This window comes from Saccopteryx bilineata, chromosome 3, assembly GCF_036850765.1.
Source record: "Saccopteryx bilineata isolate mSacBil1 chromosome 3, mSacBil1_pri_phased_curated, whole genome shotgun sequence".
In the NCBI taxonomy this organism is placed as follows: Eukaryota; Metazoa; Chordata; class Mammalia; order Chiroptera; family Emballonuridae; genus Saccopteryx; species Saccopteryx bilineata.
This window is the reverse complement of record NC_089492.1, coordinates 168713066-168857244: the sequence shown is the minus strand read 5'-3', so window position 1 is coordinate 168857244 and position 144179 is coordinate 168713066. Positions and strand designations below refer to the sequence as shown.

Sequence of the window (144179 nt, the reverse complement as noted above, 5' to 3'; positions counted from 1 at the left end):
GAATAGAAAGCCCAGAAATAAAACCACATATATATGGTCAAATAATCTTTGATAAAGGGGCCAACAACACACAATGGAGAAAAGAAAGCCTCTTCAACAAATGGTGTTGGGAAAACTGGAAAGCCACATGCAAAAGAATGAAACTCGACTACAGCCTGTCCCCGTGTACTAAAATTAATTCAAAATGGATCAAAGACCTAAATATAAGACCTGAAACAATAAAGTACATAGAAGAAGACATAGGTACTAAAATCATGGACCTGGGTTTTAAAGAACATTTTATGAACTTGACTCCAATGGCAAGAGAAGTGAAGGCAAAGATAAATGAATGGGACTACATCAGAATAAAAAGTTTTTGCTCAGCAAGAGAAACTGATATAAAAATAAACAGACAGCCAACTAAATGGGAAATGATATTTTCAAACGACAGCTCAGATAAGGGCCTAATATCCAAAATTTACAAAGAACTCATAAAACTCAACAACAAACAAACAATCCAATTAAATAATGGGAAGAGGACATGAACAGACACTTCTCCCAGGAAGAGATACAAATGGCCAACAGATATATGAAAAGATGCTCAGCTTCATTAGTTATTAGAGAAATGCAAATCAAAACTACAATGAGATACCACCTCACTCCTGTTAGATTAGCTATTATCAACAAGACAGGTAATAGCAAATGTTGGAGAGGCTGTGGAGAAAAAGGAACCCTCATTCACTGTTAGTGGGACTGTAAAGTACTACAACCATTATGGAGGAAAGTATGGTGGTTCCTCAAAAAACTGCAAATAGAACTACCTTATGACCCAGCAATCCCTCTACTGGGTATATACTCCAAAACCTCAGAAACATTGATACGTGAAGACACATGCAGCCCCATTTTCATTGCAGCACTGTTCACAGTGGCCAAGACATGGAAACAACCAAAAAGCCCTTCAATAGAAGACTGGATAAAGAAGATGTGGCACATATACACTATGGAATACTACTCAGCCATAAGAAATGATGACATCAGATCATTTACAGCAAAATAGTGGGATCTTGATAACATTATAAGGAGTGAAATAAGTAAATCAGAAAAAAACAAGAACTACATGATTCCATACATTGGTGGGACATAAAAATGAGACTAAGAGACATGGACAAGAGTGTGGTGGTTACCAAGGGTGGGGGGAGGAAGGTCATGGGAGGGAGGGAGGGAGAGAGTTAGGGGGAGGGGGAGGGGCACAGAGAACTAGATAGAGGGTGGCGGAGGACAATCTGACTTTGGGCGAGGGGTTTGCAACATAATTTAATGACAAAATAACCTAGACATGTTTTCTTTGAATATATGTACCCTAATTTATTAATGTCATCCCATTACCATTAATAAAAATTTATTATAAAAAAAAAAAGATAATGTTCCTGTGCTAAGTTTGCTTTTATAATCAGGTTTTACTTAGCTCATTAAAAGTCTGCCACTTCAAAAAGGCTTTGCAGTGTGGGTGCCATTTATAACTACTGAGGAATGTTCACAGTTATTTTTCCAATTAACAAGAAATTAAATCTAAACAGGTTGGATAATTAAGAATAGTGCTGAAAATGCTTCTGTTTGGGGCTGATGGGTCCCATTTATGGCTGTAAGTTTCAGCAAATCTGTAGAAATATACATTGATGAAAATTGTAAAAGCTATACTAGAAGTTCTAGACATAGCAATAAGGTAAGAAAAATAAATAAAATGCATATGATTGGAAAGAAAGAAATAAAAGTACCCTTATTAAGATAACACAATTGTTCATAGAGAATTTTAAAGGTTCTATTTTTTAAAAAAACAAACAAACTACTAGAACTAGTTAAGTCAGTTCAGTGGAACAGAATAAGGATAGACCCATACAAATATGTTCAATTTTTTTTTAAGTTACAAAAGTAATTCAGTGGAGGGAAGATAGTTTTTCAATAAATGTGCTGAAGCAATTGGATATCCATAGGCAAATGAAAAGAACCTAAACTTCATATCTTATTCAAAATTTAACTCCAAATAGATGAAAATCTTAAACATATAATGTAAAATTATAAAGCTTTTTTAAAATATAGAAAATTTGCAGTACCTAAGGATAAGAAAAAAGCTATTAGAGTTGACACCAAAAGCACAATACATAAAAGTTTGATAAATTAGACTCAATCAAAATTTTAAACTTTTGTTCTTCCAAAAAATAATAACAAATTTAAAAACCATGGTAAGGGAGTGAAAAGATAAACTACAGGCTGAGATAAAATATTTGCAAATCATATATTCAACAAAGGAGTAGTATTTAGAATATATGGAGAACTATTAAATTTTAAGTTTTTTTAATCCAATTAGGAAATAGAGAACATGGACAAAATTGTCACTGAAGAGAATATATAAATAGTAAGTAGCCTGACCTGTGGTGGCGCAGTGGATAAAGCATCAACCTGGAAATGCTTAGGTCGCCGGTTCAAAACCCTGGGCTTGCCTGGTCAAGGCACATATGGGAGTTGATGCTTCCAGCTCCTCCCCCCTTCTCTCTCTCTGTTTCTCTCTCTCCCTCTCTCTCTCCTCTCCAAAAATGAATAAATAAAATTTAAATAAATAAATAAATAAATAAATAGTAAGTAAGTACAAGAAAAGATTCGCAACATCATTAGTCTTTATGGAACTGAGAATTAAACCACAATGAGATACCACTATGGACCTACCAAAATTGCTAAAATATAGTAACAACACCCCGTGCTGGCAAGGATGTGGAGCAACTGGATCAGTCATACATAGCTGGCAGAGATGTAAAATGGGAACAGCACTCTGGAAAACCTGCGCATTTATCCTAAAGAAATAAAAACTTATGTTCACATAAAAACTTGTACAAAAGTGTCCATAGAAGCTTTATTCATACTATTCAAAGATTAAACACTAAATGTCCTTTAATGGGTGGCTGGTGAGACAAACTGTGATATCCCCATGCCATAGACTTCTACTCAATAAACATAATTTCTGATACAAGCAAAACATAGCTGAATCTCCAGAGAATTCTGCTGAGTGAAAACGTCAATCTCAAAAAGTTACATAATGTGTAATTCCATTTACTTAACACTTTGAAATACAAAATTCTAGAAATGGAGAACAGATTAAGGGCTGCCAAGGAGGAAGATGGAGAAGGAAAGAGGGTGATGTGACTATACAAGATAACACAAGGCTTGACCAGGAGATTTGTGCAGTGATTAGAGTGTCAAACTGGGACGCAGAGGACCCAGGTTCGAAACCCTGAGGTTGCCGGCTTGAGTGCAGAGTTATCCAGCTTGAGCACAGGCTCACCAGCTTGACACGGGTTTGCTGGCTTGAGCATGGGATCAAAGACATGACTCTGTGTTCACTGGATTGAGCCCAAGGTTGCTGGCTTGAGCAAGGGGTCAGTTGCTCTGCTGGAGCCCCTCCACCCCTGTCAAGGCACATATGAGAAAGCAATCAATGAACAACTAAGGTGCTGCAATGAAAAATTGATGCATCTCATCTTTCCCTTCCTGTCTGTCCCTATCTCTGACTCTCTCTTTCTCTTTCTCTCTCTCTCTCTTTCTCTCTCTCTGTTAAAACAAACAAACAAACAAAAGGTGACACAAGAATCCTTGTAGGTAATGGAAACATTCTGTATCTTGACTGTATCAATGTCAAAATCCTGGTTCTGGTACTGTTCCATAGTTTTCCAAGATGTTTCCATTGGGGAAAACTGGGTAAATGTCACACAGGATCTAATTGTATTATTTCTTACAACTGCATGTGAATTCACAATTGTCTGCAATTATTTCAGAATCTATAATTATCTCAAAGTAAAAAGTTTAGTATAAACAAAACTTTTTTTAAGGCATTCACACAATCTCTCTTCTTGGTTCCTAATGAAATAAAAGAACTGATATGTGCCAAAATTTAACAGGACAGAAAACACTAGTTTTCTTTTGTTAACCATTAACATATACATTTGTGGAAGAGATAGAAGACATTTTTTGAAAGTATTTTTAAATGTGTTTATTTTAATATCGAATACAAATTAATAAAAATTCAACAAATTTGCTGTATAGATTTTATGTAGGACACTTAAAAGAGGAAGATATCATCACATTTCTGACACAAACATATTGACTAAGCCATTGGTGTATTTATAAGTATCCAAATCTGTACTAAGTTATCCATGGATGTTTATAGAAAAGAACTATACCATATTTCCGCATGTATAAGATGCACCTTAATTTGGGGGCCCGGAATTTGGAAAAAAAATGTATTACATAAAGTTATTGAACTCGTTTTATTCATCAAATTCTTACTATTCCTCATCACTGTCAAAACTCCCATCCATTAGCTTATTCTCATCTGTGTTTGATGACGAATCACTGTCTCCATATATTGCCTCGTCCTCAGTTCCATCTATGGCATTTGAAATGCCACACTTCTTAAATGACTTGACAGTGATCTCAATCTTGATATTATCCCAGAATCTTCCCACCCAGGTACAAACTTCTCCTATAGTTGGTTTCTTCATTCTTCCTGCTGGTGTCAAATTGTCTATAACAATGAATGCAAAAACAAGTGCAAAAAAGTGAGAAATGCAAGTAAAAAAAACTACAACCATGTATAAGACACACCCAGTGCTTAGACCCCAAATTTTTTGTAAAGGGTGTGTCTTATACGTGGGAAAATACAGTATTTCTAGTGTATTTTCTTACTCTAAATATTCTGAGAGAAATTCTTCTTTTGTTTCTGTGAAAAAGCTCTATACTGATCCTCATGTTTTTATTGACTGTGATTGAACATATCCATAAGGTTGACATTGAAAGTATAATTCTGATATTTGTTTCAATATGCCTTATATACACTGACTTGTTCTAAAAGAGTTGGGGTTTTTGTTGCAATATTATTTCTTCAATATTTCCAGAGAATCTGTATTTCATTTTAAGTGCTTTAACCATCAAATACTATTCAGAAAATTAAATTTTTCTAAAATAAATTATAGATGCTTATTTGATTGCTATAATAGCAAGCCAATTACTATAAAATTTGAAATGTAATGAGGCTGTCATTTGTGCTATGTCTGCATATGTAGTGTAAAAATGTATTTTCAAAATCAGATATGTTTATTTAACCAGACTATTTCATTCCTGATAGGATTTCCATGCTCAATTAAATAAAATTGATATATATATATATATATATATATATATATATATATATATAGTCCTTTCACATAATATTAAAATTGACATTATTAGATTTCTAAGAAAATCCAGACTACTATACTGAATCTGCAGTTAAATTACCTTCTGAAAGAAAGAATTAGCCAGGAAACTTTTGCTGATAGGATTTTTAAGGCTCTTAGTACAATACACCTAATCCAAAGACTTCAAAATGTTAATGTAGCCACACTATGGTGTTCCCACTCTTGGAAAGTATTTGCCATTTTTAGCATAGTTGTTACTCCTAGAGTTGAGGACTATGAAAAAGTTCCATTTCACTAATGAGAAAACATTTCAAGGGGGTCACAAAAATGGCAAAAAGAAAATGATACATACCCACAAGAGTGATCATTCCTGCAGCTTCCACGGACCACCCATCAACACAGGCTTCATAGAGATGTTCTTGTTCTCCATTTAGAGTGACCAATCAGTCTCATTTACCAAGGACTGAAGGTTCCCTGGGACATTATACTTTCAGTGGGAAAGTCAGAAACATCCTGGGAAAACCAAGGTGGAATGGTCACCCTACCTCCACTCCACCTCAGGACCCCATGTCCTAGGCAGGTCATCTCCAGAAAAGACCACATGAAACCTGTGCATTCAGACATCTCTTCAACCCATCTTCTCTCCACCCAGAGGCCTAAGCTTCCTTATCTCATCATCTAACTCACTTGCTCAAAAAGACATTAATGGTTAAAGAAAACAATTTAGGTTACACAAGTAAACCTTATTTAATACCTACTTGGAATTTTGAAACCAAAGCCTGTATAATTTTGAGCATCACCTCAATAAATTTAATTAAAAAAACACTTTATGAAGTGAATCTCTGTTACCAAAAGCCCATAAATGACATGGCAACATGGGGCAGAAGTCAGGAAGCTTTCGGAGAATAAAGAATAATAAAGCCTGACCAGGCAGTGGTACAATGGATAGAGCCTTGTACTGGGACACAGAAGACCCAAGTTTAAAACCCTGAGGCCACCAGCTTAAGAACAGGCTCATCTGGCTTGAGCGAGGGCTCACCATCTTGAGCGGGGGTTCACTGGCTTGAGCATGGGATCATAGATGTGACCCCATGATCACTGGCTTAAGCCCAGAGGTCACTGGCTTAAAGTCCAAGGTCACTGGCTTGAGCCTAAGGTTGCTGGCTTGAGCAAGGGGTCACTTGGTCTGCTGTAAATCCCTGGTCAAAGCACATACGAGAAAGCAATCAATGAACAACTAAGGTGCCACAACGAAGAATTGATGCTTCTCAACTCTCTCCCTTCCTGTCTGTCTGTTCTTATCTGTCCCCCTCTGACTCTCTCTCTGTCTTTGTCACAAAAAATAAAATAAGAAGAAGAAGAAAAAGAAGGAGGAGGAGGAGGAGGAGGAGGAGGAAGAAGAAGAAGGAGGAGGAGGAGGAGGAGGAGGAGAAGAAGGAGAAGAAGGAGAAGAAGAAAAGAAAGTGAGCATCGAGCCTAGAGTTGACATGGCATTTGGGTACTGGCTGGCTGGATATCCTGCATTTGTGGTCAAACGGAGTATGTACAGAGAAAATATATGTAAGTTTCAGCTTACTGTTGGGCAGCCTGGGCAGGAGTGGCTCCATCCTGGGCCTAGGAATTTATTTCAATGAACAACGACAACATGGTGGAATTACAGTGAAGAATAAGGTCCTCCCTCAGGGAGTTTATGTTTTGTAAACAATAAGTAAACAAACAGGTTTTGAACCAGATTATCTGGTAATGTCTGTAGGTTTTATTCCACCATTCAGCCATATCCTCAACACTCTCAGTTTTCATATTAGAATCACAATGCAAACCCCCCCAGCTCTGGACAAGTTCATTGTTCATCTCTACATATCAACAAAGAAAAGCTACAACCACAAGGATTGGTCCCACTTTAACCTGGGGTCCACATCATTAACTGGGACCTCTACACTTCCCAGGGACCCTAGCACAACTCTCCCTCCATTCTCTTAAGCAGCTGTTTTGAGTTTTCTCTACCGCCTTCCAGCCAGTGGTGGGATTCAAATAATTTAACAACTAGTTCTCTGTCCTAATGACGATTTTAAGTATAAAAAACAATATACTGAGAGGTAGTATATTTCATGCATTTAATACTTAAATAAGAACAATAAGCCTAACCAGGCAGTGGTGCAGTGAATAGAGCATCGGATTGAGATGCAGAAGGACCCAGGTTTGAGACCCCGAGGTTGCCAGCTTGAGCATGGGCTCATCTTGCTTCAGCAAAAAAATAGTTCACCATCTTCGACCCAAGGTCGCTGGCTCAAGCAAGGGGTTACTCAGTCTGCTGAAGGCCCGCGGTCAAGGCACATATGAGAAAGCAATCAATAAACAACTAAGGTGTCTCAAAGAAAAACTGAATATTGATGCTTCTCATCTCTCCCCATTCCTGTCTGTCTTTCCCTATCTATCCCTCTCTCTGACTCTCTCATTGTCCCTGTAAAAAAAAAAAAAAAAAAAAGAACAAAGAGGTACACAAAACTAGAGATTATTAATGAAAAAATATTAAATAATACCTGACCAAAATAAAACTGTTAAGATATTTTCATATTGCTTCCTTTTTTTTTATGTTTTTTTTTTTTTTTTCTTTTCATTTTTCTGAAGCTGGAAATAGGGAGAGACAGTCAGACAGACTCCCGCATGCGCCCGACCGGGATCCACCCAGCACGCCCACCAGGGGCGAAGCTCTGCCCACCAGGGGGCGATGCTCTGCCCATCCTGGGCGTCGCCATGTTGCGACCAGAGCCACTCTAGCGCCTGGGGCAGAGGCCACAGAGCCATCCCCAGCGCCCGGGCCATCTTTGCTCCTATGGAGCCTTGGCTGCGGGAGGGGACGAGAGAGACAGAGAGGAAAGCGCAGCGGAGGGGTGGAGAAGCAAATGGGCGCTTCTCCTGTGTGCCCTGGCCGGGAATCGAACCCGGGTCCTCTGCACGCTAGGCCGACGCTCTACCGCTGAGCCAACCGGCCAGGGCCTTTTTTTTATGTTTTAAAAATATATGCATGTTTTATTTTGCCAAGTTTAAAACTTCTCTCTCTCCAGAATATTCAATGTTTAAAAAAAGTTCCTCTTTTTTTTTAAATTTGTTGTGATTACAAAGATTCTAGTGTTGCCCCGATTGCATCCACCCTCCCCCCATACCCCTCAATATATCCCTTTTCCCCTTCCCAATAGCATCCTCCCCCTTCCCTTAGGTTTAATTCTGTTCCTTAGTTCACATTGTTCCTTGGATTTCTCAAATGAGTGAGGTCATATGATATTTTTCTTTCTCTGCCTGGCTTATTTCACTTAACATAACAGTTTCAAGGTCCATCCATGTTGTTGCAAAAGACTTCCTTCTTTTTCATGGCCCCATAGTATTCCATTGTGTACATATACCACTACTTTTTAATCCACTCGTTCACAAATGGACAACTGGGCTGTTCCCAGATCTTTGCTATTGTGAACAATGCTGCCATAAACATGGGGCTGCATTTCTTTTTTTGAATCAGTGATACGGTGTTCTTGGAATATATTCCTAGAAGTGGGATGGCTGGGTCAAAAGGCAGTTCGATTTTTTATTTTTTGAGGAATCTCCATACTGTTTTCCACAGTGGCTAACCAGTTTGCATTCCCACCAGCAGTGCAGGAGGGTTCCCTTTTCTCCACATCCTCGCCAGGACTTACTCTGTGTTGTTTTGTTAATGAGTGCCATTCTGACTGGTGTGAGGTGGTATCTCATTGTGGTTTTAATTTGCATTTCTCTAATGATTAGTAATGTTGAACATTTTTTCATCTGTCTATTGGCCATCTGTATGTGCTCTTTGGAGAAGTTTCTATTCATTCCTTTTGCCCATTTTATGATTGGTTTGTTTGTCTTCCTGGTGTTGAGGTTTACAAGTTCTTTATAAATTTTGGTTATTAACCCTGTATCAGATGTATTGCTGAATATGTTCTCCCATTGTGTGGTTTGACTTTTTATTCTATTCATATTATCTTTAGCTGTACAAAAGCTTTTTAGTTTGATATAGTCTCATTTATTTATCTTGTCTTTTATTTCACTTGCCCATGGAGATAAATCAGCAAATATATTGCTGCGAGAGATGTCGGAGAGCTTGCTGCCTATGTTTTCTTCTAAGATGCTTATAGTTTCACGTCTTGGATTTAAGTCTTTTATACATTTTGAGTTTATTTCTGTGACTGGTATAAGTTGGTCTAGTTTCATCTTTTGCAGGTAACTGTCATATTTTCCCAACACTATTTGTTAAAGAAACTGTCTTTACTCCATTGTATGCTCTTACCTCCTTTGTCAAATATCAGTTGTCCATAGAGGTTTGGGTTTATTTCTGGGTTATCTGTTCTGTTCCATTGATCTATATGCCTGTTCTTAAGCCAGTACCAAGCTGTTTTGAGTGCAATAGCCTTGTAGTATAACTTGATATCAGAAAGTGTGATACTTCCCACTTTATTCTTCTTTTTCAAGATTGCTGAGGCCATTCGTGTTCTTTTTGGTTCCATATAAATTTTTGGAATATGTGTTCTATATCTTTGAAGTATGTCATTGCTATTTTAATTGGTATTGCATTGAATTTATAAATTGCTTAGGGTCGTATAGACATTTTGATGATGTTTATTTTTCCTAAACATGAGCACAGTATATGCTTCCACTTGTTTGTATCTTCCTTGATTTCTTTTGTCAATGTTTTGTAATTTTCAAGTACAAGTTCTTAACCTCCTTGGTTAAATTTACTCCTAGGTACTTTTTTTTTTTTTGATGCAATAGTGAAAGGAACTGTTTCCTTAATTTTTCTTTCTGACAGTTCATTGTTGGTGTATGAAAGTGCCTTTGATTACTGTGTATTAATTTTATACCTGCCACCTTGCTGAATTTGTTTATCAGGTCCAATGGATTTTTGACTGAGACTTTAGGGTTTTCTATATACAGTATCATATCATCTTCAAATAATGATAGTTTTACATTTTCTTTTCCAATGTGTATGCATTTTATTTCTATTCTTGTCTGATTACTATAGCTAGGATTTCCAGTACTATGTTGAATAAGAGTGGTGAAAGGGGGCATCTCTGTTTTGTTCCTGATCTTAAGGGGGATTGCTTTTAATTTTTGCCCATTGAGTGTGGGTTTTTCATAGATGGCCTTTTTCATGTTGAGGTATATTCCCTGTACTCCCACATTGCTAAGAGTTTTGATCATAAATGGGTATTAAATTTTATCAAATACTTTTTCTGTTTCTATTGAAATTATCATGTGGGGTTTTTGGGGGGGGATTTTTTTATTTTTTTAAATTTATTTATTAAATTTAATGCAGTGACATTGATAAATCAGGGTACATATGTTGAGAGAAAACATCTCCAGATTATTTTGACATTTGATTGTGCTGTATACCCCTCCCCCAAAGTCAAATTGTCTTCTGTCACCTTCTATCTGGTTTTCTTTGTGACCCTCCCCTCCCCGACTCCCTCTCTCCTTCCTCGCCCCCTCACCGCTCACCCCCCCATTGCCATCACATCCTTGTTCATGTCTCTGAGTCTCATTTTTATGTCCCATCTATGTATGGATTTATATAGTTCTTAGTTTTTTTCTGATTTACTTATTTCACTCCGTATAATGTTATCAAGGTCCATCCATGTTATTGTATATGATCCGATGTCATCATTTCTTATGGCTGAGTAGTATTCCATAGTATATATATACCAAAGCTTTTTTATCCACTTGTCCTCTGAAGGACACTTGGGCTGTTTCCAGATCTTCGCTATTGTGAACAATGCTGCCATAAACATGGGGCTGCATTTCTCCTTTTGGAGCCGTTCTATAGTGTTCTTGGGGTATGTTCCTAACAGTGGTATAGCTGGGTCAAAAGGCAGTTCGATTTTTAGTTTTTTGAGGAATCTCCATACTGTTTTCCACAGTGGTTGCACGAGTCTGCATTCCCACCAGCAGTGCAGGAGGGATCCCTTTTCTCCACATCCTCACCAGCACTTATTGTGTGTTGTTTTGTTGATGAGCGCCATTCTAGCTGGAGTAAGGTGATATCTCATTGTGGTTTTAATTTGCATTTCTCTAATGATTAGTGATGTTGAGCATTTTTTCATATGCCTGTTGGCCATCTGTATGTCGTTTTTGAAGAAGTGTCTATTCATTTCTTTTTCCCATTTTTTGATTGGATTGTTTGTCTTCCTGGTGTTAAGATTAACAAGTTCTTTATAAATTTTGGTTATTAACCCCTTATCAGATGTATTGTCAAATATGTTCTCCCATTGTGTAGTTTCTCTTTTTATTCTGTTCTTGTTGTCTTTAGCTGTGCAAAAGCCTTTTAGTTTGATAGAGTCCCATTTGTTTATCCTGTCTTTTATTTCACCTCCCCATGGAGATAAATCAGCAAATATGTTGCTCCAAGAGATGTCAGAGAGCTTACTGCCTATGTTTTCTTCTAAAATGCTCATGGTTTCACAGACTACATTTAAGTCTTTAATCCATTTTGAGTTTATTTTTGTGAGTGGTATAAGCTGGTGATCTAGTTTCATTTTTTTGCAGGTAGCTGTTCAATTTTCCCAACACCATTTGTTAAAGAGGCTGTATTTACTCCATTATATGCCCTTACCTCCTTTGTCAAATATCAGTTGTCCATAGAGCTGTGCGTTTATTTCTGGGTTCTCTGTTCTGTTCCATTGATCTATATGCCTGTTCTTATGCCAGTACCAGGCTGTTTTGAGTTCAGTGGCCTTGTAGTATAACTTGTTATCAGGAAGTGTGATACCTCCCACTTTATTCTTCTTTTTTAAGATTGCTGATTCTATTCGTGTTCTCTTTTGGTTCCATATAAATTTTTGGAATATATGATCTATATCTTTGAAGTATGTCATTGGTATTTTAATTGGTATTGCATTGAATTTATAGATTGCTTTGGGTAATATTGACATTTTAATTATGTTTATTCTTCCTAACCATGAGCACGGTATATGTTTCCACTTGTTTGTATCTTCCTTGATTTCTTTTATCAATGCTTTCTACTTTTCTGAGAACAAGTCTTTACTATCCTTGAATAAGTTTACTCCTAGGTACTTTATTTTTTTGGTTGTAATTGTGAAGGGGATTGATTCCATAATTTCTCTTTCTGACTGTTCATTGTAGGCATATAAAAATGCCTCTGATTTCTGAGTATTGATTTTATATCCTGCCACTTTGCTGAATTCATTTATCAGGTCCAGTAGTTTTTTTAACTGAGACTTTAGGGTTTTCTATATACAATATCATATCATCTGCAAATAATGATAATTTTACTTCTTCTTTTCCACCTTGAATGCCTTTTATTTCTTCTTCTTGTCTGATTGCTGTGGCTAGGACTTCCAGGACTATGTTAAATAAGAGTGGTGAAAGGGGGCACCCCTGCCTTGTTCCTGATCTTAAGGGTATTGCTTTTAATTTTTGCCCATTGAGTATGATGTTGACTCTGGGTTTCTCATAGATGGCTTTTATCATGTTGAGGTATGTTCCCTGTATTCCCACTTTGCTAAGAGTTTTGATCATGAATGGGTGCTGGATTTTATCAAATGCTTTTTCTGCATCTATTGAAATTATCATATGGTTTTTCTCCTTCTTTTTGTTTATGTGATGAATCACATTAATTGATTTACGAATATTGTACCAGGCTTGCCTCTCCAGAATAAATCCCACTTGATCATGGTGTATGATTTTTTCCATATATTGTTGGATCTGGTTTGCTAATATTTTGTTGAGGATTTTAGCATCTATATTCATCAGAGATATTGGCCTATAATTTTCTTTCTTTGTATTGTCTTTGCCTGGTTTTGGAATCAGAATTATGCTCGCCTCCTAAAAGCAGTTTGGAAGTCTTCCTTCCTCTTGAATTTTTTGAAATAGTTTGAGAAGGATAGGAGTTAGTTCTTCTTTGAATATTTGGTAGAATTCAGTTGTGAAGCCATCAGGCCCAGGACTTTTCTTTATTGGGAGTTTTTTGGTAGCTGTTTCGATCTTATTTGGTGTAATTGGTCTGTTTAGGTTTTCTGATTCTTCCAGATTGATTTTTTTATTTTTCATTTTTCTGAAGCTGGAAACAGGGAGAGACAGTCAGACAGACTCCCGCATGCGCCCCACCGGGATCCACCCGGCACGCCCACCATGGGGCGACGCTCTGCCCACCTGGTGGGCGATGCTCTGCCCATCCTGGGCGTCGCCATGTTGCGACCAGAGCCACTCTAGCGCCTGAGGCAGAGGCCACAGAGCCATGCCCAGCGCCTGGGCCATCTTTGCTCCTATGGAGCCTTGGCTGCGGGAGGGGAAGAGAGAGACAGTGAGGAAAGCGCGGCAGAGGGGTGGAGAAGCAAATGGACGCTTCTCCTATGTGCCCTGGCCGGGAATCGAACCCGGGTCCTCCGCACACTAGGCCGACGCTCTACCACTGAGCCAACGGGCCAGGGCCCTCTTCCAGATTGATTTTTGGAAGATTGTATGTTTCAAGGAATTTGTCTATTTTATCTAGGTTGTCTATTTTTTTTGGCATCCAGTGCTTCATAGTATTTTCTTACAATCCTTTGTATTTCTGTTGTGTCAGTTGTTATTTCTCCACTCTCATTTCTCATTTTATTTATTTGAGTCCTCTCTCTCTTTTTCTTGGTGAGTCTAGTTAAAGGTTCATCAATCTTGTTTACCTTTTCAAAGAACCAGCACCTAGTTTCATTGATCCTCTGTATTGTTTCTTTAGCCTCTATGTCATTTTTTCTCCTCTGATCTTTATTATTTCCTTCCTTCTATTACATTTGGGCTTTACTTGCTGTTCTTTTTCTAGTTCTTTTAGATGCAGGGATAAGTTGTTTATTTGAGCATTTTCTAGCTTCGTAAAGTGTGCCTGTAGTGCTATGAACTTCCCTCTCAGTACTGCTTTTGCTGAGTCCCATAAATTTTGAGTTGTTTTATGCTCATTGTCATTTGTTTCTAGGAATTTTTTATTTCTTCCTTGATCTCACTTTTAATCCATTTGTTATTTAACAACCTGCTATTTAGTTTCCATGTGTTTGAAAATTTTTGAGCTTTTCTGTTGTGGTTCATTTCTAGTTGCATGCCGTTGTGATCGGAGAGAGTGCTTGATGTGATTTAAATCTTCTTGAATTTGTTGAGAGCACTTTTGTGCCCTAACATGTGGTCTATCCTAGAGAATATACAATGAGCACTTGAAAAGGATGTATATTCTGCTGCTTTAGGGTGAAAGGTTCTGAAGATATCTATTAAATCGAGTTGATGTAGTGTGTCCAATAAGTCTGCTATTTCTTTGTTAATTTTCTTTCTTGAGGATCTATCTAGTGATGTTAGTGGGGTATTCAAATCTCTTACTATTATAGTATTGCTGTTGATCTCGCCCTTTAAATCCATCAAAGCCTGCTTTATATATTTAGGTGCTCCTATATTAGGTGCATAGATATTTATAATAGTTATATCTTCCTGTTGGATTACTCCCTTTATCATTATGTAGTGGCCCTCTTTATTTCTTACTATATCCTTTGTTTTAAAGTCCAATTTGTCTGATATAAGTATTGCTACCCCAGCTTTTTCTTTTTCATTTTCATTTGCAAGAAATGTCTTTTTCCATCCTTTTACCTTCAATCTATGTGTATCTTTTATTCTAAGGAGTGTCTCTTGTAGACAGCATATGTACGGGTCCTGTTTTCTTATTCGTGCAGCTACCCTATGTTTTTTGATTGGATCATTAATCCATTTACATTTAAGGTTATTATTGATATGTATTTGTTTATTGCCATTTTATTCTTTAAAGCTGTATTCCTTTTTTGCTATATTCTTTTCACATTTTGATCTGTTTACAACAGGCTCCTTAACATTTCCTGCAGCATTGGTTTGGTTGTAATGAATTCCTTGAGTTGTTTTTTGTCTGGGAAGCTTTTTACTTCTCCTTTGATTTTAAATGATAGCCTTGCTGGATAAAGTATTCTTGGTTGTAGGTTCTTGTTCTGCATTACTTTGAATATTTCTTGCCATTCCCTTCTGGCCTCAAGAGTTTCTGTTGAGAAGTCGGATGTCATCCTTATGTGGGCTCCTTTGTAGGTCAGAGCTTTTTTTTCTCCTGCAGCTTTTAATATTTTCTCTTTATCGCTTAGCTTTGGTATTTTAATTATGATGTGTCTTGGTGTAGGTTTCTTTGGGTTTCTCTTTAATGGAGTCCTCTGTGCTTCTTGAACTTGTGAGAGTTTCTCCTGCATTAATTTAGGGAAGTTTTCAGCTATGATATGATTGAACAAAGTCTCTATCCCTTGTTCTTTTTCTTCTTCTTCAGGAACCCCTATGATGCAGATGTTATTTCTCTTCATGTTGTCACAGAGCTCTCTAAGAGTTTCCTCAGACTTTTTGAATCTGTTTTCTTTTTTCTTCTCTGCTTTCATGCCTTCATTCCAGTTGTCCTCCAACTCGCTGATTCAATCCTCAGCTTTATCTATCCTGTTTTTAATTACTTCCATTGTGGTCTTTATTTCTGATATTGTATTTGTCATCTCCGACTGATTCTTTTTTATACTTGCTATTTCTTTATTTAGGTGTTCATAATGACCATCCATTGTTTTTCTAAGATCCCTAAGCATCCTTACAATCATTATTTTGAACTCTGCATCTGGAAGTTTGATTATTTCCATGCACTCAGTTCATCTCCTGAAGGTATCTCTTGTGGTTTTATTTGGATTGCACTTTTTTGTCTTCTCATTGTGTTTGGGTGTTTTATTTGTAGAGTTGGTTGAGTCTAGGCTTGGTGTTGTCTGCCTCCAGTTTTCAGTTGTGTTATTTCTAGGTCTTCTTGGGTTGGTATCAGCTATTATTTGTAATCCACTTTAGGATTTGGGCAGCTTTGAAGTCTTGATTTGTTTGTTTTCTTAACCCGTGATAGTCTGTTTATTTATCTCAGCAGGGGGCTTCCTTGAAACTGTATATAGGAATGCGATGGGTGTAACCTGAGACTCTGAAGGCCTCTTCCACCAACTAATCTCTCTGGGGTAAGGTGTTTTCTCAGCTTCAGTAGAGGGAGGTGTATCTCAGATCTCCATGGAGACCTAAATTACTGCCCCTCCTCCCCACTTGTTGTTTTCAGCTGTGTCTTGTTGCACTGATTGGAGATGGAGAGATGTCCAGAAATCTCTGATCCCGAAGCAATTCAGAACTGTTTTGTGGATGGTTCAGTCCCTCCCCTAGCTATGGCCGCCTCCAGCACAGATGAGTCAGCTTTTTTAGTTCGACTCCTGCATTCCTAGCCCCTCACAGTCTGTCCCTCTCTCTGTCTTTTCCACTTGGGAGATAAGCTGGTCTTTTCAACACAACTCGCTCCCTGGTCACCAGGCAAGTGGCTGTGAGAAGTATTTTCTGCTCTTTTCCCTGGGGTGAGATCCCCTCTCTCCTCTCAGCCTCCCCCTCCCCTCCGTTCCTGTAAGCAGGGGAGATTCAGGCACTCCCTACAAGGTTTGTTGTGGCTTCTTCTTTGCTCCTTGGTTTTTGAGTGCTGTTCTTGTATTCCAGAGTTGGTTTTTCACGCTGATTTTTCCTAAATTGATTTGTATTCCAGTTTGGTGGTGAGAGCTGAGCGTCTGTGCATCTGCCTACTCTGCTGCCATCTTCTAATCTCTGAAATTATCATGTGGTTTTATTCCTTCCTTTTGTTTATGTGATGAATCACATTGACTGATTTGCGAGTATTGTACCAGCCTTGTCTCCGCAGAATAAATCCCACTTGATTATGATGTATGGTTTTTCTTTATGTATTGCTGGATCTGGTTTGCTAATATTTTGTTAAGGATTTTACCATCTAAATATCAGTGAAATTGGCCTATAATTGTTTTTCTTTGTGTTGTCTTTGCCTGGTTTTGGAATCAGAATTACGCTCACCTCATAAAAGGATCTGGGAAGTCTTGTCTTCCTTCCTCTTGAATTTTTTGAAATAGCTTGAGAAGGATATAAGTTATTTCTTCTCTGAATCTTTGGTAGAATTTACCAGTGAAGCCATCTGGCCCAGGGCTTTTGTTTGTTGGGAGTTTTTTGATAACTGTTTTGATCTCATTTGTTGTAATTGGTCTGCTTAGGTTTTCTGATTCTTCCAGGTTGATTTTTAAAAGATTCTGTGTTTCAAGGAATTTGTCCATTTCACCTAGGTTGGTCAATTTTTTGGCATACAGTTCTTCATAGTATTTTCTTACAATATTTTGTATTTCTGTTGTGTCAGTTGTTATTTCTCCACTCTCATTTCTATTTTTATTTATTTGAGTCCTCTTTTTTTCTTGGTGAGTCTGGTTAAAGGTTCATCGATTTTTGCCTGACCAGGTGGTGGCGCAGTGGATAGAGCATTGGACTGGGATGCAGAGGACCCAGGTTCAAGACCCCAAGGTCACCAGCTTGAGCATGGGCTCATCTGATTTGAGCAAAAGCCCACCAGCTTGAATCCAAGGTCGTTGGCTCCAGCAAGGGGTTACTTGGTCTGTTGAAGTCCCATGGTCAAGGCATATATGAGAAAGCAATCAATGAACAACTAAAGTGTTGCAACACGCAATGAAAAACTAATGATTGATGGTTCTCATCTCTCTGTTCCTGTCTGTCTGTCCCTGTCTATCCCTCTCTCTGACTCACTCTCTGTCTCTGTAAAAAATAAAAAAAAATTTAAAAAAACAAAAAAAATTAAAGGTTCATCGATTTTATTTACCCTTTCAAAGAACCAGCTCTTGGTTTCATTGATCCTCTGTATTGTTTCTTTAGCATCTAGGTCATTTATTTCCATTCTGACTTTATTATTTTCCTCCTTCTACTACCTCTGGGCTTTACTTGCTGTTCTTTTTCTAGTTTTTTTAGATGCAGGGTTAAGTTATTTATTTGAATTTTCCTAGCTTTTTAAGCTATGCCTGTAATGCTATAAACTTCCTCTCAGTAGTGCTTTTGCTGTGTCTCATAAATTTTGAGTTGTTGTATGTTCGTTATCATTCGTTTCTAAAAATATTTAAATTTCTTCTTTGATTTCATTGTTAACCCGTTTGTTATTTAATATCATGCTATTCAGTTTCCATGTGTTTGAGTATTTTTTGATTTTTCTATTGTGGTTGATTTCTAGTTTCATGCCATTGTGATCAGAGGAAAATGCTTGATATGATTTCATTCTTCTTAAATTTGTTGAGACTGCTCTTGTGCCCTAACATGTGTTCTATCCTAGAGAATGTACAATGAGCACTTGAAAAGAATGTATATTCTGCTGCTTTAGGGTGAAAGGTTTTGAAGATATCTATTAAATCCAGTTGATCTAGTGTGTTTTTTAAATCTGCTGTTTCTTTGTTAATATTCTTTCTTGAAGATCTATCTAGTGATGTTAGTGGAGTATTGACATTGCCTACTATTATAGTATTGCTGTTGATCTTGACATTTCTATCCATCAAAGTCTGATATATATATAATTTATTTTATTTTATTTTTATTTTTTTACAGAGACAGAGTCAGAGTGAGGGATAGACAGGGACAGAGAGAGATAAGAAGCATCAGTTTTTTGTTGTGGCACTTTAGTTGTTCATTGATTGTTTTTCTCATATGTGCCTTGACCATGGGGCTACAGCAGACCAAGTAACCCCTTGCTCAAGCCAGCAACGTTTGGTACAAGCTGGTGAGCTTTGCTCAAACCAGATGAGCCTGCGTTCAAGCTGGCGACCTCGAGGTCTTGAACCTGGGTCCTCTGCATCCCAATCTGACACTCTATCCACTGTGCCACTGCCTGGTCAGGCTGCTTTATATATTTAGGAGCTCCTATATTAGGTGCATAGATATTTATAATGCTTATATCTTCCTGTTGGATTGCTCCCTTTATCATTATGTAGTGGTCTTCTTTATCTCTTACTATATCCTTTGTCTCATAGTTCATTTTTTCTGATATAAGTATTGCTACCCCAGCTCCTTTTTAATTTCCATTTGCATGAAATATTTTTTTTTCTATCCTTTTACCTTTAGTCTATGTGTATCTTTTGTTTTGAGATGCGTCTCTTGTAGACAGCATATGTATAGGTCTGGGTTTTTTTCCTTTTTTTTTCAGAGACAGAGAGAGAGTTAAAGAGAGGGACAGACAGGGACAAACAGACAGGAATGGAGAGATGAGAAGCATCAATCATTAGTTTCTCATTGCGCATTGCAAGATCTTAGTTGTTCATTGATTGCTTTAGCATATGTGCCTTGACTGCAGGCCTTCAGCAGACTGAGTAACTGCTTGCTCGAGCCAGCAATTTTGGGTTCAAGCTGGTGAGCTTTTGCTCAAACCAGATGAACCCGCGCTCAAGCTGGGACATCGGGGGTCTTGAACCTGAGTCCTTCTGCATTCCAGTCCGGTGCTCTATCCACTGCACCACCACCTGCTCAGGTGGGTCCGGTTTTCTTATCCACGCAGCTACCCTATGTCTTTTGATTGGAGTATTTAATCCATTTTCATTTAAGTTTATTATTTAATGTAGTTGTTTGTTGCCATTTTATTCTTTAAAGCTGTTTTCCTCTTTTACTATATTTCTTTCCCCCTTTGATCTGTTTACAACAGGTCCCTTAACATTTCTTGCAGTACTGGTTTGGTTGTAATGAATTCCTTGAGTTGTTTTTTGTCTGGGAAGCTTTATATTTCTCCTTCAATTTTAAATGATAGCCTTGCTAGATAAAGTAGTCTTGGTTGTAGGCTCTTGTTCTGCATTACTTAGAATATTTTTTGCCATTTCCTTCTGGCCTCAAGTATTTCTGTTGAGAAGTCGATGTCATCCTTATGGGGGCTCCTTTGTAGGTGATAGTCTTTTTTTCTCTAGCAGCTTTTAATATTTTCTCTTTATCTCTTAGCTTTGGTATTTTAATTATAATGTGTCTTGGTGTGGATTTCATTGGGTTTCTGTTTAATGGCATTCTCTGCGCTTCTTGGACTTGTGTGACTTTTTCTTGCATCAATTTAAGGAAATTTTCAGCTATGATTTGAGTGAGTAAGGTTTCTATCTCTTGTTCTTTCTCTCCTTCTTCAGGAACCCCTATGATGTGAGTGTTATTTCTGTTCATGTTGTCACAGAGCTCTCTTAGAGTTTCTTTAGACTTTTTGAGTCTCTTCTTTTTTCTGCTCTGCTTCTGCTTCTGTGCCTTCATTTATTTTGTCTTCTAACTTGCTGATTCGATCCTCAGCTTTATTCATCCTGCTTTTAATTTCTTCCATTGTGGTCTTCATTTCTGATATTGTATTTGACATTTCTGACTGATTCTTTTTCATTATTTTAATATCTTTTTTTATATTTGCTATCTCTTTATTTAGTTGCTCGTTATGTCCATATATTGCGGTTTTAAGATCTTTAAGCATCCTAACAATAATTATTTTAAACTCTGCATCTGGTAATTTGGTTATATCTGACTCATTTCAGTCCTTTTCTGGGGATTTCTCTTATTCATTTGGGTTGCATTTTTCTGCCTTCCCATTTTGCCTGTGTATAAAAAGGGAGTGGCCACTGGAGTCAAATGGGTGTGGCCTCTGTGTTTTCTAGGTGTGGTCTGTCTGCAGGCCTGCCAACCCCTCTGCTGCAGCCTCAGGAGTTCAGGTATGGGCATTACCGGGCCTGGCTCACTGAGGCAGTTTCTGTGGTTTCTGCCTCTCCTCCACCGGAGGAGCTGTGTTCACGTGCCCAGGCTACAAGCTCTTGTGGGTCTTTGCCTTCACCCTGCCCCCTCTGTTGTGACTGCACTCGTCACTGGGGCTCAAGCCTTGGCACTGCAGGTGGGGCCATACACCTATGCTTAGTTTCAGGTCTCCCTGAGACAAGACCCTTTTCTGGCTCCGGCTTTTGTCCTACTCCCAATGGCAGGGCCTTACTCTTGCTTGCCAAGCCGCAAGCCCCTGATCCTGGGTGGGGCTGCGCACCACTGCTCAGCCTTGGCTCTCTGCCGCCTCTTCGGCTTTCGCCTGGCTTTTGCCTTGCCCCTGCAGGCAGGATTGCAGACGGGACCGCTCTTGCTTACACGGCCCACTGCCAGATTGGACCACTTTCATGCACCCCTTCTGCCCTCCCCAGGCAGAACTGAGCTCAGACCAGGCCTCAGTCATAGCCGGCCCCACTTCCGCCCCTGACAACAGGACCACGCTTCCGCGTCCCACTGCCACCTCCCCTTCGGCGAGCCCTCAGCAGTGTGGGTGGGGTTGCTGCAGCTCAATACTGTATTCCTGAAGGCTCCCTAAGTGACTCTGCTCTGAGTGCCATGGGAGAGCTTGTTTGGCTGGTGTCCTGCTTCCCTTTGCTGGTATTGCTGTTTCCAGGGGAAATATTCACTTAGATTTGGGGGTGTCGCTCAGCCCAGGGGTTAAAGTGGCTGTCCCTCACAGTGTTTCTCTCTGTGCCTCCTAGATTACACTCTCTTCCTGCTACTCCAGTCCTCTCATCTCTCTCTGTCCCTCAGAGTCTCAGGTGAGTGGTTCTAAAAGAGGTTTTCTGCGCAGTCCCTTTAAGAAGAATCCTGGGTCTGAGAAATCTCTCTCTCACAAACAGTACCCTGGCTTGTTTTGCAGCTAAATATGGTCCATACACCTATTCTAGTCTCTGGAGCTGCAGGTTGGGCTTTGGTTCTGGGGCCCAGGACCCGCCCCTCTCTGTTAAACTCACTTCCTGCCATGTGAGTCTCTCCCGGCTGCCATTCACTCCGGGGAGCTAGGCAGCCCTCTCTGCGTTTCCACTTTTCCTACCAGTCTCAGTGTGGCTTCTTCAGTGTTCCTTGGCTAAAGAGTCCTCTTAGTTTAGTCCAAAGTTGGTTTTTCCAGATATGGTTCTTAAAATTAAGTTGTAATTCCCTTTGGTTCTGGGAGGTGGAAGTTGATATGTCCACCTATTTCATCGCCATCTTGCTGCTTCCCATATTGCTACTTGATTGGCATCCTCACTTGCAATTTTTTTCACTTTTATGCAAACATCATCGGCTATGTGATTTATCCTTAATCATCTTTCACTGTAGGATTAGGATTCCATTTCTTTAGAATATAAATTTGTCGTTTCTACATTGGGTGGCTACACAGGTGCCACCTTAGAGAGAACCATGATAACAAGTGCCATTTTAACAACAGGTTCATAAAACTCAACAAAAAATTAAGCATCGGTTCTGCTCAACCAGTGCTAATTGCCTGAATCCCACCACTGCTTTCAGCCCTTAAAGGCCACACCTCTGTTCCCCTCACTCACAGCAAAATGTGCTTCCCAGATAATTCCCCTTACAAAAGTTTCTATAGGAGCAACAGCCTCTTTTCTTGTCCTGCTGGGTGAGCAAGGCGAAGCTTATCAGAGGTAAAGTCGGAGCAATAGAGAACAGCGAGACAAGGGGAAGCTTAGGGTATTTTTTCAGCATGACTGACATGCTGCATATGGGAGCTAAGCTGCAGAAGGAAGGTAATGAGTGATGCAAGGAGAAGCTGGACCATCAGGGGACTCAGTAAAGCAAAGAACCACTGCAGTGGGGTACTTGAGCCAACCAGTTGGAGTGTGCTGAGCCATCAGAGATGACAAAGCTATGGCTGAGAGGATGGCAATTGAGGTGCTCTGCAACTGGTTGTGCCAAGAATGGTGGAAGTATCTATGAGCTTTGGGCTAGAGACCATCCCCAGGTCTTGAAGAGTACCTTTCACTAACACACTCCTTTTTTCTCCTTCTGCTGAGAATATCCTTCCTAGGTTTCTTGCCTCTTCCTGAGGTCTTCTATCCTCCTGATAATTTCCAGATAAAGAGCTGATCCTTCCAGAATTCCTGGCAAAACTTCCTGGTTTCTAAATTTGGCAGTTTTTCACTACAGCCAGAATAAAAAATTACTGTGCCCCCTGGTGGCTATCCCTGGGAACTTTGCCTTTATCAGGACCCAGAATCCAGACCAGAAAAAACCCTGAGTCCAAAATGCAGTATCAAGGCCAGAAACTGTGGGTCCAAGAGCCATCTTTAATGAAGCATCTGTATTGGACACACATGCATGTCAAGTTCTCCTTTTTGAAAATATACACAGATATAAGTTTTTCTGCACAGGATGACAAGACAAACAAACATTTTGTGAATGAGAAAGGGGTCATATGGAGACCTGACAAACCCAGGGACAGAAAATAACCACATAGGATGATCTGATCACAAATTCCTAACTGAACAAATCATGTGGGTAGTCCTGTCCCCGGCCAATAAAGTCCTTGGCAAAGGTCAATCTTTACCTTAAGTGAGCTCTGTCCATAGTTTTTATGCATCTAAGGTAAGATACCTTTGAAATATCAAAAGTAATTTTGTTTTCCTGACCCTTCTGAGGCACGACCACAGGCACCAGAGCAGGAGACTGTGAAAGTCCTCATTGTTATCTTGTTCCCTGTATACCATCTCTATTTACCGTAAATGTTGTGTTAACTACTCTTTACCCACCGATGCAAAGAAGTATGTATCTCTCCACTTTACTTTTTACCTAATCCTAAAGATTTCCCTACTTTGTTCTACCACCAGTAAATTTCAAGTAACCTTCAATACATCTTGTCCTTTGACTTTAATATATAAAAAAGAACTGGTATTCTCCAGAGCATTTTCTCACTTGATTGAGATCTTGCTTCCAGGCATGTCCTCAGTTATTGGACATGCCTGGAAGCAAGATCATAAAAATTTTCCATGGGCTTGGACTTTCTTTCCTAGACAACTTTATAGCATCTTCATAGTGATATTTTAATTGCATGTTGAATTAATTATTTTAAATTATTTATATTTGAATTATTTATAAATAACTATTTAATTGCAGCCATTACTGTAATGTAACTCCTGCTTATAAGCTTACTATTTTTTTTAAGATTTTAATTATTGATTTTACAGAGAGAGGAGAGAGAGAAGGGGGAGCAAGAAGTATCAATTCACTGTAGCTACTCATTGATTGCCTGTATGAGCCTTGACAGGGGAAGCCCAGGGTTTTGAACTGGCCATCTCAGCATTTCAGGTCAATGCTCTATCCCCTGTGCCACCACAAGCTGGTAAGCTAGGTATTTTTTTAAATAAAATATCATTTAGCTTTTGCATCTGCCCTGTAGGGGAGAAAAGGCTTCAGTTTTTACCTGGAAAACCTGTAGCTTAAGCAAGCTCTCAAATTTGTGCTCTTAGGGCCCAGGACAAGGTAAGGTAGGAGACCATCTAAAAGCTAGGGCTATTTGACTCCAACCTGTTCTACCACTTTGGAGTATTAAAGAGAAAACCACAAGCCAAAAATGGTGTTACTTTTTGTACTAAAAGCCTATGCATGATACCAAACCTAGATTTAATACTTGACCTAATTGCTGTTTCAGTCTGTCCCAGAAACATAATCTTAATCAACCAGTCTGGAATTACTTGGTTGACACTAATAAGGTAACCTGCCTTGTGGACCCTCTCCATCTCAGGAGAAAAGAGATATGATCTGCATGATAAACTCAGTGCCATTATCTCCTCCCTCAAGGGAAGGTGTCCTTTCTAAAAATAATTTTTTCTTTTCTTTTGTCAATAGCTCCCTTGCCCCACCTTTTCTCCCATAAAAACCTTCAGTTTTTTATAACCCCTCAGAGCTAGAGAAGATGCTGCCTGATTCATGAATCACTTAATAAATCCAATTAGATCTTCAAATGTACTTGGTTGAATTAACAGGTATGAACCAAAAAGTGGACACATACCAAAACTGACAAGCTCATGGGAACCTTTATAAACTCAGAGACCTAAAGCAACCACATAGGATTGATACTGGTTTGGATGCCAGTGAAAATGTGGTTCTTATACAGTGTTGCATAAATAGCATTTTATAGGAACTGGCACTTGAAGCTTAGGTTGTTAACAGTAAAATTTATTCAGAGTTGAAATAGAAGGTTGCTCACAAGCTTTCAGTGTCTTCTTTCTGTCTGTCCCACCAAGGAAAAAAAATCCAGTCTTCTCCTTATTAAGCCCAGGGTAAATATCAAAATCCAGATATTCTGTGTCCTAGTTTAGCCCATATCAAAGCTCAGTCCAGCCTGACCAGGTGATGGTGCAGTGGATAGAGTGTCAGACTGGATTGCAGAGAACCCAGGTTCGAGACTTCGAGGTTGCCATCTTGAGCACAGGCTCATCTGGTTTGAGCAAAGCTCACCAGCTTGGACCCAAGGTCGCTGGCTTGAGTAAGGGGTTATTCGGTCTGCTGTAGCCCATGGTCAAGGCACATATGAGAAAGCAATCAATGAACAACTAAGGTTTAACAAAAAACTAATGATTGATGCTTCTCATCTCTCTTCATTCCTGTCTATCCCTATCTATCCCTCTCTCTGACTCTGTCTCTGTAAAAAATAAATAAATAAATAATAATAAAGAGGCAAGTTAATTTAATTAAAAAAAAAAAAGCTTAGTCCAGTCTAGGAGCTGCTGGACTTGGGAGCCCAGCTCCCAGCCCAGGCAGCACTGGAGCAAACAGGGCAAACACTTGTCTCCAAGCAGAAAGGCAGAGAGTAGGGCCAAAAGGTCTGGATCTCTGTTCCGTTTCTATTTGTATTTTTGGGCCTGGCAGGACTGGCTTACATTGGTTCCTCCCACTAACCAATCAGATTCTTCTTCTAGGCTAAATTGGCAGGCCTCTGTGGTCACCATTCTGGCTTAAGCTTGGCATGCTTTAAAGTGGAAACACAGAAACACCTTCCCACATTCTGGGCATAAATTGGTTTTACCCTGGGGAACTGAAAAAAAAAAACAGTTCTCTCTCCCTACACAGGGGAGGGAGGGAGTGTTAATCTTTTTAGATGGGCAATCCCCAGGGCAGGGGTCCGCAAACTTTTTACACAGGTGGCCAGTTCACTGTCCCTCAGACCGTTGGAGGGCCGGACTATAAAAAAACTATAAACAAATCCCTATGCACACTGCACATATTTTATTTTAAAGTAAAAAAACAAAACGGAAACAAATACAATATTTAAAATAAAGAACAAGTAAATTTAAATCAACAAACTGACCAGTATTTCAATGGGAACTATGGGCCTGCTTTTGGCTAATGAGATGGTCAATGTCTGGTTCCATATTTGTCACTGCTAGCTGTAACAAGTGATATGATGCACTTCTGGAGCCGTGATGCGTGTGTCCTGCATCACTGGAAGTAGTACTGTACGTGAGCGACGCATACAGTACTCCAGGAGCACAGGATGCATCTCACTGACCACCAGTGAAAGAGGTGCTCCTTCCAGAAGTGCAGCGGGGGCCAGATAAATGACCTCAGGGGGCCGCATGCAGCCCGTGGGCCGTAGTTTGGGGACCCCTGCCCTAGGATGTTCAACATTGTAAAAACTATAGTTTCCTAGTAAATGGAATGCTATAGTTTCTTTTTTTTTTTTTTTTTTTTTTTTTTTGTATTTTTCTGAAGCTGGAAACGGGGAGAGACAGTCAGACAGATTCCCGCATGTTCCTGACCGGGATCCACCCGGCACGCCCACCAGGGGCAACGCTCTGCCCACCAGGGGGCGATGATCTGCCCCTCCGGGGCGTCGCTGTGCCGTGACCAGAGCCACTCTAGAGCCTGGGGCAGAGGCCAAGGAGCCATCCCCAGCGCCCGGGCCATCTTTGCTCCAATGGAGACTTGGCTGCAGGAGGGGAAGAGACAGAGAGGAAGGAGGGGGGGTGGAGAAGCAAATGGGTGCTTCTCCTATGTGCCCTGGCCAGAAATCGAACCCGGGTCTCCTGCACGCCAGGCCGATGCTCTACCGCTGAGCCAACCGGCCAGGGCGGAATGCTATAGTTTCTTACTGAAATTAAAACTTCCTAACTGAAAGTGAATCATGGCAGGTAGTCATGTCCTAGTCTGTGTCTTTCTTGACAAAGGTCAATCTTTACCTTAACTGAGCCTATCTATCATCTTTTCAATCTACAATAACATATCTTTAAAATAATCCAAATAACCCCCCTTTTCCAGAACCCTCAGGGCACAATCTCCCACCAGATCACAAAAACACAGAACCACCTTCTTTATCCTAATACCATCTCTATGTGCTGTAAATGTTGTTAACTATCTTATACAAACCAGTATAAAAGAAGTGCATGTCCCCACTCTTTATCCAATCTCATTGTAAAGCCAGTAGCCATGGCCACCATCAAAGCCACCTGGTCTGTGCAGGTTCGTGTTGCATCTACCAAGCACGAGAACAAACGTCGGAGACTTTCAGGGGTTTAAATCTTACTTTATTGGCCAAGTTTAACCTGTGCAGGGACAAACTCTCAAGGTGTCCAGAGACACCATACCCACAAGGGGCTACAAATGAGAGTCGCCACTGGCGCTTACAACTAGGTCCTTATATATCCTAAGTGAGCAAGCACTATACAGAAGCAGATGTGGCAATTGGCTATTCACTAGGGAGGTCGCGCGCAGCATAGCAACAGGGGAGGGGTTTAGCTCAGTGGAGAATTTCAAACATAAACTTCTGATAAGGGTCTCTAACTCATAGAATGCAGGATGTTCGCCCAACTTTGTACTGATCTCTTTGTTCTCAGCCTCACAGGAACCCTATCAGCACTTCCCTGTTCCTGCTCCTTCAAGAGTTAGACTCTGGCAGCCACAGCACACTTCCTTGAACCTAACATTCCCCCATCTCTTTTGGGCATAAATCAAACCCTTGATTCTTCATCAGTGGGGAGAATGGTATAAGGCTGGGACAGAACCATTAACTTCACTACTTCTATTCTTTCTTTAATGAAGGCAAGGAGCTTGTTAAGGATTATTGGTCCAAAGGTAAGGGCTAATAGAAGCAAAATGAGGGGTCCAGCAATCGCAGATATAAGAGTAGTTAACCAAGGAGAAGTCTTAAACATGGAGGCATACCAACTAGGGCTTTCTTCTTCCATGTCTCTAATTTTTAATCTGTTCGTGAGTGTCTTGATATTTTCTCTAATTACTCCAGAGTTGTTAGCATAAAAGCAACACTCCTCCCTTAATGCAGTGCATAACCTACCTTGCCGGAGGAAGAGGAGGTCTAGTCCTCTCCTATTCTGTAAGGCTACTTCAGTAAGGGAGTCTACTTGGTGCTCTAAATATATTACCTGATCTTGGAGGAGTGAGATATCCTTTGAGAAGGTTTTAGATAGCTATCTAAGGTTGGCTTCCCCTTAAATGAGTGATGCCGCCCCTACAGCAGCAGAACCTACAATTCCTATAGTAGCTACGATAGGGATAAGGAGTGGGGCCCGCTTCACCCACATTGGGGAAGCAACGAGGAATTCGGGGTTTCCTCCATATAGATATACCTGTGGGATTATATAAGTACTTACACAAAGTTCAGGATGAGTGGGGACTATACACTTGAAGATACCTTGAGTGCACACAAACCATAGTCCTTCAGGAGCCTTTGTTACTTTTGGGCCCTCTAGGGTGGCAGGTAGGGTTTCTTGGTTAAGACAATAGTCACTATAATTGGAGTTACTTAAGGTGAAATTTGCCAGAAGATAGCAGGTTCACCTCCCATGGAACTCCGCTAAAGTGAGAGATCCTTAGAGAAACAATCTTTTATCTGATCCTGGTTCCGGTCCCTCGTAAGGGTTACTGTAGTGGGAGCCAGTTCCCCTTTTCTCGAGGTGTTGGCCCCTAGCCCTACATAGAAAGGGGGTCTGGGACTAAGACATAGCCAACAAGACTCTGTAATTCCAGGCTGCGTACTAGTTAAAGAAGGGAAATACCTTATCTAATAAATCTAGGGCATAAATCTCTTGGTTGTGTGGTCTTTCTTATAATGGGCTGGGAGTGTAAAAAGGCAATTTATGGTCCTGCTCTTCTGGCTCAACTGGGTGTTAGATTCAAGGAGTACTGACATGCTGGGGCTGCCAAGAGTGTACAAGGTCCCTGTGACACTAAGAACAAAGAGTTCAGCAACATCCTGCATTGAGTCAGAGACCCTTATCAGAAGTTTATGTTTGAAATTCTCCACTGAGCAATACCCCCCCCGTAACTGCACACAACCTCCCTAGCCAATGACTAACAGCCACATCAGCTTCTGTATGATGCTTGCTCATCCTAGACAGCCACCCTATAAAAAGGAGCCATTTTAGAAGCTCGGAGCTGCAGTCCCTGTGCAGGTTTGGGGGGCTGCAGTCCCTGTGCAGGTTTGGGGGGCTGCAGTCCCTGCGCAGGTTTGGGGGGCTGCAGTCCCTGTGCAGGTTTGGGGGGCTGCAGTCCCTGTGCAGGTTTGGGGGGGCTGCAGTCCCTGTGCAGTTTGTTAGCTGTGCAGGTTTGGGGGGCTGCAGTCCCTGTGCAGGTTTGGGGGGCTGCAGTCCCTGTGCAGGTTTGGGGGGGCTGCAGTCCCTGTGCAGTTTGTTAGCTGTGCAGGTTTGGGGGGCTGCAGTGCTCCAGTCTCTTCGGAGGCATGGGTTGCCTGCAGTCCCTGCGCAGGTTTAGGGGGCTGCAGTGTTCCCCTGTGTGGGTTACCTGCAGTCCCTGCACAGGTTTAGGGGGCTGCAGTGTTCCCTTGCATGGGTTGCCTGCAGTCCCTGTGCAGGTCTGCAATAAAACTTATAAAATTTACTTTGCGTCTGCTGTGGCCTATCTCGCTAGGATGTAACAGATGGAGGCCCCAGCGAGATTGGCCATGTAAGACCCCTCCTCACAGAGTGGGCTGCAGCAGACGTTGGTAGCTGGCCAGCCTCCGGCAGTTGCCGTTTGGAAACTGAATTTGGCTGATTCGAAACATTTAGAGTCTTGAGACTGTTTGTCAAGCCCCTCAGTGAGATCTTCTGAGCATGGCTTTTAAGGTCTATAGTGACCAAGGAAGTAACAGAAAAGGCAAATAAGGCCCAAAAGAAGTCAGGAAATACCAACTTTTGGCTCCAGCGCCCTAAGGGGCTTCATAGCTGTCATCAAGGCCCTGCTCCAGAGTGGAAAGAAAGGTCATTGAACTGAAGCCTGCCAGGCTTCCCGGCCCCATCAAGGGACACGTCTGTGCTGTGGAAAGAGGGACATAAGAAGCCTTATATCCTGACAACTCCCACTACTGCCAAGGTAGAAGGCATACTCGCCTGGGTCCACCGCAGCCGGCTGAAGCTTGCAGTCCCAGCAGAAACACCTTTGTAGACAGCGAAGACTGACCCTGCCAACTCTTGTAAACTGACCCTGAGAAGGACTGCATGCCCTGCTTCAGCCACAAACCAGAAGTTAACTGGTACACGCATGGAGACTTTGGGGAGGGAGGGAAACTAAGGTAAAGGAAAGCCAAGTAAGTCATCCTAAGGTTTGATGCATGTACTGCTATGAGTCATACAGAAAGGGAGTGTAAGTCCCATGGCTGACAAAGAAGCTACAAGGTAAATGAAAGTTATGTATGTACTCATAGCTACCACTATAGAATAACCTGTGAATATTGGTCATGTGTCCAATAGGCTACTTATGAAAAGGACACCTCCAAAAAGCAATCTTTAAAAGAGGATTACTTAGTACTAACTTAGTCTTTACTGAAGGTTAAGGTTTTTAGGATATAAGAATTCTAATAAATTAGAAAGGAATTGTATGGTTTTGATAATAGAAGGTATAAGGTGTAGAGGTACTTTTAAAAAGAAAAGGAAAAAGCAAGTTATTATGAAGGCCAGTTATTTCTAGATAAGAAAGTACATAAAAGTTGAAAGTTTGTGTAAGTTGCAGAAGGTTTGTATAAGTTGCAAAGGTTTGTGCAAGTTGTAAAAAGTTAGTACAGAGAAGAAAAATGCAAGGCAGAAAGAAATTAGTCTGTAAAGCTTGTAGTACTAAGGGCACACTATCAGCTTGCCAGCACATACTAGGGAGGACCCCTGACCTAATTAGCTTATAGCTACAGCTAAAGTAGAAAATTCTCATGAGCCCCAGCCTTATACCATTCTCTCCACTGATGAAGAATCAAGGATTTGATTTATGTCCAAAAGAGATGGGGGAATGTTAGATTCAAGGAGTACTGACATGCTGGGGCTGCCAAGAGTGTACAAGGTCCCTGTGACACTAAGAACAAAGAGTTCAGCAACATCCTGCATTGAGTCAGAGACCCTTATCAGAAGTTTATGTTTGAAATTCTCCACTGAGCAATACCCCCACCCCCGTAACTGCGCACAACCTCCCTAGCCAATGACTAACAGCCACATCAGCTTCTGTATGATGCTTGCTCATCCTAGACAGCCACCCTATAAAAAGGAGCCATTTTAGAAGCTCGGAGCTGCAGTCCCTGTGCAGGTTTGGGGGGCTGCAGTCCCTGTGCAGGTTTGGGGGGCTGCAGTCCCTGTGCAGGTTTGGGGGGGCTGCAGTCCCTGTGCAGGTTTGGGGGGCTGCAGTCCCTGTGCAGTTTGTTAGCTGTGCAGGTTTGGGGGGCTGCAGTCCCTGTGCAGGTTTGGGGGGCTGCAGTCCCTGTGCAGGTTTGGGGGGGCTGCAGTCCCTGTGCAGTTTGTTAGCTGTGCAGGTTTGGGGGGCTGCAGTGCTCCAGTCTCTTCGGAGGCGTGGGTTGCCTGCAGTCCCTGCGCAGGTTTAGGGGGCTGCAGTGTTCCCCTGTGTGGGTTACCTGCAGTCCCTGCACAGGTTTAGGGGGCTGCAGTGTTCCCTTGCATGGGTTGCCTGCAGTCCCTGTGCAGGTCTGCAATAAAACTTATAAAATTTACTTTGCGTCTGCTGTGGCCTATCTTGCTAGGATGTAACACTGGGAAAGAGTCTGCAGTAGGAGTCGTAGTAGCTCCTCTCTGGTCTGGGCCTGTCTTACTGTCTGGGAGCTTAGGTACTGCCGGGAGGCTGACAGGGGGCCTAAGTGGCCTGAGTGGCAGCCCGCTTCCTGCTCCTCGAAGGAGAGGTCTGTTCTTAGTAGGAAGTTTTCTGATAGTGAAAAAGGTCCCTGGGTCATGTCCAGTTACCTAGAGTCTAATTCCCCAGGTTCGACCCTTAACCCAATCAGGATCTTCTGGTTTCAGGACTCTTATTGTAGTGGGGTTGCATGCATTTCGAGCGCAACGTGGGTCCCGCCCTGAGGTAGGCTCTGGTCCTTTTTGAATTAAGTCAATATAAGGGTCTTTGCCTCCCTAAGGGGTCCATCCCCCTTTGCTGACTAAAGATTCGCAACCCCACTGTCTACAATAATAATCTGAGTGGGACCCACACGTGCTTCGTTTACCTGGCTGTGGCTCTAAACACCCATAGAGGCTGGTGTAAAAAAGGTTTTTGTTCTTTTGAGCTACATCACACCAGGTGAGATCCCAAGACATTCCAGAAAAGGCTGGGGTATCACAGAAATTATCATCAAAGAATTTTGTGAGGTCAGTCTCTAGGGTTACTGAAGATGTTTCTTCCCAGGTATAATTGTTAGCAATTATAGTTCCATCAGCTGTTCTAATACCCTTCTTGTTGCTCTAGTCCGCTACTGGGCAAACAATAGAATGCTATTAGTCCCGAGTAGAGGAGAAAGTGAGCCTTAGAGCAGGGGTCCCCAAACTACAGCCCGCGGTCCACATGCGGCCCCCTGAGGCCATTTATCCGCCCCCGCTGCACTTCTGGAAGGGGCACCTCTTTCATTGGTGGTCAGTGAGAGGAGCATAGTTCCCATTGAAATACTGGTCAGTTTGTTGATTTAAATTTACTTGTTCTTTATTTTAAATATTGTATTTGTTCCCATTTTGTTTTTTTACTTTAAAATAAGATATGTGCAGTGTGCATAGGGATTTGTTCATAGTTTTTTTTATAGTCTGGCCCTCCAACGGTCTGCTGGATAGTGAACTGGCCCCCTGTGTAAAAAGTTTGGGGACCCCTGCCTTAGAGGCTCTCCAGGGGTCCGTTTGACTTGCCATCTCTGAGGTCCTTCATCTGGTGGATGGGCCAGCTTCACGTGGGAGAGGTGGATCTAGTAGGGCTTTTCAGCTACCTTAACAGCTATAGGTGTGCTCAGGATCACCTGGAACGGTCCATTCCATCGTGGCTCAAGGTTGCCCCACCTGTAGTTGAGAATCCATACCTACTGTCCAGGCTCCGGTGACTCCGGTAGTCGGGAGTTATGTTACTTGTCCGATTGGGCTGACCTCTGGAGGGCTCGTACCTCACTCCTGATGTGCTGCAGAGCCTGCAAGGACTTGAGGAAGTTATGGTTAGAAACTTCTAGCTCCTCTCTGGTTAATAGAGGCACAAGGGGTTACAGGTTGCCCAAACAGGATTTCATAAGGGGCCCATTTCATAAGATAAGGGGTACATCTGGTTCTAAAGAGGGCGAAAGGGAGTAGCTCAACCCAGTTTTCACCGGTCTCCTCTCTTAGTTTAATTATAGTCTCTTTTAGAGTCCTGTTCATCCTTTCTACCTGTCCTGAACGTTGGGGCCTATAAATGCAATGCAATTTCCAATTGATACCTAGCTTAGTAGCTAGTTCTTGAGATATCCTAGAGATAAATGCAGGTCTATTGTCTGATCCTAGGGCTAGGGGAATGCCATATCTATGTATGATTTCCCTTAATAAGACTTTGCAAACTGTGGAAGCAGCCTCTCCTCGCGTGGGGAATGCTTCCACCCATCCCGAGAAGGTGTCTACTAATACTAATAGATACTTATAACCTGACTTCCCAGGGGTCATCTCTGTGAAATCTACTTCTTATAACTCTCCAGGGGCTTTCCCCCGATGCTTCACAAAGGGAGGCAACTTCTTATTCTGCGCATTTACCCTGGCACAGATGCTGCATCTAGAGACAACAGAATGGACAATATCCCTGATGTTGGGCCCAGAATAATATTTTTTGACAAGTTGTTCTAGCTTATTCTGCCCTAGGTGAGTGCTAGTACGAATATCTCTCACTATTTCCCTTACTATTCCCTGGGGTAAATAGAGCCAGGAATCAGGAAGCTCTATCTATCCCTGCTGATTTTTCTTTCCCTTTAATTGTATCCCTTCCTGCTCTTCTTCTGGGGAATATCTAGGATCCGGAGGTAGCGTTGGCTTAGGTAGCAATGGCAGAAGGCTTTCCTGTGGCCCAGTGACTGCTTCTCTTGCAGCTGAGTCTGCTAGGTTGTTACCTTTTATAATAGGAGAATCCCCCTTCTGGTGTCCTTTGCAGTGGATGATGGCAACTTTGGTAGGTAGCCAAATGGCATCTAGGAGGGCAAGAATTTCACTGCGGTTCTTAATGTCCTTCCCCCCTGCTGTCAGGAGGCCTCTCTCCTTGTATATGGCTCTGTGAACATGGGCAGTGGTAAATGCATAATGGCGGTCAGTGTAGATGTTGGCACCTTTTCCCTCTGCTATCTGTAAGGCTCGGGTTAGTCCTATCAGTTCTGCCCTCTGTGCAGATGTTCCTGCGGGCAGTGCTTTCTGCCACAGGACCTTATCTCCCATGGTCACTGCTGCCCCTGCATACCACTGTCCATCCTTGATAAAACTGCTCCCGTCAGTAAAGAGGGTCAGGTCTGCCTTTTCGTATGCCCGATCCCTTAAGTCCGGGCGGGAGCCAGTCACTGTGTCAAGGATTTGCTTGTAACTATTAACTAAAGTGGAGTCTGGCATTGGCAACAGGGTCACTGGGTTCAGGGCTGCTGTTTTGAGGAACTGAACAGACGGAGGGTTCAGCAGCTGAGCCTGATACTGCATCAGCCACGCATTAGATAGCCACCTGTCAGGAGGTGCTCGCAGCACTTGCTCTATGTAGTGTTACCTAATTACTTGGATGTCCTGTCCCAAAGTCAACTTACTAGCCTCCTTGACTAGTATTGAGGTGGCAGCAAGTGCCTTCAGACATGCTGGCCATCCCGAGGCTACAGGGTCAAGTTTCTTGGACAGATAGGCGACGGGCCTCTTCCACGGCCCGAGCTCCTGGCTCAGTACCCCTAGAGCAGGGGTCTCAAACTCGTGGCCCGCAGGCCACATGCGGCCCGCCGAACAATTTTGTGCGGCCCGCAGACTAATCCACGAAGTTCAAAATATTTTGGATAAAATTAAGTAAGCCTAGGGGCCTACTTGTATTTTTCATTTCTCTAGCATCCTAGCTAGATATTAGCTTAGTTAACAGCAGTTGTGATGTGAACTATAGTTTCTGGTCGTTTTGTGACACTGAGTAAACTGCATGTACAATTGTGCTTGTTGTACTGATTTTTTTTTGTTTTCAACTGCAGTGAGAAAAGTGTTGCGTAACAGTTGCCTTTTGTAAACCTAGTGCGGCCCGCCGAAAGGCTGTGATCTTGCTCTGCGGCCCACATGCTGAGTTGAGTTTGAGACTCCTGCCCTAGAGCTACCCCTCCCTTTTCTGCTATAAATAGCTAAAAGGGTTTGGCCAGATCCGGCAGGGCCAAAGCTGGGGCAGTCACTAGGGCCTCCTTAAGCGCTTGGAACGCTTGCTTTTCCTTATCTGTCCATGTGAATTGCTCTTCCTTTCCCCTGGTTAGTTCGTGTAGGGGTCTAGCTAGTTCTGCAAAGCCTAATATCCACAGTTGGCAGTATCCTACTGCACCCAGGATTCTCATACCTGCCTCTTGCTGGTAGGCTCAGGGATCTGCAAGACCGTCTGGATTCACTGGCTGGACAATGTCCTTTGCCCTCCCTGTAAGTTATACCCCAAATAACTTACAGTTTGCGTCACAATCTGGGCCTTCTTGGCAGATACTCAATACCCCATTCGCTCGAGATCTTGTAGCGGGTCCGAGGTGGCTTCTTCACACTCTCCTTAGTCCTTGGCAGCTATGAAGATGTCATCCACATACTGGAGCAGTACAATCGATGGATGGGAGGAGCGGAAAGCCTGCAAATCTTTGCTGAGGGCCTCTTTAAAAATGGTGGAGGAATTCTTAAACCCTTGTGGTAGTCTGGTCCAAGTGAACTGCCCCACCAGTTCATTTTCTGGGTCATTCCATTCAAAGGCAAAGATCTCTTGGCTCTGAGGCACCAGGGGAATACAAAAGAAGGCATCCTTCAAATCCAGGACCAAATAATAGGTATGGGTTGGGGGCAATGAACTCAGTAAGGCATACGGGTTGGGCACCCTGGGATGAATAGTCTCTACCCATGCATTCACCTCCCGCAAGTCCTGCACTGGGCAATAGTCATGGGTCCCTGGCTTTTGGACGGGGAGTAACGGGGTATTCCAGGCTGATTGGCATTCTTGGAGTATGCCTGCCTTCAGCAGGTGCTGCAAGTGCCATGCAATGCCCCGTCTGGCTTGGGCTGGACTGGGTATTGCATGATCCTAACTGGGCTAGCAGTGCTCAACAGCTGTACTAGGACAGGCGGTTGGTGGGTGGCCAAACCTAGTGGGTTGGTCTCCGCCCAAACTTCAGGTACCCTGGCATGCAGGGCATCCGGAACTCCTGCTCCTTCCTCCTTACCTCCTTGGATTGTGGCAAGTAAGTATTCTTCAGACAGTGGGACAGTTATCTCCAAGCTGACCTCTGCCTCCTTGTCCCTCGTAGGGCTCTCCTCCCATCGGAAGGTAATGGTGGCCTGAAGTTTCTGCAATAAGTCCCTTCCAAGTAGTGGGTAAGGGCAGTCTGTAATGACTAGGAAGGAGTGGGTAATGGTGCCTCAGCCTAAGTTAGTAATTCTTGCAGTAGCCCATGGATAGGCTTCTGCTTTGCCCATTGCCCCTACTATTTTGGTAGTTGCCTTCTGAATTTGCCCCTGTGGTTGCTTTAGGACTGAGTAGGTGGCTCCTGTGTCAACTAGGAAGTCTATTGGCTTTCCTTCGACTGTTAAGATGACCATGGGCTCCTGGGAGCCAATGGGAATGGAGCCCTGGCCCCGTCAGTCTAAGGTTTGAAGCAAGAACCCTGGGCCCTGTTTTGGCCCTTGGCTGTCAGCCTTCAACTTTGGACACTCTCTCTTCTAGTGCCCTTTCTCTTTACAATAGGCACATTGATCTTTGGCTATTCGCCATCCCTGGCCCTTTTGCTGTCCCCCTTTCCCTTTGGGAGGAGGTTTCTGGGCAGCAATCAGGATTTTGGCAACTTCCTTCGCCCTGCCAACCTCTGGATCATCCCTATTGACATACACCTTCTGGGCTATCTCTAAAGCTTGCTTCTATTTTCTCCTTCAAATCCTTCTATCTTCTGAAGCTTTTTCCTAATATCTGAAGCAGCCAGAGTCACAAAGGCTATATTTACTAGTCTCCTGTTCTCTTCTGCCTCAGGATCTAGAGGGGTATATACTCTATAAGCCTCCATGAGTCTTTCTAGGAAGGCTGCTGGGGACTCCTCTCTTCCCTGGATGACTTCACTAACCTTGCTGAAGTTGTAGGTTTTCTCGCAGCTGCCTTGAGCCCCCTCAGCAGAGCCCAGTGATACTGGAGGAGCATGTCCCTTCCCCCGGTAGTATTAGGGTCCCAGGCCGGGGGTTGAGAAGGGAGTATGTCTTCTATCTCCCTCCTCCCGGCCATAGTCTCTCCCTCCTTCCCCAGGACCGCCTTTGCGGCCTCCCGCATTATCCTGTCTCTCTCTTCAGAAGTGAAGAGAGTTTGCAGAATCTGTTGACAGTCATCCAGGTGGGCTGATGAGTTCTGAATATGGTTTCGAGGAGGGAGATTAGCCCTTAGGGTTTCTCAGAGAACGGGGGATTTTGATATTTCCAATTATGTAAGTCACTGGTGGAGAAGGGCACATAAACAAGGCGGGGAGGTGCCCGTGGTAGAGCATCTGGTCCCGGCAGCACCTCTCAGAGAGGCAAAATGGCGGCGCCTCCCACCAGAGGCAAAACTCCCTCCCCATAGAATGCCCCTCCACGGGTGTGGGGTGGGCTTGGGAGCCTGCCCACATCCTGACGCAAGGAATCTGCTTCCTCTCGACGCTGCTAAGGTGGAGGCGCATTCACCGGGTCTAGGTGGTCCTTCGGTGGTTCGGGCAAGACTGGGTAAAGCCTAGGCTGGCTACGAGGCTGTTTTTGGGTGTGGGCTTCCCCCTTTTCCTTTTCCTTGACCTTCTTTTCTCCCGCGGTGAGGCAAACTGCCCATCTGCCTCGCTGGTTTCCCTTCAAACACTTCCTAATGTATCCGGGCCGCTCGGTAGCTACATCTACCCAAACGTCTATGTACAGATATTGGTCCGGGTGGGGAACCCTATAGACGGTGGCTCAGACAGCAAATAAATTCGGAAGGTCAAAGGTACCCTATGTGGGCCATCCTACGTTAAAGGTGGGCCACTCTAACTGACTTAAGGTCTGGAGAAATTCGAGGTCAGGCGATGGGCCCCCATATTCCCGGGCCCGCCTCTGGAAATCAGAGAAGTTCTTCAGCAGGCAGTCAAGTGGAGAGCCAGGCACAGATTCCTGCTGGCCCATCCTGAGCAAATCAGGGAGGAATAAAAGGGAGGATAAAGAAAAATGGATAAAGAAAACAGACAACACAGACCAACAGGGCAGCAGACAACACAGTCTTTTGCACACACGAAATTGGCATATAAACTGAAACCAAATTTGGCACAGCACGGCGCAGACAAATAAGAACCCTAACGTGACCGGTCACTTCTAATGTTAGCGAAACCAAATTTCAGAGAGTGGCGTCCTGCCTCTGAAAGTCCTGGGTACGTTACCAGCAGCATCCCACCAGTACCTCAGGGTTGTTTTCTCCGGAGCCCAAAAACCAAACCAAAAGAGGATCCTCAGTAAATACTTACTCAGCTCGAGCTGCCCATCCGGTCTCCGAACCGGGGCATCATGTCGGGGTCACTAAATGTTGCATCCACCAAGCGCAAGAACAAACGTCGGAGACTTTCAGGGGTTTAGATCTTACTTTATTGGCCAAGTTTAACCTGCGCAGGGACGAACTCTCAAAATGTCTGGAGACACTGTACCCACAAGGGACTGCAAACAAGAGTCACCCTTGGCACTTACAACTAGGTCCTTATATATCCTAAGTGAGCAAGCATTATACAGAAGCAGATGTAACAATTAGCTATTCACTAGGGAGGTCGCATGCAGTGTAGCAACAGGGGAGGGGTTTAGCTCAGTGGAGAATTTTAAACATAAACTTCTGATAAGGGTCTCTAACTCATAGAATGCAGGATGTTCACCCAACTTTGTGCTGAACTCTTTGTTCTCGGCCTCACAGGGACCTTGTCAGCACTTCCCTGTTCCTGTTTTTCTAAGAGTTAGACTCTGGCAGCCACAGCACACTTCCTTAAACCTAACAGTTCACATTTGATTCAGACAGACAGCAATGAAAACAACGGAGCCAAGAACTTATGGGCCATTAGCTTTAATCCTAGCTTGCACCCAGCAGGCAAGAAATACACACAGTAGGAAAACACTTCCCTTTCCATTCAGGCCTCCCAAAGCCACTGACTTATCCAAGTTTCCTAGAATTAAAGGTTTCTACCTCACCAGCGTTATTCACCTCTGTTCCCCATCTCCTTCTCTCTGCACAAACTCTGCACAAACTGGCTTCTCCTTCAGCACTCTGCCATCTTGGCTCCATTGTTTCATCTATCCAAATCAAATGCAAACCTGCACAGGCCAGGAGGCTGTGATGGTGGCCATGGCTACTGGCTTTACATTTGGTGTAGTCTGTGGCAGGATTCGATACAGTTCAGTATGGAGCCACTACCACCTTTGAGTGGTGGAGTAGAGGATTGGCTGCTGTTATGGTTCCCCATGGCTGTCCTTTTGGTGGCCAAAGGCTGGCTGACTTTTACAGCCATGCATGAGGAAACCAAGAGCTCTATGGAAGAGGCTACTCTGGACCTGCAAACTGAGCAGTGGAAGAAGCTGGAACAAATGTGGAAGAAAGAGATGCCAACCCTGGAGCTGAAGCAAGCACTGGAGAAGGAGGCTGATCAGGTTCGCGAAATTCACTTGGAAATGGAGCACCACTGGAGAAGGAATCACAGGTTCATGAGTTGCAGATTGCCCTGGACGTTGTGGAGAGCCAGCAGTGGCAGGAGGCCGGGGCTGAGGCCAGGGCCAGAGCTGCAAGGCCTGTGGAGCAGAAGGCAGCAGCAGCCCAGGACTCAAGCCCGGCAGCAGGAGATGATGTTTTCAGTTCCTCTTTGGAGAATGAGGAGAGCAGAGAAAGGCCACATGGAGGAGAGGAGAAGCAGCCATGATGGCAGAGTGCTGAAGGAGAAGCCAGTTTGTGCAGAGAGAAGGAGATGGGGAACAGAGGTGAATAAGGCTGGTGAGGTAGAAACCTTTGATTCTAGGAAACTCGGATAAGTCAGTGGCTTTGGGAGCCCTGAATGGAAAGGGAAGTGTTTTCCCACTGTGTGTATTTCTTGCCCGCCAGGTGAAAGCTAGGGTTAATGGTAATGGCCCACCATTTCTTGGCTCCGTTGTTTTATTACCATCTGTCTGAATCAAATGCAAACCTGCACGGGCCAGGCGGCTATGATGGTGGCCGTAGCTACTGGCTTTACACTCATAGATTTCCCAACTTTGCTTTCTCCCTTCCCCTAATCTACCACCAGCAGAATTCACACAACCTGCCTTAAACCTTCCTATTTGATTCTGATGTATAAAATAAGCTACAACACTGCTATTCTTCAACGCATTTTCTCAATCCGCTGAGATTTTTGCTTCCCAGAAATTGTAGTCAGTTTTGTTCAAATATATTCATAAAAATTTTCAGGTTTGGTTGTTTTTTGCTTTAACATAGGGGTTTCAAGAAGAACCCAATCACATCTATAGTTTTACATCTCTTTCATTACTACCTCGGGTGAGTGACAGTCTCTGGCATGGCTTCAGACTTAGGAAGAAGCTGCTTCAGCAGACCTAAGGACCATGTAAATCAGTGAAGAATTTACTGAGTGCCAGGCAGCATGTTAGCCCTTCACAAGCTTGACCTTATTTAGTTCTCACAGTGTTGTAAAGTACCGTACCTCACTTCCGCGGGTTTACGTAAAGACACCAAGTCCAGATGAATTTTGAAGGGTTTTATTGAAAGGAGGAAATTTATTAATATGCCGGCTGCATATGACTAACACGGGGCATTGCCGACCCAAATTGTGCGTGCCCAATACATTTCAGAGGCTGGTTATATACCCTTGATTTCATACAGGCTGGGGGGAGTATGACATCATGACACAATTATTAACAGGCTTATAACATTTCTTTAGGGGATTCATAAGAACATTAAAACTTTCAAGGTAATGCAATCAAAGATATTTACAAATTCTTTAGTGTCTATCTTCCCTCCCTTGCCTAGAGGTATGTTACTCTCAGGATTCCAGGAAGGGAGGAAGAGCCAAAATCAATGTAGGGTAGTATGTAAATTCTGTCTCTTATTGAAAGAGAAAAGAAGTTCCTCAGACAACCTTTATTCTATAGTTAAAACTAAATGACCCATTGTCCTTGTAAGTCAGGAAGTTTATATGTTCTTCTCCCTCCCCTCCCCAAGGAATGGATGGGACAGAAAGCCTGACCTTTCTTCTTAAAATATCAATATTAATTTTGCAGCTTTTCGGTACCTTACCACAACAAGAACGTGGGAAGTAAGCTCTCATTCTGTTGGGCAAATGAGTTTTTAAAATTCGTATATTTTTAGTTTGCTCACTTTTAGTGTTAAAAAATGGTGCTGGGCCTGCCCAGGCGGTGGCGCAGTGGATAGAGCATCAGATTGGGATGCGGAAGGACCCAGGTTTGAGACCCTGAGGTCACCAGCTTGAGCGCAGTTTCATCTGGTTTGAGCAAAAGCTCACCAGCTTGGATGCAAGGTTGCAAGCTCGAGCAAGGGGTTACTGGGTCTGCTGAAGGCCCACGGTCAAGGCACATATGAGAAAGCAATCAATGAACAAATAAGGTCTCGCAACGAAAAAAAAACTGATGATTGATGCTTCTCATCTCTCTCCATTCCTGTCTGTCTATCCCTGTCTATCCCTCTCTCTGACACTCTCTCTGTCTCTGTAAAAAAAATAAAAATAAATAAATAAAAATGGTGCTGGGCAGCACCAGGAATGTGATCTCTGAAATTGCAAATTACCTTTCTGTTTAGGAATGGCCATTGTCTTGCTAATGTTTGCTGGAGGAGAGGTTTTCGTGCCAGAAAAGTTTTAAAAAGGGAAGGAATGGGGGAATGCCATGTTTTTGCAGTTTGTGCAGAGAGAACGGAGAACATATGCAGATGGGGAACCAGAGGTGAGGGCTTTTGTGAGCTCCACTGAGACTGGTGAAGCCCTTTGATTCTAGGAGAAACCAGAGAAGATTCTCCTGGTTGTGGAACTGGAGAATGTGTTAGTGGCTTTGGAAGCCTGAGTGAAAGGGAAGTCTCTGCCCTGTGTGTGTTGCTGGTTGGCTGGTGCGAGACTTTAATAAGGGATGGCCCACCATCTTTTGGCTCTACCGTTTCTTTACCGTCTGCCTGAATCCAGTGGGAACCTGCATGCGCATGGCCGTACACACTCTATTTGCCAAGTGAGAACACTTGCCCAAAGTTATGCAGCTAGTAATTGGTGGCACCCACATGAGTCCAGATTTCATATTCTAAACTACCATGTAACAGGCTTCTTTATGTATTTGTTAATACTACAAGAACTGTAACTCAAGTGTAGAGCCACCAACCCCAGCCAGGCTGTAGAAACTTTCGGCATTTTCACCACCCCAATTCCCTCTTCAGGAAGTTCACACTGGATTTGGGCAGACAGTAGAGGAACTGTGGAGCCAGAAAGCATGGGCCATTCCCATTTATTATATTCTTCCAACAGCAGGCAAGCGAACACTCAGGGGGAAACGGCTTCTCATGGCATCAGGCAAACGGAAAGCAAAACGGCCACTTGTACTGGCGGGCAAGCAGTCTGTGCCAAAGGAACACACCCATAGCCTTACATAGACTATACACATGTGGCTCTGCCACGTGCTTACACATTAATCATGCAAAGTGCAAGTGAGCAAGCCTTACACAGATGTTTTCCCAATGCTGATATACACAAACAACACGGAAAACAGGACGACTGCCTAAGTTAGCCTTTAGGAACCAGGCAAAGTCCCACAGAAGAGAGAACTTTTGAGTTAAAACTTGAGGACTAAGTTGGTGTTTGTCAGTACAAGAGCCAGGAGCAGGATTTCAGGAAGTAGTAAAGGAATTCGTAAAACGGCATGAAACTGCAAAGCTTGTTCTGGGAGCTGTAAGTATTTGTTTTGGTGAAACACAATAAGGGGTCCTAAGACCTTCCCTTATCCTGCCACAACTGCCATACTTGATATCTCTTCTTCTAGGCTTGGGATCCTCTCAGCCTTTTAAAAGTAGTTTCCTGACGGGAAAGGGAGAGGAAACTCCAACTTCAAATGAAACAAGCCTTGTGGGCCAGGCTGCATTCTGGAGCAGTTTTAAAATGCAGTACAAAATAAGTAAACAGGAGGGTTTAAAGCCCCAAAACACCACTTGGTGTGAATGGCGATAATCTACTCTCGACTATTATAGGTCTTTGTTCAAAGAAGGAGATGAGTCAGAAATTTTAATTCCTTTCCTGCAGCAGTAAGTCTTTGTAACCAGGGAAGGTTTATTTACTTCCTAACAAATTTTCTTTTTATTTATTGCTGTACAGTTTGATGCACTTATTTCAAAACTACAGATTATATGTAAAAAAAAACATAAAAAGAAGGGTTCTTGTGAATATAATACTTGAGAAAAGCTGTAAGAAATCATTAGCATTACAAAATTGGTAATAAAACTCATCCAAAAACCGTGTGTAGTTTTGGAGGGTTTTTATCATTGGACTTTTAAAGGTTCCAGACAAACAAGTCCTTTGCCACAGTGAAGTCTTCATAAACACCCATTCACAGATTTTACACCACCCGCTCGCACGCCTCGCGAAGACGCTTCCTGTTCCCGGCGGTCACGTCCCCTGCCCTCCGGGGCGCAGACATCCTCTGGCACGGACTGGGTACCGATGCGGGCCGGTCTGGCCGGGCCAGCCAGAACACGGGTGCCCGCAGTGAGGCGCCGCGTGACTACAAGTCAGTCACGAGAGACTCTAGCAGGTCCCGCCCCTAGGTGGGAGGAGGGGTGAGAGCTCCAGCCCGCTCGCGCCTCGCCGTGACCCCGCCCCTGCCGCCCCATCGGGTGCGCGTGCGCCCGGCCGCCCCGCCCTCGCTCCGCCCGGCCCCGCCTGGCCGCCCGGCAGGTGCGCGTGCGCCTAGCCGCCCGCGGGGTTGCTGAGCTCTCCTTTTGCTTGGTTGTTAGCGCTCTTCTCGGGGCTCCTCAGCTTCCTCTGACTCTAGCGTCCCCTCGCGACTCCTAGCCGGCGCCCGGCCCCGGCCCGGGCCCGCTCCTCGGGAGCCGGGCAGTGCGGCCATGGCGCGGCGGCGGCCCGACGCTGGCTGCGGGGCCCGCGGTGCGCTGGCGCTGCTGGCGCTGGCCTTGTGCGCGCGGGGGGGCCGGGCCCGGGCCGTCGAGTGGTACTCGGCTGTGGTGAGCATCGAGTACGTGGACCAGCTGACCAACCGGACCGTATGCAGTATATCGGAGAGCGGCCGCTTCGGCGACAGCTCGCCCAAGGCGGGCGCGCTAGGCCTGGTGGGCGTCCCGCGCACGGTAGACGGCGACCCGGAGGGTGGCGACCCGGAGGGTTGCGCCCCGGACACGCGCTTCGTGGTGCCCCGGCCCGAAAGCCGGAGAGCTGCGCCTTGGGTCGCCCTGGTGGCGCGCGGGGGCTGCACCTTTAAGGACAAGGTATTGTTGGCGGCGCGGAGGAACGCTTCGGCTGTGGTTATCTACAACGAGGAGCGCCACGGGAACCTCACGGCGCCCATGTCTCACGCGGGTGAGCCGGGGCTGGGGGTTGGGGGGAGGGCGAGCTGGACGTTTTTGCAGCGCGGTCCTAGCCCGGCAGACTTCATTTTCTCCCCACGCCAAGGGCATGGGGAGCGGGGCGCTGCTATTTGGAACCTGTGCTGGCCCGAAGCTATTATGGAAAGAAAACCCACACAGGTCGAGTGTGGTTCTAACCCGGAAAGTCTCATGCTTGTTCAGCGTGGGTCGCTTTCCACTAGGCGTCTCCCAGAGTCAGGTGGGGTCGAGCAGGGTCTGGATGCCCCTTCGGAGTAAAGTGGTGGCTAGGTAGCACTCGGGTTTTTTGACTTTCTTAAAACATGGTCTGAGCCTGACCAGGCGGTGACGCAGAGCGTCGGACCCTGATGTCAAAGACCGAGTTTCGAAACCTGGAGGTCGCTGGCTTGAGCATGGGATCATAGACATGCCCCATGGTCACTGGCTTGAGCAAGGGGTCACTCGCTCTGCTGTAGGCCCCAGTCAAGGCACATATGAGAACGCAGTCAATGAGCAACTAGGGAGCCACAACGAAGAATTGATGCTTCTCATCTCTCTCCCTTCCTGTTTGTCCCTATCTATCCCTCTCTTGGACTCTCTCTGCCTCCGTCAAAAAAACCCCAAACAAATATGGTCCGAAACTAGGAGTCAGAACATCGGATTTAACCGAGTCAGAAAGCTCGGATTTAAATATGGATATGTTGTCTCCCTAAATGTAAGGTCATAATACTAGCTTGACTTCCAATCAGCTTTTTTAGTCTTCAGTTTAGATGAAGTTTTTAAAGCTGTGTTCATTCAAGAAAAGATCTTGCTCTTTGCCACCTGGTGTGAGTGGCGACAACCTACTTCAGACTATTATAGGTCCTTGTTCAAAAAAGGAAGATGAGCCAGAATTTTTAATTTCTTTTCCTGTAGCAGTAAGCCTTTTGACATACACATGTTCCCCAGGACAACAGGTTTCACCTTCAAACAGTTCATGATAGTTTAAAAGTCTTATTTTATAAGGTGTCTTCAGAACTGAATCCTTTTCAACCAGTACACCTACTGAATGTATTTCCATTCTGCTAAGATCATGACTCATTCTGAACTTACTGTCATTAATATCTTTTTTAAGTTTTGCTGCTACAAGTCAGATATCCTTTTTTCCTATACTCCTGTTTTTCGTTCTGTTTTGGCTTTCTGAATGCAAGTTCAGAGCCTAATGGTAAAATGAGGATAGAAAAGTGACTTTGGATTTGTCCTGTTTTAGCGGAGTGATAGGAAGGGAAGTCAGTTGAAAGGTGAGGAAGTGGAGACTGCTACAGCAACTCTTTTTCAAGAAGGTTGACTGGGAGGGTTGGGAGGTGCTGACAAATGGGCCAAAGCTGTGGGGCTAGGGAGGGTAGGAGGAACCATGATGAGACATATTTGAAATTGGATGGCAGTAATCTGATAGAAATCTAGGATAGAGAAGAGGTAAGGGAAAAACTAAAGTCTTTGAAGGCTTTGTGTCCAGGACACTTGGGGGGGGGGGGGGTTGCTCTCAGTAGAAGGAAAATTCTTTCAGTTGCAACAGAAAGGAAGTAGGTTTGGAGAGGAAATGGAGCAGATATCCATTGATAAGCATTGATAAAGCCACCACTTTTGGTTCAGTTATTCCTGTGATTCCAAATCTACCCTGTTGTCATTGTATCCAAGCCATGTTTCCACACTCTTAGGAAGAGTCCTGCCTGTCAGTTTCCATATAGCATTCCAGATATGTGCTATCAACAGTGTTCCCCAAGTTTGCTAGTACTGCCCCAGAAGAGTTTAGTATGTCAGGATTCTCTGATGCTAGGTCCTTGCAATCACTTCTCAGTCTACAACGTCTTGATGTAGCCATTTTCTTTCTGATGGCAGGTTCATCAGCATACAATTTTCTAAACCTGTTCACTGCATTTATTTTTATCATAACAATAACATCTTTCCAGGTTAACAGCACTTGTTCAGCAACTTTGCTTTCTTATATTATTAAGCGAAAGGAGGGGAAATAGAAGGGACTCCCTGTGTGTGCCCCGAACGGATCCACCTGGCAGCCCCCCATCTGGGGCCAATGCTTAAATCAACCAAGCTATCCTCAGCACCTCCAGCTGACACTCAAACCAATGGTGCCGCTGGCTGGGAGAGGGGAAGAGAGAAAGGAGGGAGGGGAAGAGCAGCAGATGGTTGCTTCTCATGTGTGCCCTGACCTGTGATTGAACCCAGGACTGAACCCAGGTCTTCGCACATGGGGCCACTTTCTTATATTATTAACATACAGTTTATTCAGGCCCAGAAAAACACCTCTTATTTTAAAGACTGTTTGAGCTTTTGTTCCCATTATCAATATCCATTCTTGCCATGAGAATAATTCTGTTTGAAGAAAATGAAGAAAGTAACAGCAATTTTTAAAAAATGTGTGAAGGTACCCAGTACTTTGTGCATTGTGCTCAGTGGTCTCTGTACAGTGGCTCACATAATCCTTCTGACAGCTCTTTAAGGTGGGTACTTTAACCCCACTTACCAATGAGAAAACTGACACTCAAAGGATTTTAATGACTGACCCAAGCTAATAAGGTGATATATGACCAGATCACTTTTTTGTTGTGGGAGAGGCCATCCTGTGCATTATAGGATATTTAGCAGCATTCCTAGCCTCTACCCACTAGATTCCAGTACCACTCCCCCAACTGTGATAACCAAAAATGTCTCCATATATTGCCAAGTGTTTGGTGGGAAAAGGAGATAAGAAAATCATCCAACTTTTTGAACCACTGACTTTGAGGGAGATTAATTTGTTAGCATTGTGACTAATAGATTAAACAAAAGAAAAACTGGAAACAGAATCCAGTTAGGCTGTTGGGCTAGTCCTGGTAGAAATATAAGGGCCAATATAGGGGTGATTATAAAGATGGAAAAGAATGACCCTCACAGAACTTGGCACAACTGGGGTAAAAGTACAACTGTATCATGACTTTTTGAGAATGGTATAGAATTAAGAATAGAATTAATTAAGAAGAGGAACCAACTTTGACAAACATGAAATTGAAATGTTATACAAAACCTTGAAGGCAGCTTAGACTTACATTTCTTGTATTTTGCCAGAATGGGGGTAGAGCCAGTAAAAACCTTGGAGTTAGTGGTTCTTAGTGCTCCTGTATAACACTGTTAGTAGACAAAATCAGTAGAGATGGCTGCTTCTAAAATTGAATCATGATAGTCTCAGGTAGAATTTCTCCTGTTTTTCTTAAACCTGTTGCTTGACTCTACTAGAATCCAGTATAAGATATTTTGTATTATATCAGTATTGTGGCTTTAAAATAAATCATGATTTTAAGATAATATTCTGTGAGAACAATTGTAAGAACTGTTACACTGATGCCCAGAGTTGATTCCCTTTAGTACACAGATACTGAACCAAGTGTTGTGCTGTGTCAGAGACAAATGCATAAAACACATGCCTGCCTGTGAGGAGTTTGTGGCCTGGTGAGAGCAGGAAACAACTTTCCGGACAGTATGGTTTGGACCTAGACAGGATTATATACACAAATGCTTAGAAAGCATAAAAAGGACATCTAATGCTGATATTGCAAAGATGACTAGAAGTTAGTTTGAACAAGATGGGTAAAAATTGATATAAGTCAAATAATTAAACTGAAAGCTTTTATAGAGTATTGGCCTTAATGTAGTTGATCAATTAATAGGATAACTCTTTAGCTGAAATCTTGGCACTTTCCACTCTGTTAACACTGTTTATTAAGTGCCAAGTACTGACCAGGCTGTGTGCAGGGAGGAAGCCAGAGTTGGGGTAGAGGGAATTGACAGAAATACATGACCTTAAACAGAAAGGATTTTGTGTTTGCAAGGCATGGTAAATAGTCTTTTATGAATAATAATTTTTTACTACTTTAAATAATTTTTTATATTTACATTACTGTTGACATACAATATATTAGTTTCAGATGTATTACCCAGTGGTTAGACATATAACTCACTAAGTGATCATCCTGTTGAATCTTGTGCCCATCTGATACCATACATAGTCATAATATTACTAAATTGCCTATGCTGTATTTTATATACTGCTACTGTTCAGTAACTACAAATTTGTACTTCTAATCCCTTCACCTTCATATCCCATCCTTCCAACTGGCAACCCTCAAAATGTTCTCTGTAACTATGAGTCTGTTTCTGTTCTGTTTGTTCATTTATTTTGTTTTTTAGATTCAATTGTTGATATGTATTTATTGCCATTTTATTATCATATATTTATCTTTTTTTCTTAAAGTAGAACCTTTAACATTTCATATAATATGGTTTAGCTTTTTCTTGTCTGGGAAGCTTTTTATCTTTCTTTTGATTCTACTTGTTTGTATCTTTGATTTCTTTTATCAATGTTTCATAATTTTCCAAGTACAAGTCTTTAACCACCTTGGTTAAATTTACTCCTAGGTACTTTATATATTTTTTTGTTGCAATAGTGAAGGGGATTGTTTTCTTAATTTCTCTTTCAGACAGATCATTGTTGGTGTATAAAAATGCCTCTGATTTCTGAGTATTAATTTTATATCCTGCCACTTTGCTGAATTCATTTATCAGGTCCAGTAGTTTTTTTACTGCAGGGTTTTCTATGTACAATATCATATCATCAGCAAATAATGATAGTTTTACTTCTTTTCCAATTTGGATGCCTTTTATTTCTTCTTGTTGTCTGATTGCTGTGGCTAGAACTTCCAGAACTATGTTGAATAAGGGTGGTGAAAAGGGGTACCCCTGCCTTGTTCCTCATCTTAAGGGGATTGCTTTTAACTTTTGCCCATGGAGTATGATGTTGGCTGTGGGTCTATCATAGATGGCCTTTATCACATTGAGGTATGTTCCCTGTATTCCCACTTTGCTGAGAGTTTTGATCATAAATGGGTGCTGGATTTTATCGAATGCTTTTTTTGCATCTTTTGATATTATCATGTGGTGTTTGTCCTTCCTTTTGTTTATGTGATGAATCATATTGATTTGCGAATATTGTACCAGCCTTGCCTCCCCAGAATAAATCCCATTTGATCATTATGTATGATTTTTTTTCATGTATTGCTGGATCTGGTTTGCTAATCTTTTGTTGAGAATTTTAGCATCTAAATTCATCAGGGATATTGGCCTGTACTTTTCTTTCTTTGTGTTATCTTTGCCTGCTTTGGGAATCAGAATTATGCTTGCTTCGCCTGACCAGATGGTGGTGCAGTGGATGGAGTGTCGGACTGGGATGCGGAGGGCCCAGGTTTGAGACCCTGAGGTTGCCGACTTGAGCGCAGCCTCATCTGGCTTGAGGAAAAGGCTCGCCAGCCTGGACCCATGTCGCTGGGTTGAGCAAGAGGTTACTCAGTCTGCTGAAGGCCCACGGTCAGGGCACATACGAGAATGCAATCAATGAACATCTAAGGTGTCACAACGAAAAAAACTGATGATTGATGCTTCTCACATCTCTAAAAAAAAAAAAAAGAAAAAAGAATTATGCTTGCCTCATAAAAAGAGCTTGGACATTTTCCCTCCTCTTGAATTTTTTTTTTTTTTAGATTTTATTTATTCATTTTAGAGAGAGGAGACAGAGAGAGAGATCTCGAGAGAGAGAGAGACCGAGACAGAGAGAGAAGGGGGGAGGGCAGAAAGCATCAACTCCCATATGTGCCTTGACCAGGGAAGTCCAGGGTTTCAAACCGGCAACCTCAGTGTTCCAGGTCGACGCTTTTACCCACTGCACCACCGCAGGTCAGGCCCTCTTGAGTTTTTTGAAATAGCTTGAGAAGAATAGGAGTTTGTTCTTCTTTTAGTGTTTGGTAGAATTCGCCCGTTAAGCCATCTGGCCCAGGGCTTTTGTTTGTTGGGAGTTTTTTGATAACTGTTTAGATCTGATTTGTTGTAATCAGTCTAGTTAGGTTTTCTGATTCTTCCAGATTGATTTTTGAAAGATTCTATTTTTCAAGGAATTTGTCCATTTCACCTAGGTTGTCTGATTTTTTTGTCATACAGTTCTTCATAGTATTTTCTTACAATCCTTTGTATTTCTGCTGTGTTCATTGTTACTTCTCCACCCTCATTTCTAATTTTATTTATTTGAGTCCTTTCTCTTTTTTCTTGGTAAGTCTGGTAAGGTTTCATCGATCTTATTTACCTTTTCAAAGAACCAGCTCTTGGTTTCATTGATCCTCTGTATTGTTTCTTTAGCCTCTTTTTCATTTTTTTCTGCTCTGATCTTTATTATTTCCTTCCTTCTGCTACATTTGGGCTTTACTTGCTGTTCTTTTTCTAATTCTTTTAGATGCAGGGTTAAATTGTTTATTTGAGCTTTTTCTAGTTTCTTAAGGTGTGCCTATAGTACTATGAACTTCCCTCTCAGTACTGCTTTTGCTGTGTCCCATAAATTTTAAGTTGTTGTATGCTCATTATCATTCATTATTAGGAATTTTTTTATTTCTTCTTTGATCTCATTCTTAATCCATTTGTTATTTAACAACCTGCTATTTAGTTTCCATGTGTTTGAGAATTTTCGAGCTACTCTGTTGTGGTTCATTTCTAGTCTCATGCCATTGTGATCAGAGAAAGTGCTTGATACGATTTCAGTCTTCTTAAATTTGTTGAGACCACTTTGGTGCCCTAATATGTGGTTTATTCTAGAGAATGTACCATAGCATTTGAAAAGAATGTATATTCTGCTGCTTTAGTGTATAAGGTTCTGAAGATATCTGTTAAATCGAGTTGATCTAGTGCAGCGGTTCTCAACCTGTGGTCCCGATGGCTTTAGGTGACCCCTATGTTTTGGTCATTCGACCCCCGCCAGGGTTGCGACCCACAGGTTGAGAACCGCTGATCTAGTGTGTCCTTTAAGTCTGCTGTTTCTTTGTTAATTTTCTTTCTTGAGGATCTATCTATTGATGTTAGTGGGGTATTCAAATCCCCTATTATTATAGTATTGCTATTGATCTTGCCCTTTATATCCATCAAAGTCTGCTTTATATATTTAGGTGCTCCTATATTAGGTGCGTAGATATTTATAATAGTTATATCTTCCTGTTGGATTACTCGCTTTATCATTATGTAGTGGCCTTCTTTATCTTACTATATTTTTTGTTTTAAAGTCCATTTTGTCTGATATAAGTATTGCTACCCCAGCTTTTTTTTTCATTTCCATTTGCATGAAATATTTTTTTCCATCCTTTTACCTTCCATATTTGTGCATCTTTTGTTTTAAGGTGTGTCTCTTGTAGACAGCATATGTACAGGTCCTGTTTTCTTATCCATGCAGCTACCCTATGTTTTTTGATTGGATCATTTAATCCATTTACATTTAAGGTTATTATTAATATGTAGTTATTTATTGCCATTTTATTCTTTAAAGCTGTATTCCTTTTTTGCTATATTCTTTCCCACTTTGATCTGTTTACAATAGGCCCCTTAACATTTCCTGCAGCATTGGTTTGGTTGTAATGAATTCCTTGAGTTGTTTCTTGTCTGGGAAGCTGTTTATTTCTCCTTCGGTTTTATATGATTTTCTTGCTGGATAAAGTATTCTTGGTTGTAGGTTCTTGTTCTGCATTACTTTGAATATTTCTTGCCATTCCCTTCTGACCTCAAGAGTTTCTGTTGAGAAGTCAGATGTCATCCTGATGGGGGCTCCTTTGTAGGTGATAGCTTTTTTTTCTCTTTCAGCTTTTAATATTTTCTCTTTATCATTTAGCTTTGGTATTTTAATTATGATGTGTCTTGGTGTAGGTTTTTCTTTAATGGAGTTCGCTGTGCTTCTTGAACTTGTGAGAGTTTCTCCTGCATTAATTTAGGGAAGTTTTCAGCTATGATATGATTGAACAAAATCTCTATCCCTTGTTCTTTCTCTTCTTCAGGAACTGCTATGATGCGGATGTTATTTCTCTTTATGTTGTCACAGAACTCTCTAAGAGTTTCCTCAGACTTTTTGAGTCTCTTTTCTTTTTTCTTCTCTGCTTTCTTGCCTTCATTCAAGTTGTCCTCCTACTCGCTGATTCGATCCTCAGCTCTATCCATCCTGTTTTTAATTCCTTCCATTGTGGTCTTCATTTCTGATATTGTATTTGACATCTGACTGATTCTTTTTTAATATTTCAATGTCCTTTTCTGTACTTTCTATTTTTTTATTTAGGTGTTCATAATGACCATCCATTGTTGTTCTAAGATCCCTAAGCATTCTTACAATCATTATTTTGAACTCCGCATCTGGAAGTTTGATTATTTCCATATCACTCTGTTCATCTCCTGAAGGTTTCTCTTGTGGTTTCATTTGGATTGCACTTCCTTGTCTTCTCATTATGTGTTTGGGTGTTTTTTTGGTAGAGTTGGTTGAGTCTGTGTTTGGTGTTTTCTGCCTCCAGTTTTCAATTCTGTTATTTCTAGGGTTTGTATCAGCTTGGGTTTGTATCAGCTATTTTTTGTAATCCACTTTTGGATTTGGGCTGCTTTCAAGTCTTGATTTGTTTATTTTCTTAACAGGTGATAGTCTTGTTTACTGATCTCAGCTGGGGGCTTCCTTGAAACTGTATCTGGGAATGAGGTTGGTGTAACCTGGGACTCTGAAGGCCTCTTCTACCAATTAATCTCTCTGGGGGCAGAGTGTTTTCTGAACTTCAGTAGGGGGAGGTGTATCTCAGATCTCCATGGAGACCTCAGTTACTGCCCCTCCTCCCCACTTGTTGTTTTCAGCTGTGTCTTGTTGTGCTGATTGGAGCTGGAGAGATGTCCGGAGATCTCTGATCCCGAAGCAATTCAGAACTGTTTTGTGGAAGGTTCAGTCCCTCCCCCAGCTATGGCCGCCTCCAGCACGGATGAGTCAGCTTTTTAGGTCATCTCCTGCATTCCTTTGCCCCTCACCATCTGTCCCTCTCTTTCCCCTTTCCACTTGGAAGATAAGCTGGTCCTTTCAACACACCTCATTCCCTGGTCGCCAGGCAAGTGGCTGTGAGAAGTATTTTCGGCTCTTTTCCCTGGAGTGAGATCACCTCTGGGCGCTCAGCCTCAAAACCACCCACCCCCCCGTTCCTGTAAGCAGGGGAGATTCAGGCGCTCCCTACCAGGTTTGTTGTGGCTTCTTCTTTGCTCCTTGGTTTTTGAGAGCTGTTCTTGTAGTCCAGAGTTGGTTTTTCATGCTGATTTTTTCTAAATTGATTTGTATTCAAGTTTGGTGGTGAGAGTTGGACGTCTGTGCGTCTGCCTACTCTGCTGCCATCTTCAGGTCTCTCCTCAGACTTTTTGATTGTGTTTTCTTTTTGCTGTTCTGCTTCCATGCTTTCGTGTAACTTGTCCCCTAAGTCCCTGATTCGATCCTCTGCTTCATCCAGCCTGCTACAATTTTTTCTAGTGTAGTCTTCATTTCTGATATTGTGTTTGTTGTTTCTGTCTGGTTCTTTATGATTTCCGTGTCCTTTTTGATGCTTATAATTTTTTTATTGAGGTGTTCATTAAGTCCATCCATTGTAGCTTTGAGATCCTTAAGCATCGTAACAATTATTATTTTATACTCTGCCTCCGGTAATTTGATTACTTTCGTTTCATCCAGATCTTTTTCTGAGGATTTGTCTTGTTGAAGCATATGACTTAGGTGTCTCTGTCTCCCATTGTTTCTCTGTGAGGCTTGCAGGCTTGTTCCAGTTGTGGTCTTCTTACCTAGTGTAGTGGCTTTGAAGTCTTGATTTGTTTGTTTTCAGTTTACTTAACTCAGTGGTAGGCTTGTTTACTGATCTCAGCAGGGGGCTTATTTGAAACTGTATCCAGGAACGTGGTGGGCGTGACCTCCTCGACTCTGAAAGAGTACTGCCAGCTGCTCTCTGGTGATGGTGGTCGCTTTTTCAGCTTCAGTAGGGGAAGTGTATCTCAGATCTCCCTGGAGACCTGAGGTACTGCCCTTCCACCCCACTTCCTGCATTCAGCTGTTACTTTGGTGCTGATTGGAGCTGGAGAGCTGTCAGGAGGTGAGTCACCTCTAACCACTTTAGGCTTATGCTGTATGGAGGGATCAACCCCTCCCCCAGCTATGGCCAACTTCACACTTGGTGAGTCAACTTCTCAGGTCATCCCAGGCATTCCTCTGTCCACTTTCCTTGTAGAAGACAAGACAGCCCTCCTCATCCCCAGGGCCCCAGGCAAGTGGCTGTGAGCGATATTTTCTGCTCCTTTTAAGGAACACCTGCCGCTTGCCAAACACAGAACTTGTTCTTCTCCCCTCTCAATGCTTTCCGTCTGTCTCCTCTAGTCCCTGGATTTCTAGGCTGGGTCTCTGGTTCTGAGACTAAGGGCCCTGTCTCTTAGGGTCTCTCTCCTTGTAATGACAGCCCTTCTGGACTCTCAGCCTCAGCCTCCCTTCGCTCCTGGAAGCAGGGGAAGACCCCACTGTGCCCTCGCACTCCCTGCCAGGATTGGTGTGGATTTTTCTTTGCTCCTTGGTTTTTGAGACTTGTTTTTGTAGTCCAAAGTTAGTTTTTCATGATGATTGCTCCTAAATTAATTTGTAATCCAGTTTGGTAGTTTGAGCTGGGAGTCTGTGTGTCTGCCTACTCTGCTGCCACCTTGGTAATCTCCAAATTCAGATATCTTAAGAGCTGCTGTGGTTGATTACTTTAGGCCTGACTTGGAGGTAACAAGGTTTCCTTAGCCAGGCTGCTGAATAGAGACTCCTCACCATGGTAATCACACATTGCCCTGCTGCGCTGCAGTCAGAGGTGGACCTGAGCGCTGGTGGCCCAGCACCCAGTCTTACCCCGCCTTCCCGCCCCCTCCTTTGATTCTAAATGAATAGTTTTGCTAAGTAGAGTAGTGTTGGTTGTAGGTTCTTGTTTTTCATTACTTGATATTTTGTGCCACTCCCTTTTGACCTGCAAAGTTTCTGTTGAGAAATCAGCTGACAGTCTTATGGGAGCTCCCTTATAGGTAACTAACTGTTTTTCTCCTACTACTTTTAAGATTCTTTGTCTTTAACCTTTAGCATTTTAATTATGTGTCTTGGTGTGGGCCTCTTTGGGTCTACCTTGTCTGGGACTTGCTACAGTTCCTGCACTTGTACCTCTGCTTTCTTCACTAGGGTAGGAAAATTTTCTGTCATTTTTTTCACATAGGATAAGATTTTCAATTCCTTGCTCTTTCTCTCTTCTTCTGGCACCGCCATGATGTGAATGTTGGTAGACTTGAAGTTGTCCCAGAGGCTCCTTATACTATATTCTCATTTTTTGAGTTGTTTGGGGTTTTTTGTTTGTTTGTTGTTTTTCTTTGTTTTTTGGGTTTTTTTTTTCTGTTCTGATAGGGTGTTTTCTGTTTGCTTATATTCCAGATACCTGATTTGATCCTCTTCTTCATCTACTCCACTATTGCTTCCCTGTGATATGTTCTTCATTTCAGTTAATAGGTTCTTCATTTCTGACTGGTTCTTTTTTTTTTATGGTTTAATTTGTGTTTACGTAGATTCAAGTGTCCCACCAAATATATCTCCCCCTACTCCCTTATTCCCCCAGGCCGCCCCAAGCCCCCTCCCCCCAAGACGTTCTCCCCTTCCTTCCAGGATTTGCTGTCCTGTTCTCTATAATGCTGTGTTATGTATATATAATTTTATTAATCTCTTTCCCTTCTCTGATTCCATCTTCTCTTCTACTTTTCCTCTGACCTCTTTCCCTCGGGTCCCTTTGATCCCACCTCTGCCTCTATTCCACTCCTCAGTTCATATTTCTTTTTTGTTTTTTATTAATTTTACTAGGGTGACATCAATATATCAGGGTACATATGTTCAAAGAAAACATGTCCAGGTTCTCTTGTCAATCAATTATGTTGAATACCCATCCCGCAAAGTCAGATTGTCCTCTGTTGCCTTCTATATAGTTTTCTTTGTGTCCTTCCCCCCTCCCCCATAACCACCATATTCTTGTCAATGTCTCTTAGTCTCGTTTTTTTTTAATTGTTTATTGATTGCTTTCTCATACCTGCCTTGACCTCGACCTACAGCAGACCAAGTAACCCCTTGCTCGAGCCAGCGACCTTGGGCTCAAGCTGGTGAGCTTTTGCTCAAACCAGATGAGCCCTCGCTCAAGCTGGCGACCTTGGGGTCTCAAATCTGGGTCTTCCGCATCCCAGTCCGACGCTCTATCCACTGTGCCACTGCCCAGTCAGGCTCTTAATCTCGTTTTTCTGTCCTACCTACTTATGGAATAATGCAGTTCTTGGTTTTTTCTGATTTACTTATTACATTCCATGTAATGTTAACAAGATCCCACCATTTTGTTGTAAATGATCCGATATCATTTCTTATGGCTGAGTAGTATTCCATAGTGTATATGTGCCACATCTTCTTTATCTAGTCTTCTCTTGAAGGGCTTTTCAGTGGTTTCCATGTCTTGGTCACTGTGAACAATGCTGCAGTGAACATGGGGCTGCATGTGTCTTTACGTATCAGTGTTTCTGAGTTTTGGGGGTATATACCCCGTAGAGGGATTGCTGGGTCATAAGATAGTTCTATTTTCAGTTTTTTGAGGAACCACCATACTTTCTTCCATAATGGTTGTACTACTTTACATTCCCACCAACAGTGAATAAGGATTCCTTTTTCTCCACAGCCTCTCCAACATTTGCTATTACCTCTCTTGTTAATAATAGCTAATCTAACAGGAGTGAGGTGGTATCTCATTGCAGTTTTGATTTGCATTTCTCTAATAACTAATGAAGATGGGCATCTTTTCATATATCTGTTGGCCATTTGTATTTCTTCCTGGGAGAAATATCTCTTCATGTCCTCTTCCCATTTTTTTATTGGATTGTTTGTTTGTTTGTTGTTGAGTTTTATGAGTTCTTTGTATATTTTGGATATTTGACCCTTATCTGACTGTTGTTTGAAAATATCATTTCCCATTTAGTTGGCTGTCTGATTATTTTGTTGTCAATTTCTCTTGCTGAGCAAAAACTTCTTAGTCTGATGTAATCCCATTCATTTATTTTTGCCTTCACTTCCCTTGCCTTTGGAGTCAAATTCATAAAATGCTCTTTAAAACCCAGATCCATGAGTTTAGTACCTATGTCTTCTTCTATGTACTTTATTGTTTCAGGTCTTATATTTAGGTCTTTGATCCATTTTGAATTAATTTTAGTACAAGGGGACAAGCTGTAGTCAAGTTTCATTCTTTTGCATGTGGCTTTCCAGTTTTCCCAGCACCATTTGTTGAAGAGGCTGTCTTTTCTCCATTGTGTGTTGTTGGCCCCTTTATCAAAAATTATTTGACCATATATATGGGGTTTTATTTCTGGGCTTTCTATACTGTTCCATTGGTCTGAGAGTCTATTTTTCTGCCAATACCATGCTGTTTTGATTGTCGTGGCTCTATAATAGAGTTTGAAGTCAGGTATTGTAATGCCCCCAGCTTCATTCTTTTTCTTTAGAATTGCTTTGGATATTCGGGGTTTTTAATAATTCCATTTAAATCGGATAATTTTTTTTGTTCCATTTCTTTAAAAAATGTCATCGCAATTTTGATGGGAATTGCATTAAATTTGTATATTGCTTTGGGTAATATTGCCATCTTGATTATATTTATTCTTACTATCCAAGAACAAGGAATATTCTTCCATCTCATTGTATCTTTTTCGATTTCCTTTTAGCAATGTTCTGTAGTTTTCATTATGTAGGACCTTTACATTCTTTGTTATGTTTATTCCTAGGTATTTTATTTTATTTTTTTTAATTTTATTTATTTATTTTTTTACAGAGACAGTGAGTCAGAGAGAGGGATAGACAGGGACAGACAGACAGACAGGAATGGAGAGAAATGAGAACCATCAATCATTAGTTTTTCGTTGCGCGTTGCAACACCTTAGTTGTTCATTGATTGCTTTCTCATATGCGCCTTGACTGCGGGCCTTCAGCAGACCAAGTAACCCCTTGCTGGGGCCAGTGACCTTGGGTTCAGGCTGGTGTGCTTTTGCTCAAATCAGATGAACCCGCGCTCAAGCTGGGGACCTCAGGGTCTCGAACCTGGGTCTTCCGCATCCCAGTTCCACGCTCTATCCACTGCGCCACCACCTGGTCAGGTGGTATTTTATTTTTTGGGTTGCAATCATGAAGGGGATTATTTTTTTGAGTTCGTTCTCAGTTTCATTGTTGGCATATAGAAAGGCTATGGACTTTTGTATGTTAATTTTTTATCCTGCGACCTTTACTGTATTGGCTTATTGTTTCTAGTAGTCCTTTTGTAGATTCTTTGGGGTTTTCGATGTATAGGATCACATCATCTGCAAAAAGTGATACCTTTACTTCTTTTCCTATTTGGATGTCTTTTATTTCTTTGTCTTGTCTGATTGCTCTGGCTAGAACCTCTAGCACCACATTAAATAAGAGTGGAGAGAGTGAACACCCTGTCTTGTTCCTGATTTAAGGGGGAAAGACTTCAGTTTTATGCCATTTAATATGATGTTAGCTGATGGTTTATCATATATGGTCTTTTTCTTTTTTTTTTTTTTTTTTATAAATTTTTATGAATGGTAATGGGATGACATTAATAAATCAGGGTACATATATTCAAAGAAAACATGTCTAGGTTATTTTGTCATTAAATTATGTTCCATACCCCTCGCCCAAAGTCAGATTGTCCTCCGCCACCCTCTATCTGGTTCTCTGTGCCCCTCCCTCTCCCCCTAACTCTCTCCCTCCCTCCCTCCCATGTCCTCCCTCCCCCCCCACCCTTGGTAACCACCACACTCTTGTCCATGTCTCTTAGTCTCATTTTTATGTTCCACCAATGTATGGAATCATGTAGTTCTTGTTTTTTTCTGATTTACTTATTTCACTCCTTATAATGTTATCAAGATCCCACCATTTTGCTGTAAATGATCTGATGTCATCATTTCTTATGGCTGAGTAGTATTCCATAGTGTATATGTGCCACATCTTCTTTATCCAGTCTTCTATTGAAGGGCTTTTTGGTTGTTTCCATGTCTTGGCCACTGTGAACAGTGCTGCAATGAACATGGGGCTACATGTGTCTTCACGTATCAATGTTTCTGAGGTTTTGGAGTATATACCCAGTAGAGGGATTGCTGGGTCATAAGGTAGTTCTATTTGCAGTTTTTTGAGGAACCACCATACTTTCCTCCATAATGGTTGTACTACTTTACAGTCCCACCAACAGTGAATGAGGGTTCCTTTTTCTCCACAGCCTCTCCAACATTTGCTATTACCCGTCTTGTTGATAATAGCTACTCTAACAGGGGTGAGGTGGTATCTCATTGTAGTTTTGATTTGCATTTCTCTAATAACTAATGAAGCTGAGCATCTTTTCATATATCTGTTGGCCATTTGTATTTCTTCCTGGGAGAAGTGTCTGTTCATGTCCTCTTCCCATTTTTTTATGGGATTGTTTGTTTGTTTGTTGTTGAGTTTTATGAGTTCTTTGTAAATTTTGGAAATTAGGCCCTTATCTGAGCTGTTGTTTGTAAATATCATTTCCCATTTAGTTGGCTGTCTGTTTATTTTTATATCAGTTTCTCTTGCTGAGCAAAAACTTTTTATTCTGATGTAGTCCCATTCATTTATCTTTGCCTTCACTTCTCTTGCCATTGGAGTCAAGTTCATAAAATGTTCTTTAAAACCCAGGTCCATGATTTTAGTACCTATGTCTTCTTCTATGTACTTTATTGTTTCAGGTCTTATATTTAGGTCTTTGATCCATTTTGAATTAATTTTAGTACACGGGGACAGGCTATAGTCGAGTTTCATTCTTTTGCATGTGGCTTTCCAGTTTTCCCAACACCGTTTGTTGAAGAGGCTTTCTTTTCTCCATTGTATGTTGTTGGCCCCTTTATCAAAGATTATTTGACCATATATATGTGGTTTTATTTCTGGGCTTTCTATTCTGTTCCATTGGTCTGAGTGTCTATTTTTCTGCCAATACCATGCTGTTTTGATTGTCGTGGCCCTATAATATAGTTTAAAGTCAGGTATTGTAATGCCCCCAGCTTCATTCTTTTTCCTTAGGATTGTTTTGGCTATTCAGGGTTTTTTATAGTTCCATATAAATCTGATGATTTTTTGTTTCATTTCTTTAAAAAATCTCATAGGGATTTTGATGGGAATTGCATTAAATTTGTATATTGCTTTGGGTAATATGGCCATTTTGATTATATTTATTCTTCCTATCCAAGAACAAGGAATATTTTTCCATCTCATTGTATCTTTTTCGATTTCCCTTAACAATGCTTTGTAATTTTCATTATATAGGTACTTTACGTTCTTTGTTATGTTTATTCCTAGGTATTTTATTTTTTTTGTTGCAATCGTGAAGGGGATTATTTTTTTGAGTTCGTTTTCTAATATTTCATTGTTGGCATATAGAAAGGCTATGGACTTTTGTATGTTAATTTTGTATCCTGCGACCTTACTGTATTGGTTTATTGTTTCTAATAATCTTTTTGTGGAGTCCTTCGGGTTTTCGATGTATAGGATCATATCATCAGCAAAAAGTGATAGCTTTACTTCTTCTTTTCCGATATGGCTGCCTTTTATTTCTTTGTCTTGTCTGATTGCTCTGGATATATGGCCTTTTTCATGTTGAGATATTTTCCTTCTATACCCATTTTGTTGAGAGTCTTAAACATAAAATTGTGTTGTATTTTATCGAATGCCTTTTCTGCATCTATTGATAAGATCATGGTTTTTGTTCTTTGTTTTGTTGATATGGTGTATTTTGTTAACCATCTTTATTATATGCGGCTTAAGTGTCTGTCGCCGATAGCTTATTGGTTGCTTGTGTAACTGTACTAGCCAATGGGGTGAAGTTGCCACGGCTGAACGCAAATTGAGTGGGTCGGGGGAAGGTGAACATTTGTTTGCATTGGCAATCATCTGCTTTTGAAACAATTTAAGGCTGAACACAAATTGAGGGTGTCAGGGGGAAGGTGAACATTTGTTTGCATTGGCAATCATCTGTTTTACATAAAAACTACGTCTTAACGTAATTTCTTTTAAGAATTCCTCCTAGAAAATATAGCACTAGAGAGGAGAGAAAAGGTGCTAAAGCTGCACAAAAACGTCTTTCTCAACAAAAAGAAAGCACTGAGCAGAGAAAGACAAGGCTTGCTTCAGTCGCAGAGCAAATGCGTCTTTCTCGGCAAAATGAGACTGATGAGCATAGAGAAACAAGGCTTGCCTCAGATGCAAGACAAGCCTGTCTCGACAAAATGAGTCCCTTGAACAAAGGCAGGAGAGAAATGCAAAAAAACGATAGAGTAATGCTGACCGAAACGCAAGAAGGATTAAAACATTTAAATCACCTTTATTTATTGAGCTAACGGTGGCTCTTAAGAAATGTACCTCCAGTGGTTTCCTTCATTGCACTCTACTTTAAGCAATTAAGCAAGTAGAAGGGGGAAACCCCGTGGGGCACTAAGCAAAGGGGCGTCCTCGCCGCCTGAGCTGGGTAATTCAGTTTGAATTAGCAGACACCTTTGCACAGATCATTTTAATTACAATTTATAATATCTAGAACAGCGATCATTTCGTATGACCGCCGGGCTTTCTAATTTTACATATGTTGAACTATCCTTGAGGTGGGATGAATCCCACTTGATCATGATATATTTTTAAATGTGTTGTTGTATTCGATTTGCTAGTATTTTGTTTAAGATTTTAGCATCTGTATTCATTAGAGATATTGGTCTGTAGTTTTCTTTTTTTGTGCTGTCCTTGCCCAGTTTCGGTATGAAGGTTATGTGTTGGCCTCATAAAATGTGTTTGGAAGTATTGCTTCTTCTTCAATTTTTTGGAAGACTTTGAGTAGATTAGGAACCAAGTCTTCTTTGAATGTTTGATAGAATGCACTAGTATAACCATCTGGACCTGGACTTTTATTTTTGGGGAGGTTTTTAATAGTTTTTTCTATTTCTTCCTTACTAATTGTTCTGTTTAGGCTTTCTGTTTCTTCTTGACTCAGTCTAGGAAGATTGTATTGTTCTAAGAATTTATCCATTTCTTCTAGATTGTTGAATTTAGTGGCATAAAGTTTTTCATAGTATTCTACAGTAATTTTTTGTATGACTATGATATCCGTGGTGATCTCTTTCATTTTGGATTTTGTTTATGAGTCCTTCTCTTTTTTCCTTGGTAAGTCTTGCCAACGGTTTGTCAATTTTGTTGATCTTTTCAAAGAACCTGCTCCTTGTTCTATTAATTTTTTCTATAGTATTTCTGTTCTCTATTTCATTTATTTATGCTCTGATTTTTATTATCTCCTTTCTTTGGCTGGTTTTGGGTTGTCTTTGTTCTTTTTTCCAGTTCCTTAAGGTGTGAAGTTAAGTGGTTCACTTGGGTGCTCTCTGTTCACATAGGCCTGAAGTGATATGTCGTATTGTCATTTTCATTTGTCGGTATATATCTTTAGATCTCTGCACTTATTTCTTCTTTGACCCATTCATTTTTTAAATGTTGTTTAGTTTCCACATTTTTGTGGGTTGTTTTTCCTCTTTTTTTGCAGTTGAATTCTAGTTTCAAGGCTTTATGATCAGAAAATATGCTTGGTACAAGTTTGATTTTTCTGAATTTGCTGATGTTATTTTTGTGGCCCAACATATGATAATTGTTGAGAATGATCCATGTACACTGGAAAAAAATGTATATTCTGTCACTTTGGGATGAAATGTCCTGTAGATGTCTAACATATCCACGTGCTCTAGTGTTTTGTTTAAGGCCAGTATATCTTTATTGATTCTCTGTTTGTATGACCAATCTAGAGCCTTCAGTGGTGTACTGAGGACTCCAAGTATGATTGTATTTTTGTCAGTTTTTGTTTTAAGGTCAATAAGTAGCTGTCTTATATATTTTGGTGCTCCTTGGTTTGGTGCATATATATTAAGAATTGTGATGACTTCTCGATTCGGCGTCCCTTTAATCATTATGAAATGACCATCTTTGTCTCTGAGTACTTTTGCTGTCTTATAGTCAGCATTATCCAATATCAGTATTGCTATGCCTGCTTTTTTTGGATGTTATTTGCTTGGAGTATTGTTTTCCAGCCTTTCCCTTTGAATTTGTTTTTATCCTTGTTGCTTAGATGAGTTTCTTGTAGGCAGCATACAGTTGGACTTTCTTTTTTAATCCATTCTGCTACTGTACCTTTTTATTGGTGAGTTTAATCCGTTTACATTTAGTGTAATTATTGACACTTGTGAGTTCCCTATTGCTATTTTATACATTGCTTTCTGTTTTGTGTCTTGTTTGATTCTTCTCTTTTGTTTTTCTATCCTTTGTTTTTGTTTGGTTGTATTCCATACTTCTTTCTGTTGCTATCTTTTTTAAGTCATGTGCTTCTGTGGTGGTTTTTTCAAGGGTGGTTACCATTAAGTAATGAAAAGGGTTCCTACCCTGTTCATGGTAGTGCACTGTCTTGTGAGTACTTCTGCACTCCATCTTCCTTTGCTACTGTTAATTTCCATCCTCTCCCCCTTTTTTTTGTTTTTGTTGTCACAGTTTAAATTTGGTTTTATTGTGTTCTTTGTGGAGCTTTTGCTTGTGGTTTGGTTTTGTTTTGTTCTTTGGATCTGGTTGGAAACCCCCTTTAGTAATTCCTGGAGTGGGGGTTTTCTGATGATAAATTCCCTCATCTTTTCTGTATCTGTGAATGTTTTTATTTCTCCTTTGTATTTGAAGGATAGCTTTGATGGGTATAGTATTCTTGGCTGAAAGTTCTTCTCTTTCAGGACTTTAAATATTGGAATCTACTCTCTTCTAGCTTGTAGAGTTTCTGTTGAGAAATCCGATGATAATTTAATGGGCCTTCCTTTATATGTTGTATTCTTCTTTTCCCTGGCTGCCTTGAGAATTTTTTCTTTGTCGTTGGTTTGTTCCAATTTCATTATGATGTGCCTTGGAGTAGGTTTGTTGGAGTTAAGAGAACTCGGAATTCTGTTTGCTTCTTGAACTTGTAGCTTTAGTTCTTTCCACAGGCTTGGGAAGTTCTTGTCTATTATTTGTTTGAATATGTTCTCCATTCCATTTTCTCTCTCTTCTCCCTCTGCTATACCTATTATTATTATTATTTTTTTTTGTATTTTTCTTAAGCTGGAAACGGGGAGAGACAGACAGACTCCTGCATGCGCCCAACCGGGATCCACCCAGCACGCCCACCAGGGGGTGACACTCTGCCCACCAGGGGGCGATGCTCTGCCCCTCCGGGGCGTCGCTCTGTTGCAACCAGAGCCACTCTAGCACCTGGGGCAGACGCCAAGGAGCCATCCCCAGCGCTCGGGCCATCTTTGCTCCAATGGAGCCTTGCTACGGGAGGGGAAGAGAGAGAGGAAGGAGAGGGGGAGGGGTGGAGAAGCAGATGGGCGCCTCTCCTGTGTGCCCTGGCTGAGAATTGAACCTGGGACTTCTGCACACCAGGCCGACGCTCTACCACTGAGCCAACTGGCCAGGGTCCCTATTATTATTATGTTAGTCTTTTTGATGTAGTCAGACAATTCCTGTAGGGCTTTCTCATTTTTTTAAATTTTTGAGTCTTCTTCTCTCTGTTGTGTCTCAAGTTGCTTGTCTTCTATGTCACTAATTCTACCTTTTATCTGGCCTGTTCTGTTAGCTAAGCTTATTATCTCGTTTTTCAGTTCGTGAATTGAGTTTTTCATCTCTGTTTTATTTGTTTTAATAGTTTCAATTTCCTTGGTAATATATTCTTTGCATTCATTGAGTTGTTTTCTGAGCTCCCTAAATTGCCTTTCTGTGTTTTCTTGTATATCTCTGAGTATTTTTAGGATTTCTATTTTAAATTCTATGTCATTTAGCTCCAAGGTTTCCAATATATTAAATTTTTTTCTCCATAGACTTTTCCTCATCTCTCTGTGCTACTTCTCTGTCTTTTGTGTCAATGATATTTGATTTCCTTTTTTTAATGGCATCTGGGGGTGGTTTTGTTGATAGTACTAATGAGAATAAATAATAAGAAGTTAATAAATAAGTAAATAAATAAAAATTAAAAAAATTATTTCCCCCTACTTTTTTTTCCTGTTTTCCTCTTCTCTCCTCTCCCCTTCTTCTTGAGAAAATCTGGTGGTGAACTGTGAATTATATTGTGCTAAATAGAACAAAAACTACCTATAATGGAGGACCTGAGTTGGAGAGAAGTGATAAAGGGTCAGAAAAGGTGGTATGGACCCAGAAAATCCAGAAAATGAAAAAATTTTGGTCAAGAATAAGTACGTTTAGGTGATGGTTGACTAAGAGCTATAATGAGGGGAATAAGAGGGAAACAGGAAAAAGGGAAAGAAATTTAAAAATTTCTATTGTATTTAGTGGAGCAAAAACTAGATAAAATGGAGATCCAGGGTTGGGAGCAATGCTAGTGAGTTACAAAAGCGAAGTTAAAAAAAACCCAAAGCGCCACAAAGAAAAATTTGAGTCCCAAATAAAATAATTTGTTCATGATTGAGGATTGAATGATAGGAAAAGTAAAGGAGAAAAGAAGAAACTAATATAGAGGGAGAAAAAAAGAAAGAGTAAAACCCTAAAAGAAGAAAAAAGAACAAAAGAAGAGAGAGTTAAGGGTTTTGGAGTGCAACCCTCTTAGAGGGAAAGTAAGAAGAAAGAAAAGATAATGGGAGATGTAACACTTATGGGTATTGTAGTTCAAGGAGAGGAGAGAGGAAGACCAGTAGAGAATTAAATGACCAAATTGGAAGAGGAAGAAAATAAGACAGGAAGGTAAGAAAGAAACGAAAAAATAAAATAAAATGGATTAGGTTATAAAGTCTGTTTATTATTCTTGATTTTGAGAGGTTATCTTCTTGTTTTTTCTTTTCTTTCCCTCTTTCTGGTTGGTGACTTTGTACCCCGGGTTCTGCCCCTGTGGCACACTTAGGTAGAGGTTTGTAGTTGATAAGTCTATGGCAATGTTATATATTGGGCTTCAGTCTCGTTGGCAGTCGAGGCTCATTAGCATTTGCAGGCTCTGCCAATGAGAGAGTCCATGTTCCCGGAGCCTCTCTCCTATTCTTTCATTCCTGGATTAGCCGCCTGATGATCCAGCTATGGGGTTGCTACTGCCTCTGCCTGAGAGCTTGTCAATTAGTGTCGCATAGGTCAGTTGGGAGGCGAGCAGACTGTGGGTTAAGCTAATCCTTCAAGGGTTTGTTAGCTTGTATCACTGGGTGAGGCACCCCACTCGTCCGGAGAAGTTTGAGTGTAGGGAATCTCGCTTTTGCGTGCCGCTGTTCAGGTCGGAGGGGTGACACTGAGACTCGGTCACAGCCCATGCAAAGGCCTTTGACTCTGCCCCTCTGTCCGGGAACATGGGCGCCCTCTCCTGGGGGAATCTCTCTCCCACTATCCTGCTCCCCGACCAGGATATCGGACCAGCTGCCTCTTACCCTGGGTGAGGTGCCCTGCCTGCCGGGAGAAGTTCGAGTGTAGGGAATTTCGCTCCTGCTCACTCCCCATGTGCCGCTTTTCAGTGCACAGGGGCGACCCGAGTCTCTGGTTTCCTCCCACACAAAGGCCTCTGACTCTGTCCCTCTGTCCGGTAATATGGGCGCCCACTCCCGGAGGTCTAGGAGGAATCTCTCACACACTATCTGCGCTCGCCGACCAGGAGATCGGGCCGATGGCTGCCCCACTTGCCTTTCTTTGTCTGGGTTTGGCGCGAGTGTTAGCTTGTGTTGACTGGGTTGCCACAAGCACTATTTTTCCTCAGCTTGGATGTCCATGCCACAGCCTGGTTTGGACGTTTGTGCCGCAGCATGGTTCTGTTCACACCCTATGCCCTCCTTAGTTCCTATACTCTCAGTTCCCAGTGAAAGCAGCCCTTATTTAGGTTAGTGAGGAAGGCGGAGTGTTTCTTCCTGCGTCTTATTTCCTTCGGGGTTGATTATATATTTAGACAATTTTTTGCTCGATCATACCTTCACATTTAGTGTGGAACTTCTGGAGGCTCCAAGGATAGATTTTTCTGTCACTGGTTGAAGATCTTGTTGAATTTTTGGGGAGATTTATCGGTATTGCTCCTTACGGCACCATTTCTCTGGCGTCACTCCGGCTCCTTTTTTCAGTTCACATTTCTTTTCAGATTGCATATATCTTTTGCCTTTTACTGACTGGTTCTTTTTTTTATGTTTTCTAGTTCTGTTTTTGTTTCCCATCTTTGTTGAAGTTCTAAGTTCATCTACTCTTCTAAGTTCATTGGGCATCCTTATAACCAGTGTTTTAAACTCTGCATCTGGTAGATTGCTTGTCTCCATTTTTTTTAGTTCTCTTTTGGAGTTTTGTTCTGTTTCTTCATTTGGGACATGTTTCTTTGTCTCCTCACTTTGGCTCCTCCCTGTGTTTGTATTAGGTAGAGCTGCTGTGTCTCCTGGGCTTGGTTAAGTGGTCTAATGTAGTAGGTGTTCTATGAGTGAGTCCCAGTGGCACAGCTTCCCCAATCACTCAAGCTGGGCACTTCAGGTGTACTCCTTGTATTGGTTGTGTACACACTCCTATTACAGTGGAGCCTTGATTGCTTTTGGTACATCAGTGGGAAGTATTTACCCCCCAGGCTAATCAGCTACAAGGGCTGGTTATGACTACCGTGGAGGATCAGCTGTGCAAGGGCCCACTTCACAGAGCAGGACTTACTTCAGTGGAGCTCTGGTGCCTACTGAGTTCACCCCTGGAATGTGTTGCTTGTGGAGGTGGTTGAGTGGTACTTCAATGTGGTCTGAAGCTATCCACTGGGTATACTGGCTCTGAGTTTTTCCTGGAGGTGCAGACCAAGGTCAGCCACCACCTGAATTCTACCCGGGCCACCCAATGTAAGCTACAAAGCAGTCTGCATGTGGCTACTTGAACTCAGCTTAGAGGTGCCCAGGCAAGGCCGAGCTGTGAACCAAGGTTGGCTGCCCTAGTGCTGGGCTTGGGGCCACTTAGCAAGAGGTACAGAGTACACAGAGGCGAAATGCTGCTTGTTTGAGAGATTTTAGGAAAGTTTGATGTATGAGCCAAGACATGCTATTCTTATGGAAAAGCCACTGGAAAGAGCTTGGGTCAGTCCTCAAGTTTAGTGGGGTGGAGGGTTGTCTCAGGGAATCATCGCGGTGAATAGTGTAAGCCAGGTTGACGGAGACTCCGGTATGGTTTCCACCTGCCAGCTCTGGGGCGTGAGGAGCTCAGAAAAGGAATAGTGGCCTCTGCCAACACTTCTGTCTAGGAGAAAGCTGCCTCCCCGGCTCTTGCACTGATGCCAGACACTTCAGTTTTTGCCTGTATGTCCCTGGCTCCTTTCAAGCTGCTGCCCCAGTGCAGGAACTCAGAGTGAATGAGTGAGAGTAAGTCCATGCCTGAGCCCCTTAAGAGGAACGCCTGTGACTTGGCTACAATCCCCACTGGTTTTACACTCAAAGTTATGGAGACTTCTCTTCCTGGCACTCGAACCCTGGATTAGAGACCTGGTGTAGGGCTGGGACACCTCTCTTATCAAGGGGGATCTCCACAGCCAGGATGTCCTTCCCGGTTTTTATCTGCCATACATGCGTGTGGGACCAGCTCATTCTGTGTCTCTGCCCTTTCTACCAGTCTTAATGTGGCTTCTTATATCCTTAGTCGTAGGAGTTCTGTTCAGCTAGATTTTAAGTGGTTCTGAATGATGGTTGTTCTGCAGTTTAGTTTTAATGTGGTTGTGGGAGGAGGCAAGTACTGCATTTTTCTACACTGCCATCTTGGCCAGAAGCATCAAATAATAAATTCTTGATCTTTAATGCTCACTTCCACAAATGTTCTAAAATTTTAGCTTTGAATTTAGAATGTATACTGCTCACAAAAATTAAGAGATATTTCTAGATGAATATGAAGCTATAAAATATCCCTTAATTTTTGTGAGCAGTATACTTAGTGTTATAGGAAGACAAATGGCACCTGACCATTTCATAGAAGGTGGAGTTAACTAGCACAGTTCCCAGGGAGATTGAGTTTTGAAGGACAATGAAGATAATGGAGAAGGTGTTGCTGGGGACGTGTGGTGTGAGGTAGAGGTGCATGAGCTATAGGACATTCTGGGTGGCAGGATTAGCACTGCAAAATTGCATTTACAAAAACAGCAAAGATTTCTCAAAGGGATTGTTGAGTAGTATATTCAACAAATACAAAATACTTTTCAGTGAGCCAGATTATTCGAAACATAATGTAAAATTCCAAGAAGAGAATTGGATTTGCTTTTGGGTCCTCTTCACTCTAAGCCAACCATAAAATATGTAAAATAGCTTCAAATTTGAGAGACATTTACATTCATATTTAGTGTACTATTTTCCCTGTAAAGGAGTTAATATTCTCCGTATCAGGTCATTTTAACTATAATACTAGAAGATAAGCTAATTTTTCAGATTACTTCATCCATAAGCCCTTCCATGGGTCATCACTGTGATGCTGGGCTACAAAAACTAATAAATAAAAACAGGTAGCACTTGTACTAGTGAGGGAGAGAGACCTATAAAGAAACTATAGTAAGTGCATAAAAAGGTATATCTAAGAGGCTCAGAGGGGTAGGTTGAGTTTATGCTGAACTTTCCAGCTTTAATCAGGAAGTCTCCAGGTTGGGGGGAAAAGGTAGGGAGGGTATGGAAGTTAAGTTACTAGGGAAAAGAAAACCTGAACGTTGATGAAATTCTGTTGCTAGAACTTTAAAATGTACTTCTTGCTTTCTAAATTAGTTTTCCAGAACAGAAATCTAATCCACTACTTTAAATATTTCAGTAGTTCCTATCTCCTTTAACAGAATGTTGGAAACTACTTTAAATAATTTCCTTGGGAGGAGAAATGGTACTCTAGACTCAAAGGTTTAGAATTTTGAAGTTATTGACCACAATCAGATTTATTTGTTTATTCATTTGTTTGTTTTTGACAAGGTGATAGGAAGAACACAAATTTGAAAGGGAATGGGAATACATCCAATTTTATTTTTAGCATGGAAGAGTTGTATAGATAATTTGATTTGCCAAAGAATATTTGTTGATACTTATTATTATTTGGTGGGTAGCTTTTTGATCAAAGACCTTGTACTAAGTGTCAGACAAAAATAAAGCAAAGTGCCCCACCTGTGGTGGCACAGTGGATAGAGCATAGACCTGGAATGCTGAGGTCGCTGGTTTAAAACCTCAGGCCTGCCTGATCAAGACACATATTAGAAACGACTACAAGTTGATGCTTTCCACTCCTCCCTCCCCTTCTTCTCTCACTCTCTGCCTCTTTCTCACTCGCTCCCTCCCTCCCTCCTATCTTATTGCAATGAATAAAATCTTTAAAAAATAAAAAAAATAAAGCAATGTGCCTCAAGTTCTGTCTGATGGAGATGTGGATAGATTTTTTTTTTGGGGGGGGGGGAGGTGTTGTAAGGTGACTTTTTTTAGTCACCTTGTGATTGCTAACAATGTTAATGCCTAGGGAAGAATAATAGTTCTGAGGGCTTTTTCTCACCTGTCCCAAGTCTTTGCATGTCTGTGCCTTCTGTTAAGAAATCTAGCTGTTGGTTTGAGAATAAGTTGTGACTTGCTCTGTGGAATTGGCAGAGACACATCCAGGGGGAAAAGCAGGGCCAGCACCCCGTGGGGTTGTGTGGGCAGTGACCCCAAGCTAGTGCACTTTTAATCAACCGCCCTGCTTCTTCTTCATCCCCAAAAATGTCCCAGGATAGAATGAGTCTTTATTCTCAGTTTGATTATTTTAAAGTAGTTTCTCGATGCAGTCTTGCTGCTGTAATTACATTACATACAGCAAATGGTTTAGCCTTCATCCTAGGCACAGGATTTTTTTAAGTGATTTTATTTAACTTGCTAAAACTAAGATTAATTTCCTAGGTACCATGACATGTGTTTTCAGTTTAGGATATCCTTCTGATGATCAGTGATACCACTAATGATCAGTGTGCTTTAGTTGCCCCACTTCTCCCTGACTTGAGAGTTTAGGTGTTGAAGAACATCTCAGTTCATTTTTCACCTCTCATTCATTCATTCATTCATTCATTCATTCAACAAACCTCTACTAAACTCTTATGATGTGAGGATAATAGTATTAATCCTTTCAGTCACTGACCAAACAGGACCAGTCACCATCCCAAATATGTTCTTAGGATGGTTTCACAATTTCCTCTGCTTGGTCACCTTTCCTGTCCTCCAGGCTGTAACTCAAATGCGTTTGCCAGGGAAAGAGTTCCCCATCACCCCAGACAAAATTATCACCTCATTTATGCGGTTTTTCACTTCCTTATTAAGTAAGTGACAGTTTAACATAGAAAATTTCTCATCTCCAGTTTGTAGCTGAAGAAATATTCTCAGAGAAGGTAGATCTCCTGACCCAGAGAGTGGTAGCAGTAAAATCCAAGCCCAGCTGAAACCTGTGTCCACCCACCCCCCATGACAACATAGGTGCTGATCCCAGCTTTCCCAGGTGCTATATGACACTGAGCAACTCTTAAGATTTCCAAGCCCTCCTTTGTAAAATGATAGTGTGGCCCTTTCTGCTTCAAATGAGATACAAATGTTCAAGTGCTTCAGAGTTGTTTTTCCCCATTATCACAAGAATGCTATTACTATGAGATGTTGTATCTAGCTGTAGGCATGTGCAGTTTTGTTTTCTGTATAAAAGTTTTAAACTGAGACAGGTATATGTAGTTCCTTATACTGGTCTTCCTAATTTAGTATGTTCCTGGGAATTTCCATTAAAGGGTTTATAGCCAGACATAGAGCATTGACCTGGAATGCTGAGATCACCATTTTGAAACTCTGGGCTTGCCAGGTCAAGGCACTTAAAACAAGGAATCAATGAACAACTAAAGTGAAATAATTATGAGTTGATACTTCTAACTCCACCCTCCTCTCCTCTCTGTAAAACCAATAAATAAAATCTTAAAAAAAAGAAAACGTTTTTTAAAAAGGCCTTCCAGTCTGACCAGGTGGTGGCGCAGTGGATAGAGTGTCGGACTGGGGTGCAGAGGACCCAGGTTCGAGACCCCGAGGTCGCCAGCTCGTGCGTGGGCTCATCTGGCTTGACCCAAGCTTGGACCTCACCAGCTTGGACCCAAGGTCGCGCTGGCTTGAGCAAGGGGTTACTCGGTCTGCTGAAAGCCCACGGTCAAGGCGCGTATGAGAAAGCAATCAATGAACAACTAAGGTGTCACAACAAAAAACTGATGATTGATGCTTCTCATCTCTCTCCATTCCAGTCTGTCTGTCTCTATCCCTCTCTCTGACTCTCTCTCTGTCCCTATAAAAAAATAAAATAAAAAAAAGGCCTTCCAGCTTGTGAAGTGCCATGCAGCTACCAATATTGTAACTATCATAATTGTTTCTATATGTGTCTTTCTTAGCTACTAGATGTTTATCTTCCTGAAGGCAGGAAATGCCTTAATCCTGGTGTGTCTCCCAGTGATGAGATGGTAGGTTGTGTGAGTGCTGAGACAACTTCAGTTCTTGTCAAGTGATGCTTTCAGGCCCAAGTCAAAGGATAGGATAGGCCTCCAGACAGGAGCCAGTTTAGAAGGATGTTCTGGTGTTTCAGTAACGAAATCCTAATGGGTGAGGGCCACAGCAGTATTTGCTACAGATTAAATTTAGCTCTAAGTTAAAATAGTGTTATAATGTAGGTTTAGTGTAATGCCAGAGAATATTATATAAAATATATATTTTTTAAAATTAATTTTTGAATAGTAATATGTGCACATGGTACAGAATTTTTACTATGCCCAACTCCTCCTGCAGAGGCAGTAGGGTCCCCAGTCTCTGGGATTGCCTTCCAGAGGTCATCTATGTTAACATGACCAGGTAGAGCTCTGGTCCACACAGTTTTACATATTTTTTTTCTCCTCTGTAGCTTAAGTGCCATCAGTATTGATGGAGCTGCTGCCTCAATCTGTATACATATACTGTGATTTATATAACTGTTTTCTTACTGATGGATGTTTAGATTGTGATAGCAGAAACTTAGAAAAAACATTGACAATCAATATCTTTATAGGTGCTTCACATACATGTGTGTCTGTACAATTAAGTTCTTGGATGTAGAATCACAGGGTCAAAGAAACATGTGCATTTAAAACAATTTTTGATAGTCATTGCCCTCTGTGCCAGCTTGTGATAACTGCCCACCCTGCAGTGTGCATGTGTGCAGTTGAGTGCATGTTCACTCCTGTCAGTGTAGTAGACCAAGCATTTTTCTCCCTGCCAGTGTTGCACAGGTAATGTTTTCATGTGTACCACAACTTCTCGTAAGTCTAAAATCCATTTGTTAGAGAGAAATTGTGTACAGTTCCTTTTTGAGATGATGAAAATATTATGGAATTAGATGGTGATGGTTTCACAACCTTTGTAAATGAACTAAAAACCAGTGGATACCCTTTAAAAGGGTGAATTTTACAGTATGTGAATTATATCTTGCTAAAGCTGCTATTAAAATATAAAACTGGCCCTGGCCGGTGGCTCAGAAGATAAAGTACAACAGTATCATCCCGGTTTCAATTGCCAGTAAGAACACACAGGAGAAGCCACCATCTGCTTCTGCTTCTCTCCCCCTACTGCCTCTTCCCCTCCTACAGCCAGTAGCTCGATTGGTTCAAGCATCAACCCTGGGCGCTGAGAATGGCTCAGTTGGTTCCAGCACGTCAGCCCCAGGCACTAAAAATTGCTTGGTACTCAAGCTTTATCTGCCCCAGACAGGGTTGCCAGGTGGATCCCAGTTGGGGCGCATGTGGGAGTCTGCCTCACTATTTCCCCTCCTCTTAACTAAAAAATAATAATAATAAATTTTTTTAAAGCTAAAAAATAATTAAAACCCATTTATATTTTCTGCAAATGGATTTCATTTCCTTTGTTAGAATTTCTGTTGTTCCTTTTTGCTTATAGGAAATTTGTTTTTGTTTTTATTACATTTCATGTGTTTTTCCCCAGTTGGCCATTTGCTCATTTTATTCCTTAATTTTGCTCTTTAGCCACATAGAAAAAATTTTCATTTTTATATGGTTGGTCAAATACTTCTTTTTCTTTTTCAAAGAACTTTGGAGGTGATTTTTCATACTTGGAAAGGTAAAGGTTTTTCTTCAATATTAAATATTTTTAAGTCCCCATGTTTCTTCTAGCTCTTTTATATTTACTTTTTAAATATATTTAAATTTTTGGTTCTAAGTCTTTAGAATTTATTTTGGCATAAGTTGTGAAGAAAAGATGATAGCTTTTTTTCCCTCAGATAATACCTAGTGGCCCCCATACTACTTTTTAAAAAATAATGTTTTATCCTATGGATTTGAAATTCCACTTTTATGATTTCCTAAAATTCTTTTATGTTTTTGAGTCTAAATTCAGGACTTTTTATTCTGCCCCATTATTGTCATCTTCATATTGCTATCATACCTTTTTTTGTTTTTTAATTTAATTGTATTGATACTAGTGAAAAGAGAGGAAGGAAGGGGAGAGAGAAAGACAGAATCATCAATCTGTTCCTAATGGGTCCTGAACGGGGATCAAACCAGCAACTTCTGTGCTTTGGATTGATGTTTTAACCAGCTGAGCTAGCCGGCCAGGGCTACACTGTCTTAACTACTTCAAATATAAAGGCTAGTCAGGGTTTTGCTGTTTAAAAGATTTTCCTGATCTTTCTTGATTACTTTTCCCTGCATGAACTTCAGAAGTAGTATTTATAGGATTTTAAAATCCTACTGAGCCTTGGTCAGTTGGCTCAGTGGATAGATCCTCTGCCTGGCATGTAGATGTCCCAGGTTTGATCCCCAGTCAGGGCACACATGAGAACGACCATCTGCTTCTCTTTCCCCCCCTCTTCCCCTTCTCTCTCTCTTCTCCTCCTGCAGCCAGTGGCTTGATTGGTTCAAGCTTCAGCCCCAGACACTGAGGATAACTCAGTTGGTCCTAGCATTGGCCCCAGAAGGGGGTTGCTGGGTGGATCCCAGTCAGGGTGCTTTGTGAGAGTCTATCTCCCTTCCTCCCACGTAAAAAAAGTAAAAATCCTATTGACATTTTATGGTTGTTGAATTACCTTATAGAAATATTCATGAAATTGATTATTTCACTCAGCTGTTTCTCTTATTTTTTTGTCTTACATTGCCTCATGCCTTTAGAGCAATGTTAGATAACAGTGATCATAGTAGAAGTTCTCAGATTGCCTCCCTGAGTATAATGCACAGGGATTAGGTAGTAATTAATAGTCATAAGTGAAATCGGGCTGTAGGGTTCTTTTACTTTTTTTTATTATACTGTTTGGTTTTATTATCTTAGAAACCATTTTAAAACATTATTTTTAAAAATCTTCTGTGGAACAACTTAAATGTCATTAGTATTGCTTATCCTTAAAAGATTTGGTGGTAGAATTCACTTGTGAAACTGAGTGAGGTTTTTACTTTGGGGGGGGAGGTAGGTAGTTCTTAGAGATTTATTCTACTTCTCATGTGATCAGCCTTTTTTTTCTTTTGGGACCAGTTTTAGTAACTTAAGTTTTCCTTAAAAATTAGTTTTCAGCCTGACCTGTGGTGGCGCAGTGGATAAAGCGTTGACCTGGAAATGCTGAGGTCGCCGGTTCGAAACCCTGGGTTTGCCTGGTCAAGGCACATGTGGGAGTTGATGCTTCCAGCTCCTCCCCCCATTCTCTCTCTCTGTTTCTCTCTCTCCCTCTCTTCTCCTCTCTAAAAATGAATAAATAAAATAAAATAAAATAGTTTTCAGATATATGTGCATAGATGAACCATAGTACTCTTATGTTTTTCCTAACTTTCTCTGTATTCTATTTTGTGTTCTTTATGTTGATCTCTTTGTTCTTTCTTAACAGGAACAGGAAATATCGTGGTCATTATGGTTAGCTACCCAAAAGGAAAAGAAGTTTTGGATCTTGTGCAAAAAGAAATTCAAGTCAAAATGACCATAGGGGTTGGCACCCGTCATGTACAGGAGTTCATCAGTGGTCACTCTGTGGTGTTTGTGGCTGTCGCCTTCATCACTATGATGATCATCTCATTAGCGTGGCTAATATTTTACTATATACAACGTTTTCTGTATACTGGCTCCCAGTTTGGAATTCAGGTAATTATGGTAATTCTTTTTAACTTTGCTTTTTAAAAGATAGTTTGTAAATGCTTTCCATATGTATGTATTGCTTGAAGTTGTATTGGATCCTATTCTATTTCATTTTCACTCATAATATTTAAGTATTAATATGACTTTTCTGAAAATAACTTTTAAAGTACAGTATATTAAATTTTCTGTTCTGTGGGAAATCAGATATCTTTAAATCCAGATCACTTTTTGCATGTTTGGTTCAGAATATACCTTTTTGTTCTTTTCCAGACGTATAAAGGAATGACAAAAAGGCATAAGGTAAAGGGAACCTAGTTCTGTGTTTAAAAAGAGAACTCTTGGCCCTAAGATGGGAGCAGAGTGGGAGGGATTTCCCTGCCTGCACTGTGGAGCAACATTAAAAGCCATTTATCTATGGAGAAACTCTCTCTCAGTAACAGCCCTGGGGGGCGGGGGGGGAGTAGTTGAAGAGAAGCTTCTAGCACAGACCTTACCTCTGTTCTTTGGAAAAGTCACCCTTCCTGACTTTGCAGGCATTAAATAGTCATTTCTGAATCATCTCCTGCCTGATGACAAGGAAGTCGCTTTCCTTTATAGGGAAGTTAACAGGTGGCAGCCCCATCCTCAGCTTACTGCTTTTTTGCCTGTATTTAAACATAGAATTGGAATTGGGTTCTTCTCCAGGCATGGAGTTGAAAATAAGTATTCTATTCTCCCCCCCCTCATTACAGTTTACATTCAGTATTATTTTATAGTGGTTACAATCATCTACTTCAGTGGTAGTCAACCTGGTCCTTACGCCCACTAGTGGGTGTTCTAGCTTTCATGGTGGGCGGTAGTGGAGCAGCCAAAGTGTAAATAAAAAGATAGATTTAACTATAGTAAGTTGTTTTATGAAGATTTAGTCTGCCAAACTTAGCAAAAATCCTACATAAAGTACTTGATAACTAATTATTATTATATGCTTTAACTTGCTATAACTGCTTTATAAATTTTATAAAGTAAAGTTACTTCCCTACTTTATAAATCACCATTACTGTGGAACCAGTGAGTGGTTAGAAAATTTTACTACTAACAGAGATAAAAAAGTCGGTGGTAGGTATAAAAAGGTTGACTACCCCGATCTACTTTATAAAGTGTTTCCTTCTGATATTTCCAGTACCCACCTGGCACCATCCTTAGTTACTAAAATATTATTGACTCTGTTCCCTATGTTGTACTTTACATTCCCATGACTATTTTGTAACTACCAATTACTTCTTAATTCCTTCACCTTTTTTCATATATCCCCCATCCCCCTCCCCTCTGGCAACCATCAGCCTGTTCTCTGTACCTATGAATCTGTTCCTGTTTTGTTCATTTCTTTTGTTCTTTAGATTCTAATCATAAAGTATTTGTCTTTCTCTGACTGCCTCATTTACAACAGCATGGGTGGACTGGAGGGTATTATGCAAAGTGAAAGAATATTCTTGATCAAATAGATTAGTTATATGTGATTATTCTATACATGAAGACAGATGGTAATTTTTCAATTATTTTTATTATAGTTATTTAATTTTGCTTTTTAAATAATTTTTTTCTATAAGCCTCCTTACATTTTAAGAACTTACTTAAATAGTGATTTTACGTAAAATTTTCAATAATAATAATAATTTTTTTCCTACCTAAGAGCCATAGAAAAGAAACCAAGAAAGTTATTGACCAGCTTCCACTTCATACTATAAAGCATGGAGAAAAGGTAATATTTTTGTGGTTTTTCTGGGTTTTTTTGTTGTTCTGTTTTGTTTTTGGTTTAGATTAGACTCTACATCTGTTTGTGTGTCTAAATAATGCTTTATAATCTGCTAAATTCACGGTATCAAACATGTAGTGTTTTAACTAATTTGAGTTTGACCCTGGCCAGTTGGCGCAGTGGATAGAGCATTGACCCAGAGTATGAACGTCCCGGATTCGATCCTTGGTCAGGGCACACATGAGAAATGACCATCTGCTCCTCTTCCCTTCCTTCTTCTCGTTCTCTCTCTCTTCCCCTCTCGCAGCCACCAGTGGCTGGATTGGTTCACACATCACCCCACACGCTAAGGATAGCTCAGTTGGTCCATGTGTTGGCCCCAGATGGAGGTTACCAGGTGGATCCCAGTCGGGGTGCATGTGGGAGTCTATTTCCCTTCCTGGCACTTAAAAAAAAAACTAATTTGAGTTTGTACTAACTCATTTTGTATGTGTTCATTTTTAAAGCAGGGTTGTCAGAAATTCTTTTGTTGTGTATGTAATAAGCCTTTCACACCTATGGTAGCCACTAGACATACACAGCTACTTGAATTTAAGCGAATTAAATTAAAGTTAAATTCAGTTTCTCCATCACATTAGCTACATTCAGAGGCTCAGATTAGCCACAGTGACTGTACTGCCATCATGGACAGCACCAATATGTCCATCACTGAAAAAACTTCTACCTATTGGTCAGATTCAGATGACTCTAAAGAAGATAAGGAAGTTTAAAAGTCTCTACCACAGACCTTAAAATTTTAAATTTTATCTCTTGAATCTGAGACTGTGTGTTCATTCTCTCTGATTTCTTTCATTACAGGGAGAAATACTGGGTTTTGTGGAGGAGGGGAGAAAAGATGTTTCTAAAAGTCCTTTTTTTACAAAAGAAATATTTTGACACAGCCAACCTGAGATTTAATTGTCCAAAAATTATACCAGAGTTGAAGCATTTTTAGAATAGGATAGATCCTGAACCTAGAACCTCAGATTTTAAGAGGATAGATTCTTTAAAAGGAAAACAGCTTTAACACAGTGGGGTGGTCATTCTTTTAATGGTCCACCTTTTGTGCTGTGAAATGTTGGTAACTACCGTATTTCCCCATGTATAAGACGCACTATTTTCCGAAAAATTTGGGGTCTAAAAACTGGGTGCGTCTTAAACAGTGGTTGTAGACTTTTTAACTTGCACTTCCCGCTTTTTTTGCACTTGTTTTTGCTTTCATTATTGAAGACAGTGATTCATCATCAGACGCAGATGAGGACAAGCTAATGGATGGGAGTTTTGACTGTGATGAGGAGTTGTATGAACTTTATGATGAATAAAACTTGAGTTCCATAACTTTATGTAATACTTTTTTTTTCTTTCCCCCAAATTTGGGGTTCCAAAAATAAGGTGCGTCTTATACATGGGGAAATGTGGTATGTTGACATAGCTATGGGTGGTTCAGTTTTGATTTTAATTTTACCTCACTAAATTGTTGAGACTTCATCTGTTCTACCCTCTAATCTATGTTTCACACAAGAAAGAATTAACTGCACTTATGGTATTTATCTCTTCCTTTGATAAAGAATCAAAACAGAAATAGCACACTAAATTATAGACCTTTGAATTGAAAACTTTGGAATCTGATATTAAGGGTTTATATATCTTTAATATTAAGATATTCCTGGAATTGTATTGTTGGCTGTCGTTCCTTCCAGAAAGCCTTCACATTGTAGTAACAGTTAAGTGTTAATACTTTATGCCAGGTTTCTTGCCATGCAGATGTACTGAACAGAAAAAGGTAAAAAAAGTTTCCTGTCTTAAGGGTTAAGGTTAGCATCGTTTACAAAACAAGTGTCCTTGGGGAGAGAGTCTCCAGTGGTGACTGCCTGTGACAGGGCCTGAGTTGTTCCAGTGCGTGACAAGCCAGGAGCTTCACATTCCTCATGAAGTGGGTCTTCTACTCTCAGTAGCAGGACTCCTCAGTCCTTAAATGAGAAGACATAGACTTATATGTATCCTTGACTGAGTTGAGTCTTTGAGAACATAAGTAAATTGATATTATCCTCTTTCTATACAAAACATTTTTGAAAATACGCTTCCATGGACAGTTTTTGAAAGTTTTAAAAATAGTGGTTTAAAAAGGGATCCATACATGGTCCATAAGATAAGTACTTGGATTTTCTGATGTTTTTATATTTTACACTTGTATGCAAAAATGTTGTTTTCTTAAATCTATATCTTATCCCGTTCTGGAGACTAGTGTTTGTATTCTAATTTTCTTGTGGACTCATTCACAGTAATGTGTAAGCTTGTAAATTATTAAGGACTTTAGAAGTGATTTCATCACACTTCCATGGCATATGATAAATACGAGGTGGGGCAAACGCAGGTTTACAGTTGTGAATACATGAGTTTATTCTTGTTTTTTTATTAATTACACTGGGGAACAAATTTTTTTCCATTTTCTGTTGCATGAGGTTTTAGAACTGTTTTTTATATATTTTTGCATCGCTGATTCTGAAATCCATGTTTTGATGCATGCTATAGTTTTATGCAATTTTAATTTCTTTTTGTTACAGTTAATGGCATGCATTGGTTTTTTGTTTTTTTTTTTACTTTTTTATTGTTTTTTTAGAGAGGAGAGAGAATGAGAGAGAGAGAGAGAGAGAGAGAGAAAGAGAGAGAGAGAAAGGGGAGGGAGGAGCAGGAAGCATCAATTCCCATATGTGCCTTGACCAGGCAAGCCCAGGGTTTTGAACCGGTGACCTCAGCATTCCAGGTCGATGCTTTATCCACTGCGCCACCACAGGTCAGGCCCATGCATTGGTTTTTAAATTGCAGTTAAAGGGCAACAACTCTTGGATTGAACATAACCACAAGGCAATTAATGTTTTGTTTTGTTTTTTTAACCTTTTTTTAAAATTTTTATTAATTTTAATGCAGTGACATTGATAAATCAGGGTACATATGTTCCGAGAAAACATCTCTAGATTATTTTGACATTTGCTTATGATGCATACTCCTCACCCAAAGTCAAATTGCTTCCGTCACCTTCTATCTGGTTTTCTTTATGCCCCTCCCCTTCTCCCACCCCCCCTCCTTCCTTGCCCCCTCCTGACCCCCCCACCCCTGTTACCATCACATTTTTTTTTTCTTTTTTTTTTTTTCTGAAGCTGGAAACGGGGAGAGACAGTCAGATAGACTCCCGCATGCGCCCGACGGGGATCCACCAGGCACGCCCACCAGGGGTCCATGCTCTGCCCACCAGGGGGCGATGCTCTGCCCCTCCGGGGCGTTGCTCTGTCGTGACCAGAGCCACTCCAGCGCCTGGGGCAGAGGCCAAGGAGCCATCGCCAGCGCCCGGGGCCATCCTTGCTCCAGTGGAGGCTTGCTGCGGGAGGGGAAGAGAGAGACAGAGAGGAAGGAGAGGGGGAGGGGTGGAGAAGCAGATGGGTGCTTCTCCTGTGTGCCCTGGCCGGGAATCGAACCCAGGACCCCGGCACACCAGGCCGATGCTCTACCACTGAGCCAACCGGCCACGGCCACCATCACATTCTTATCCACGTCTCTGAGTCTCATTTTTATGTCCCATCTATGTATGGGTTCATATAGTTCTTAGTTTTTTCTGAATTACTTATTTCACTCCGTATAATGTTATCAAGGTCTATCCATGTTATTGTAAATGATCCGATGTCATCATTTCTTATGGCTGAGTAGTATTCCATAGTATATATGTACCAAAGCTTTTTAATCCACTCATCCTCTGATGGACACTTGGGCTGTTTCCAGATCTTCGCTATTGTGAAAATGGGAGTACATTTCTCCTTCTGGAACAGTTCTGTGGTGTTCTTGGAGTATATTCCTAAAAGTGGGATAGCTGGATCAAAAGGCAGTTCGATTTTTAGTTTTTTGAGAAATCTCCATACTGTTTTCCACAGAGTCTGCACCAGTCTGCATCCCCACCAGCAGTGTAGGAGGGTTCCCTTTTCTCTACATCCTCGCCAGCACTTATTCTGTGTTGTTTTGTTGATGAGCACCATTCTAACTGGTGTGAGGTGATATCTCATTGTGGTTTTAATTTGCATTTCTCTAATGATTAGTGATGTTGAGCATTTTTTCATATGCCTATTGGCCAATTGTATGTCCTCTTTGGAGAAGTGTTTATTCATTTCTTTTGCCCATTTTTTGATTGGATTGTTTGTCTTTCTGGTGTTGAGATTTACAAGTTCTTTATAAATTTTGGTTATTAACCCCTTATCTGATGTACTGTCAAATATGTTCTCCCATTGTGTAGTTTGTTTTTTTATTCTGTTCTTGTTGTCTTTGGCTGTGCAAAAGCTTTTTAGTTTGATCTAGTCCCATTTGTTTATCCTGTCTTATTTCACTTGCCTGTGGAGATAAATCAGCAAATATATCGCTGCAAGAGATGTTGGAGAGCTTACTGCCTATGTTTTCTTCTAAGTTGTTTTCATGGCTTACATTTAAGTCTTTTATCCATATTGAGTTTATTTTTGTGAATGGTTTAAGTTGGTGGTCTAGTTTCATTTTTTTGCAGGTAACTGTTCAATTTTTCCAACCCCATTTATTAAAGATGCTGTCTTTACTCCATTGTATGCCCTTACCTCCTTTGTCAAATATCAGTTGTCCATAGAGCTGTGGGTTTATTTCTGGGTTCTCCGTTCTGTTCCATTGGTCTATGTGCCTGTTCTTATGCCAGTACCAGGCTGTTTTGAGTACAATGGCCTTGTAGTATGACTTGATATCAGGAAGTGTGATACCTCCCCCTTTATTCTTTTTTTTAAATTGCTGAGGCTATTCATGTTCTCTTTTGGTTCCGTATAAATTTTTGGAATATGTGGTCTATATGTTTATAGTATGTCATTGGTATTTTAATTGGTATTGCATTGAATTTATAAATTGCTTTGGGTAATATAGACATTTTAATGATGCTTGGTTTTCCTAACCATGAACATGGTATATGCTTCCACTTGTTTGTATCTTCCTTGATTTCTTTTATAAACGTTTTATTATTTTCTGAGTACAACTCTTTAGTCTCCTTGGTTAAATGTACTCGTAGGTACTTTATTTTTTTGGTTGTAATAGTGAAGGGGATTGTTTCCTTAATTTCTCTTTCTGACTGTTTTGTTGGTGTATAAAAATGCCTCTGATTTCTGAGTATTAAATTTATATCCTGCCACTTTGCTGAATTCATTTATCAGTTCCAGTAGTTTTTTTTACTGAGACTTTAGGGCAGGGGTCCCCAAACTACGGCCCGCGGGCCGCATGTGGCCCCCTGAGGCCATTTATCTGGCCCCCGCTGCACTTCTGGAAAGGGCACCTCTTTCATTGGTGGTCAGTGAGAGGAGCATAGTTCCCATTGAAATACTGGTCAGTTTGTTGACTTAAATTTATTTGTTCTTTATTTTAAATATTGTATTTGTTCCCGTTTTGTTTTTTTACTTTAAAATAAGATATGTGCAGTGTACATAGGGATTTGTTCATAGTTTTTTTTATAGTCTGGCCCTCCCACGGTCTGAGGGACAGTGAACTGGCCCCTGTGTAAAAAGTTTGGGGACCCCTGCTTTAGGGTTTTCTATATACAATATCATATCATCTGCAAATAGTGGTAGCTTTACTTCTTCTTTTCCAACTTGAATGCCTTTATTTCTTCTTCTTCTCTGATTACTGTGGCTAGGACTTCTAGGACTATGTTGAATAAGAGTGGTGAAAGGGGGCACCCCTGCCTTCTTCCTGATCTTAAGGGTATTGCTTTTAATTTTTGCCCATTGAGTATGATGTTGACTGTGGATTTGTCATAGATGGCTTTTATCATGTTGAGGTATGTTCCCTGTATTCCCACTTTGCTGAGAGTTTTGATCATGAATGGGTGCTGGATTTTATCAAATGCTTTTTCTGCATCTATTGAAATTATCATGTGATTTTTCTCCTTCCTTTTGTTTATGTGATGAATCACATTGATTGATTTGCAAATACTGTACCAGCCTTGCCTCCCAGAATAAATACCACTTGATCATGGTGTATGATTTTTTCCATATATTGTTGGATCTGGTTTGCTAATATTTTGTTGAGGATTTTAGCATCTATATTCATCAGGGATATTGGCCTATAATTTTCTTTCTTTGTGTTGTCTTTGCCTGGTTTTGGAATCAGAATTATGCTCGCCTAATAATAGGAGCTTGGAAGTCTTTTTTTCTCTTGAATTTTTTGACATAGCTTGAGAAGGATAGGAGTTATTTCTTCTTTGAATAATTGGTAGAATTCACTTGTGAAGCCATCTGGCCCAGAACTTTTCTTTTTTGGGAGTTTTTTGATAACTGTTTCAATCTCATTTATTGTAATCGTTCTGTTTAGGTTTTCTGATTTTTCCAGATTGATTTTTGGAAAATTGTATGTTTCAAGGAATTTGTCCATTTCGTCTAGGTTGTCTAGTTTTTTGGCATACAGTTCTTCATAGTATTTTCTTACAATATTTTGTATTTCGGTGTTGTCCGTTGTTATTTCTCCACTCTCATATCTAATTTTATTTATTTGAGTCCTCTCTTTTTCTTGTTGAGTCTAAAGGTTCATCGATCTTGTTTACCTTTACAAAGAACCAGCTCCTAGTTTTATTGATCCTCTAGAGGTATTGTTTCTTTAGCCTCTATGTCATTTATTTCTGCTCTGATCTTTATTATTTCCTTCCTTCTACTACATTTGGGCTTTACTTGCTGTTCTTTTTCTAATTCTTTTAGATGCAGGGTTAAGTTGTTTAGTTGAGCTTTTTCTAGCTTCTTAAAGTGTGCCTGTAGTGCTATGAACTTCCCTCTCAGTACTGCTTTCGCTGTGTCCTATAAATTTTGAGTTGTTGTATGTTCATTATCATTCATTTCTAGGAATTTTTTTATTTCTTCTTTGATCTCATTCTTAATCCATTTGTTATTTAACAACCTGCTATTTAGTTTCCATGTGTTTGAGAATTTTCGAGCTTTTCTGTTATGGTTGATTTCTAGTTTTATGCCATTGTGATCAGAGAAAGTGCTTGATATGATTTCAATCTTCTTAAATTTGTTGAGACCACTTTGGTGCCCTAACATGTGGTCTTTCCTAGAGAATGTACCATGAGCACTTGAAAAGAATGTATATTCTGCTGCTTTAGAGTGAAAGGTTTTGAAGATATCTATTAAATCCAGTTGATCTAGTATGTCCTTTAAGTCTGCTGTTTCTTTCTTAATTTTCTTTCTTGAGGATCTATCTAGTGATGTTAGTGGGGTATTAAAATCCCCTACTATTATAGTATTGCTGTTGATCTTGCCCTTTATATCCATCAAAGTCTGCTTTATATATTTAGATGCTCCTATATTAGGTGCGTAGATATTTATAATAGTTATATCTTCCTGTTGGATTGCTCCCTTTATCGTTATGTAGTGGCCTTCTTTATCTTACTATATTTTTTGTTTTAAAGTCTATTTTGTCTGATATAAGTATTGCTACCCCAGCTGTTTTTTCATTTCCATTTGCATGAAATGGTTTTTTCCATCCTTTTACCTTTAGTCTATGTGCATCTTTTGATTTAAGGTGTGTCTCTTGTAGACAGCATATGTACAGGTGTTTTCTTATCCATGCAGCTACCCTATGTTTTTGATTGGATCATTTAATCCATTTACATTTAAAGTTATTATTGATATGTAGTTGTTTATTGCCATTTTATTCTTTAAAGCTGTATTCCTCTTTGCTATATTCTTTTCCTACTTTGATCTGTTTACACCATGTCCCTTAACATTTCCTGCAGCATTGGTTTGGTTGTAATGAATTCCTTGAGTTGTTTTTTGTCTGGGAAGCTGTTTATTTTTCCTTTGGTTTTAAATGATAGCCTTGCTGCATAAAGTAGTGTTGGTTGTAGGTTCTTGTTCTGCATTACTTTGAATATTTCTTGCCATTCCCTTCTGGTCTCAAGTGTTTCTGTTGAGAAGTCTGATGTCATCTTTATGGGGGCTCCTTGGTAAGTGATAGCCTTTTTTTATTCTTGCAGCTTTTAATATTTTCTTTTTATCACTTAGCCTTGGTATTTTAATTATGATGTGTCTTGGTGTAGGTTTCTTTGTGTTTTTTTTTATTTTAATTCTCTGTGCTTCTTGAACTTTTGAGAGTTTCTCCTGTATAATGTAGGGAAGTTTTTAGCTATATGATTGAACAAAGTCTCTATCCCTTGTTCTTTCTCCTCTTCTTCAGGAACCCCTATGATGCAGATGTTATTTCTCTTTATGTTGTCACTGAGCTCTCTAAGAGTTTCCTCAGACTTTCTGAGTCTGTTTTCTTTTTTCTTCTCTGCTTTCTTGCCTTCATTCAAGTTGTCCTCCAACTCGCTGATTCGATCATCAGCTCTATCCATCCTGTTTTTAATTTTTTCTAATGTGGTCTTCATTTCTGATATTGTATTTGTCATCTCCGACTGATTCTTTTTTAATATTTCAGTATCCTTTTTTATACTTGCTATTTCTTTATTTAGGTGTTTGTAATGACCATCCATTGTTTTCTAAGATCCCTAAGCATCCTTACAATCATTATTTTGAACTCCACATCCAGAAGTTTGGTTATTTCCATATCTCTCAGTTCATTTCCTGGATGTTTCTCTTTGGGTTTTATTTGGATTGCACTTCTCTGTCTTCTCATATGTATGTATGTGGGTGTTTTGTTTGTAGAGCTGGTTGAGTCTATGTTTGGTGTTTTCTGCCTCCAGTTTTCAGTTGTGTTATTTCTAGGTCTTCTTGGATTGGCATCAGCTATTTTTTGTAATCTACTTTCAGATTTGGGCCGCTTTAAAGTTTTGATTTGTGTGTTTTTTTAACAGGTGATTGTCTTTTTTGCTGATCTCCACACGGGTCTTCTTTGAAACTGTATCCAGGAATGGGGTGGGTGTACCCTGAGGCTCTGAAGTCCTCTTCTGCCAGTTAATCTCTCTGGGGGTGGTTACTTTCTCAGCTTCAGTAGGGGGAGGTGTATCTCAGATCTCCATGGAGACTTGAGTTACTGCCCCTCCTCCCCACTTCTTGTTTTCAGCTGTGCCTTGTTGCGCTGATTGGAGCTGGAGAGATGTCCTGAGGTCAGTGCCCTGGAAACACTTTGTATTTTCCTTTGTGGAATTATCATCCTCTTCCCCAGCTATGGCTGCCTCCAGCACTAAATGAGTCAGCTTTTCAGGTCGTCCCCTGCATTCCTCTGCGCCTGATCTGTCTCTCTTTCTCCCCTTTCTTTTTGGAAGACAAGCCGGCCCTTTCAACACACCTCATTTCCTGGTCGCAAGTGGCTGTGAGCAGTATTTTTTTTTTTTTTTTTTGTATTTTTCGAAGTTGGAAACGGGAAGGCAATCAGACAGACTCCCGCATGCGCCCGACCAGGATCCACCCAGCATGCCCATCAGGGGGCGATGCTCTGCCCATCTTGGGGCGTTGCTCTGCCGCAACCAGAACCATTCTAGCACCTGAGGCAGAGGCCACAGAGCCATCCTCAGCACCCGGGCCATCTTTGCTCCAATGGAGCCCAGGCTGCGGGAGGGGAAGAGAGAGACAGAGAGGAAGGAGGGGGGGGAGGGGTGGAGAAGCAGATGGGCGCTTCTCCTGTGTGCCCTGGCCCGGAATCGAACCCGGGACACCTACACGTCAGGCTGACACTCTACCAGTGAGCCAACTGGCCAGGGCCTGTGAGCAGTATTTATCGCTCTTTTCCTTGGAGTGAGTTCCCTTCTGGGCTCTCAGCTTCACCCCCCCTTTTTCCTGTAGGCAGGGGAGATTCAGGCACTTCGTATCAGGTTTGTTGTGGCTTCTTCTTTGCTCTTTCGTTTTTGAGAAGTGTTCTTATAGTCCAGATTCGGTTTTTCACACTGATTGTTCATAAATTAGTTTATAATCCAGTTCGGTGGTGTGAGCTGGGAGTCTGTGCGTCTGCCTACTCCACTGCCATCCTGAGGTCTCAGTTAATGTTTTACAAACATCACTTTTACATAATTTTAGTTGTATTTAAGTGTAAAAAATTATCCTATAAAAACACCCTCTTATTTTGTTTTAAGATTAAATCTTGGCTTCTTCAACTAGGAGTAAATGTAAGAATAGTCCTGATACCTTCTGTTATATATGTGGCTTTTACACACTTCAGTGTCAAAGGCACAATATTTCATCATTTGTGACCCATGCATATATTGCCTATTTTCAAGTTCCCTTGGCGATCAAGACAAGAATTGGGCTACTCATATTGTGTGTCATAATTGTGAGGAAATGCTTTATGACTGGACAAGTCATAAAGTTCACACCATGGTTCGGTGTGAACCTAAGGACCACAGCAGTGACTATTATTACTGTCTGATCCATGTAAAGGGCATCGACAAGAAAAAACAGCATATGATCGCATATCCTAATATTCCTTCAGCAATACGACCTATCCCACACTCTGAGACACTCCCGGTTCCAGTTTTCAATGGTTTTATGTCTTCTAAGGACAGAGAAAGTGAACATGGTGGTCAAGTGTATTTTGATAAGATGCATGAGGAAATGTTTGTAAAATCTGAAGGGTCTTCTTCTGATGCCAAGCAGTCATTAACCCCTCAGCAGTTTAGCCAGCCCGAATTGAATGACTTAGTAAGAGATTTGGGCCTATCAAAGAAAGCAGCTGAGTTATTAGCCTCCAGGTTTTAAGAAAAGAATATACTTCAACGATAAGCTAAAGTATCCCATTTCAGGAAGCATTAACAAATTTTTGTGGACTTTTTTCCGAAGACAAATACTTTGTTTATTGTCATGATATCAGTAGTCTTCTCATCCAGTTAGGTGTTACCACTTACAGTCCAACAGAATGGCGGCTATTTCTTGACAGCTCTAATCGGAGTCAGAAATGTGTTCTCGTACACAACAGTAATGTTTATGCAGTGGTTCCAATTGGTTATTCAGCTCATCTGTGAGAAGATTATAATGACATAAAAACTGTCCTTGACTTTTTGAAGTGTGAGGAGCATAACTGGATCATTTGTGTGGATCTTAAAATGGTAAATTTCCTGCTAGGACAACGGAGAGCTTTCACAAAGTATCCTTGCTTTCTGTGTTTGTGGGACGGCCAAGCTAAGGAGAAACACTGGACACAGAAGGAGTGGCCAAAACATGACACTCTGGAAGTAGAGATGCAAAATATTGTGAATGAACCTGTAGTTAATCGAGACAGGATCATTTTCCCACTTCACATCAAACTTGGCTTAATGAAGCAGTTTGTTCAGGCTTTGAATAGAGAAAGCGAATGCTTTCAACATATTATTTCTGCTTTTTCTGCCTTGTCTTTCGAGAAGATAAAAGCAGGTGTATTCGATGGACCTCAAATTTGAACCCTCATACGTGATGAAGAATTTACCAGGAAGATGAATAAGGAGGAGGAAGCAGCATGGCAGTCTTTTGTGCCAGTTACAAAGCACTTCCTTGGCACCAAAAAAGCAGAATACTATGAACTTCTGGTTCAAAGGATGCTGTTGGCTTTCCGCAACATTGGATGTAACATGAGCTTTATGATTAACTTCCTGAACAATCACCTTGATAAGTTTCCCGAAAAGCTTGGAGCTGTTAGTGATGAGCAGACTACTGCTGGAGCATCAAACGAGATTGTCCTCAACATGTACACAAATGCAAGAGCTACAAACGCAAATTTTTGCCTGAATAGAATTTAAATAAGTTTTGCACAAATTTTATGATTAAAATAAGTGTTTTAGTATGTTCTATTTCGAAATTGTTGAAAAATGCTGATGCAGTCATATCTTTGTGTATTAGTGTATTTACTGCATTATATGAATTATTATATTTTCACAAAGATGATGCCCAAGAAGACATTCTACTTCATTATGATAACTAAATGTTGGAAATTTTACAATAAAATGAAAACCTAAAATGTTGAATTGCAAAAAACTGTAACTTACAGAGAAAAACTAATGTCAGATTTGAGATCAGCACACTCAAATTAGGTAAGAACAACTTTTTGTGAATGCAACAAAAATTTTGTTCTCCAGTGTTATTTTATTATTTTCTATACAAACTGTAAACCTATTTTGCCCCACCCTGTACATGATAATATTGAGTTGTAACAGAATTTTAAGTGTTGTTATAAAATTCATTTTAATATTGGCTTTCCATACCACTCAACTCATTTTCTGGAGGTTTCTCTTGTTGATTCATTTGGATTGCACTTCTCTGTCTTCCCATTATGTCTGTGTGTTTGGGTGTGTTGTTTGTAGAGCTAGTTGAGTCTAGGGTTGGTGTCTGCCTCTAATTTTCAGTTGTGTTATTTTGAGGTCTTCTTGGGTTGGCATCAGCTGTTGTTTGTAATCGTTTGTCAGATTTGGCTTTTCTCTTAATACTGTCTTTGATAACCATATCTACATATAAAAGTAGTTTTTATTACTTGCATGTTAACAAGTGATACACATGGCTAAATATATTTTAAAATAATTATGGTGTAGCTGAGTTTCCATAAAATTAACTTGCTGAAGTTGTGGCCACCCTGCAGACATTGATTCATGGTTCCTGAATCCCCATCCCAGAATCTTGGGAGTGAGAATCTCATTGTGCTTCTGGGTCAGATGGTCACTCTGGCCCCACAAGCTTTGGTTGATGAGATGAGGCCAGGAGGGTCCTCCCAAGGTACCCAGGCAGTTGTGAGTAGGGAAAGCTGATCCATAGAGCCTTAGAAGTGGAAATTTTGTCATAAGACTGCTTCTCCTCTTACAGTTTTTGTTTCTTTTTACTTTTGTTAGTTTGATAGATGAAAAGGTGGTAATTTCTTTCAGTTTGTAATTCTTTTATCTCTACTGAGGTGAATATTTTCAGATGTTTAGCCATGTGCATTTCCTCCTTTGCAAGTTGTAACTGTACTTAATCAAAATTCTCATGAACGTGCTCTAGGTTTTTTTTTGTTTTTTGTTTTATGATTTCAGATACCAAGCAGCTTCTTGGGTATTATTCATTCTCTTTATAAATTTTATATTTGAAAAATAATTATCATAGTAAAGCAACCATTTGCCTCTAAAGCCCTTAAAACATGAACACTTTAAAAAACAAAAAATCATGCCTGACCAGGCAGTGTCACTAGGATGGAGTGTCAGACTAGGATGTGGAGGACCCAGGTTTGAAACCCCAAGGTCACCGGCTTGAGCGCAGGGTTGCTGGCTTGAATGTAGGATCGTAGACATGACCCCATGGTTGCTGGCTTAAGGCCAAAGGTCACTGGCTTGAAGCCCAGGGTCACCAGCTCTGCTGGAGCCTCCCAGTCAAGGCACATATGAGGGAGCAGTCAATGGACAACTAAGGTGCCATAACGAAGACTTGATGTGTCTCATCTCTCTCCCTTTCTTGTCTGTTCCTATCTGTCCCTCTCTCTGTCTCTGTCACAAAAAATAAATAAAAAGTAAATAAAAAATCATGTACACTAGCCTAGTATATAAACACTGTTCATGCCTGATTAGGTAGACAGTGAAATTTTTTTCTTTTCAGCCAGATTCTTTAAATAATCTCTTGAGAGTGGTAAAAAATGACTACCAAGTAAAAATTGTGTGTTTAGTTTGAGGTTGCACCCATGTAGACAAGAATTGATCACTGTTTTACCAAGAATATACCATACACCCAGGTTAGTAAATTCTGTTCTTTTTACAGGGAATTGATGTCAATGCTGAGAATTGTGCTGTGTGTATTGAAAATTTTAAAGTGAAGGATGTTGTCAGAATTCTGCCATGCAAGTATGTTTTTTTTTACCTCCTGAGATGTTAAAAATTACTTGAAAGGCTTGGCTTTCCAGCAAAAGAGTTTCATGTCTTTTTAACATGAAGACCTTGCTATCATAGTGATCTCAAGGTAATCTCCTCCTTCAAAAAAGACATTTCCTGTTTCCAAGGCTCCTGTACAGTATGGCTTTAAAACTGCTTTGCTTAGGAAACTGTAGGTGAGACCTATTGAGAACCACAATGTATCTTTGTTGTGGATTGGCTTTTAGACTGGGTGCCATATGTAAGGAGCAAGGAAATGGAACCATGACAGGTGAAGACCTTTTTCAAGGAGGACAGTAGTTTGCTTGTTATCTGTACCTGGCTTTGCGATCATTTGGGGATTGTGTAAAACATATACTCCCCAGCCTGACCTATAGTGGTGCAGTAGATAGAGCATCAACTTGGAATGCTGAGGTTGCTGGTCAAAAGCCCAGGTTTGCCTGGTCAACGCACACACCAGAAGCAACTACTATGAGTTGATGCTTCCCGCTACTCCCCCTTTTCCTCTCTCTCTCTCTTATTTATTTATTTATTTTATTTTTTAATTTATTGTGTTTACCCACTGTATATAACTCCCTCACCTCCACCCCTCTCTTTTATTTTTAAGACTTTTATTCATTTTAGAAGAAAGAGAGAGAGAGAAGAGGGGGAGGAGCTGGAAGCATCAACTTCCATATGTGCCTTGACCAGGCAAGCCCAGGGTTTCGAACCAGAGACCTCAGCGTTCCAGATTAACACTTTATCCACTGTGCCACCATAGGTCAGGTGCGTGCTCTCTCGCGCTCTCTCTCTTTCTCTCTTCCTCTCTTTCTCTCTCTCTCTTATAAAATCAAGAAATAAAATCTTTAATACAAATCAATAAAATATATACTCCTCTCCTCACTCTAAGTCCCTGATGGCGAACCTTTTTATAAAAACCGCCCACTTTTGCAGTGCTGGTCAGCCTGGTCCCTCCCGCCCACTGTTGGGAGTTCCAACTTTCATGGTGGGTCAATGGCGGCCCCTTTGATTGCTCCACTACCGCCCACCATGAAAGTTGGAACGCCCACTAGTGGGCAGGAGGGACCAGGCTGACCAGCACTGCAAAAGTGGGCGGTTTTTATAAAAAGGTTCACCATCACGGCTCAAAGTACATTAGGTGCTTGGCTATTTTAGTAACAGGACGTTGTTTTCTGTTTAATAGTGGGATTGTTTGATTCTTTTTTAAAAATTGCTTTGTTTGCAGAAGGGTGTGCAAAATTTATATGTTTCAGTCTGAACAATTTTAATTATACTTAACAGGACTATTAGAGGCAAGTCATGAGTTAATAAGGGTGTGGCGAAAGTAGGTTTACAGTTGTGAATACGTGAAAGTTTATTATTCTGTATTATTATTAATTATTATTGTATTTTTTCTATATGAACAACTGTATACCTGCTTTCGCCCCACCCCGTATATAATTATGTTTGCAATACAGGCGCGCGCGCACACACACACGTACTTTATAGAAAATTAAGTTCTCAGTAACTAGAGAAAATGAATAAATATCAGAATAACAAAATAAAAGTTTTCTGAATAGGGATAATATAACCTAAATCTATAGGCATTTATAGAAGGTAGGTGTGGTGGGTACTTAATGAATTGGGGTCAGTTTAGGTTGATTGTGTCCTGTAGAAAATTATTAACATGGAAAGTATTGTTATTCTAGGGCTGATTTAGATCGAGTCTTTCTGACTTAAAAATAATGCTTGGGGTGCTGCACAGAGAAGCAGCCTCAGGCTAATTTCCTGTTATGCTTAGTACCAGGTATATCCTGACAGCTGAGCTGGATTTTGTACTTGACCCTCATAAGCAAACATGGGACATGTGCATGTTTCCTGGTCTCTTTCTTTGGAGTTTTTACTTTTTTCCTCTATTTTCTCCTGTACTTATTTAATGAGTTTCCCAGGAAGGCCAATGTATCTATTTTATGGTTTTATAAAAATTTCTGTCGGTGCGTCAGTTTTATTTTGAGGATGTAAAGGTCAAAAGGGAAGCTAGACTAGACTGTGTTGTGTAATTTTAAGTACTGTTATTTTTAAGTACACCGGCAGATTTTTGCATGATGAAGAATCCCTAATTGTTTCCTGTGCCCAGCACTGCTGTAAGCACATTACATGCTTGCTCCTCAGAATAACCTGTGGTATATAGGTGAAGAGAGGTTACAGAACTAGTTCAAAGTCACAGTATTTGAGACTGTTCTGTTTGGTCCAACACTGGTACTCTTAACTCCTGTTCTTCATCACATAAGAGCCAACTCCAAGAAATTGGTAAAAAAAGAAAACACATACACATTTTTTTTTATTCTGAAAGTGATTAGGTGTTAAAGAGAAATGTAGCATCTACAAAAATTTAAAGAAAATGTGTTCTTACAACCCACAGATGATTTGTTAATGTTTCTATATAATCCATTTTATAGACTTCAAGATGCTATCAGTTTAGTATTAGTTTATTACTGTTACTTAAATGTTAGTTTATGCCACATTCATTCTTAGAACCCTTTCAAAAGCATATAAAAATACAATCTAGAATAAAGCAGAAATAAACCATGCTGGTTTTTTGTGTACTGAAGGGGAAATTTCCCTATAAGATTCTGTTTAACATGGAAAATAGAATATATAAGAACTTAGAGTTAAGTGAATAGACTAAAATTGTTGATTGGACATTATTTAATTTGTAATAAGTTGGTAGAATGTGTTGTTTCCTTTATAAGATATATACATTTATTTTAAAACATTAACACATACTTAATTTTTTTAGGCATATTTTTCATAGAATATGCATTGACCCATGGCTTTTGGATCACCGCACGTGTCCAATGTGTAAACTTGATGTCATCAAAGCCCTGGGATATTGGGTTTGTTACATTTTTGTTTATATTCGATCTTTCCCGTGGTTCTTCCTGAGGAATGCAGTGTCATTACTGGCAAGAGAGATGGACTAAATACTCCTTTCCTTGTGGTTCTCTGAAGAAATGTTCCTCTTCATTAAAAACATTTTTTTAAGATATTCCAAAAATATTAATGAACTAAATTTGTGATTGTAGAATAAAATATTCTCAGTGTTTCCTCAGAGAGTTTGTAATTACATAGAGCACTATATTTTGGTATAATACATTGCAGAAGGTATATGTGCTGGTCAGTCTCATGTAAACAAGAATTATAAAATGTTTGAAATGGAAGGAGCCTCAGACATTTCCTGATTCAAAGTGTACATCTTGCATATGAGGAAGCCAAAGCCAGTGCTTCCTGACACCAGTTATCCCGATTCCTGGGTTTTAGAATCAAATACTGTTGGGAAAATGTATCCTGCATTGTAGTTGCTTCATTGGTTTGATACTTAGATGGTCATAGGACCTTTCACAGAAAACAGACAAAAGTGAGAGAGAGCACAAAGTAGCCAGCCATGTACATTGGCCCTGCACAGCCCTCTGTGAGGTCTGTACTGCACTGTCTTTTTTGCTAATTAGAAAACTTGAATTTGTTTCTAGCTCACCCATGGTCATAGCTAGTTAATGGGGAATCAGCTTTCAGAAATAAGTTTGCTCTTAATTCCAGGGTCCAGCCTCTTACCTACTGTGCTACCCAAAAGAGGGGACATTGAGGGGAGAAAACAGATTTTTCTAGATTGTTCAATTTTTCATTGCTTTTAGAGTCTTTATATAATAATGTCTCAAAAATATTCTTGATTAAATAGCAAATAGTTTTGGAATAAAGATCTTTGAAAGAAGTAATTGACGATAAAATACATTTCTCTTCTTGTTAAACGTATTTTTATTTGTACAATTAGAAACTACAGAGAAGTTTTGTTTGTTTTCATGCTACTTAAAGCTATGATGGCCCTAAGGCTACAGGTCTGCTAATAGTATTCTCTCATCTTCTAGTTTGCATACCTGCAGAAGATAGTTGAGACCACTACCTTAAAAAGCAATGTAATTTTCTATGAACTATATTTTTCATGTGTGAGTTCTAGAATGCCCTCACCATAGGTACACAAAAAGGGGGGAAGATCAGCATTTAACCCTTTGAGTAGTGAGTTTTTTTCATGCTCGCTGGCCCCTGGGAGTGTTTTTAGTTTAATTTTGTTTTTTTTTTTCAAAAAATGGAATTAGTTACAGTTTTATTAACTTAAAATCATGTTTGTTTGATAACCACTTTATGGAAACAAGAACATACATTTGCCTTTTTTTAATGTTGACTTACACATGTATGATCGTACTCTGGATGGTCAGGAGGCACGAGGACATACATGAATATTCGTGCTACTCTCAAAGGGTTAAGAACAGTCTTACTTAAATTTCATCTGCTATATCTAGAATATTTCTCTCTCCTCCAGAATCTCTAACAGTCATATATTCATAGTTTTTAATAATGATGGTTCTGTTTAGCATATTGTATGTAACATGCTTTTATGAACTAGTCTCATCCCTGTCTGTTCTACCTCCAGACAGGGGATGAGCCTTCTGGGGACAGCATTTCACACGGCAGAATCAAACAGCTAGACAGATGTTTTATTGATAGAGTTTTCCTTCTTCTCTTTTCCTTTCTTACATACTCAGAAGCTCATTTTAAGTAACTTACTTCATGAGTCATTAATTTCAAACCTACTTTGCATATCTAAAATATGTTTAAAAATAATTTCACTGACAATTAGTATTGAGACTTTAATCTTCATGAGTTTTGTTTTTGGAAATATAATTTATATATTAAAAATGAAGGTTCTTCATTTTACATAAGGTTGGGTTACTTTCAGAGAATGTTAATTTCAGAAAGCTAGAATATGTATCCCCAGAAAGCTTAATTTCTTTTTTGAAGAACAGAAACCTGTAGTAACTTTGTTAAACCAAGTAATTAACTTGTCTTGCCTTTAATTTTTTAAAAATTTTTTGACAAATATGCCATTTTCTTTAGCTCCACTGGCCCCTCTTGTGTTGGATTTTATAAATAGTTATGACATGCTTTCATGTAGTAACTATAACTAGTCATCATTTGCAAGAAAATGTCCACAGTGGGAGAGCAACCAGTTGTCCACAGACATTGAAGCTAGTCCTTTGGTTTGCAGCCGCAACCACTTTGATGTGCCATTTGTCGTTGTTTTCATTAATTTGGCAATAAGGTGCTAGATATGAACTTGGCTCTGGGGAGACAAAGGAGTAAAACAAGCCCTTCCACTGTGGGCTCTTGTGTAGTTCATTGTCTGGATTGGGGTCCAGGGTACCCACTCAAACACAGCCAGGTACATAAGAAGGGGGATGTACTCTACCCATGGATGTGGGAAGGGACAAGCAGTGGTGGTTTAGAGGGCCATCTGAACTGAGTGTTAAGGGATTTGTCTGACAAATGAGTACATTGCAGGGGTGTGAACTTGTAGGGTTTGAGACTGGCAGGTAGTTATGTTTGGCAGGTATTTAGAGAAATACCTGGAGAAAGCACTAAGGGTGTGCTGAGCACATTTGGACATTATGGTACCTTAACAGGATGTGGTGTGTGGTGTGTCTAGAGTCACATTCTGCAGGTGTTCGTTACTAATGAAAAGGCCACAGTGGACCACACAGTATTTGGGAGATGGCTGGAGCTCACAGGTGGAACTGCAGTAGGAGCAGCAGGTCAGCATGCCCTTGGCCCTGAGAACCCAAAGGAGGGAAGTGGGAGTTAATGATTGTGCAGTGTTTTCACTCAAAGCAAAGGTGACAGTCTCAGCCAAGGCTCACAGTAAACCTACACTCACCCCTCATTTTATAGGTCGCTTTTACCCAGCAGTGTCATCTGATCACAGCACAGCTTTGACTCTAGCTTAATCAAACAAGCTTTCTAGAGAGTCCCCACATTCTGAGGCTTAATTTAGTAATCATCCTAGAATCTTGGCCCTTACTTTCATTATTTTATTTTCTTATTTAAAGCAGCAAATGAGGGAGGGGAGAGGAAGGTAGAGGCAAATTGACAGCTGGTTTTTTTTTTAAGTGAAACAAAATCCGTCAGAAGCCCTATGTTGTTGAAAACCTTGTTCATCTCCGAAACCCTAGTGCCTCACTGTAGAACAGTACAGCAGTTAGAGATGATGATTGGAACCTCATGGCCAAGGCCAGAAGTGGTCAGCAGCAGATAGCCAGGCTGATTCCACCCTCCATTCAACAAGGCAAGAAAGTGTCTGTAACAAAGCTTTACTTTTTGTCAACAGTTTAAGGGGTGGCATTGCTTTTATCAAGGAAAAAGTGGTTTTTAGAATAAAAATGTTTAGGTCTTGGAAAGCTGTTTATTGAGAAATAATTCATTGTCACTAAATAAAGAAATGTACTTTTTTGCTATATTCTGTGTATACATATACATTTTGTGTGGATTATGAACAAAAGATGATAGATAAGTTTTGATCATGTTACTTAGAAAAGACATTTTCATTTGGTCTCTCAGGGAGAGCTTGAGGATGTGCAGCAGATACCTGCTCCAGAACTGAGCTCTGGACGTGTTCTGGCTGCAAATTTGAGTATTAGTGTACAATATGATGACAGAAGTGACTGGAGCAACTCGCCATCCTCCTCCACTAATGAACCAGTGGCACAGTGTGATGTGCATTTTAAAGGTGATGCAGGTGAGAACACAACCTTACTAGGTAAGTAACTTGCAGATTATAAAACAGGCTGACATTATTAGTCATTGAAAGAAAATGGAAAAAAAAAAAAAGGATAAATGAAACCTGTAATCTCACACCGGGAAGTACTGTCTTTTAACATTTTGATGAATATCTTTTTGAAGTTTTTTTTGTGTTTTAAGAATGGGGAGAATATGTCATTTATGTGCTATTCGGTAACCTCTTTCTGTATTAATAAGTACATAACTGTATAGCTGCATAATGTTACATTTTGGATTTATTATAATCATTTTTTTAAACCCTGTTGATAGGCTTGTGTTATAACAACTTGGTATCATTATGTATATGTTTACCACTTGTCTCATTGTTTTCTGTCATTCTAATAGGTAAAATAGAGTGAATTGCATTTATTTATTGATGAGATTACTTTTCATATTTATTGGTCATTTGTTTTTATTTCAATTTTTATTTATTGATTCTAGAGAGAGAGAAACATTTATTTGTTGTTCCACTTTTTTATGCATTCATTGGTTGATTCTTGTCTGTGCTGTATCCAGGAATAAAACCTGGAACCTTAGCATGTTGGGATAATGCTCAAACCAACTGAGTTATCTGGCCAGGGCTGGTCATTTGTTTCTTTTATGAGTAGTTTATTTCATTCTTAGTTCATTTTTCTAGAAAGAAACTAATTTTTCATACTGATGCTAAGAGCACTTTGGTCTTTGTCATTTGTATCATAGATAACCCCCCACTCAATTTCTGTATCCTCTGACTCTCTAGTGTATTTTGCTTAGAAAGAAATTTTTATCTAATATTTGTGATTTATTTTTTGCATTTATATTTTTAATGCACATAGTTCAAGGGGAGATTGAGCTAACCTATTATTTCCCAAATGTTTAACCAATTATCCCCATATTATTTAATAAATGTTTTTTGTTTTGTTTTGTTTTTTGTTTTTTTTTGGTTTTTTTCTGAAGCTGGAAACGGGGAGAGACAGTCAGATTCCCGCATGCGCCCGACCGGGATCCACCCGGCACGCCCACCAGGGGCCACGCTCTGCCCACCAGGGGGTGATGCTCTGCCCCTCTGGGGCGTCGCTGTGCCGCGACCAGAGCCACTCTAGCGCCTGGGGCAGAGGCCAAGGAGCCATCCCCAGCGCCCGGGCCATCTTTGCTCCAATGGAGCCTTGGCTGCGGGAGGGGAAGAGAGAGACAGAGAGGAAGGAGTGGGGGGGGGGGTGGAGAAGCAAATGGGCGCTTCTCCTATGTGCCCTGGCCGGGAATCGAACCCGGGTCCCCCCCATGCCAGGCCGACGCTCTACCGCTGAGCCAACCGGCCAGGGCCTAATAAATGTTTTGTTGTTTGCAAGGCAATGCAAATTCCTTCATCTTTTTTTTTTTTTTTTTTTTTTTTAATTTCTGGCCTGTTCTGCAATTTTTAAGATTAATTTTGACTCTGGTAACTATTTCCTTCATATTGGTGGCCCTGACAAAGGGCCTCTAAGTCTGGGTAGTGATCTCATTGACGTTATGCTACTTGCCTAAATTTTCTTTCTATATGTTTCCTGAATTGGACCTAAGTTACCATATATAAGGTCTACCGGAAAGTACTGTCCGTTTCTATCACAACAAGTTTTCACACGTAAGCACATGTTTATTTGGCACATGTGTGCCTCTCTATTTTTATCACTTAATGTATACATACTGACGTAGCAAATGAACTAAAACAAAGTTGATTCACGTTAGTCTTATGTGTGAAGCGATAGTGTACCCATGGCTACTGATAAAGTTCATTTATGCCACTGTAATTTTTACAAATTTCAACAAGAAAGAAATGCTACAGAAGCATGTCTGTTGCATCCACCATATTCCCCAGACTTAGCACCCTCCAAGTATCACTTGTTTTTGTCCTTACAAAATTTTTTGAAGGGCAAAAAATTCAAAAATGAAGAAGATACCAAACAAGCACTGGTTCAATTTTTCGCATCAAAAAATAAAACATTTTTCAAAAATGGGATATACAAAATGCCCTCACGCTGGCAAGAAATCATTGATAATAATGGCAATTATATTACTTAATAAAGTTTATTGATGGTAAGAAAAGTTGTATTTTGTTTTATTCCAAAAATGGACAGAACTTTCCGGTAGACCATATATATATATATATATAAAAAATATTAAAAAAAATTTTTTTTTTTTTAAGCAAGAGAGTGAGTGAGACAGGGAGAAAGATGAGAAGCATCAACTTGTAGTTGCCACACTTTAGTTGTTCATGGATTTCTTCTCGTATGTACCTTGACCCTGGGGGCTCCAACCGAGCCAGTGATTCTTTGCTCAATCCAGTGATGTTGGGCTCAAGCTGGTGAGCCTGTGCTCAAGCGGGTTATCTTCGAGTTTTTTTGTTTGTATTTTTCTGAAGAAGCGGGGGAGGGGGCAGAAAGACTCCCGCATGCGCTTGACCGGGATCTACCTGGTATGCCCACCAGGATGCTCGTCCCCTCTGGGGCGTTGCTGCTGCAACGGGAGCCATTCTAGCGCCTGAGGCAGAAGCCATGGAGCCATCCTCAGTGCTCGGGCCAACTTTGCTCCAATGGAGCCTCGGCTGAGGGAGGGGAAGAGAGAGATGGAGGAGGAGGAGAGGGGGGAAGGGTGGAAAAGCAGATGGGTGCTTCTCCTTTGTGCCCTGACCAGGAATCAAACCCAGGACTTCCACATGTCAGGCCAACATTCTACCACTGAGCCCACCTGCCAGGGTATCTCGGGGTTTTGAACCTGTGTCCTCAGTGGTTGCAGGTTGACACTCTGTCCACTGCACCACCACCTGGTCAGGGTCTCATTTTTATTATTATATAGTTTCTTTACCTTTCAAGTGTAATGAATCTAAATGCAAGGAATCTAAAATCTAAATGCAAGGAATTCACTAAAAGTCATTAACAATTACTGTGTGAATAAAACTTATAAGCAGAGTAACTTCTTAAGTCTTTATTACTTTGGAGATAATCTGATTTATTTAACCACATTTGAGAGGATAAAAAGGAATACACTTCTTTCTTACTAAATTTATCTTGTAAGGACTGTAGTAGGCTTTGGCCTCTTGAGACTGACAGTACTAGCAGCTAAAATATTGTACTGTATCTTCCCTTGGACCTCCATGCAGGCAATACGGGGTTCTTCACATAATCAGTAAACCCGTATAACAGGTTTTCTTTTGGCTAAAGCATATTTTCAGTTAAAAAATATTTTTTCCTGGTCTGACTTTTGGTAGTACAGTGGATAAAGCATTGACCTGGAATGCTGAGGTTGCCAGTTTGGAACCCTGGGCTTGCCTGGTCAAGGCACATATGGGAGATGATTCTTCCTGCCCCCCCCCCTTCTCTCTCTCTCCTCTCTAAAATGAATAATTAAAAAAATTATTTAAAAAATAATAATTTTTCCTGCAGTCCTCAAAGTAATGTGAAATTTAATATGATGTTTCATTTTTCTACTTAATATATATATTTTTCACTTTATTGTCCTTTTAGCCCAGGTCTACATTGTATTATTTAAGTGCTACAGGAAGACTCCAGTAACTAGCAGAATTTTCTAATGTCATAGAACATAGTTATAGTTTTTGCTAATTTCTTTTGCATTGACAGTCTTCACACTGAGATTTTTAAAGCCTCTGACTTCAAGAATAACAGCTTTCATTGTAGGTGAGAAACTCAGTGCTGTTTTTATCTAGAAAAGTCAACTTTTTAGAGTCTGTATCATTGGAGGGTATAATTCTAAATGCATATAATCATGGAATAATTTATCTCTATAATGCCGTATGGTTTATTTTTATTTTTCATTTCCTATTTTTGTTTGGCTAAGGTAAAATTCTTTTGTATCCGATGAGCTTATTTAAACACAGCAGAGACTGGTATAAAAGAGGAAAAAAACATGTAAGTTAATATTGGAAAATTATTTGGCAGATTTTAATTTGCCATGACTAGTTGGCACAGTCTCAGAAAACAAAGTCTTACCTCTGGGAAGAAAATTTGATTTTTTTTTTCTTTTTTTTTTTTTCATTTTTCTGAATCTGGAAACAGGGAGGCAGTCTGACAGACTCCCGCATGCTCCCGACCGGGATCCACCCGGCATGCCCACCAGGGGGCGATGCTCTGCCTTTCTGGAGGGTTGCTCTGTCGCATCCAGAGCCCTTCTAGCGCCTGAGGCAGAGGCCACAGAGCCATCCCCAGCGCGCAAGCCATCTTTTGCTCCAATGGAGCCTCGCTGCGGGAGGGGAAGAGAGAGACAGAGAGGAAGGAGAGGGGGAGGGGTGGAGAAGCAAATGGGCGCCTCTCCTGTGTGCCCTGGCCAGGAATTGAATCCGGGACTCCTGCATGCCAGGCCGACGCTCTACCACTGAGCCAACCGGCCAGGGCGAAAATTTGATTTTTGTATTGAATTCATATTATTTTGATGTTGTCAAATCACTGTCTAAAATGTGACTTCCCAAATGTAGTAGAACTTCAGGCCTGACCTGTGGTGGCACAGTAGATAATGCGTCAACCTGGAATGCTGAGGTCGCTGGTTCAAGAACACAGGCTTGCCCTGTCAAGACACATGTGAGAAGCCACTATGAGTTGCTTCCTGCTCCTCTCCCTGTCTTTTTCTCTCTCCTTTCTATAAAAATCAGTAAATAAAGTCTTTAAAAAATATTTAAAAATAAAAAAGAACTTCACTGCTTCCCAACATGTAAAAACAAACACGTTTAAAAAATATTTACGGAAACTAGTTACTTCAGAGAGACGAAAACTTGGCCCTTTAAAATTATTTTGCTCACTAACAGTATGATTGCAATAGAAGTGACCTTCCTGTGCTTTGAATGAGTGCAGAGCCATTTGTATGATTTTATGCCGAACACAATCTCTTAATATTTGATAGGCTTAATAAAGGGACAAGAAAAGGAAAGTTAGAAAAATTGCATTTCATTCTTCTCTTGGTTCCAGTTAGTGAAGTTCTACTATGTGCATTTCATTCTGTGATGGGTTTATTTTCTAATAAACACTAGGAAGAAATTTTTACTTTAAAAAATTACATAGCAAAAGTATTTTATTTGTTGGAAAATTTAAGTAAACAGTATTTTAATTAATTTTTTTTGAGAGTATTAAAGCTGGGACAGTGAGACAAGGAAGTGCTTAAGATAGAAGAAGCAACAGGAGATCCTAGGGGCTGCTTTGGTTCTCTAGAAATGTTACAGAAAAGAAGTGAGTCAAGGAGGGGCTGCTGTTAACTCACTGGAAAGTCAGAGTAAATGGGCCTTGGAAACAGGTTCAGGTGAGCCCAGGAGAGCTGCTGCTGCCTGCTGCTCCCCTGCTTGCAGGTCTCTTGGAGACCCTTAGAGTCTAGGAGGTGCACGCCTGCAGGGGAAGAGGAAGGAGAGCAGCACCTCATCCTTTTATTTAAAGTAAAACGACTTTTTGTACTATTGCAGTTTATTTGGAAAGTCACTTTTGTAATAAAAATGTAAATGGTAAGTACTCAGTATATAAAATTGACAATGATATATACATAACCACACACATATTTTTTCTCATTTTTCATCTTAAAGCATATATCATATTATAAAAGCAGAGGTAAAACTTTAAAATTTCCTGGCCTGGGCCAGGATTGATTATCAGTATTTTAAGGAGATGGTGTATTTTTATTATCAAATAAAGCCTTTAATTTTATCATTTATATCCTTAAGAAACTTTGAAAGGGAAGTATTGTATTTACTTGATTAAAACCTCTGCAGATTGTAAAAGGCTTTAAATGTCTGTTGAGACTTGAACTTGAGAAGATAAATAGGAAGTGTTTGAATGCCAGTATTCTAGTCTTAACAGCAGGTGATTTTTAAATAAGTTGTGCTGCAATGAAAAAAAACTTCTGACCTGTCCTGCATTTTTAAAGATTAAATCATAAAATCTTTTTTTTTTTTTTTGTGGCAGAGACAGAGTCAGAGAGAGGGACAGACAGACAGGAAGGGAGAGAGATGAGAAACATCAATTCTTCGTTGCGGCTCCTTAGTTGTTCATTGATTGATTTCGCACATGTGCCTTGACTGGGGGCTACAGCAGACCAAGTGACCTCTTGCTTGAGCCAGTGACCTTGGGCTCAAGCTGATGAGCCCTGCTCAAACCAGATGAGCCTGCGCTCAAGCTGGCGACCTCAGGATCTTGAACTTGGGTCCTCCGCATCCCAGTCCGACGTTCTCTCCACTGCGCCACTGCCTGGTGGGCGATCATAAAATCATTTTGCTAAGTAAAAGAAGGTCCCATCAGAATTTTCATTGTAATTGAATGCTCTTACAAATTATTGATGCTTCTGATTTTAAAATTTGCAATCCTGGAAGAGGAAGTACATTTTTCGAAATCTGTAATATTCAAAACTAAATCAGATTTCTCATTTTTTTTACATGTTTAGGATCTGTGAGGCAAAGACAAGATTATTAGAACTTAAGTTTTAAATGGGTACCAAAGAAAGAAAGACTGCATTGTGGAAGAAAAGGAAGACTGTTTCAGAGTATTAGAAAGTTGGGAAATTGAGCTGTTCAGACATTCTTCTGACCAGCTCTCTGACTTCTTGCTGGGACTAAACCATCTTACAAAGGCAGCACCTTATACAGACCTCTTATTTTTAGAAATTCCAGTGTACTGAGCCAAATTGCATACCAGTTTCAATTCATGCCGCTGCCAGCCATCTCTAGAAAGGAATGGAAGTTTGCTTCTCCAGTACTTGGCCAACCTTGAGCTATTTAGAGAGAGAAAGTTCTTTTTGTGGCTAAACAGTCTTCAAAAGCAAATGTGTTTATTTATTTTTTTTAATAAATTTTTATTAATGTTGATGGGGTGACATCAATAAATCAGAGTACATATATTCAAAGAAAACATATCCAGATTATCTTGTCATTCAATTATGTTGCATACCCATCACCAAAAGTCACATTGTCCTCCGTTACCTTTTATCTAGTTTTCTTTGTGCCCCTCCCCATCTCCTCCTTCCCTCCCGCGCCCCCCTTTCCCCCCACCCCCGATAACCACCACACTCTTGTCCATGTCTCTTAGTCTCATTTATATGTCCCACCAATATATGGAATCATGCAGTTCTTGTTTTTTTCTGATTTACTAATTTCACTCCGTATAATGTTATCAAGATCCCACCATTTTGTTGTAAACGATCCGATGTCATCATTTCTTATGGCTGAGTAGTATTCCATACATAGTGTATATGTGCCACATCTTCTTTATCCAGTCTTCTCTTGAAGGGCTCTTCGGTTGTTTCCATGTCTTGGCCACTGTGAACAATGCTGCAATGAACATGGGGCTGCATGTGTCTTTACGTATCAATGTTTCTGAGTTTTGAGGGTATATACCTGGTACAGGGATTGCTGGGTCATAAGGTAGTTCTATTTGCAGTTTTTTGAGGAACCACCATACTTTCTTTCATAATGGTTGCACTACTTTACATTCCCACCAACAGTGAATGAGGGTTCCTTTTTCTCCACAGCCTCTCCAACATTTGCTATTACCTGTCTTATTGATAATAGCTAATCTAACAGGTGTGAGGTGGTATCGCATTGCAGTTTTGATTTGCATTTCTCTAATAATTAATGAAGATGAGCATCTCTTCATATATCTGTTGGTTATCTGTATTTCTTCCTGGGAGAAAGAAAGTTGAGTTTGTTGTTGAGTTTTATAAGTTCTTCGTAAATTTTGGATATTAGGCCCTTATCTGAGCTGTTGTTTGAAAATATCATTTCCCATTAGGTTGGCTGTCTGTTTATATTGTTGTCAGTTTCTCTTGCTGAGCAAAAACTTTTTAGTCTGATGTAGTCCCATACATTTATCTTTGCCTTCACTTCCCTTGCCTTTGGAGTCAAATTCATAAAATGCTCTTTAAAACCCAGATCCATGAGTTTAGTACCTATGTCTTCTTCTATGTACTTTATTGTTTCAGGTCTTATATTTAGGTCTTTGATCCATTTTGAATTAATTTTCGTACAAGGGGACAGGCTGTAGTCGAGTTTCATTCTTTTGCATGTGGCTTTCCACTTTTCCCAGTACCATTGTTGAAAAGGCTATCTTTTCTCCATTGTGTGTTGTTGGCCCCTTTATCAAAAATTATTTGACCATATATATGTGGTTTTATTTCTGGACTTTCTATTCTGTTCCATTGGTCTGAGTGTCTATTTTTCTGCCAATACCATGCTGTTTTGATTGTCGTGGCCCTATAATATAGTTTGAGGTCAGGTATTGTAATGCCCCCAGCTTCATTCTTTTTTCTTAGGATTGATTTGGCTAATCGGGGTTTTTTATACTTCCATATAAATCTGATGATTTTTTGTTCCATTTCTTTAAAGAATGTCATAGGAATTTTGATGGGAATTGCATTAAATTTATATATTGCTTTGGGTAATATGGCCATTTTGATTATATTTATTCTTCCTATACACGAACAAGGAATATTTTTCCATCTCGTATCTTTTTCGATTTCCCTTAACAATGCTTTGTAGTTTTCGTTATATAGGTCCTTTACATTCTTTGTTATGTTTATTCCTAGGTATCTTATATTTTTGGTGCAATTGTGAAGGGGATTATTTTTTTTAGTTCTTTTTCTAATATTTCATTGTTGGCATATAGAAAGGCTGTGGACTTTTGTATGTTAATTTTTGTATCCTGCGACCTTACTGTATTGGTTTATTGTTTCTAGTAATCTTTTTGTGGGAGTCTTTGGGGTTTTCGATGTATAGGATCATATCATCTGCAGAAAGTGATACCTGTACTTCTTCTTTTCTGATATGGACGCCTTTTATTTCTTTCTCTTGTCTGATTGCTCTGGCCAGAACTTCTAGCACCACGTTAAATAAGAGTGGAGAGAGTGGACAACCCTGTCTTGTTCCTGATTTAAGGTGGAAAGTTCTCAGTTTTATGCCATTTAATATGATGTTAGCTGATGGTTTATTATATATGGCCTTTATCATGTTGAGATATTTTCCTTCTATACCCATTTTGTTGAGTGTCTTAAACATAAAGTTGTGTTGTATTTTATCGAATGCCTTTTCTATTGATAAGATCATGTGGTTTTTGTTCTTTGTTTTGTTGATATGGTGTATTATGTTAACCGTTTTACGTATGTTGAACCATCCTTGAGATTCTGGGATGAATCCCACTTGATCATGATGTATTATTTTCTTAATATGTTGTTGTATTCGATTTGCCAGTATTTTGTTTAGTATTTTAGCATCTGTATTCATTAGAGATATTGGTCTGTAGTTTTCTTTTTTTGTGCCATCCTTGCCAGGTTTTGGTATGAGGGTTATGTTGGCCTCATAAAATGTGTTTGGAAGTATTGCTTCTTCTTCAATTTTTTGGAAAACTTTCAGCAGAATAGGAACCAAGTCTTCTTTGAATGTTTGATAAAATTCGCTGGTATAGCCGTCTGGGCCTGGACTTTTATTTTTGGGGAGGTTTTTAATGGTTTTTTTCTATTTGTTCTCTACTAATTGTTCTGTTTAGGCTTTCTGCTTCTTCTTGACTCAGTCTATGAAGGTTGTATTGTTCTAGATTTATCCATTTCTTCTAGGTTGTTGAATTTAGTAGCATAAAGTTTTTCATAGTATTCTACAATAATTCTTTGTATATCTGTGGAGTCCATGGTGATTTCTCCTCTTTCATTTTGGATTTTGTTTATATGAGTTCTTTCTCTTTTTCCCTTGGTAAGTCTTGCCAGGGGTTTGTCAATTTTGTTGATCTTTTCAAAGAACCTGCTCCTTGTTCTATTAATTTTTTCTATAGTATTTCTGTTCTCTATTTCATTCATTTCTGCTCTGATTTTTATTATCTCCTTTCTTCGGCTGGTTTTGGGTTGTTTTTGTTCTTCTTTTTCCGGTTCCTTAAGGTGTGAAGCTCTAAGTGGTTCACTTGGGCTCTTCTTGTTTGTTCATATAGGCCTGAAGTGATATGAATTTCCCTCTCATTACTGCTTTTGCTGCATCCCAGTGATTCTGATATGTCCTATTGTCATTTTCATTTGTCTGTATATATCTTTTGATCTCTGCACTTATTTCTTCTTTGACCCATTCATTTTTTAAAAGTATGTTGTTTAGTTTCCACATTTTTGTGGGGTTTTTTTCCTTTTTTTTGCATTTGAATTCTAGTTTCAAGGCTTTATGGTCAGAAAATATGCTTGGTACAATTTCAATTTTTCTGAATTTCCTGATGTTATTTTTATGGCCCAACATATGGTCAGTTCTTGAGAATGTTCCTTGTACACTAGAGAAAACTGTATACTCTGTCGCTTTGGGATGAAGTGTCCTATAGATGTCTATCATATCCGGGTGCTCTAGTGTTTCATTTAAGGCCACTATATCTTTATTGATTTTCTGTTTGGATGACCGATCTAGAGCCATCAGCGGTGTATTGAGGTCTCCAAATATGATTGTATTTTTGTCAGTTCTTGGTTTTAGGTCAATAAGTAGCTGTCTTATATATTTTGGTGCTGCTTGGTTTGCTGTATATATATTAAGGATTATAATGTCTTCTTGATTCAGCATCCCCTTAATCATTATGAAATGACCATTTTTGTCTCTGAATAATTTTGCTGTCTTGTAGTCAGCATTATTAGATATGAGTATTGCTACGCCTGCTTTTTTTTGGATGTTATTTGCTTGGAGTATTGTTTTCCATCCTTTCCCTTTGAATTTGTTTTTATCCTTGTTGCTTAGATGTGTTTTTTGTAGGCAGCATACAGTTGGATTTTCTTTTTTATTCCATTCTGCTACTCGGTGTCTTTTTATTGGTGAGTTTAATCCATTTACGTTTAGTGTAATTATTGACACTTGTGGATTCCCTATTGCCATTTTATACATTGCTTTCTGTTAGTTTTATAACTTGTTTGATTCTTCTCTTTTGTTTTTCTATCATTTGTTTTTGTTTGTTTGTATTCCATACTTCTTTCCTCTGTTGCTACCTTTTTTAAGTCATGTGCTTTTTGTGGTGGTGTTTTCAAGGGTGGTTACCATTAAGTAATGAACAGGGTACCTATCATATTCATTGTAATACCCTATCTTGCGAGTGTTTCTGCTCTTCGTCTTTTGCTACTGTTAATCTCTGCCCTCTACCCCATTTTTTTTTTGCTTTTGTTTTCACAGTTTAAGTTTGGTTTTATTGTGTTCTTGGTGGAGCTTTTACTTGTGGTTTTGTTTTGTTCTTTGGATCTGGTTGGAAAACCCCCTTTAGTATTTCCTGGAGTGGGGGTTTTCTGATGATAAATTCCCTCATCTTTTCTGTATTTGTGAATGTTTTTATTTCTCCTTCGTATTTGATGGATAACTTTGATGGGTATAGTATTCTTGGCCGAAAGTTCCTCTCTTTCAGGACTTTAAATATTGGGCTCCACTCTCTTCTAGCTTGTTGAGTTTCTGTTGAGAAATCTGATGATAATCTAATGGGCCTTCCTTTATACGTTGTATTCATCTTTTCCCTGGCTGCCTTGAGAATTTTTTCTTTGTCGTTGGTTTGTTCCAGTTTCATTATGATGTGCCTTGGAGTAGGTTTCTTGTGGTTAAGAAAACTCGGTGTTCTGTTTGCTTCTTGAATTTGAGGCTTTAGTTCTTTCCACAGGCTAGGGAAGTTCTCATGTATTATTTGTTTGAATATGTTCTCCATTCCATTTTCTCTCTCTTCTCCCTCTGATATACCTATTATTCTTGTTATTCTTTTTGATGGAGTCAGACAATTTCTGTAGGGCTTTCTCATTTTTTTTAATTTTTGAGTCTCTTTCTTCTTCTCTTTGTTGTGCCTCAAGTTGCTTGTCTTCTATGTCACTAATCCTACCTTCTATCTGGCCTGTTCTATTAGCTAAGCTTGTTACCTCATTTTTCAGTTCATGAATTGTTGTTCAGCTCTGATTGATTTGTTTTTATGTTTCAATTTTTTTGGTAATATATTCTTTGTGTTCGTTGTTTTCTGAGCTTCCTAAATTGCCTTTCTGTGTTTTCTTGTATATCTCTTGAGTATTTTTAGGATTTCTATTTTAAATTCTCTGTCATTTAGCTCCAAGGTTCCAATATATTAAATTTTTCCTCCATAGATTTTTCCACCTCTATCTGTGTTACTTCTCTTTCTTTTGTGTCCATGATATTTGATTTCCTTTCTCTTAATGGCATCTGGGGGTGGTCTTGTTGATAGCACTAATGAGAATTAATAAAGAATAAAAAGTAGAAAAAAATTAAAAATAAATAAAAATTAAAAAATTTGGAAAAAAAACCCCAATAATTTATTATTTCCCTCCCCTTTTATTTCTTCTCTTGCCCTCCTCTTCTCCTTAGGAAAATATCATGATAAACTGTGAATTATATTATGCTAAATGGAACAAAAACTGCCTATAACGGAGGGCCTGAGTTGGGGGGAACTGTTCAAGGGGCAAAAAAGGAAGTAGGGACCCAAAAAAGGAAAAAATTGTGGAGTCTAGTATAAAATGATTTGCTTGTAAGTGATGGTCGACTAAGAGATATAATGAGAGGGATAAGAGGGAAACCAGAAAAAGGGGAAAAAAAGAAAACAAAACAAACTATTGCATTAAGTGGAGCAAAGACTGAGTAGAATGAAGATCCTGGGTTGGGAGGAATGCTAATGAGTTAAAAAGGAAGTGTAAAGCACCCAAAGTGCCACAAAAAAACCTCATAAAACTTGAGTCCCAAATTAAATAATTTGTTCGTGATTGAGGATTAAATGAGAAGAAAATTAAAAGGAGAAAAGTACCCTGACCATGCGGTGGCGCAGTAGATAGAGCATTGGACTGGGATGCAGAGGACCCAGGTTCAAGACCCCGAGGTCGCTGGCTCCAGCAAGGGGTTACTCAGTCTGCTTGAAGGCCTGCGGTCAAGGCACATATAAGAAAGCAATCAATGAACAACTAAGGTGTTGCAACGCGCAATGAAAAACTAATGATTGATGCTTCTCATCTCTCACTGTTCCTGTCTGTTTATCCCTCTCTCTGACTCACTCTCTGTCTCTGTAAATATATATATATATATAAATAATAATAGGAGAAAAGAAGAAACTAATAGAAAGTAAGGATCAAGAAAAAGGGGAAAAGGAAAGGAAGAAAAAAGAGAAAAAAAACAAAAATGGAGAGAGAGGGAGAGTTAAGGGTTTTGGAGTGTAACCCTCATGGAGAGTAAGGAAGAAGAAATAAATGAAACAATTATGGGTAGTGTAGTTCAAGAAAAGGAAAGAGTAAGACGGGCAGAGAATAAAAGGACCAAGGTGGAGGAAATAGAAATAATACTAATAAAGGCAAGAAGATGAAAGAAACAAACAAAAAAAATAGTGGAACAAATTATAAAGTTTGTAGATTTTTTTTCAATTTGAGAGGTTAACTTCTTCTTCCCTTTTCTTTCTTCTCCCTCTTCCTGGTCAGTGACTCTGTTCCCCAGGCTCTGCCCCAGTGGCATGCTTAGGTAGGGATTTGCAGTTGATGAGACTCTACGGTAATGTCTTGTGTTGTGGCTTCAGTCTCGTTGGTAGTCAATGCTTGTTAGCGTTTGCAGGCTCCAACAGTGAGAGAGTCCGTTTTCCCCGAGCCTCTCTCCTAGTCTCTTCTTCCTGGTTTAGCAGCCTGATGATCCAGCTATGAGGCTTCCGCTGCCTCTGCCTGGGGAATAAGAGGCTTAGAGATCTGGCAAATCCCTACTCTTTCCCCAGTTAATGCAGGGTTCTGGATAAGGCTCTGGCAGAGCACCAAGGGTAATCAGGCAGGGCTGGGAGCCAATTGCTCTCAGGGTGACTTTCTCTGAGCTTCCAGGCCTGTTCAGCATACCTAGCACTCTGAGGGACCACTGTCCCCAGGCTTTTCGCACTTTGTAGCCTATTTAGGCTGTGAAGAAGATGCATTAGTCACTGCCTGCAGTACAGGAGGTCTTAACACTGCTAAGTCCCTCTTTTTAGCATATATCTCTGAGTATGAAAGCTCTGCCAATCAGAAGTCCCCACCCTTTTAACAAGAGGCACTAAAAAATATCACGCCTCTTGTCTTGGATAGCTGGACTGAGAGAGATCTTGTCAATTAGAGGTTGCGTAGACAGTTGGGAGGTGAGCAGCCTGTGGGTTAAGCTAATTTCAGTAAATGGATCCGCGGAATTTCTCCAGAATGAACTGCAAGCTTCACGCATGCCCCTCCCCCAACACTTGATTGTTAGCTTGAATGGCTGGGTGAGGCGCTCCGCCCGCCCAGAGAGGCTTGGGTGCAGGGAAGTTTGCTTTGGCGCACCCCCTCCCCCCCCCCGTGCGCCGCTGGAAGCCACTGCTCCTGATGAGGGTGATTACTCGCATGCGGGTGGTTGCTCTTGGGGTGCGCGGGTTGTTGGGCTATTCGCAGAGCGGGGCGCAGGAGGCTGGGCTGCTCGCAGCCTGGCATGCGCTGCCGGCGGGGCATGGGCGGTAGCTTGCAGCGCCGGTCCAGTGGCTGGGATGCTCTGGGCATGGCACAAGGGCGTTTGCTTGCGTGGGCTGATTCACCACAGGCACACTTGTTACTCAGCTTGAACGAATGCCCACACCTCAGCCTAGCTACGTCCACACCCCTAGCTCCTCCTGACTCTCAGTTCCAAGTGAAAGCAGCCTTTGCTCAGGTTAGTGAAGAAGGCAGAGTTTCTTTGTCCGACTTATTTCCCTCAGGGTTGATCATATATTTAGCCAATTTTTCGCTCGATCCTACCTTCGCCTTCAGGGTGTGGAACTCTCGGATGCTCCAAGGATAGATTTTTCTGTCTCTGGTTGATGAACTTGTTGAAATTTTGGGGAGATTTTTCAGTCTGTGTCCTCATGGCGCCATTTCTATGATGTCACTCATTTTTTTTATTCTTGTTACCATAGTATGTTATTCAGTGTCTCTTCAAGTAACCTCTTAAAACAGATAATATAGAAACAAAGGTGTGGAAAAAGGAGCTAGGTTATAGAATAATAGTGGTCGACCACTCATTAGAGAATGTATTTCTCTGGTTAATGCTCCTTCTGTTGTAGTTGACCCTGCACTTGGCTTTAATGTAGGTGAATTCAAAGTATTTGGATCTCCTGTATTTAAGGAAGTATTCTCTTACTGTAAGAAACTTTTTGTGCTGAAATTATTTGGTACTTCTTTTCCTAGTAATATTGGACTGTCAGAATTTGAATACCAGATTCTCTTCCAGTATACTTTCTCCTCTATGCTTCAGTACCTTATCTGTAAAATGGGGATAATAGGGTCCAAATATACTGCTCAATAAAGGCTAGCTACTGGTTTTATGGGCGGTGACCCCATCATTGTCACCGAACTACTTGTTTTAGTTTTTATAACAGTTCTAACTCCAGCTCAGACTGTATCAAATTTTTATAACGCCACCCTGATCATGTTTCATGTTGATTAGGCTAAAACTGGAAAACCTCTCATGGCTACATGTGAGGAATGTATTTATATACTTAATTCTTGACTGTTTGAAATGGGTTGCCGTTTTTACATGTTTTATTTTAAATTTTCTATAGTTGCTTGAATTACAATCTAAATGAGTAACAATGTTTATTTAATTAAAGTTCGAAAAATGCCAATTGATTAATGTTGGCTTTTGTTGCTTTGTTGTAGAAATGGGCAGGAGCGACCCTCAGCGTGGAGGACCAGTCTCCTAGCTCATTTGCTGCTGATAGCAGCATGGACAGAACTTTGAATTAAAGGACATTTTATTTTATTTTTACTTCCGCATGTAGTTTGTATATTTGCAAATAATGTACATTCTTTAACCTTTCGTGTTCTGATTATTACACAAAGGGCTAAGATATTTTATTCTTAAAGAGACTTTGATTAATGTTCATATATTTATTTACTAAAATACATAATTTACAATAAACAGTATGTTGTTTCAGACTGTTCACAAGATGACTAGGAAGGCACATTAATGTCAAGGACAGGGGAGTGTTTCTAAATACTAAACTAGCTACTATGGTACTATATAAATAAGATTAATTCTGTGTCTCAGGGGTGGGTTTAAGACTAAGCACACTGAATTTAGACTAGTTGAAGTGGAGTTGTATAAATTCTATAAAATTGATCCCATTGGTTTTCCCCAGAGAAAAAAAAACTTTTAGAACATTAAACTTGTAAATGAGATAAATCTATAGCTTTCTCGCACCTTGGTATTACATAGAGTTCAAGACCTGAGAATGCTTTTTTGTTGTTATATTACCTAATTTCTTGTGACACTTTGATGAGAAGTCTGTTCATCTTTTGCAACAAATAAAAACACTAAGAATCTGCATTTCACATGACCATTAAGTTCCTTGCTGCCTTGTTAGGAAATCAAGTAGACATTTTCTTTGTAAATGATGAATGTAATATGTTGGTTCCAACTACAATTTTAATATTTACTATTTTAAGGGTGAAAGGTGGAGAATCTTTGAATGTTGTAGCAAAATTAAAAAGTAACCAGTATTCCTGATTAATTTTAAAGCAAACTTAATGACCATGACTTTAATCATCTGACCTTTTTACTTTTGTTTTCTGTTCATACTTGTGAAAGGAGCAGGCAAATAGAGCACTTGGAGACTAAGTTTTATAAAGTGATTAAAAGACACACACCATGCTCTTCTGTCAGTTGCTAGACGTGAAAGTTGAGGATGAGGCAGGTTTTTTTTAGAACTTAAAATTGTAGATGTGTTGCTTCTAAACAGGTTGCTATGTATATCATTTTTATGGGTAAAAATGTTTAGTGAGAAATAAATTTTTCTTAAATGAGAGGAGGTGAGATAGGGAGACATACTCCCACATGCGCCCTGACTGGGATCCACCAGGCAACCCCTGTCTGTGGCTGATGCTTGAATTAACTGAGCTATTCTCAGCGCCCAGAGCCTATGCCCCAACCAATTAAGCCACTGGCTGTGAGGAGAGACAGAAGGGGGAAGAGGGAAGGAAAGAAAAGCAGATGATTGTGAGAAAATACATTTTATATTTATGAGAAAATTTGAAGAATTTGTTATAGCCATATCTATGATAAAAATTTTTAGCTAGCTTTTTTTCCCCAGACTATTTACCACACTGATTATAGCCACTTCATAGTGAATTGAAATACTGAGTAAACAATTTTATTATATAAACTCTGACCAGATTCAGTTTGAGGACCTATTAAAATAGAAAGTTTGTCTTACTTTGAGCTCCCAGTTAAACAGACAGTCCATAATAGTCATTATCTTTAAAATCTGCCTTCTCTGGTTATTCTGAATAGGAAAATAAGTCCTTGATCCTATACCAAGGAGATTGTTTGGTGCTTTGTATTTTAAGAAACATACCAGGGAAAAATGCTTTTAACTATTTTTCCTAGTAGCCAATGAAGCTTTTAAAAGAATACTACATTGTGTAATCAGGGCTGTCAGATAAGCTTTCCTTAATTGAGAAACTTGAACACTAAATTATAAATAGAAGAGATTGTAAGACCTGTAGTCTCATCTCTCAAGACACAAACCTTTAATAGCAGAAAAAATAGAAGATAAACTCTTCTATACTTCAAAAGGAAAGTTTACTTTGGTAAGTATTTTTTAAGATGGAAATAAATAGAAAATAAATACTACCAGAATTTTGTCTGAAACATGAAGTTGATAAAATTCTGGGATGTGGGGAATGTATGAAAAAAAGAGTATACTAAGTCCGATTAGTTAAGATTACTATTTGACAGTATAATCATTTTCTTTCTAATAATTGTCACAAGAGTCATTTGTTCACAATTAATAAAGTTCTAAATGTGAAAGTTCACAGGCAGGCCATGAAAGAGGCAGTTAGTATGCCCATGAACATGCAGCACACAGTATGTCCCCTGCCTGTCCACATGCAGCTTCTGGGTCTCCCACCAGAAATCCCTGCAGGTTTGGAGGAGTGTGGAAAAGCACCCATCATGTAATTCTTTGCATGCTGTCTTTTTAGAGATCTTGAATATACTAAGCCCTTCTTGAAAGACTGCTGCCTGTGCTTACTGAGGGATGATGACAATAAAAGGCCGAATTGCAGTGCATCCATCAGCGGTCTGCTCTCTGGGTACACGATGACAAATCTCCTGAAGCGAACCAGTGGTCTGACCTCAGTCACAGGGCCGAAGCTTCATGCTTTGGGCATGCTTTCTCAGAAAGGCTCTAAAGAGTTCAAGTATTTTTAATAAAAAATAATCAGTTAAATAAGTAGTAAATGCCTCTCTGCATACTTTACAATATACTGGCTAGAATCATAACAGTAATAGACCTTCAAGAACAGGCGTGTTCCCCTCTAGATTAAGGTCCCAGTTTAACCAAATTACCCAGCTGAGACAGCTTAGTTTGCCAAGGTTCTTCTTTTAAGCACATTAAAGTTTATTTGCTCAGTGCAGGCTGAGATTAAATCAGTATGTACCTATTACTAACAAGAACTTGAGGTAATCATATGTGTTCATTAAAAGCAGTTCCTTTACACTCACTGTAAATCCTGCTTTGTAGTTTACAGAGCTCAGGATGCTGGCCTGAACCAAAGCTAGTTACATGGTAGAACATGTTGTGTTACTGTCACATAACAACCAATCAAAAGCCGTCTGCACCTTTCCTAGTTAGTTTTTGTAGTTTTAAAAATAAGAATTTCATTTTCAAAAAGACTATTTATAAAAGTGAAATTTCTGTCATAGTCATAGTGCTAGAAATTATTCTAATAGCAAAACATTAAGTTGACAATTTAGAAAAGTGTTTGCACAAATTTAAAATTGTAAGAGTAAAAAGTCCATTCTTTTTGATGCGTTGTAGGCTTATGTGTTATGGGCTAACCCATTACTTCTGTGGACTGATTGCTGATATTGAATCCCAGGATTATATGCTTTGGAGACATCTTGGGGTTTTTTCTTGAGAACAACAGTGACCAGAAAGACAGACCAGACAGAAAATGATATCAGCAAAATGTTTTAGGTATAGGGTGGAAGGATTTTAATGAATATGTAAAAAAGTTCTTCGATGTAGTTTTCCAGATACCTTTAAAGTGTATTCTTAATAGGGTATAGCTCAAAATATTATTTGAAATACAGGAATGGGCTGGGCAAAAGTAGCCTCATAGTTATTTGTATGGAAAATACAGTAACAGGAATAAACTCATGTACTCACCACTCTAAACCTACTTTTGCCTGTCCAGTAGGTTTGACACCCTATTCTCCATAGCAAGGTGAATTCTACTGAGTGTACAAAACAGTGCATGCTACTTAAAATATGTGAAAATGTGCATTTACTCTAAGGGTGGAAAGTGAGTGATACACTTCTTGAGGCTGTTTAACAGGCTACCCCTACCTTTACTCCTAACCCTAACCCTAATCCTACTCTTACCCCTACCACTATGCCTATCCCTACCTCTAACCCTACCCCTACCGCTAATCCAAACCCTAACCTTACCCCTACCCTGTCCCTTGTCGTACTGCTATCCCTAACCCTACCCTGGCCATAACACTATCCCTACCTTTACACCTACCCCTAACCCTATCATTAACCATACTCCTAAACCAATCCCTACACCTAATCACACCCCTATCCATAACCCTAATCATAACCCTACTCCTAATTCTACCCTAACCTCTACCCCTACCCTTAACACAACCCCTACCCCTAAATCTTCCACTACCCCTAACCTTACCACTGCCTCTAAACATATCACTAACCTCAACAGTACTCTTAACCCTATTCCTACCTTTACCCTCCCACTAAGCCTAACACTGCTTCTACTCCTAACCCTATCTTACCCCAAACCTTAATCCTAACACTAAACCTAACCCAACCCCTAACCCTAAGCCTACCTATAAACCTACCCCACAATCTAAGCTTATCCCTACCCCCACACCCAACCCTATTACTAAACATTACTGCTTCCTGTAACCCTATCCCTACCCCTGATTCAGACCCTACACCAAATGCCTAACCCTAAACCCATTCCTTCATTTAACCCGAACCCCTAATCTAAACCCTACCCTGACCCCAACCCCTACCCTTAAACCTACTCTTACCCCTAACCCAACACCTACTCCTACCGCTACACCTGTTTCTACCCCAAACCATACTCCTAACTCTAACCCTTACCCTACTTAAACTCCTACCCCTTGCCCTACCTCTACCCCAAACCCTAACACAAACCATCACTATACCTATTGCCAACCCCTAACTCTTATCCTAACCCAACTCCTACCCATAACCCTACTCTAACCCTATCCCTACACTAACCACTACACCTAACCCTACCCCTATCCCTAACACCACACCTAACACTTCCCTTAACCATAACCCTACCCCTAATGCTACAACTATAACAATCTTTACCCCTGTAACTACCCCAGTCTACCACTAACCATAACCTTAACCAAAACCTTATCCCTACCATAACACTACCTCTATCTCTAACCCTAACTCTACGCCTAACCCTAAACCTACACTTACCCCTACACCTACCCACAAACCTAACCCTTTCCCTACACTACACATACCCTAACCCCTACCCTTACCCCTAACACTACCAGAACCATTACCCTAATCCTAACCCTACAACTACCACAAAACCTACCCATACCCCTAACCCTAATGGTAAACAGGCCCCTACCACTACCTGTACACTTACCACTAACCCTTGCCCTACCCTAGTCCCTACCTCTTAACTTTCCCCTAACCCTACTCCTAAACCAACCACTACCCTTACACCTACCCCAAATCCTAAACTAACCCAAACCCTACCCCTACATCTAGCCCTACCCCTGCCTATCATACCCCTATTACACCTATCCCTAAACCAAACCCTAATCCTATTCCTACCACTACCTCTACCTCTACCACTAGACCTAGATGTACCCATAGCCCTAAATCTAATCCTAACCTTAACCGTAACAAAAAACTTACCCATAACCAGAACCCTAACTGTACCATGATCCCTAAGCGTAACCCTCTTCCTACCCCTCACCCTACTACTACAACTACCTATAACGCTAACACTACCCCTACATTTACTGCTGCCCCTACCTTAACCCTGATCCATAATTGTACCTCTAACCCTATCCATAACCATAACCCTAATTCTACCCCTAAACCTCCCTCTAACCTGACCCTAACCCTAAACCTTAATCCAAACCATTCCACTAACGCAACCCTACTCCTAACACTATCCCTAATCCTAACAACCCTAACTAAAAATACTCATAACCTTAACCCATAGCCTGAATCCTAACTCCTAACCCTAACAATAACACCTAACTGTAACAACCCTAAGCCTCTTTTCCTATTTTTATGCATAACCATAAACATAACACTAACCATACCATAAACCCTAACCAACCGCTAAACCTAACTCTAACCTTAACTGTATCCCCTAATCCTAACCCTGACCCTAACCATAACCCTAAAAATAGCCCCAACAATAACTATAACCCTAACCCTCAACTCAAACCCTAATCCTTAACCCTAACATTAATTCCGAACCCTAATGCCTAATCCTAACCCTAACAACCCTAACCCTGCTCCTAATGCAACCACTACACTTAACCCTACCTCTACTCATATCCCTAAACCAAACTTTAATTCTACCCCTAACCCTAAACCTCACTACTACAACTACAATCCCTACCCCTAGCCATCCCTTCCCCCTCCCCATATTTCTACACCTAACCTTACCTCTACCCCAACTCTACCATTAACCTTAACCCTAATCCTACCCTTTCCTCTTCACCGTCCCCTAATACTACCCCTAAGACTAACCCTTCCCCTACCCTGTCCCTTCACCTACACCTACCCCTACTCTTACCCTTAACCCTATATTTACCCCTAACTCTAACCCAACCCTAAACCTACCACTACAGGCTACCCTTACCCATAATCTTTCCCCAACCCCTAACACTATCCCTACACCTTCCCCTAACCCTGTCACAAACTATAGACCTAAACCCATCCCTGTACCTACCCACACCCCTATCCATAACCCTAATCCTACTAATTCTACCCTTACCTCTAACCCTAACTCTACCCCTACCTCAACTCCTACCCCCTAAACCCTCCACTATCCTTAAATACTCCACTACCCCTAACCCTACCTCTAAACCTTAATTCTAACACTAAACTTACCCCTACCCATACTCCTACCCTAACCCTACACCTACCACTACTCTAACACTATCCCTACATGAACCACTACACCTAACCATACCCTTACCCAACCCTACCCCAAATATTAACCCTAACCCAGATCCTACCTTTACCCCTAAACCTACCCCTATCTGTACCACTACAACTAACCCTAACACAACCCCTAACAGTAACCTTACCCCCAAACATTCCCCTACCACTAACCCTACCCCGAACCCTAGCTCTCCCTATCCCCTTATACTTAGGTGTAGGGGTAGGGTTAGCGATAGGGTTAAGGGTAGGAGTAGGTGTAGGTGAAGGGACAGGGTAGGGGAAGGGTTATTTTTAGGGAGTGTTGGGGGTCGGTGAAGAGGTAAGGGTAGGATTAGGGTTAAGGTTAATGGTAGAGTTAAGGGTAGGATTAGGGTTATAGGTAGAGGTAGGGTTAGGTGTAGAAATATGGGGAAGGGGAGGGTTAGGGTTAGGGATTATAATTGTTTAGCAGTAGTGTAAGGGTTAGGGTTAGTGGTAGGTGTAGGAGTAGGCAATGGATTTAATTAATAATCCACTTTTAAAGAAAATTGTTTGAAATAATCATATTTTAGGATCCCAAATACTCTTTGAAGTAACTTCTAACAGGTGGCTTGAAGAAAAGCAAGAAATTGGAATTAGAAAATCCAGAGAACTCAAGATATGTTTTCTTAAGATACTTAAGTTGAACTCATCTGAGTAGTAAATTGATTGCACAAAAAAAGAAAAATATAAAACAAGAGCAAAATAAAGTTGATTGTATTTTTTGAATCCCAGGATTTTTTATATTTCAAGTAAACTTTCCTCTGTCTTTAAACATGTTTAAGAAAGAACCTTTTACTTGACCAGGCGGTGGTGCAGTGTATAGAGTGTTGGACTGGGATGCAGAAGACCCAGGCTCGAGGCCCCAAGGTTGCCAGCTTGAGCGCCGGCTCATCTGGTTTGAGCAAAGCTCACCAGCTTGAACCCAAGGTCGCTGGCTCGAGCAAGTGGTTACTTGGTCTGCTGTAGCCCATGGTCAAGGCACATATGAGAAAGCAATCAACGAACAACTAAGGTGTCGCAACGAAAAACTGATGATTGATGCTTCTTATCTCTCCATTCCTGTCTGCCCCTATCTATCCCTCTGACTCTGTCACTGTAAAAAAAACAAAAACAAAAAACCTTTTGTGTTCTAAATGTGTATCTTGACTCGAGTTACATTTTATGTTCTCTAAATATAACTACTATTCTTGGTAAGCTATTTAAAATAAATCTGAAAGTCTTCCCCCCTTTCCAGTAAACACCAACACTGTGATACTGAAGTGGTTTGCAGCCTCTCTGCAGAGTGCAAGTCTGCGAACTTACCTATTGCGGTTGACCTGTAACCCTAAAGTCATCATTACAGCACTTTTGCAGTTGTTTGTGTACACTCGCAGAGCGGGGAGAATTTTGACTTGCCTGACACGCATGCTTCCAGTTGAGGAAGAGCAAGATTGTTTCAGCACTCATACTGTCAACATGTATACTTTTCATGGTGTATGTAGTGCCACATTTTCTGAAATTATGTACTTTTTTGTTGGTGATTTCAGTTTAAGATCGCCCATAAGTATAGTGTTTAATTGCTGTCAACCATTCAAAAGATATGTGTTAGATAAGCTTCATTCAGGCAGGAGCTCCAGTGCTTTTGACCATGAGATAGTTCTATTACCTGCAAATCAATAGGTTCTGGACCCTAAGGTTGGGTTGCTTCCAACAGTGCCAGTGGTTGAAATTTTGCCATTCCAAATGTATTTGAATAATGACTTGTTTTTCCCTTCAATGATAAGGTGTAAAAAACAGTGATGCCCACTTGTAAATTCAGTGGTATCTTGGGATACGAGTTTAATTCGTTCTGTAACCAAGCTCATAAGTCAGTCAACTCGTATATCAAAACACATTTCTCCCATTTAAAATATCTGAGATAGATTTAATCCATTCCAGCCCTGTGAAACACCCCCAAACCATCCTAAATTATGAAAAAAGACGATTTTTAATTAAGAAACACACATGTATATTTTACCAATGCATAACAAAAGATATGAAATAAAAGAAAAAAGTGTTATTTAGTACTGGATTCTTACCTTGGAGACAGACAAGTGAAGCTAATGGAGGTGAATGGCAAAGGAGGGAGGAAAGAAGGGATGCAGGCACTGTAGACACGTAAACTAAAACTGCACTTTCTTAACTAAATGTAAGCTAAAACTGCATTTTCTTTATTTTAAACAAAGCTAAAACTGCACTTTCTTTACTTAAAATGAAACCACAAAAACTTAATTGTAAAAAAATGCAATTTCCCAAAAAAACAAAAAAAAATGCACTTTCTTAACTTTAAACTTAACCTAAGCTTAACATTACGTATTTTTCATTCAGTCATCACCTGTTTTTGCCTTTTTGGCTGTACTTTCACTTGCAGGACTTTTGGGTAAAAATCTATCCAAAGAGGTTTGCTTTTGTCTGCCTTTTAAAATGTTATGGAAATGTGACAAACAAGTGTCATTAAAAAGTGCTGAAACGACCAGTTGAAACTTTTTCTGGGTGTTCCTTTTCAATGAAACTGGAAAGCTTCTCCCACATTGCCAGCATGTCTTTAATTTCACTTGTAGAAATCACTTCCTCCATCTCTACCTCCTCCTCACTACTAATCCCTTGCAGAAAGAAGCTCCATATGTTGCATCATTTGTAGCTCCTTCAACTCCTCAGTTGAGAATTCCTCATGTTCCTCGATGAGCTTGTTTACGTCACCCTCATCTACCCCCAGACCCATCAACTTTCTGAGGGACACAATCTCCTCCAACGCTTCTACCTTGGTCTCGGTCTCTGGTTCGAATCCTTTGAAGTCCCCGTCTTTAACATCGGGCCATAACTTTTTCCATGCCGAGTACAAGGTTCTTGTAACCTCTTGCCACTGTACTAAAAGCAAATTTGGCTACATCTAAAGCCATTACTTTAGATGTAAGTCCAGGAGTACTGCTCTTGCCAACATTACAAGATTGAAACTTGTAGTACTTCAAACCACTAGGATTGGTTTTCTTGAACTTCTGCTGAGGATTGCACTGGAAAGTAATTCCTATTGAACAGATTGTTTCCCTATAAAGTACAGTCGCCCCTCGCCATATTGTGATTCACTTTTCATGGCCTCACTGTTGCGGGTTTTTAAATTATATATAATTTTGTGTTGTGGATTTTTCGCTATATTGCAGGATTCTGTGGTACACAGTGGTATCTTGAGATACAAGCAGACCAACTTAAAAGTTTTTTAAGATACGAACTGCAACTCGGTCTATATTTTTGTTCGAGATCCAAGCAAAATTCCGAGGTATGAGTCGTGATTTGGGAAGCTGCTGCTAGTTGGTGCATTGGCACATGGGTCCAATATTGGCAGCACAACACCAGCATCTCGTTCTTTCTTACATGTTATCCACAGAATCAAGTTGAATCTCATGCACTGTACTTGTTCTTGCATCATTTTTGCATTTTTTACTAACTGTTTTTGTGTGCCATCATGGGGCCAAAGAAAGTGAGTGTAAAGGACAGTGGTGAGAAGAGAGAATGATGTTAAAAGAAGTGAAGCAAGAAATAATAGAAAAACATGAGCATAGAGTATGAGTGATTGAACTGGCAAGGCTATATGACCACAATACATCTACAATTTGTACCATCCTTAAACAACAGGATGCCATCAAAAGTGCAAATCCAGCGAAAGGAACTACAATTCTGCCCCAATTAAAGACAAATATCCATGAAGAAATGGAGAAGCTTCTGGTGTGGGTGAAAGAGAAAGAGCTGGCAGGAGATACAGTGATATAGACTGTAATATGCAAAAAGGCACATATTATTTATGGCGACTTGAAGAAAGAAACATCAGCCTCAAGAGAGGGCAGAAGATATGTTTAAGCCAAGTCATGGCTGGTTTGAAAATTTCAAAAAGATATCTGGCGCCTGACCAAGTGGTGGTGCAGTGGATAGAGCATCGGACTGAGACACGGAGGACCCAGGTTCAAGATCCCAAGGTCGCCAGCTTGAGTGCAGGCTCATCTGGTTTGAGCAAGGCTCACCAGCTTGAGCCCAAGGTCGCTGGCTTGAGAGAAAAAAAAAAAGATCTGGCATTCACTCGGTGGTGAGACATGGTGAAGCTGTGAGTGCTGACGTTAAGGCAGCTGAGGAGTACATAGCACGTTTAGCTGTGCTTATTGCAAAGGAAGGCTACATCCCCCAATAAGTGTTCAACTGTGACAAAATAGGATTGTTTTGAAAAAAAATGCCTCAGATAACTTTCATCACTGCAGAGGAGAAGTTGCCAGGCCATAAACCCATGAAGGACTGTCTGACCCTTGCATTGTGTGCAAATGCTAGCAATGACTGTAAAGTAAAGCCACTGCTAGTGTATCATTCCGAAAATCCTTAAGCCTTTAAGACTCACAAGATTCTAGCCTGACCAGGCAGTGACGCAGTGGATAGATCGTCAGACTGGGATGCAGAGGACCCAGGTTCGAGACTCCAAGGTCGCCAGCCTGAGCATAGGTTCATCTGGTTCGAGCAAAGCTCACCAGCTTGGACCCAAGGTCGCTGGCTCCAGCAAGGGGTTACTCAGTCTGCTGAAGCTCCATGGTCAAGGCACTTATGAGAAAGCAATCAATGAACAACTAAGGTGTCACAATGAAAAACTAATGATTGATGTTTCTCATCTCTCTCCGTTCCTGTCTATCCCTCTCTCTGTCTCAAAAAAAAAAAAAAGATTCTTAAAGAAAAACTGCAGGTTATGTGGTGTGCTAATGCTAGGGCATGGGTTACACAGCAGGTTTTTATTGAATCGGTAAATCTCATCTTTGGTCCTGCAGTGAAGAAATATCTTCAAGAAAATAAACTCCCGATAAATGCATTACTAATCCTTGAAAATGCTCCAGCTCATCTACCTGGTCTTGAATATGACATTCTCAATGAGTTCAAATTCGTGAAAGTCCTCTACCTCCTCCCACCCAACACAACTTCAAACTTGCAACCTATGGATCAGCAAGTCATTTCCAACTTTAAAAAGCTTTACACAAAGCACTTGTTCTGTCACTGCTTTGAGGTGACTGAAAATACAAATCTAACCTTTTGAGAGTTTTGGAAAGATCACTACAACATTGTGATATGTTTACGCATTATTGACTTGGCATGGCAAGAAGTTAAGAGAAGAACCTTGAACTCAACATGGAAAAAGTTATGGCCTGATGTTGCAGACAGGGACTTCAGAGGATTCGAACCAGAGACTGAGATCAAGGTAGAAGAAGCATTGGAGGAGATTGTCTCTCTCGGAAAGTCAATGGGTCTGGAGGTAGATGAGGGTGACGTAAACAAGCTCGTCGAGGAACGTGAGGAGGAACTCTCAACTGAGGAGTTGAAGGAGCTACAGATGATGCAACATACGGAGCTTCTGCAAGGGATTAGTAGTGAAGAGGAGGAAGAGGCAGAGGAAGTGATTTCTACAAGTGAAATTAAAGACACGCTGGCAATGTGGGAGAAGCTTTCCAGTTTCATTGAAAAGAAACACCCAGAAAAAGTTTCAACTGGTCATGCTTCAGCACTGTTTTTTTTTTAATATTTTAATTTTTTTTTCCAAAGTATTCATGCCTTTCACCTCCCAGAGGATCCCAAACTGCCCAGATGTTTTCTCACCTTGTTCAGAACAATGTTGGGTTTTTTTAATATTTGTATTTTATATCAGGTAGTAGGGTTGGATTTTTTTTTTTTTAACAGAGACAGAGGGATAGGGCTTTTTGTTTGGACACCTTAATTCATTGATTGCTTTCTCATATGTGCCTTGACTGCGGGCCTTCAGCAGATGGGAGTAACCCCTTGCTTGAGCCAGCGACCTTGGGTCAAGCTGGTGAGCTTTTTGTTCAAGCCAGATGAGCCCGCGCTCAAGCTGGCAACCTCAGGGTCTCGAACCTGGGTCTTCCGCATCCCAATCCGATGCTCTATCCACTGCACCACCGCCTGGTCAGGCCTTCAGCACTTTTTAATGACACTTGTCACATTTCCATTACATTTTAAAAGGCAGGCAAAAGCAAGCCTCTTTGGATAGATTTTTATTCAAAAGTCCTGCAAGTGAAAGTGCAGCCAAAAAGACAAAATCAAGTGATGATTAAATGAAAAATACGTAACGGTAAGCTTAGGTTAAGTTTAACATTAAGAAAGTGCATTTTTTACAATTAAGTTTTTGTGGTTTCATTTTAAGTAAAGAAAGTGCAGTTTTAGTTTTGTTTAAAATAAAGAAAATGCAGTTTTAGTTTACATGTCTACAGTGCCTGCATCCCTTCCTCCCTCCCTCCTTTGCCATTCACCTCCGTTAGCCTCACTTGTCTGTCTCCAAGGTAAGAATACAGTACTAAATAACACTTTTTTCTTTTATTTCATATATTTTGTTATGCATTGGTAAAGTACACGTGTGTTTCTTAATTAAAAATGTCTTTTTTCATAATTTAGGATGGTTTGGGGGTGTTTCACAGGGCTGGAATGGATTACATCTATTTCAGATATTTTAAATGGGAGAAATGTGTTTGATATACGAGTTGACTGACAAGCTCGGTTACAGAACGAATTAAACTCATATCTCAAGGTACCACAGTATAGGTATTTTTATATATTTAATTATGTTTGCAGTAAAAAAGTGTGGGAAAGGCTTATAAGAGTGTGGGGAAGGTTTATAAAGCCTTAAAAAATATATAATAAAATAAATATAAGGTCACTACTTCACAGATTTTTGCCTATCATGGGGGGCGGAGTTCTGGAACCTAACCCCACGATAGTCGAAGGACCACTGTATATGCTTTGAAAACATCTCAGTACATGAACGATTTTTCATAGTTTCTACAAGAAAAGAATACATTCAGATAATACAGAATTTATAAAAAAAAAAAAGAACTTTAATGTAAGGCACTGTTGTCCAAAGATAATGAGGGTAACAGCCCACAAGATGCCCTCTTGTTCTCTTCAAAAGGCACCTGCCACACCACAGGCAAAAGGGGACACTTTGCATACAGTTTTACATAACAATTCCTCAATGATGACACTACTTCCCAAAGCACTATCTTAGATTAATAACAGAAGAACTAATGAACATTTCAAGGAAAAGAAAAAAACTATACCAGCTGGTTTAACCTTGAAAAGGTTTGTTTCTAATAGTCTCCATGTTTATAAGAGGCCCAGGAAATGCATTTACCCTGTTATCTATTCTTCATAACAAAATAGGATAAAGTTACAAGTATGTCCTTAGTCCAAACTCGGCTTTAAGAGAAGAGTAAATACATAAATGGATTCAAGAATCAAGCTTGTTTGCCCCTTGATTCAAAAACAAAAGTATTCTAAAGGAAAAAGTCATCCATGAAAGTAAGATTGCTTTTAAGTAGCTAAAATGTTTATATGCATTACACCAAAGAATACACAGGGTTTTAACAGTTTTAAAAATTAAATCACAGTACAACTGAACAGTAGAAGGTCTGGTTCTGATAAGGTATTATTTTGACATTTTGGTCTCAGAAGGTGTTTCCCCAGTATCCAATGTCTTCAACAACCGGAAAAGGCCTGCAGCTTCCCGTATCCTACTGAACTCAATACAAAATGCCTGCACCTCTATAAACAAGTCCTGTACATTAATAATTTTATTACGGATCAAGGACTGGAGAAAGACACACACAAGACGCACCAAACGATTCTGAAAAAGAAAAAAGTTTAGTGTGCCCATTTCTTAGCCAGGTTATTTATAAAATTTACTAAAATTTCTATTACTTACCTGCATATATTTATCCTTAATTTGTTCACAAGTAGAAATGCAATTTGATATATAAAGATGAATAAATTCAGGAGGTAGATCAACAGCTGTAGTTAGTCTGTTTCATAAAATTAGAATATTAAAGGCTGTTCACTTATTTGCTCACATCAAAACATACTGTTATCTGTAAAAAATAGTTTTCTTTGTTATCACATTCTTGTCCATGTCTCCGAGTCTCATTTTTATGTCCCATCTATGTGTGGGTTCATGGAGGGGTGGAAAGGGGGGAGGGGGGAAGGGGAGGGGAGGGGTACAAAGAAAACCAGATAGAAGGTGACAGAAGACAATTTGACTTTGGGTGATGGGTATGCAGCATAATCAAATGTCAAGATAATCTGGAGATGTTTTCTCAGAACATATGTACCCTGATTTATCAATGTCACTGCATTAAAATTAATAAAAATAAGATTTTAAAAAAGTGAAAAAAAATAGGAAAAAAATAGTTTTCTTTGGTCGTGTAGTATAAATTTCTGAAACATGATAACATAGTTTTAAATATATTTATGCAAATAAACCTAAGCCACACCCATTTTAATAAATGACACATTTTTTTTAAGTCTATACTTAGCATTATGCATTCTAATTACTCATTAAGCAATCAATTTGAGCAACAGGTCCATAGCGTTCTTTGCTGGAGCATAATTTTTACTATCTTCCAAGTTCTAATAACCATGGCAATGACTGTACTCATTTATTAAACCCCAATTACATATTAGTGGTATGAAAAGCAGTGTATCTGAAGGAGGTGTAAATTTAGTTAACTAAATAGTTAACTAAAACTAAAATGAGACACTTGCAAAAATGTCAGTGAAAAGAGCTGGGAAAATTACTTAAGTTGACACAGAGAAAAGTAAATGATCTGAGTTAAGCTTGGGATCAGGAGTTAATATGGCATGTTTAGGTACAAGGTGGGAAAGACCTTGGCCAGCTGACTCAGTAAATAGTTGTTACAGTGCACTAAAGTCGTGGGTTCAATTCCTAGCTGGGCATGTACAAGAAGCAGTCAATGAGTGCACAACTAAATGGAACAAGCTGATGCTTCTCTCAAATCAATGGAACAATAAAAAAAAGACCTGGGGTGTGAACAAAAGGCATGGTATGATGACAGATCAGAGTCTCAAAAAAGGCATCTAAGGAATGTTTTAAGGAAAAATAAAAAGATGGGGTGGGAATATGTGCTAACTACACAAGATGAATTTCCAGATGAAGCCCTAACTTTTTTTTTTTTTTTCCCTGACTTCTCCCAGTAAGCTGTCAAGTGTCTGAGTGTCATCAGTCTAACTTTTTTGACTCTAGAATTTTATCTGGTAAGGCACTGAGGAACTAGTTCCAAGGAAAAGCTGCACAGGCTACTGTGGTCATGACAAGTTGTTACAAACGAATGAGTGATGCACTATGATTGGGGGTAGGGAGCACAAGAGCAGGTCTTGTCCTCAAAATTAAAAGTGCCGAGTATCCAATAGACAATAACTTCTACAAGAATGTGGAGAAGACATGAGCTCTCAAGAGTTCAGTCAATCCAAAGGATTTGACAGAATTCAGCCCTTAAAAGTCTTAGCCCTGGCTGGCTGGCTCAGCAGTAGAGCGTCGGCCCGGCATATGGATATCTCAGGTTCAATTCCTGGCCAGGACACACAGGAGAAGCATCCATCTGCTTCTCCACCCTTCCCCTCTCCTTTCTTTCTCTCTCTTCCCCTCCCGCAGCCAAGGCTCCAATGGAGCAAAGTTGGCCCCAGCACTAGAGGCTCCATGACCTCCGCCTCAGGAACTAAAGGCCTCCACCTCAGGAACTAAATGGCTCCAGTTGCAATAGAGCAATGCCCCAGACAAGCAGAGCATCGCCCCCTAGTGGGCGTGCCGGGTGGATCCTGGTTGAGCACATGAAAAAGTCTGTCTCCCCGCTTCTTTCTTCAGAAAATACAAAAAATAAAAAAAGAAGAGTATGTCTTAACAGTGGGGCAAGAGGCTTCAACAAGAGGGCAGAAATGAAGTAGCGTCTTTTAAACAAGCAGCTAACCAGCTGTGCCAATGTCATAAAGTTGAAAACTTCATACTTCTTTCCCACTCCAAAAAAGAATGTACTCTCCTATCTCTTACACTTGGAATCACCTGGCTTCAGCTAGGCTTGTTTTTACCAGTGGATTAACTTAAAAGAACATGGACATATTCTTTAGTACAACTTCAAGTAGGTAAAAAAAAAAATACACTAATCCCCACCTTAGAAACAGGCTTTCAAAAACGTGCTCTAATTGTAGTTCAGCTGCCTGACACAGAACAGATTGTCCCGTGCGGCAGGACTTTATACAGTAAATATAATTCAGCACCCAAAACAAGAGGCCATGTGACAGAAGGACAAGGTATATACCTACACTGGCACTAACTCAGACAAACCTGGACACATGGACACCCTCTAAATAAATAGCTTCATAGAATAGTAGAATCCCAAGCTAACTCCCACCAAGCCTATTAAAGTCATCATTTATCTAAACATTTTAAAAATAAAACAGTATAAAATGGGAAAACACTGTACAAAGAATATCAAGAAGTGGCCCTGGCCGGTTGGCTCAGCGGTAGAGTGTCGGCCTGGCGTGCGGGGGACCCGGGTTCAATTCCTGGCCAGGGCACATAGGAGAAGCGCCCATTTGCTTCTCCACCCCCCCCCCCTTCCTCTCTGGCTCTCTCTTCCCCTTCCGCAGCCGAGGCTCCATTGGAGCAAAGACGGCCCGGGCGCTGGGGATGGCTCCTTGGCCTCTGCCCCAGGCGCTAGAGTGGCTCTGGTCGCAACAGAGCGACCCCCCCCCCCCAGGAGGGGCAGAGCGTCGCCCCTGGTGGGCGTGCCGGGTGGATCCCGGTCGGGCGCATGCGGGAGTCTGTCTGACTGTCTCTCCCCGTTTCCAGCTTCAGAAAAATACAAAAAAAAAAAAAAAAAGAATATCAAGAAGTGAATGCATTATATTTTTCTGCAAGTGACAACAGAGGAAGGCATCAGGTACAGAGAACAGTGCACAGACTTTTAAGATGATACAGTTCTTAGTCACAAACAAAAATGTGACATTTATATCTGTAAAGAATGTACACCCATAAGTAGAGAAATAAATTTCAGCAATTATGCATCTATTAATGCTAAATAGTTGAAATGCTATCCACTAGGTTCTTTCCTGTGCATGCTAAATTCACATGCAGTGAATATTAACAGACTGTCTATTTAATGGTTTTCTCAGGCCAACAATATCAGAAAAAATTTGTTGTTAGTTTTTTCCTCATGTAATCAGGACCTATATACCCCACATTTGATCAGTGTAGAAACTTACCGGTTTACAACTTCCATGGAATGCAAAGACATATCCATATTGACCAGGACCGAAAAATACTCAGTGATCTGGCTTGACTGCATTAATTTCAGCAACATTTCTATGGCAACTAGAGGGTTGTTTTCCACTAGGTCAGGAAGTTTGGCTGGAGTGAGGCCAATATGATAAACAAGTTTGGGGTCTTTTTCCAACTCACCAAGGAGCTAAAACATAATCAAATATTTAAAATGAGAAAGAGGTTCTTGAGTCAAAGCAGACATTCTCTTTTCTACATACAAAAATATAAATTTTATACGAACAGCTATAAAATCACCTGCATTAAACCAACTTCATCAATTTATTCCCTGAAACCCATGATCATAATGAGTTGGTATTTTTCAATTTACATTTAAATTGTAAAGATATTAAAAATATAAACACCTTTAAGACAGTTTATAAATATGCCATTGTTTCCTCCTGGGCATTAAACCAGACTCAGAATTGTCTGGTTGAATACTGTCTGGACTATAACACTATCCTTAAGTCCTTTGTGGGTTCCTTTTTCTGTCATCTGTTACAACAAAATTTAATTCTAATTAACACTAGTTTTCCCAAAAAGCACAACCACAGAGAATTGAGGAACATCTGAAACAAGAGCACAACCCAGCTCCAGATAGGGATAAGAAATCCCTGAGAAGGAAGGGAAGAGGGAGATCTGTCCTGCAACTCATCAGTTTGCAGCATTTATGGTTCAGGTCACACTCACATGCTGTAATTCACACAGGTATTCTCAAAAACAATTTTTCTGCCAAATAAATTACCTTTTCTTTAAAATTTTCTATGTTCTTTCTCCTATCTACTTCTATGTACCACAGATGCCTCATAAGGAAAGTGAACTACAACCATAAATATTTACTTGACTTTGGTGGTAAACTGCATTGGAGATGTCAACATCTCCTGACAAGTTCTAATGTGAAAGTATGCGATCTGAATAAAACTCATGAAGCAGAAACCACCCACAGGGTGTCCTTGCCTTTCCCTGTGGGGAGTCTTCTAGATCAGCAGCAGTGGCTATTCTGAATCTCAAATCCACCACTAACCAGCTATGTGATGGGAGCTAGTTATATGAGCTTTCCCTCCTCTATAAAATGTTAATAAACCCACCTACCCTCAGGAGAGTCCCTGTTCAGCTTCACTGTAACAATTCATGGAAAGTGTCTAGCTGGCACGCAGCAGGAGGAAAGTTCCAAAAAGGTGAGTCCCATCCTACCCCTCCTCTCCCAGAGTCAAGTTAATCCCAAACACACACTGATATATTTTTAGTCATCAAACTTCTTGTCCCACTACATTGTGAGAAGCAGAACAGGGCTTCAAAGAGCCAAAGACTTACTGCTAGCTCATGATAACAGTATCATTTTATTGGTCATTTATGAAAAACAGAAATAAATGCTTGATGGATTAAAGAAGAGTTTACCTGTGTCTGCTGAGGAGAAGATAAGGGGCTTTTGAAGGCTTTGGCCATTATTCGCTTGATCTCTACACCCGTGCTATTCTTAACACACATTGATTTATCCCACTGAATCAAGTGGTCAGGCTCTGTTGGATTCAGCCATGCCAGCTCGTCCTCACAAATGTGGAGTGGAGGTGGTGGACGAATAAACTCTGGCCGAAAATGGCCTGTATATGAGAGGAGTAACATGTGACTGCTTCTCTTGGGAAGCTAACAACACCTGTACAACTGTGGGTACATCTCACACATTTCACTTAAGGAAGTATACTAACACTCTTTTAATAAGAACAACCTGATAAAAACTGACACTTCAAAACCAGGAGCAAAAGTGATTAAAAAAAAAAAAAAGTCATGGTTTTATTCAGAATATGAAGAAAATGAAACACTGAAATAACACTATACCAGAGACCAAATCTATGTATTTTTGTCAATAGCAAAAGGAAACGGGCCCTGGCCGGTTAGCTCAGCGGTAGAGCGTCGGCCTGGCGTGCAGGGGTCCCGGGTTCGATTCCCGGCCAGGGCACATAGGAGAGGTGCCCATTTGCTTCTCCACCCCCCCTCCTTCCTCTCTGTCTCTCTCTTCCCCTCCCACAGCCAAGGCTCCATTGGAGCAAAGATGGCCCGGGCGCTGGGGATGGCTCCTTGGCCTCTGCCCCAGGCACTAGAGTGGCTCTGGTCTCGGCAGAGCGACGCCCCCTCGTGGGCAGAGCGTCGCCCCTGATGGGCGTGCCGGGTGGATCCCAGTCGGGCGCATGCGGGAGTCTGTCTGACTGTCTCTCCCCGTTTCCAGCTTCAGAAAAATACAAAAAAAAAAAAAAAAAAAAGGAAACGACCTATTATATTGGTAAAAAGTCTTTTGATGGAAAAATTGAAATATTATTTCATATCATTCATCTTATTCTTAGTTTACCACTATTTTGGTCAGAGACCACTATCATTTGTACTAGTCCTCTCTACATCTTACAACACTGAAGTGGCAGATTATGTGCAGATGAAATGTCAGGGGGAAAGAGTATGGTCACCTTCGCATTTTCAAATGACCCCGAAGATGTCCATAAACTCACAAATACCATATTCATTTCCCTAAAACAGGAAAAGTACAATAGGAAAAGAAAGTGACTCAACACCTCAATTTTCATAAAACAAGACTGATCCCTAAGTTAGAAACCCACTGAAATAAATGCTGGTTGGGACTTCTGCTGAAAAAATTTCACACTTCATGAGAAGCACTACTTATATGATAAAGTTCCTGTGAGGTAGGGATGCTTGGTGTTTACTAGCTGTCTGATAGATTTGCTTTCACGTATCTTTCTAGTGTCCCGTGCAGTCAGAGCTGTGCCTGAGCAAGTATTAATTAAAAACCAGCATGTGCCAAGGACCTTCAGGCATACTTGTGACCAGCTGAGATTTCAATATTAAACCCACTTATGCCAAAGATTTACTGTAAATGGTATGAAAGTTTTAAACTCATGGGGACACTATAATCTGGAGAACACATTCTTATCCCTAAGCAGAAAGCAGGCCTTCATTTTTAAAACCACACAGAAGCCTATAAAACCAAAAGGTCCATCTATAATATTTCAAGTTCAATAGATGTTTTGTTTGAATTAAAGCAAATAAAGAGCTATAAGATCAGTAAAACTTCACAATGGAAAAACTAATGGTACTGATAAAATGAATAAAGAGGTATAAAACAAGTAATAAGCTACAATAAACCTCATTTCAGTAAAATCAGAGAATTTCTATCTTCAGGTATGCTGATGACATATATAATTAAAAATTTGGTATGTAATTTTACTAAAGAAGGTAACTCACCAACCACCTCTACTATGTTCTAAACACTATACTAAGAAGTTTCTCATTAAATTCTAGTTGAAGCAGCAATGAAAGTAACAATGTTTCAGAAAAGCATCTCAGGGGCTGATAAACTCAAGGGTATAAAATATATACCTACTTTCAATAGGTGGCTTTGGTCCACTGACTAAAGCTTCTGTGATCTGAGAGGCAACTGAGCTGTCAAATCCAGAATTAGAAGAATCCGGGTCTGGGTCACTGAGAATACTAGGGAAACTAGCCTTACTTTGCGTTGGCAATTCAGATTGGCGTTCTGAAAAGGTTAAAACAGGAAACATTTTAAAATTGGGGGCACCACAAAGAGTGAAAAGACAAGCTACTAACTGAGGAAGGCTATCTATACCACATAAGCAAAGGTCCAGATTCAGAATATGTATATATTTTTTTTCAAAACTCCTACAAATCAATTTTTATTGATTTTTAAGATGTTGGTGGGAAAACTAGAAGTAGTTGCTTCACTCTAGCTGTTCACTGGTTGCTTGTCATATGTGCCTTTACCAGGCAAGCCCTGGGTTTTGAACCAGCAACCTCAGTGTTCCAGGTTGGTGCCCTATATACCGTGCCACCACAGGCCAGGCATCAATTTTTAAACATGGGGGGAAAAAATGGGCTAACACCATCAACAAGCATTTTTTTAAAAAAACAAAAGGCCTGAATGGCCAATAAACATCTGAAAAAAATATTCAATCCCATTTGGGAACCAGGAAAAAAATCAGTTCAAACACAAGATGCTATAACACAACCACAAGATGGGCAAAAAAGAACAAACCTAACATTGTCAAATGCAGAGGAGGTTATCAGACCATTCCCACACTGCTAACGGGAATGAAAAATGGCACAGCAACTTTGGAAAAACAATTTGCCATTACCTAGTAAAGTTTTATATGTATTTATCTTTACATTTAGAAGAAACTCACGTGTACACCAGGCAAATATACAAAAATGTACATAGTAACATTCTGTCCATCAACAGTAGAGATAAAGAACTTGGTATTCACTATATGAAATATATACTTACAACTCAGTATCAAAAACCAAACCAATTAAAAAGTGGGCAAAACGTCTGAATAGACATTTTCCAGAGAAGACATATAGATGACCAAGAAAAGATGCTTAACATCATTGGGAAATACAAATCAAAAACACGAGATGCCACCTCAAACCTGTCACAATGGCTATTATCAACAAGATAAGATGATAAATGCTGGCAAGGATAGAGAACCCTCATACACTGTTAGTAGGAATGTAAACTGGTACAGCCACTAAGGTAAACAGTATGGAAGTTCCTCAAAAAATTAAAAATATAATCCAGCAATGCCACTTTTGGCTATTTATAAAAAAAACAAAAACCAAAAAACAACAAAACTATTTGAAAAGATATATGTATCCCTATGTTCACTGCAGCATTTTTTACAATAGCAAAGATATGGAAACAACCTAAATGTCCATCAATGGATGAATGGACAACAATGGGATATATATATATATATATACATACACACATATAACAAGATATATATACACACACACATATGTACATGTGTGTATATGAATGCATACATATACATATGAGTACATGTGCATGCGCGCATGTGTGTGTGCGTGTGTAAGTTCTTTTTGAATGGCTAACAACATCTTCAATTTGGGTAGGGGACAGCAAAGAGCAAGCTTAGCTACTGCTGAGCTTCTCAATCCTAACTCTAGTCATATTTTCCTTTCTGAACTTGATATAGTTTAAAATTTTCTCAATGTTGAGTCTAGTCATCACAAACTGAGGGGTCAGATTTGATTTTCATTTTACTGAATACAACGCTAGAACCCTCAAAATACATCAGTTCTGAAGGTAAGGTGACTGAAATAGTCTATCACCTTTGTGTCCCTGTTTTCATACTATCTTTGGTTATGGAAACAATCATTTTATTTCTGTTAACAGACTGTATCTAACAACAGTGGCTAATAAGTACTTCTGAGTACCTTTGATCTTAAAAGTTAAAAATATTGCCTGACCAGGCAGTGGCGCAGTGGATAGAGTGCCGAACTTGGACGCAGAGGCCCCAGGTTCCAGGCTCCGAGGTCACCAGCTTGAGTGCAGGCTCATCTGGTTTGAGCAAGGCTCACCAGCTTGAGCCCAAGATTGCTGGCTTGAGCAAGGGGTTACTTGGTCTGCTGTAGCCCCCCACCCAGTCAAGGCACATATGAGAAAGCAATCAATGAACCACTAAGGTGATGCAATAAAGAACTGATGCTTCTCATCTCTCTCCCTTCCTGTCTGGCTATCCCTATCTGTCTCTCTCTGTCTCTCACACACACACACACAAAATATTTCTTCTGGTTTCAAAAACAACCATTGTTATATTGTTAATACTCAGTAGTTAAAAAGTGAGGTTTAGCATGCCACAAGAAAAACACAGTTTACTGAAAGATATCACTTTATATACACAGTTAAATGTCACAAGTGTGTTTAGTCTAAGGATGTTGCACTGTAATGCCTGACCTGTAGTGGTGCAATGAATAAAGCACTGACCTGGAACACTGAGGTCGCCAGTTCAAAACCCTGGGCTTGCCTGGTCAAGGCACATATGGGAGTTGATGCTTCCTGCTCCTCCCCCCCTTTACTCTCCCTCTCTTTCAAATAAATAGTCTTAAAAAAAAATTACACTGCAGTTCCTGTAATCACAAGGTAAAGACTCACAAATCTGGCTGTATATTAGAATTTCCCTAATGAATGACTTTCAAGTGAAAAGACCAAAGCATGTGTATTTGCTTCTCCTCCACTCCTCAGAGAAATTGTCTCTGACTACCTAATTCAAGAAGGTGCCCCTATTTTCTGTCACAACACACTTTTGTTTCAAGGGCACCCATTCATTTGCTTATATGTGTAACACAGAAGGTGCCAAAAGAATCTTGAAATAGAACAAAAGAACTTACTACAAAGCTATCATAATCAGAAGTGTGATACTAGAATAAAATACATAAACCATAATATAGAACAGGGATGTCAAAAGTAAATCCTCCCAATATATGGTCAAATGATGTCCAACAATGGTGGACATCAGAGAACACTGTTTTGGCTATTCAGTGTCCCTTGAGATTCCATATGAATTTTATGATGGATTATTTTATTTCTACAAAACATACTGTTGGGATTTTGATAAAACTGCATTGAATCTGTGATCTCACTTTGAATAGAACTGACATGAGGATTTTTTTAAAAACTTTAACAGACAATTTTATACAGTGTTCTTAAGATGGAGAAACCAATCGATTTAAGTGAAAACTCAAAATGAACTTAGATGCCTTATTAGCAAGGATCTAGTACTGAAGCTATGTTTTTCATGGAAAATACTAATTTTTTAGCACAGCTACAGACCTTCATTGTAAGTGTAGTACCTTAAGAAAAAAGGCCTAATACTACCACACGAGAATGCCCCAAACCACCAATTCCTCCTTACCAGCCAAGGCCAGCTGAAGCCCACTGATGTCCACGGACTGGCCCACGTTTCCGACGTCCATCAGTGCAATCTGTCGAGGTGTCTTTTTGAAGAGTTCCCTTGGGGGTGCCAGCATTAGCTGGGAAAGAAAGAACTTTTCTGGTGGAGTTATAGGAGGTAAAAATCCTGCAAATAAAGATGTATAATAATTTCTCCAATAGATTTTTTACTTATTTTTGTGGGTTTTTTTAAGTAGAAGAGGTAAGATAGATACCCACATGCCCTTCACCCCTGTAACCCACCCCCCATGTTAGAATCAAGTGAATTATCCTCAGTGCCAGGGGCAATGCTCAAACCAATAGAGCCACTGCTGCAAGAGGAGAAGAGAAAGAGAAAGGGTAGAGGGAGGGGAAGAGAAGCAGATGGTCACTTCTCATGTGTGCCCTGACCCATGAGATTGAACCAGGGACATTGGATGCTGGGCTTACACTCTTTCCACTGAGCCAACGGGTTAGGGCCTCCAATGGTTATTTTTTATTTTTTTGTATTTTTCTGAAGTTGGAAATGGGGAGGCAGTCAGACTCCCACATGTGCCCCACTGGGATCCACCCGGCATGCCCAGGGGGCGATGCTCTGCCCATCCGGGGTGTCGCTCTGTTGCGACCAGAGCCACTCGAGCGCCTGAGGCAGAGGCCACAGAGCCATCCTCAACGCCTGGGCCAACTTTGCTCCAATGGAGCCTTGGCTGCGGGAGGGGAAGAGAGAGACATAAAGGAAGGAGAGGGGGAGGGGTGGAGAAGCAGATGGGCGCTTCTCCTGTGTGCCCAGGCCAGGAATTGAACCCCGGACTCCTGCACGCCAGGCCGACGCTCTACCACTGAGCCAACCGTCCAGGGCCCAATGTTTATTTTTTAAAATGAATAGGAATCTGGTAAAATCAGCATTATATAATTTTAAAGACAAAATTATTTTAAGTTTCAGTTACCCAAATGCATACATTTAGGAAAATGTAATTAAATGTCATTTGAAATTCTATGATTTATGGCAATATCAATGAAACTTAAAATTTTTGCAATTATTCAAAACTTTGGCATGACCAGGCAGTGGCGCAGTAGAGCATTGGACTGGGACACAGAAGACCCAGGTTTGAAACCCTGAGGTCACCGGCTTGAGCATGGGCTCTCCAGCTTGAGCGCAGGGTCGCTGGCTTGAGCGTGGGATCATAAACATGACCCCATAGTCACTGGCTTGAGCCCCAAGTCTCTGGTTTGAGGAAAGGGTCACTCACTCTGCTGTATACTCCCCCCCCCCCCACCCAATAAGGCATATATGAGAAAGCAATCAATGAACAACTAAGGTGCCACAACCACGAACTGATGCTTCTCAACTCTCTCCCTTCCTGTCTCTGTCCTGAAAAACAAACAAAAAAACCCTGTTTTTAATGTGCCTCAATTCCTGCAAAGGCTAAACCGTACCTACGTAAGCAAAAACAAATTTAAAAACTACAACATTCAGAAATGCTTTTCTTCTCTGCTGCTACCAGCAACTGTGTAGAGGTTGAAAGAATCTCTAGCAATGCAAGTACACTTCACATACCTGCTTCACAATATTCTGTGCAGCTACAAAATCCCCAATGCTGAATGCTGCTTCTGTTCTGTCCCATATTCAATTCCTCACCACGCCTCAGCCATCCTAACAAAGCCATGTTGCCATATTCCATTTCCACATCGCCATTCCCTCTCCCCTCTCTCTCCTGAACCACATACAAGCAGCCTTCCTGGTTTCCCCAGCTCCCAGGCTGGACTCCTGCCCCATCCACCACCCACAGTCCACGCTCCCACTTGCTGTTCAGTTACATTTCTAGGTACAAAACTGCTTACATTACTTAACCTGTTTACAACAGAATTAAACCCAAACTTCTGCACCATTACAAAACCTTTCATAATCTGGTCCTGACCCATTTTCCTAATCTCATCTCTTGACCTCTAATCCATTTACCCTACACTCCAGCTGTACAAAATCTCTCAGCTTCTGGTTCCAGATTTCACAGCATCCAATACATCAAGTTCTTTAAGAATAACCTGGCAAGGCCACACCTTTTCCTCCCCACCACCATCTCATCAATATCCAGCAAAAACATCACTCCTTTGAGAATCTCTCCAGTTACACACAGGTAACTGTCCCCCTGTGCTATCATTTTGTATATGACATCTAATACACCCCTTATCACACTGTTATATCCATGTTTACATCTCCCCAACCAGCCTGCAAGCTACTTGAGTACAGGGAATCCTTCCAGATGCAGATTTGCTTCCAGATACACTCTCAACCCTGGCTCTGCCTCACAATAATGTGAAACACTTTAAAATATATACCTATCAGATACTTACCTAGGTGTACCATATAAGCCTTGGCACTGACTGATATTCCCTCTCTTGTGTATTTAAGCACCACTCCTCATTTAATAAAAGTAATAATGACAATGGGTAACACCTATCATAGGTTCTTTTACTCCTGATAATTCTCCCACCTAAGAATTATTGGCATTTTCACACACAAAAAAACTGATGCATAGAAAGATAAAATAACCAATCTATGGGTTCCTTCCCTGGTAAATTTGTGTTTATAATGCAGTCCACAGTCTAGATTTAGGTTTAGACTCAGGACATTTCAGAATGACATCATATAAATAATGGTTCCTTTGTCTAACCTGCCTGAGAATTCAAAGGGCTTGTGACCTAAACCTACCCGGTTCCACCCTCTGCTAGGATGTCCTAGGGCAGTGTTTTGACCTTCATACGCATGCTGCACTCCCTTTCTGGGCACTCTCAAACTTTCCCAAAGCCAGGTTCAGTACCGGTACCCTAATGGCACCTCATCCACCACAAAGGTTGCCCTCCCAGCTAAGGCGGTGCAGTAAACAAACCAGAAGCTCTGGACCCAGAGGGTTTCTAGGCGGGACCACAAGCTAGCATAGACTGCAGAAACCCTGTAGTGCCATATAATACTGCTTGGTATTACATCAAACCCACTACCTCAGCCTTCTGAAACCCTAAGAGGCCCCTTCCGCACGCATTAAAGTACTGTAAGATCAAGTTATCTCCCGCCTGTAAATGCCAGCTTCCCCTCACTATACTGGTCCTAGCACAAATTGTCCAGTTACACACCATCCCCTCTGTGCTTTCTCCTCCTCTCCTGACTGCCGAGTCTCCTGAATCTCAAGTTTGGCGCCGGCCTGTTGGTTCAACAGTAGAGCGTCTGCCAAGTGGGCGTGTGGAAGTCCAAGGCTGAATTCCCAGTCAGGAACACAGGAGAAGGGACCATCTGCTTCTCCACCCATCCCCTTTTCTCTCTCACAGCCGTGGCTCTGAATGACTCCAGCAAGTTGGCTTAGGGCGATGAGGATGGCTTCATGGCCTCGCCTCAGGCGCTAAAATTGCTCAGTTGCCGCGCATCGAAGTAGCAGCCCCAAATGGGCAGAGCATCCCCGGGTTGGGGGCTTGCCTGGTGGATCCCAGTGGGGGCGCATGCGGGAGTCTCTCTGCCTTCCAGCCTTTCACTTAATAAAAAAATAAAATAAATAGAATTTCCAGTTTATAACAAGAAAAAGGCAGCCTCGTACAGATCCACTGACGTAATCTCAAACGCTGCTGACGATATATATATATATATATATATATATTTTTTTTTTTTAATACACTGCTCAGTATTATGCCTATCGTGACCTAGGCCATGAATTTGACACGACCTTCTGTCCTCTGCTCCCATCACATTATCCAAGGACACCTACAGCCAACGACGGTGGCTGCAAAGTTTCTCAACACTGTTCAAAGTGTTTCCACCCAACAACTTCTTCAGGTTCGGAATCATGGCCTTTATTACCCGTATGAGAGTTAAAACCAGGGGCAGAGTCAGGGTCCTGAATTACGACCGCGCACTCCCCAGGCAGGCTTCGCAAATAGACCGCGCTTCGGGCACAACCGCCGGCCCCGTCCCGCGGCGCTTCCGGACGTGGCGACCGGCCACACCGGGGAGAGCTTCGCGGCCGGCATTTGTAACGAAACATCCACTGCTCCACACACCAGACCCGGGGGAGGCGGAAATCATTTCAAAAAATTTCATTTCACTCGCGGCGAATTCCCAGCAGCGCAGGAGGAAAACCAGCTCACCCAGCGCGGCGCGTACCTGAGAGCGGGGGCCGGTCGGGTTCCTGGCCGCCGCGGGCGGGCGGCGCGGGGTTAAGCAGGTGAGCGAAACTGGCCGCGAAGGGGTTGGCGGCGAGCGGCTCCGTGCGGTACATCTCCCAGAGCAGGTAGAGCGCCGTAAGGCGCTGGGCCCCGCTGGGCAGCAAGTCCGGCTGCTGCAGCAGCATGACCAGCACCGAGCCCAAGCGGAAGTGGTCGGCCTTGCTGAAATAGTGATGGAAGGCGGTGGACAGCCCCTCGAAGGTGCTACCGCCTCCCGCCTCCTCCGAGATGATGCTGAGCAGGCTTGAGAGCTCCTTCGGGGTCAGGCTCATCCTGCCCGCGGGGCCCCCCGGGCCTCCACTCCCCGGGCCTGAGCCACCTGCTGCACTTCTGCCGCTGCTGCTACTGCTGCTGCCAGAACCCCCCGGGCCGTCCCTGCACGCCGACGCCGCAGCTTCCCGGTACCCCCTTTGCTCTGGGGCAGTGAGAAGCTGGCCAGCCGTCGCGCTTGCCCCGCCGCCGGTCATTAACCTTGCTCCCCGGCACTCCTTTCCAGAGGGTGTGGCCTTGGCGGCCGCTTGCTTCGTGCCCCCAACCGTAAAGCGTGCTGCTACACGACAGCGTCGCAAACAAAATGCGCCGGGGAAGCCAGACAGCTGCAAAGGGGCGGGGTAACGTGGAGCGAAAGCGAGGCTGGTGCAACGGGGATGCGGAGAGAGGATTGGAGACGCGGGGCGGGTAGGGCAAAGAGGCCGAAAGTGGGCGGGGCCTGCGCGTGTACTGTGTTATGCTGCGGGAATCCGGCAGCTGAGTTGGGGCTTGCTGTACACTTTGGGGAGCTAGTTAACATCC

The 144179-nt window shown here is 40.7% G+C and overlaps 2 protein-coding genes, 2 long non-coding RNA genes and 2 other non-coding genes across 10 annotated transcripts; 4 read left to right on the top strand and 2 right to left on the bottom strand.

Moving 5' to 3' along the window:
- Positions 1-13588: 13588 nt before the first annotated feature.
- TRNAT-AGU (transfer RNA threonine (anticodon AGU)) lies at positions 13589-13664 on the bottom strand. Its single transcript has one exon. It is a non-coding gene; the product is annotated as a tRNA-Thr (tRNA).
- A 15363-nt stretch (positions 13665-29027) lies between these two features.
- On the top strand, positions 29028-29741 carry LOC136330822 (uncharacterized). Its single transcript, XR_010730387.1, has 2 exons — positions 29028-29323; positions 29476-29741. It is a non-coding gene; the product is annotated as an uncharacterized lncRNA (long non-coding RNA).
- A 455-nt stretch (positions 29742-30196) lies between these two features.
- LOC136330823 (uncharacterized) lies at positions 30197-31827 on the top strand. Of its 2 annotated transcripts, none has more exons than XR_010730389.1 (3): positions 30197-30414; positions 30518-31463; positions 31617-31827. It is a non-coding gene; the product is annotated as an uncharacterized lncRNA (long non-coding RNA). The 2 variants fall into 2 exon arrangements; XR_010730388.1 differs by having other exon boundaries at positions 31519-31827.
- A 12381-nt stretch (positions 31828-44208) lies between these two features.
- Positions 44209-115374, top strand: RNF149 (ring finger protein 149). Of its 3 annotated transcripts, none has more exons than XM_066268225.1 (8): positions 44209-44862; positions 76684-76934; positions 77199-77228; positions 78598-78666; positions 92358-92440; positions 95247-95343; positions 98894-99071; positions 114695-115374. In XM_066268225.1, exons 1-8 carry the CDS (start codon positions 44394-44396, stop codon positions 114736-114738), a joined length of 1221 nt encoding a protein of 406 aa, XP_066124322.1. In that variant the 5' UTR covers positions 44209-44393; the 3' UTR covers positions 114739-115374. The 3 variants fall into 3 exon arrangements, with proteins under 3 accessions (XP_066124322.1, XP_066124321.1, XP_066124323.1); XM_066268224.1 differs by having other exon boundaries at positions 98894-99092; XM_066268226.1 differs by lacking the exons at positions 95247-95343; positions 114695-115374 and having other exon boundaries at positions 98894-99170.
- A 147-nt stretch (positions 115375-115521) lies between these two features.
- On the bottom strand, positions 115522-143929 carry CNOT11 (CCR4-NOT transcription complex subunit 11). 2 transcript variants are annotated; one of them, XM_066268223.1, is made up of 7 exons: positions 143326-143929; positions 139162-139326; positions 135810-135962; positions 133820-134022; positions 132367-132569; positions 129017-129113; positions 115522-117225 (listed from the first exon to the last, which is right to left on the bottom strand). In XM_066268223.1, exons 1-7 carry the CDS (start codon positions 143852-143854, stop codon positions 117178-117180), a joined length of 1398 nt encoding a protein of 465 aa, XP_066124320.1. In that variant the 5' UTR covers positions 143855-143929; the 3' UTR covers positions 115522-117177. The 2 variants fall into 2 exon arrangements, with proteins under 2 accessions (XP_066124320.1, XP_066124319.1); XM_066268222.1 differs by lacking the exon at positions 115522-117225 and adding an exon at positions 128129-128938.
- On the top strand, positions 117068-117178 carry LOC136332433 (small nucleolar RNA SNORD89). Its single transcript, XR_010730696.1, has one exon. It is a non-coding gene; the product is annotated as a small nucleolar RNA SNORD89 (small nucleolar RNA).
- Positions 143930-144179: the final 250 nt, after the last annotated feature.

Bases quoted from the DNA above. Each gene is read 5' to 3' on its own strand.
- RNF149 (XM_066268224.1), top strand. From the start codon at position 44,394: ATGGCGCGGCGGCGGCCCGACGCTGGCTGCGGGGCCCGCGGTGCGCTG. The intron at 44,863-76,683 runs GTGAGCCGGGGC...CTTTCTTAACAG, and splicing joins GGCGCCCATGTCTCACGCGG to GAACAGGAAATATCGTGGTC. The intron at 95,344-98,893 runs GTTTGTTACATT...TTGGTCTCTCAG, and splicing joins TCAAAGCCCTGGGATATTGG to GGAGAGCTTGAGGATGTGCA.
- CNOT11 (XM_066268222.1), bottom strand. From the start codon at position 143,854: ATGACCGGCGGCGGGGCAAGCGCGACGGCTGGCCAGCTTCTCACTGCC. The intron at 135,963-139,161 runs GTAAGGAGGAAT...TAACCTTTTCAG, and splicing joins GCTTCAGCTGGCCTTGGCTG to AACGCCAATCTGAATTGCCA. The intron at 132,570-133,819 runs GTAAACTCTTCT...ATTATGTTTTAG, and splicing joins CTTCTCCTCAGCAGACACAG to CTCCTTGGTGAGTTGGAAAA.